Here is a 122,010-nt window from a genome sequence, read left to right on the forward strand (position 1 = left end):
GCCGCTGTGGGGGATTATGGGATATGGGAACATCTCGGCTGTCCTCTCGCCCTCCTCGCCTTTCTGGGTTCCTTCCTTCATTCCCTTGAAAGCGTTGGAGAAGGAAGAGAGAGAGAGCATGAGGGATAGAGGGAGCGAGAGAGGTGGTTAGAGAGCTGGTTTCGATCATTGTCTCGCGCGGGTTTCCTGGGTGGACCACGTTGACGGCTACAGGTTGCAACAGATGGAAAGCCTCTGGGTTTGCTGGTCTTACTGGGAGATGGGCGCCGGTCCCGACTGGTGTTTGTTGTAGATGTTACAAAACAAGCATGAAGGACAACTACACCACCACCACCACCACCTCTGGTTGTGCCCTTGCTGCCCCGTCCGTTCCAGAGGTGACTGGTTCGCAAACCAGATGGAGGGAGACCTCTACGCATGGAGAATATGTCGACATAGACGCAGACAGTTCAACAACTCTCTTTCTAACCTCACTACCTTTTTTCCATCTTCCCCGACGCCGTCTCTGCGAGGTTGAGAACGCCACCACGCGCGTGCCGGCTTCAACGCGCCGAGCTTCCCCTCACGCAGACGCCAGACAAATATAATGTAATAACATGTTGCGGGGGGGGGGGGGGGGGCAGTGTTATCTAATGTGTCAGAACACTATTTGGGTATTCATGGTTTTCCTGCAATGGAGAGAGACTGAGAGGCAGATTCTGCTGATTGGCCATAGTTGTGCTGCAGCTTGCTGTTTCTAAGGCTGCCGCTATAGAGTCCACCCCCTCTGTGTGTGTGTGTGTGTGTGTGTGTGTGTGTGTGTGTCTCTCTCTCTCTCTCTCTCCCTCTCTGTGTCTTTGTCGCTCGCTCTGTGCTGCTGCTCACTGCGCACTCCTCCATTCCGCCGTACGTACGTGCCCACATTGGCTCAGATAATGGCCTCTCGCTCTGCACACACACACACACACACACAAGACAGAGAGCGAGAGAGAGAGGGGGGGGGAGGAGGAGCGAGAGAGAGAGAGGTGCAGCATAGAGCCTGTGAGCAGCAGAGGGAGGGGGGGGGGAGGAGCAGTTTGGAGGGCGAGTGAGTGAAAAGAGAGCAGGGGAGAGAGACAGAGAGCAGGGAAGGTGGGGGCTGCACCGGGAGAAGCCGACTGCAAAGAGCCGGAGAGAATAGGAAAGAAAGGAGAGGCGATATTGAAAAGGATAAGCGAGGAGCAGGGGAGATAATCAGAGAGAACGGAGGGAACAGGACGAGACGGCCGTAGAGACACAGAGAGGAGAAAGAGGGAGAGAGAGAGAGAGCGAGAAGCAGAAGGCGTGCAGTGTGTGTTTGTGTGTGTGTGTGTGTATGAGTGTGGGAGGGAGGCGGTGTGTGTCGTGCGCGAGAGGCTCTTAGCCGAACGTTGGTCTGTGTGTGTGTGTGTGTGTGTGTGTGTGTGTGTGTGTGTGTGTGTGTGTGTGTTATTCTTCAAGCTCTGTGTGCGCGTGGTGTGTAAGCGCGTGTGCTTCGGCGGCTCTCTGTGTCTGAGTCTCTGCACAGCGTAGAGAGAGAGAGAGAGGGAGAGGGAGAGGAGGGAGAGAGAGGGAGAGAGAGAGAGAGGGGGAGAGAGAGAGAGAGAGAGGGAACACAAAGTGAGATAGCGCAACCGCGCACGTACACCTCGTCGCTCTGCACGACACTACACAGCGCTTGTGGCCGTGGCGAGCGGCGACCAGGGACTCTCATGGTGCGTTCCGTCTTGTCTCCCTTCTGCTGTGTGACCGCTACCTCTGTCTTGCAGACACCTAGAGCCATGTAAGTAGCCGTCTCTTTCTCTCTCCCTCTCTGTCTCCATCACTCTCCCCCTCTTACTTTATCTCCCCCCTATCTCTCTCTTGCCTCACGCACCCTCTCGCTCTCTCTCTCCCTCGCTCCCGGTACACTGCTCACATATGGGCTTTATGCTCCTGTTTTTTTTCATCCTTGTGCTATCGCTGGAGTTGTTTCGTCCAAGTGTTTAAGAGGTGCACTCTCCTGTACTGTACAATACCCCCCCCCCCCCCCCCCCCCTCACCACCACCACCACCCCAACCCCCAACCCCCTCTCTCCTTCTCCCCCATGTCTGTACTCTGTAACCTCCCCTCTCCTCCCTCCCCCTCCCTCTTTAATTTAGCTCTTTGTTTGGTGCTGTCATCTCCGGGGGTCATCGGTTAGGGCCAGTAGGGCACGTGAGGCTGGTGGAGGCTGTGTGTGTCGGCCGCTCTGCCATTTCTCTGAGCGTGGGCTTGTTTAAAGAGCCGCCAACGAGACTAGCCAAACAGGTTCCGCAGCTGCTAGCGCTGTGGTGTGTGGATGTTATGGAAAGACTGTTTGTGTATCGCTGTGTGTGTGTGTGTGTGTGTGTGTGTGTGTGTGTGTGTGTGTGTGGTGTGTGTGTGTGTGTGTGTGTGCGTGTTTGCAGCTATACGTGTGTTTGAGCGGTATAAAGAGTTATCCGATACTACTATAGTAGTGGTAGCACTGCTATGTTATGGTGATGGTGTTGTTGGTAGTAACTGTAGTAATAGTCAAGTAACAGTAGTGTCATAATAATAATGAATTACGTTTTGCACACTCTTGAACCAATTGAACTTGAAGCATGTTATACTAGTAGTTGTAGTATTGGCAGTGCTGGTAGTAATTGTAGTAATTGTATAGTAATAGTAGTAGTCCTCATAATAATGAACTTAATTCTGAGCATTTCTTGAACCCAATGCACTTGAAGCAGTAGTAGCATTAGAAGTAGTAGAAGTTATAGTGGAGGTGGTGGTGGTGGTGGTGGTAGTAGTAGTTATAGTGGGGATGTTGGTAGTAGGAATAGCAGTGGTAATAAAGATAACAAAGAATATAGTCCAGCGCTTTTCTTGATACCAATGCACTGGAAGCAGTATTAGTAGTAGTTATGTTGACGGTGGGGCTAATAGTAGTAGTGGTTGTAGTAGTAGTAGATTAGCAGTTATAGTGGTGGTGATACTAGTAGTAGTTATAGTGGTGGTTGTGTTAGTAATAGTTATGGTGGGGGTAGTAGTAGTCTTAGTTATAGTGCTGGTGGTAGTAGTAATAGTTAAAGTGGTGGTGCTGGTAGTAGTAGTATTTATGGCGGTGGCTGTAGTAGTCGTAATAGTTGGGGTTGTAGTAGAAGTAGTAGTTTTAGTGGTGGTGGTTGTAGTAGTAGTAGTAGTTATAGTGGTGGTGGTTGTAGTAGTAGTAGTAGCAGTATTTATGGTGGTGGTGGTTGTAGTAGTTATGATGGTGGTGGTAGTAGTAGTAATATTATTAGTTGTAGTAGTTACAGTGGTGGTGGTTGTGGTAGTAATAGTAGTAGTTATAGTGGTGGTTGTGCTAGTAGGAATAGCAGTAGTAACAAAAACAACAATGAATAGAATCCAGCGCCTTTCTTGAACCCAGTGCTCTGGAAGCAGCGGCGGCGGCGGCAGTAGTAGTAGTAGTTAGAGGCGTGTTATGTGTACATATTTGTGGGAGCATGCGGTCTGCCTCGTCAGAGCGCTGGGCTGAGTCCCGCTCTGTACGTCACGGGGGCACCAAGGACACGGGGAGGTGCGTTCCCAGGCCCCTGGGGGCCGGCGGTGGGGTCCACCATCTCCTTCCTGTACCTCACCGGTTAGATTGACTCCCACGCGAGTGAGTGGCCTGGAACCGGTGCTCAGTGCCCTGGTTCCTCTAGTCTTAACGCTGTGTGACGGTGGTTGTGGTGATTGGGGGGGGGGGGGGGGGGACGCCCGAGACATGTCATGTTTAGGTAGGAGAGGAATGAGGAAGAGAGATTGGACATTTGACAACCTGTGTGCGTGTGTGTGTGTGTGTGTGTGTGTTCATGTGTGCGTGTTCTGTCTCCACACAGTGTCACAACACGACGGTTTCACACAACCGCCTCAGCCACTAACCCTCAAACCCCTCCACCCCCCCCCCACCTCCCCTTGCTTCTGAGCCATCTGATCCTGCTGATAGTTCAGACATGAGGATTCTGTCGTATTGCACGCCGGCTGTTGACTGGACCCCCTCCCCCTCTCTCCATCCATACTCACACACCCCATTAAGCTACCCTGCTTTACCCCCTTTTCTCCCTCCCCAGAATCCCCCCCCTCCTCCCCGTCCTCCTCCCACATCGCCAGTAGACACCAAGCACAGAAGGTGTGGGAAGTGAAAGGACAAGAGCATGCTGGCGCTGTAATGAATGAAATGTAATGAGCCACCACTGAAGGCCTGTTGCACTTCAAACAATACGCCGTAGCTATATGTAAAGCCCTACTGTAACCCCAAATGGACTGGAGATCAGTGGTGAGGAACTCTGTTTCTCCCTGACCTGGTACCGGTTTTTAGATTTGTTGCAACAACAAGTTAACCATTCATTGGTTTGGTTGTTTTTCTTGAGATTGGTTTCGGCGGTTTTGAGGTCCAGACTCCAGACTGCATGCTTGCTGGTCTTGGGGTTCTGGCTGCGTGATGTTTGAGTAGTGGGTTATTCATCTGTTTTTTTTAGTCTTTGTGCCTTTCATGTCCTCAGAAGCTTGGCATCATGCCAGCTGGAGTGTGTGTTTGTGTGTGTGTGTGTGTGTGTGTGGTGTTGTGGGGTTTGCGTCTAAGCTTAAGTACATTTACACTGTCCCCTTTTAGCTGTGCTAACATCATACAGTATTTTGACTTGATATGTTAGGCTTGAGGTACCACCCTCCTGGACTCTGTTAATCATTCCTCGGGATAGACTTTGAAACACTATGGCGTTTTAAACGTATTCAACACTAACTTTGGATAACTTATTGCCAACAGATGAGGTATTTCCATTTAACATTTAGCCACATCTTGTGTTATAAACACCAACTAGGTAGACCATAGCTGGCTGCAGAGTAACTCACACTGTACAATCTGAATTGACTTCCCAAGCATATTTTGTTTAATATTTCTATGTATCTTTTTAGCTTCCTATTAATTCACTTTAAACATTGGTCATACCCACTCTGAATGAGGTCATTCTTCTCCAAACATTGTCCTCCTTTATGTCAGATCATGCTGGAGCCATGTTGCGGTTGCAAAATTCCATTAATTATATTTCTAGTTTTGATAGATGGTTTATAAAGCTTTGCGGCTTTGTTTCTGCTCTCACACTAGTTGCACACACCAAAGGTTTTGAGGGTCTCAGCTTACAGGTAGGCCTTCTTAAGCAAGATGCATAACCTCAAACTCTCTTTAAGTTTCTTTGAGTCAAAGTGTCTGTTAATAGTAAATCGTCATATTTACAATGTTGAATCAGTTACGAGGTGTTACCTCTACCAAGTAGGGACTATGGGACAAGCCTGGGCCCAGGTATTATTGGTCCCTGTTCAAAGTTTGGGCCGTTTAGTTGCGCTGCCTTGCTCATAAAAAAGGTTTATTAGATAAAGAGAGAATGGTCAAATGGTTTATAAGCTCCATCAGGGCAGAATAAGACGAAAATACATGACACATTCACATGATACATGATACATTAATTTACCAGTGCACAGATTCACAGAAATCAAGTGATCTCACAGTTCATGGACTTGTGACTCCTACACTGGCCTGTTGTGTAAGGACTTCTGTAAAGCAATTGTATTTTACTTCCTTTAACAGTGAATGTTCTGTGCAGACTAGTGACTAAATAACCTCCCCACATTTCTCTTTGTAAATGAATTGAGTTAAACCTAAACAGTTAGATCCAAAAATTTTATCAGTGATTATTTAATCTGTTATATATATTATATAACATATGTGGTACCTGTTTATTCCTAGTGTTGCAGGGACCTGTATCGTATTGGTATACGACACACTAGTTATGTTAACGTTTGTATTACATCACCGTGCTATTTCCTAGGGCTGTGTTTTTCTATATTTTGTACCTGCTTGTTGTTCTTGAGTTGTGTGTGCTTGTGTCTCCTGTTTGTCTCCTTGCTGTCATGCTTGTCTGTGTCTGATGTACTTTCCCTTTGAGGGTTTTAAAAGTTGATTGAATCCTAATCTGTCATGACTGACACTCATCTCTCTCCATATTTCTCCTTTAGACTGTTTTGGAAGCTGATTCGTTGGATGGCCCCAGAAGAGGAGGCCAGATGGAAATCGGGTCACATGACCGCCTCCAGGAAGGCATGCTGAGCCTGGAACGGGCCAATGGGGCGAGGCGCTACCCAAATAATGAGGATCCCTCCACGGAATCAGAGCAGCAAAGGGCAGGGAGCATACCCCCAGGGCAGGACAAGTTCGGCGACCCCCAACAGCAGCTGCCCTGCTGGAAGAGTCAGGGTGGTGCAGCTCCTGGTGGGCCCGTCCACCAAGCAGACATGGAGGACGCCCGCAACCTTGTGGCTTTCTCTGCTAGCCTGGACTCCTTGCCCCCCTCCTCGTCCTCCTGCACTGCCGTCCCAGTGAAGCCCAACCCTACCAAGCTGTATGAAAAGTTCTCCCAGGAGATGGACTCTGATGGTGCGGAGGCCAGACCCACTGCAGGGGCGCCCAAAGGAGGGGTCAAGTCTCCAGAAGACATTAACACTTTACAGACCGCACTGAGCCAGGCCAAGCATGGGCACAAACCTCCCAACTGTGACTGTGATGGACCTGACTGTCCCGACTACCTGGAGTGGCTGCAGAAGAAGATCAAGATGGCGGCCAATGAAGATAACATGCCCTGCAAAATAAAGAGAGTGGCTCCTCACTCACAGCAGCCTGATCTTCAACAACCCCAACCCCACCACTTCCCTCAACCCCAGCACTCTATGAATGGAGCCCACTCCGTTCATAGTGTCTCTACTCCGTACCAGCAGCACCAAGGGCACCAAGGATCCCATCCAGGTACCCTACCCTGCACCAAAGCTCCTATTCCCTGCTCCCCACAGGTTCTCTCTATAGCCAAGGAAAAGAATGTCAGTCTCCAGACAGCCATTGCTATAGAGGCTCTGACCCAATTGTCTGGCACCGGTCCACAGGCTGCTGGCTCTCAAGGCCAGGCCTCAATGCCAGGTCACATCCATCAGCATTACCCACATGCTCATAATCACCCTTCCAAGCCTCAGAATGGAACCCACTTCTACCCATCCTCCCAGAGCCCCCTCCTGTCCTCACGTTCACAATCCGTCCCACCGGGGCTAAACCCAAGCCAAGAGGCCATGGTGTCCTGGGAGCAAAACAGACCCCAGTCCCAGGGTCAGCCAGCCCACACCTCCCCTCTTCCATCCTCTAACTCCTGCTTTCCGAGCCAAGGGAAACCCCCGGGCTACAGCCCACACCCCCAGCAGTGGCAGGAGGGCTCCGGTGCCGCCCCCACCAGCCAGAGGAGCCAGTGGATGCCTGACAACTCAGCTCCGCCCAACATTAGCATAGACCCCATGTCTGAGCTTAAACAGTTGCTTGGGGACAGCGGTGGAAAGTTAGGCAAACCTCGCTTCAAGCATCCTGTCCAACACCAATATAGCCCAAGTGAGAATTTCCAGGCCCAGGGCCATCCAGGGTCTGCCAGGATAAAGCAGGAGCCAGACTCGGGGGAGTATTACCATAACATTGCCACCATGGGACATTATGGCAAAATGAATGGTCAACAGGGCCAGCACTACTCTGGGCCACCGTTGTCTCCTGGCCAAGCAGCAATTTGTCACTCAACTCAGGCAGCACTGCAGCAGCATCTTACCTACAAGAGGAACCTCTTTTCGAACCATGCTCCTGGCTTCGGGGGGCTCGACGAGCGGTCTCCGTCAGCTTGCCAAAATCTAAAAAAGTGGTGGCCTCAAGTTGGACCTGAGGGAATGAACCCCCTAGCAATCAAACAGGAGCCCAAGGAACCCAAGAAGAAGAAGACCCCTCAAAGCAAATCCACGAGTGGGGTGCCAGCAAGCCCTCAGACACCCAAACCCAAACCAATAGTTATCAAGAAGACCAAGCAGAAAGCCTCATTGCCAACCTTCCTGCCTCAGAATCAGATCAGTGTAGTGAAACCCTCACCCCATGCTCTAGTCAGAGCCCCGTTCCAAGCCAGTCTGCCAGCTGGTTCTTTCCCCTCTCTGACCCTTCCAAGCCTTCCCTCTCAGGCTGCGGCTGCAGGCCTCCCTGCCCCAGCCAGCTCTCAGGTATCCACATCCATCCCCCTGATTATCAACTCTACTGCTCCCGCCTTGTCCGACAACACTCTGGCTCCCATGGGTCCTCCAATCCAGCCTGCTGGCCCTGAAAACCATCTTAAGAGAGAGACTGATGGCATGGCCCCTACTGACAGCAGCAGCACCCCCACCACCACCATACCTCTTACCTCTACATCCAGCACCTCGCAGTTACCAAGCCTCAACCACGTTGACCCAAAGTTCGAAGACCTGATGCTCCAGTTTGAGGCAGAATTCGGGGATTCACCAGCTCCGGTGCTCCCTGCAAGCCAGCCCATGGAGCAAGCCCCGACAGCAGCTAAAGCAGTGGTAAGCCACGGTCATGTCAACGCTAACTCAGGACCTGATGGGTTCTCGTTGTCATCGAACACCCAGGCCGATCCTCTCGGCCTCTCCGCCCCACCCAGCTCTGAGCCCAATCCAGCAGGCCAAGAGATGGAAGTCGACGCAAACAAAACAGGGAGCCAATGTGAAGCAGGCTCAAGCCTGGCCTCTGAAGTAAACCCTGCACAGGAACAGCACCCGAGGGACCAGGCACTCTCTTTGCAGACTCAGCAGGCTCTCCTGGAGCAGCAGCAGCCCAAGGCCCTTGAAGACCCATTCAACATGCCCTTCTCGCCGCTGCCCAAACGCATGAAGATTGAGAATTCTGGAGGGCTGACCGTGCTGTCCACTACATGCTACTCAGAGGAAGACACGCCCACTAAGGATAGTCTACCCTGCTCGCCGTCCCTCCGAGGCTTCCTGGAATCCCCTCTACGCTACCTGGACACGCCCACCAAGAACCTCCTGGACACGCCCGCAAAGGACCTGCAGGCAGAGTTCCCCGTCTGTGACTGTGTTGGTGAGTTGGCAAGCTTACTGCTATGTGCATTAAAATACATTGGGTTGTCAATGCTATGCTGAGCTAAGATTCTCCAAAAATAACAGACAGAAGGTAAGCCGTGCATGGAATACGAACGGTTCAAACCGTACGAGTGTTTCAGGTGATATTATGAGATACAGAGTTCAGCAGAACACCCACGTTTTAACATATTAACACAATCCCCATTCTACACGACACTTGCCAACCTTATCTAACGACAACAATACTTCCTATCCACCAAGGGCCACAAGCGCTCTTAACACAACCTCGATCCGAGCAGAGCTAGCATCCTGTCACTATGACCATGATTAGCATATCCCCTCCCACCTTTTGCGCTGCAAAGGTGGGAGGGGGGATCGTTATTACATCAGTGCCACCCACCCCACCCGCATCCCCATCCCCACCGCAACATCAGGTGACGGGCACCCCTTCCCCCCCCCAGCTCCTCGCGCCGGGCACCCGGCTGTCTGTGTCTGAGAATGTGGGCGGCGTTGCCAGGGGTGTGCGGCTGCTGTGCCCAGGGATACAGTACCGTCCACCCCGGCCTGTGAACAGTGGGAGGCTCTGGGGGTTGTGGCGGGGAGTAATAGGGGCTGGGAGAGGGAGCCTATTGTGTCGGCCCAGGCTGTGACAGGTTGGCCTACCAGAGCAGAAGGCGCTCACTCAGCCCTTTGTTAGGCCGGGTTTGCTTTACAGAGTGGATAGGGGCTGCAGTAGAGCAACGTTTACCCCTGGTCCACACTGACCACACTCATTATGGTACTGTATACGGAGACGTATGTTCCAGTAACTCTCAGGATAGTGTTTCCTGTACGTAATAATATTTAAGTAGCAACTTAACGGGATTGAATGGTGTAAGCACTTTTCCATTGTGTAGTCTATAGGTTTACGTTAAAAAGCAATCCGAATATCTTATGTTATGATTTATCCCTTCTTTGCCTCTCTCTGATCAGTTACAAGTTCAGCACAGTAGTTAAAGAAATGCACTTTGTTAATCCCAGACAGTAAATGTTAGAATCTGTAAGCAAACACATACAGTGACGGTGACAAAACTACACACACGGTTATATTATTCCAACAGTATTTACAATCTAATATTCAGTCTCCATCCGCCTCACACGACAGATAAAGCCAATCCACCTGCTTAATGCTTTCCCGCTGAAATATTCATGGAGGGTGGCATCTATAAATAATGTCCCTTGTATGTGCGGTAGACTCTTTGAAACTGTTAGACGAAAGTAAAGTCAGTTGAATAATGTACCGATTATTCATACGTATTTAAACGTACAGAAACGTATACATACGGTATACAATGGCAGGCACAAAGAGAGGAGATTCAGCCTTCCACCCTTAATCCTGGCAGCCTGCATAAGAGCCTGCATTAGTTAGGAACCCAGTCCTCTGTTGTCCCTAAAGCACACAGAGTGAACACTCTGTGGGGGGGCTAGCAGCTGTAGGGAAACACTATGTGTGCACTTCAACCACAGGCCTTCAGATTACCGGCCCTAATGCTAACGTTAATACGTGGGCGGCTTTAATCTCCCACTGGAATTTGTTATGACTAGGCTACTTCCTGCTCGGGGGCCACACCCTGGCTCCTCCCACTTGTCGTGAAAGCGGAATGTGACCTCAGGATACACGGCGGAGTGTGACAGCGGCTCGCGCTCACACACTGTTTACATTGCAGTGAGTTTGGCTTGGCTGTGAATGCTGGCGCCCGTTCACACACCGCAAATTAATCCTCAGCAACCTTTGTAAACAACCAGACTCGGAGTACAACTGCTCTCCAGTATTTCTATAGTAAATCTAACAAGCCTGTGTATACTGTATGTTTTAAATACAAGTATTTATAACTTAACAATAATATATATATATGGGCAAATAATGAGCAGCACATGGAGGCAGCAATACTAGGGCAGAAAGGGAATTGAAAAAACCTGTTACCAATGGCAGTTTGCCGCGTAACAATGTAGTCTTGTTGAATTCAAATGAGTGCACTGACCACATCGTCCACACGCCAATGCACAATTCATTTGCCTACAGAGCATTTTAAAGCCCCTACACTCACAGCCGCTCCATCTGGTTTTCCATCATTCCCTGGAGCAGATGTAGCTATGTTCTCCTCACTTGCATCCCCCCCCCCTTTCACATGTTTGCCTTTGTGACATGTGTGCCCTCAGAAAGATAATCTATAATCTCCTTCTCATTGTATACTGAAATACTTCAAATACTAGTTCTTGAACTTCTTGCGCTACCTGTTCATCTACAGGTACCTTTTGACCCTGCGTGTTCACTCCGTGAAACGTCCTTGAGCATTTTAAAAAGCACTATACAAGTTTAATGTATTATTATTATTATAACAATTTTTTTTATTATTAATAATAAAAAAATAAATGCGTTAGGGTTAGACCTTGCCGGCGCATTAAACCAGAAGAATGCTCAGCATGTGCTGATAAGAACAGAATTAATGTATCTGAGAAAAAGACTGTGGATGCCAGTGTCTGTGAAATTCATAAATTGATAACACTTTTTACTGGTTCTTCTCTCTCGTAGAGCAAATCCTGGAGAAGGATGAGGGTCCGTACTACAACCACCTGGGGTCTGGACCTACCGTCGCCTCCATACGGGAACTGATGGAGACCAGGTGGGACTCCTGCTGATCGCTTGTCTTCTCCCCGTCTCCCCTGTCTCCCCTCTCTCGTCTTGCTAGTATTGCACCTGTGTTACACATTGTTGGCATGGCAACCATTTTACACCCCTCCCCTCCCTTTGTTTACACACACACACGCACACGCACGCACGCACACACACACACACACACACACACACACACACACACACACACACACACACACACACACACACACACACACACACACACACACACACACACACACACACACAAAGAATGCAATAGAGCACCCTTCTTGCAATTATTAAAACCACTGCAAGCTGGGGGCTAGCATCCTTCTAGCATTTCATAGGTGTGACATCACATCGCACTAACACACTCTCTCTCTCTCCATTCCTCTCTCCGTCCCCGCCTCGCGCTTCATATCTCTCTCCATCTGTCTCTCTCCCTTATCTCTCTGCCTCCCTTCCTCTATTTCAATCACTCTCTTCATCTCTCTTCATCCCTCTCTCTCTCTCTCCCTCTCTCCCTCTCTCTCTCCCTCTCTCCCTCTCTCTCTCTCTCTCTCTCTCTCTCTCTCTCTCTCTCTCTCTCTCTCTCTCTCTCTCTCTCTCCCTCTCCCTCTCTCTCTCTCTCTCCCTCTCCCTCTCCCTCTCCCTCTCCCTCTCCCCCTCTCTCTGTCGGCTGTGGCCTGCAGCTCTACTCTGCGCTCCTCGTTCTCTCTGCTGGTTTCACTCATTGTGCCCTCAGGGGAATCTGTGACCTAGAATCTGTCTGAGGAAACAGGAAATATCAACTGCATCAGAAGGTCCTGCAGATGTAAAAAGAGAAGAATAGAAAGATATACACTATAACGCTGCGAGTGAGAAGGAGAGACATTATTACTAAGAAATGAAGAACCGACGAGAGCAGGATTGAATTGGACATTCAAGATGATGTTATATTCATCTCTGTAATCTATATGAACAACCCGCTTCTGGATCGATCTTTTCTTAAACTGAGGCTTGCTAAATGTGCATCTTGTTGGTAATAAATTGGAGGTATGGACGAGTGATGGCTTGGTCGTCACGCAGAACAGAACTTTAAGTCACCCTTGTTTTTTAGACACACTTGTATTCTTCAGTTAAAGGTTTGTTGATGTTTAAAGTTATCCTAACAAGCATGTGACAGGCAGGAGGTGCTATGACTGCTATGAGCGCTGGGATTTGGCGCCACAGTTGCAGCTCTAGGGGCGTCCATTATTCAGGCTGAGGGCATGTGTGGAGAGCATTGACTCATCAGTCTTCAGAGGGGCCGCGGGGACCCGAAGGAGAGGGGGGGTTCCGGGGGGGGAGTCTCCTTTTGTTGGTTTGATGGGTGACGTAAAATCTAAAGCCTTGCATGACCCTCGGATGACCTCTGAGCAATCTCTGAACCCTAGCCAGTCACTCCTGTAGAGACAGGAACCCCTTCCCCCAAAACAAAACCAACTATACGCGGAAGGTTGCTGATGCACACACACTAATACCCCTTGGGGTATTAGTGACAGGCCGGCGGCTCAGAATCCCCCCAACACACACCTAACCCCTGCGCTCTGCTTACTCGAAAACACACACGCACACGCACGCATGCACGCACACACTCATACGGCCAGTGGGCAGTATGCTTAATAGAAAGACCCCAAAGCAAAGGTGTGAGGTTCTATGCTTGATGTTTAAGAAACTAGACTAGGGGATGTGTGATAAAATACTAGCGGTTTCTGTTCATAATATACAGCAGAGTTGTGATAATACGATAGAGGTTTGTGGTGCTCGGTCGCACTTCCATGCATGTCCTTGTGAATCTCAGTATCTCCATGTGAACTCTGCTGTCACCAGGGCTGGGTTTGCTGTCGGTGATAGAACAGCCCATTATCATGATAATGAAGCAGTAAGCGACTCCCTGCAGAAAGCTACCGGGCTGTATCCCTGTAGGGGTCCATGAGTTATATGCCTAACTTCAATCTGCTTCTCGCCTTGCATACAAAAACGATGTACCCTAAACGACAAAGAGAAACGCTTATTCACCCTGGTCCTCGCCTCGACTGCACAGGTACGGAGAGAAGGGAGAGGCCGTCAGGATCGAGAAGGTGGTGTACACTGGCCGGGAGGGGAAGAGCTCCAGAGGATGCCCCATCGCCAAGTGGGTGAGTAACCTTCACACACAGGACTGCAGTATGACAAGTGACAAGGTGTCTGATGAAGCAATTGGAACAAGGGGCAGGGTTCATTCATGGCAAGGGAAGGAATTTCTGGCCTCCTCAACGATGCAAACAAATTGATAGAGAATAAGAATAATAATAAGAATTAGAAAATGTACAATTTTAATAGTGCATGACCAGATTCTTCTATCAAGCCAGGCAGATCTATGGCCCTTTGGTTTGAAACCATGGAATGCCGGTCTTACCATTACCAGTCTACATGCACCAAGTTGAGTTCAGCCAAAGCGCAGTATGCACGCCTCCTAGTGAGTTGCGGTGATGTCAGTATAGGAAACAGAAAATAAAACCATCGCCATGCAAGTAGAGTATGGCTCGAGTTCTCAAAAGCTTGCTTGTTATTATTTGTTGGTTCCTATAACTTTATAATTATAAGGGTCATAAATGTAAAGGTCAGTGAAGGTATAGATAGAAGCACACTGCAGAGATTTTAGTTTGACAATATCCACTTGCAAAACAAAATACCTCTTTGAAGAACAACGCAGATTATTCTTGTTCTAAAGACCAGGCATTGGAAAATAATTTGCACTATTAGCTGATACTGATATTCAACATGTTTTTTTTTCCTAATTAAAGGTCATCGCGTGGCACTCTGGAAATACGTGTTTAAAATTGTCTAATGTGTAACCAAGACTAATCTATAATGAATTGTCTCTCAATGAGCTATTGAGATAAGAGAGCAAAAAGCAGGAACATTGACCATTCTTCAATGTGGATATGATTTTGTGTGTTCCGTCTGTCTGAAACAAGTCTCCTACAGGTTATAATATAAATCTTAAAGTACAACAGGATGTGTTGTTGTGTCATCGCCTCAAGACTGTCAGTCAAAGACACACCTTCAAGAATAGCAAGCCCTAAATTTAGATCACAGCCACGCTGGGCAGACGTGCCAAGTCAAACCAAGTCGAGCCAAGCCAGCACATGTGTATGGATAAGGGCCACTATTTCTTAAACTAGCGAGCAAGTCATGTGTTTTGGTGGAGAAGCTTTAGAGGAAGGCCTGGAGGAAGGGGTATGATTTTTTGAGTTGGATACTGTAAAAATCAGGCTAAATCGGGGAGGATTCACCAAAATGCCTGCCCCTGCTTAAGAAGTGCAAAATGCTCTATACATAAGGCTGAAGTTTGAAGTATAGCAATGCGACAAAGTCGAGTAGCTCTTAGCTACAATGTTATCTTTGGATGTGTGTTTACTGTGTTGGGTAAGAACCCTCTGAGTAGCACCTAATTGCTTATCATGGAGAGTGGGAGCTACCAAGATCAGGCGGTACAGCAGCAGCCAGCCCCCTAACAACCTGATTACACTGACAGACAGTCAAGTGAAGTTATATGACATCAGAGTGAGAGTGTGAGTGTGTCTGTGTGTGTGTTTGAGTGTTTGTGTTTGTTTGGGGGTGGGGTTGGGGGGGCACGTATCAGTTGTTACATTCAGGAGCACCCTGCTGTTTTACAATCACGGGGTGACAAATGTGTGTGTATCTGCTTGTCACTGCTGTCACTTGAAACACACACACACACACACACACACACACACACACACACACACACACACACACACACACACACACACACACACACACACACACACACACACACACACACACAGACACACACACACACACACACACACACACACACCTACCTCCCTAATGGATTTATGGATTCAAAACAGCTAACCCAATTAGCTATTTTGGAAGGTCTTTTTCTGTGTGTGTGTGTGTGTGTATGTGTGTGTGTGTGTGTGTGTGTGTGTGTGTGTGTGTGTGTGTGTGTGTGTGTGTGTGTGTGTGTGTGTGTGTGTGTGTGTCTTGCAGTGTGTTGATTGTGCGGAAGTGAGAAAATAGTGACAAGCTATCTAGATCGGATGTAAACAGAATGGATATCTGTAATCAACGCTTTGATACTCAAATCAATTGACTGTGGGAAGTTACATTATTACGTTATAATTAGATCCTTAACCAAAGAGGGACAAGGCATTGCTAAATACATTTCTTATATCCCGCTCTGTGCCATATCATACTGGGAATCGGGCTGATGAACATGCAATTGTATGCGTAGTTTGAGAAGTAAAGGAAAGACCAATCGTCATGTCTGACTCACGTCGGGGCAGGCCTACTGAGTAGGTTCATGTTTACGTTAAGGATAGGAAAGTGCACCACATACACCAGCAGCCAAAATGAGACATAGCATGTAGCCAAATAGTCATGCGCCTACCCGATGTCAAGTGGACCGGGTTAAATTCTCTCAGCTACCTGACTGCTGCTTATCCCCAGACATCTAAAGTTCCATTCAAGTTATTTCAGAGTAAAATGAATACAAGTGAGCCAGACCTTACATTACCTATATCAGGGGTGTCAAACTCATTTTCACAAAGGGCTACTCTATGATGAAATGATAATCACACTAAGGCCCGACATTGAGTTTACTGACATGCCTTCTTTTTAATCCAAAAAGTAAAAACAACATATCTATGAATATATTGTATACAATCTGCGTACAGGGTCATATAGGCTAGGTTTCATTTCAACGTTTCAGGGGACAAATTATAAGTGGGGGGTATGGTGGTGCTCCCCCAGAAAATTTTAAGCGTCAAACACGTAATTTCCTGCATTCTGGTGGATTTTATTCACCTATCTGTGCCCTTTCTGCATCATTTTTTAGTGGAAATATATAACAACATTCAGGTTCCTAAAGAAACAACTATTATGGAATATAATGCAGTAAGGCTCTCAGGCATCCTGGATTTTTCAAAACTTTCTGCAAATTGAAAAAATATCACATGTTTTGGGTATTTATTTTTTACGAATCATGACTCAGCACCAGTGTTAACTATTTATGACACTTAACATTGGTAATGAAATGACAGCCACCATTGGAATTGAAAAGGGTGGGCAGCTAGCTAGTTCGCTAAATTGTAACTTAAGGCAAAAGTTGGGAACAAATCATGTTAGCATTCATCCTTAGACACTTGACACAATCAGTCATCAATATTGGCATGCTAATTAGCCTCATAGATTGGCCTATTTACAGCCCACAGAAAACTGACATATTTTCTTCAATGCAAGGTCATCAATTCATAAAATCTTGAGCAGTAGAACAGAAATTCCTAGCAGTAAGCTACGCAAGAGTCCTAACAAATGGGAGCATGCGCGACGTGCGGATATGGCGCAGGCTCTGCATGCAGCAAAATATAAAAAAATTATAATTTAGATCCGGGGCCTTAGCCCCGAATAAAACAGCCTAGTGACGCCACTGCGTCAGAGCAACGCAAGGGGGTTACAGATCCATTACGTCCTTGCGGACCCTCCCTGCGTCCACCGCAAGGGCCTGACGTGTGCCTCCCAAAAAAATGTAACCTTGCGTCGAGGCGACGCAGGTGCAAGGGCTGTGATTGCTCCGCTCACTCAAACCCGACGCAGAACCAAAGTCGGTCCACGACTGCTTCGAAGCGCCTGCGTGGTCATCGCGTTGTGTCGGCCTGGAACCATAACTGAGCCTGAAGTCCGGGATCCTGAAATACAGTTCAAATCCTATCGAGCCTTCTCAGTTGTAAACACACCATCTCCTGCCCCCCCCCCCCTCCCCCTCCCCCTCCCCGCTCCAGGTGGTCCGGCGGGGCAGCGAGACGGAGAAGCTGATGTGTCTCGTCCGCCACCGCATGGGCCACCACTGTGCCAACGCCGTCATCATCATCCTCATCATGGCCTGGGAGGGCGTGCCCGCCGCGCTGGGCGACAAGCTGTACCGCGAGCTCTCCGAGTCGCTCACGCAGTTCGGCAACCCCACCAGCCGCCGCTGTGGCCTCAATGACGAGTGAGTGGGGTGGGGACGGGGGGGAACACCACACCCGCGGTTCCTTAATGACGTGTGTCTGAGTTCAGTGGCTTTCGGCTAAAAGCTTCTCCTTCATTAATTAATAGCAGGAAGGAACAAGGAGCCAAAGTAGTTAAGCTCACTGAACATTGCAGTCGCTGATGGTAGGGAAATCTATTTTGACATCATTGGAGAAAAAAAGGTATATGCATGAATATTATTGTGTTTAAGTGGTATTAGAATGGTGGTAAAAGACAAGACAATCGCAGCCGTGTCGACAATTGAGATTTATCTAGAAAAAACATGTTTCTGTATGTATGCATTCTGTATAGGTGTGTATTTTTTGTCCACAACCTATGTACTGGGATCTTACCAACAATTGTTTACAGAGCGTTCCACCACCACAGCTCCAACGCCTTCTTAAAGCGTCAAATGCCTGTTCCTGACGCTCTCTGTCGCCCCCTGCAGCCGGACGTGTGCGTGCCAGGGCCGGGACTCCGAGACCTGTGGCGCGTCCTTCTCCTTCGGCTGCTCCTGGAGCATGTACTTCAACGGCTGCAAGTATGCCCGCAGCAAGATCCCCCGGAAGTTCCGCCTGCAAGGCGAGCGCCCCGAAGAGGTACCCCGACCGTTCCCTAAAGTCGTCCCCACAGTGGTCGGGAATCGAACAATATATCGCTGTCGGTTCAGTTAAGATGTAACAACAACGAGGGCTAGGATAATACGCTACACGGTGCTAAGTACTATTTTTAAGTGCCAGGACGTACAACCTACAATAAGTGCGTACATACTAATACACATCTTTATTTGTGTGTACTTATTCTTCATGTTAATTTTTATTGATAAAGTTCAGTCAAGGTAAAAAAGTATCAAATATAATATATCCGGTCAAATTACAATTGATACTTATATTAATAAAGTATCCCAACATCTGCTGCTATGGTCAGCAATTCCTCCTACCAACGAGTTGTCGTGTTGTTGTGTTGTTGTGATGTTGTGTTGTCGTGTTGTCGTCGTTGTCTGACTGGGTTGTGTTGTGATCGACAGGAAGACAAACTCAGGGATAACTTCCAGGAGCTGGCGACCGAGGTGGCTCCGCTGTACAAGCAGCTCGCTCCCAAGGCCTTCAGCAATCAGGTGAGTGGAAGTGCACACATACACACACACACTATCACAGACGCATGTGCGCACACGCACGCACCATCACGGACGCACACCCACACACTCATTGCAGGTATTCCAAATTAATATCGAGTTAATATTTTTGTCCAAAATCGTCCACATCCGATTGAAGTTCTGGGATTGATAAAGGTCATCTTTATTGACATAATATTTAATTAGATGTAAATAAATAAATATATGTGTATTACCGAGCTACAGTAATGCTTATCTTATGGACAAATATCATCACTTCATCTAATTGAATTGAATTGAATAGAAGTTTTACTTAATCAGCCAAAACTCATCTCAACACACCTTAGCCTTTCCATGACCTCTAACCCCGTCCTCTCGTCCTCTCCGCCAGTGCCTGACCGAGTCCAGCGCTCCCCAGTGTCGGCTGGGTCTGAAGGAAGGCAAGCCATTCTCCGGAGTCACCGCCTGCATGGACTTCTGTGCCCACTCTCACAAGGACCAGCACAACCTCTCCAACGGCTGCACAGTGGTACGTTCCACTACTGTTTACCACTTAGTAACTCAGTCATTCTGCAGACGCTTCTTTCAAAGGCCTACTGATTGAATTCATCATTCAGTCATTAAACGGAAGGTCAGGTGTCGGGGCATCTTGCTCAATGATGCCCAGGGGGGCGACTGCTGCCACCGGTTCAGCAACGCAACGCTAACCTTTCTCAAACAACTCTTTAAAGTTGAGTCATGGGCGCCCCAGTGACTCAGCGGGTAGAGCGCGTACCACATGGGCTTAGTCCTGATCGCAGCGAACCCGGTTTGAGTCCTGCCTGTGGTTCTTTTCTGCATGTCCTTCCCTCCGTCTCCCACACCTTCCTGCCTATCTCACTATCATAAAGCATAAAAATGCGAAAATAAATCCTAAAAAAAAAGAAGTTGAATGAGTCATTCGAGGAAGGTCCCCATCCATCCAATCCTCTCCCGTCCTCCCTCAGGTGTGCACCCTCACCAAGGAGGCCAACCGGCAGGTGGGCGTGCTCCCCGAGGACGAGCAGCTCCACGTGCTGCCACTCTACCGCATCTCCACCTGCGACGAGTTCGGCAGCGAGGAGGGCCAGCGGCTCAAGATGAAGACGGGCGCCCTGCAGGTGCTGCAGGCCTTCCGGCGCGAGGTGCGCAAGCTGCCCGAGCCGGCCAAGTCCTGCCGCCAGCGGCGCCTGGAGGCCAAGAAGGCGGCGTCGGAGAAGAAGAAGGGGAAGCTGCAGGCGGCGGCGGCGGGGGAGACGCCGGAGAAGACGGTGGTCAAGGTGGAGCGCGTGGTGGCCGGCTCGCCGCACCCTCAAGGCAATAAAACAGGTATGAGATAGGATTCATAACTAAACAATGTGATGTTCAAAAAGACTATAGGTACTAAATAGACATTTTGTTATCCTGGAGTTAGTCCAGCGATCTGTCCTGTTCTTTTGTACGAAGACACCGGGACAGATCGCTGGACTAACTCCAGCCTCACTGTGATTAGAGGATCAGCCAAATGACAAGCTTTAAATGTGGAGCCGTCAAAAAAAACAACAACATTATGCTGAAAATAGCCCTGTAGAGTTGACTTCTTTGTGGTTGAATTACCAGCAGCCACAGAGGCAAGATTGTTGCGAGTGAAAACCGCACAATTCTGATGTATGGGCAGATTTAGAATCATTTGTTGCAAAATGTTGCAAATTCAACGTAGTGACACACACACACACACACACACACACACACACACACACACACACACACACACACACACACACACACTTTTAAGGAGTTTTTCACCCGCTCCGTATCCAGCTTACTTGGCTGTCCAATTACTTCGCATCAAAGTCTAATTTACATCCATTAAAAACATGAACTCTGCCTGCCGTAACCAAATGTATATCAACATTTTATTAAGCACCAGTGTTAACTTTTATTAAGATGAATAGTGCTCTTTAGTAACTTTTACTTCTACTCTTTTAAACTTACAGCAGTCGTGAAACAAGAGATGAAGCCCATCATTAAGAAGGAGCACTTTAAAGGCTCTATGGAAGGCTACCCTGCACAGGCAGACCCTTACAACGTCTACCCCCACCCAGCCTTCTATGCAAGGGGAGGCCTCCCTTCCAACGACCAGCCATCTCCCAACGGGCCGGTCAATGGCTACCACCCCAATCTCACTGCACTGCCATACGGCTACTACAACTACCCTCAAAACGCACTTTTCCGGCCTCAAATGAGGACCTACGAAGGGATCAGAGGCGCTTGGTCCAAGGCGGGTTCCAAGGGTGTCCAGGAGGACAAGAAGCCCGACGTGCAGAGCCTTCAGGCCCAGCTGGCGCAGTCCTGCCCCCAGGGACATCCTGAGCAGCAGCACCCGGAGGTGACCCACCAACGCAGCGCTTACCCCCAGCAGCAGCAGCAGCAGCAGCAGCCGGAGTGCGACCAGTCCCGTCCGTCCTCCGTCTCCTCCGAGCACTCCAACAGGGGCAACCCGCAAATCAAACAGGAGCCCATGGACGTGCCTGTGTATGAAGGAACGACGCCCGGCCAGTCGGCCCCCAACACACCCAGCACTACTCCGCAGCCTGGTGCCTGGCCAGGCCACATGCCAGGCAGCACCGCTGGCCCGTTGGGCTGGGACGAGCATGGGAACCCCAGGCCGGGCCCAGGGACCTCGCCTTTCACCCCAAACAAGCAGCAGTCCTACCAGCAGCCACCGCAGCTTCCATCTCCTTACGCCCAGCAGTGGACCTCCTTCCCAAACTCAAACACCTCAATGGCCTCGCCAGCCCCTTCCCCCTCACCCTCACTCAAAATACCTCCGTCCCCGTCTCCCTCGCCGCAGCCCGGCACCCCCCGCCCTCCCACCCCGCAAGCAGGCATCGGTCACTCGGGTCTCCCGCATTCACATTCAGGCACTTCTCACCCAGGTACCCCCCAACCCGGCACCCCACGTCCAGGCACTCCCGGCTACTGGCCGAGTCCTGCTCCCAGTCCCCAGCCCAACGCCTGGGGCATGGAGCCCGCGGGGTACAACCCCGCTCTGAAGCACGGTAACCCCGCTGGCGCTTACCCCGGCAAGATGTGGCATAAAGCCGGGGAGAATCGCTCCTCTACGCCCCTCGGGCTCCAGGAGAACGCCTGGAAGTCGTGCGGCGGTTCGGCGGCAGGCAGCACCCCTTCCCCCGCCCCGGAGGGACGGCTCTTCCCGGACTCCCTGCAGCAGTCGGAGCAGGCCTTCTGGGACCCCGGCCGGGAGCGAGCGGAGAGCGACGCGGACAGCATGAAGGGCCACGACGACGACGACGAGGTGTTCTCCGACAGCGAGCACAACTTCCTGGACCCCAACATCGGCGGGGTGGCGGTGGCGCCGGCCCACGGGTCGGTCCTCATCGAGTGCGCCCGGCGGGAGCTCCACGCCACCACGCCGCTGAAGAGGCCCGACCGGTCGCACCCCACCCGCATTTCTCTGGTCTTCTACCAGCACAAGAACCTCAACCAGCCCCACCACGGCCTGGCCATATGGGAGGCCAAGATGAAACTTCTGGCCGAGAAGGCCCTCCAGAGGCAGCAGGAGGCCGCTCTCATGGGCTACTCCGCGGAGGAGATCAAGGCCCTGGGGAAGAAGCGCAAGCTGGAGGGTCTTCCCGTGAGGACAGGCCCGGGGCTCGGACTATCCTTGGACAAGAGGGAGGGGCCCGTGACGAGGCTGGCTCCCACGCTCAACACCACCTCCACTGTCACTGTGTCTCCCTACGCCTTCACCCAGGTCACGGGCCCCTACAGCCGGTTCGTGTGAGGGCGGAGACACCGTGTGATCCTTCCCAGGTCGGTGGTTCGAAGAGGGGGGGGCGGGGGGGTTTGGGAACATGGTGTGTTTATCCCTGACATCGGTTCCGGTCCAACAATTCCCCCTCGGCGGACGCCCTTGGGGAGGATGGACAGTTTTCAGACTTTTTTTTACCTCATGTCAGGCAGCGGTTTGGGCTTCGTGCCGACGGACACTGCCTGTGGTGCTCATCCTCTCGTGGTCGTGGGAGGAACTCCATAGCTTCTCATCGTCCATCAAATTTTTATGATCCTAATTATTGCTATTATTATCAATATTATGATTGCTATTGTTACTGTCAATGTTGGTATTACAGGTATTATTATTGTCACTATGAAGACTTTCTTTTTTTTTTTTGCGTTGTTACTATGATGTTGATGTTGATGCTGTGTCGATCGGACGGAATTGTTTTTTGTATTTTTTTATGTTTGAAAAAGCGCCTTCCAAATTTTTTTCGTTTCGTTTTCTCGTTTGATTTTATTTTTGTATTTCTTTTACCTTCCTCGTGGAGTTGGAGCCGCTCTCTGCACCACAAGACATTTTAACTTGTGGATCCGACAAAGATTCACATTGTAAACCGCTCTAACACGGAGCTCGCCATTGACATCACCGCTAATGGCGTGATTGAATTGAACCTGGAATCATGTTTGCTGTCCTGAGCCCTTTTTAGATAATTCTACTTCTTGTGGTGCAGAGGTGGTTGTTCCACCTTCTATAACCACACCTGGTGCTCCTTCTCCTCCCTCTGCAGAGGTCTGTCTATACGGCCTCGCTGCGTCAGTCTCTCTGTCCCTTGATGCTGTTCATGGGTGCTCATTCATAAAAACCTCAGCTCTCACGGTCATTGCGAGTTTGCTCAGAGCAGTGTGCTGAGAATGCAACATGAATTGATTTTAATGCTTCATTTATCAGTTGTTTTTTTATCTGCCAAACACTGAATAATGTTCCAAATATTGTTTTTAACTTAATTCTGTTGCGATTCCCACCTCCCTGTCAAAAGAGCGTGGGTAGAGACCGATGCATGGCTCTGATTTGTAAGGAGTTGAACCAGGTATAGACACAGACCATGGTGCACTTAATACAAACAAATGCATTCCCGGCTTCTCAATGTGAACCAGTAGGATGGAGGAATTCATCTTATCACCACTAGAGGGCATTGCTGAACTCCTTTTGAAATGCGGTGCACACAAGCAGGCAAGCAATTATGTGCCATTGCATTGCTTTCTAAAGGTGCTTGCACACGGTGTGAAGGGCCAGGCGTTTTCAAAAGCGGCTGCTGCTGCTGCCGCCGAAAGTTTCAACACGGGGAAAGCTGAGCGGTAGGGCAAAATCTGTGCGCGTTCACGTGGGCGGCAACCCCTTCCTGGTTTACAGCACCTTTTGTAACCGCCTCCCCTCTGCCGCCCTTCCCTCATTGAAATGAATGGAGGCGACGAGTTGCCGCGCGGCGGTCTGAAAGCAGCTTAAGGGTCAGATCCTTGCCCTACTGTTGGTACCATCTCTGGCCACTAGGAGGCAGCATCATCATGGATATGGTTTTCAGAACCATCTCTTGGTTTCCTTAGAAATATAGAGGCCAAGGTGCTAGATGAGTCTTTGGGGGTGAACATCACTCATTTAAATGACTTTCTCTCTGCATTGTGGGGCCTCACCCCACTCTGCTTGAGTTGGTGCTGATCCCAATAGATTCAGAAAATTGGCCACATGGTGCTTATCGACAATCTCTCTTATACCCACAAACACACACACACACACACATTGGTTCTTAATTGACAGACACACACACACACGCACACACACACACACATACACATTCATAATCACCCACGGTCATAGGTGCTCACATTCTCACCCATTTACACACAGAGACATGAACACACGACGCATACACTGGCTTGTGCACACTGACGTCCTAACACTTGACCTTCTCTAAAGGGCCCGGTCTTCTCTGCACGGTGCTGTCATCTTGAAGCAGACTGACGCGTGTCCTCTCTGATGGCAAATGGTTTGAGGCAATTTACCAACTCCCAGAGAGCCCTAGAAATCAAAATGCCCTCTGTCTGCCGTCCAGCATTTTGTGGCGGTCCAGAGTGCTTAGAGGAACCGTTTAGGTCATCAGTGGTAGGTCATCACCGTTGGGGGGTTAGGCGGAGGCGTCTTTTGCACACTGAGTGGACTGCCGTCGGGTCGCCTGGGATCATCGAGCCAACTCATCAACGCAACCATAACGTTCACACTTTGCACTGTAGAACCATCAGCACACTGGGAGGCTGAAGAGTGTTGTCTGTTGTGTGTGTGTCTGTGTGTGTGTATGTGTGTGTGTGTGTGTGTGTGTGTGTTTGGGATGGGTGGGGGGATGCCTTCATCTCGGTGGGAAGATGCATCGCAAAAAGGATCTTCCATTTGCGGACCCTTGCGGCTATTGGGTTCTTGGTGTTAGTAGTGGACAGGTCACATATCAGGGGACAACTGCTCTGAGAGAAGACCCCCCTCCCCCAGTGGCTCCTGGATGGACACGAGATAATCGCCTCGATGCTGGTCCAGATCCTGGTGCTAATTCAGTGCAGTCTAGAGCTCTCTGCCCAGCGCAGGACACACTGGTCCATCACAGGGGCCTTGTTGGGGCCCAGTGAGACACACACACACCCGGTCCCCACACAACACCGTTGTGGGGACCCTGAGACACACACACACCCGGTCCCCACACAACACCGTTGTGGGGACTCGTGGTGGATCGGTGGAGCTCACTTGCTGTTGTTAGGACCATAAACCGCAATGACGTACAGGTCGCTGATGAGGTCAGAGGAACCCTGAATCCACCCCCTTGTTTTCCTTCAACAATCCGTCCCCATTTTAGTTTTGTTTCTTTAACTTTTTTTTTTTACAATCTGTTATTTATTATACAATGATGCTAATGATGATTGTCAATATTTTGAGGTTTCATTTGTGTTTCATTTGATATAGCGAATACAAATTGTACATACATGAGAAAAGATTTTATAAAAGCACTTTTAACCTTGATTTTAAATGAGAAAAAGAAAGAGCCAACTATTGACAACTTGAAGCTTAGTTTTTGGTATGTTGTTGTTGATTTGTTCTTTTTTTGTTTTGATTTGATTTTTGTTCATTGAAATTTTCTCAAGAGAGATAAAAATGTAAATATTTAAATATTTAGGTAAAATTATTTAACTGTTAAAGAATAATGACTCAAATGGAGAAGGTCGTGGTGGGAGTTGATTGAGGTTTTTTATTTGTCTTTTGTAATATTCTGAGTGACAGCAACACTAGTTCACTAGCTGTTCTGTGTAAATGTGTAATTATAAAAAAATGCTGTTTTACTTTTTTTTTTAAGTACTGTACCTCCAGTAGTCTGCCTCATACAAACGATCCACCCTTGATCTTTGACCCCTCCCCCACTGACCACATCTCGCCACATGGTGCTGCATACTATTTGCCCGACTTATGACTTGAACAGTCATTGGAATACAGAAACACGGCACGCAATGTCATCTTCAGTCCAAGCAGCGCAAAGACCACTTCAAAACGGCATACAATCCATCTTCCTTTAACTATAGCCAGCCAATCAGGAATCAAACCAGGAAACTGGTTTTGGTGTGGGGTTGTACATCGTGAGGGTTTGCACTTGTTATCCCAGACCAAGCTATTGGATCACGTCTTTGGCGGCATCTCATTCACGCTCTTCCGGAATCTTCCAAGTAGTAGTTGGTAGGAGGCGTCCGGGGAATGGTACTTGGACACGGCTAGGAGAGAGGCCTGTTCTATGTCACAGGTGTTAGACTATCAGGTGCGTGGTGACTTCCCCAGTTGTTTGAATGTTTTTATTACTGTATAATTATAATTGATATTATATTCAAGAAAATCTCTAGTAAGGTCGTACTCAAAAAGCTGAGATCCGCAGGCATTTCGATTTTTACTGATCATTCCTTGTTTGACGCAAGACATCTATCGGCTAATCAAGCTTAGGTTATACTGGACTAGGTCTTTCAGTCGCCCCTATCCCCTCCCTCGCCCATGTATTTTGTCCCATACAACTGCATGACCTAGTTTCCACACTATGTATTTCTGGGTTGCTGTTCATGTTTGTGATCGGCGGTAGGAAGTGAGTGCTTGAATGCTACACATCGTTTTTCCCATGTTTGTGTACATTTCTATGTAGTTTGTGGAACTGGGTGAGCAGGTGCTATTCACGCTACACCTGGAGTTCACAGTGGAACAAATGCATAAGAGAAACAGATTTGACTATCTGCGGACGATATTGGTAAAGAGTTTGAGTTTGACTCAAAAGCACTTTTTAAGAACTACTGCAAAACGCCCTGGTGCTGTACTTTACTCTGATGTCTTTCTCCCACGCTGTCCTGAGGGGTCCAGACCGGTTTCACGGCATCACGCGGCGGAGTGGGGGGGCTCTAGATGTCCCATCCTCGATAAGTCCTCGATAAGACCTCGCTCCGAGCGATACTTTTAACACCCTCAGCGTTTCTTTCTGATCTTTTCACTGCAACAACGCTAGGAAATTCTATCAAACGATATATATAATTATAGAGAGATTTTAAGGCTCTGTACTTGGTACAGAACCTTTTGTACTTGGTTCTGCAGCAGTACTGGAGGCTGGTGACATTTTTCTGTGTGTGTGTGTGTGTGTGTGTGTTTTCCAAATCCCTTCTGCGTGCGTGCGCGCGTGTGTGTGAGAGTGATGATAGCACCGTTAGTTTTCCATATCTCTCCTGAGTCACTCACTTCCTTTTTAGTTGATCAACACTTCAATTTTATGTCAGTCACACACACACACACACACACACACACACACACACACACACACACACACACACGCACACACACACAAAAACACACAAAGACACTATATACACAACACTCAAAACTTCGGAGCTATTCGTTTTCATGGAGAAATTTGTCCACGTTCCAAAATGTGGATGGTAACTTTGAGCTACGATGCAAAATAAAAGCAAAGCAACACAAATGGCAGCTACATTCCTGTATGAGTTTTAAGCTTCTTCTGGGTTTCTTTTTCCATGTCAAGTATGCAGTATGTAAAAAAAAAAGAAAAAAAAAAAGTGTTTTTGTTAAGTCTCTCTCTTTGTAGCTGTATGGTGTATTATGTGAATACATAGTGTATGTGGTTTTAATCCCACAATATTGTTTTACGTTTCACAATATTAACATAATAAAACCATGGAAGTGAACCGCCTGTTTTTCTCTTCAGTATCTTTATCTTGTGGTCACGTCTTAACAATCCAATAAAAGGAATCGCTCGGTAGAAGTGCGAAAGCCAACACTTCCACATTCACTCCTAGAGCACCTGTGGTCTGGCCATAGCTGTATGTCAACAATTGACTCTCCTTTGGCATCATAAAGTTCACAACCTTCAATGGTTCTGGATCCGACCTCATCAAAGGTCCATCTTCAACCTTCGTCATTTACTCCACCTGTTGCCTAGACAAGGCAACAGGTGGAGTGTGGGCTGTTGATTAACACTCTGTAGGTACAGGTTGGAGTCACCTAACCAACTAGAAAAGAAAACAAATTATTGAACCAATCAGATCGATCGGAAGAAAAAATATTCCAGCCAATCAGATCACTTCAAGGTATAGGAGGAGGAATATGAAATTGATCGATATATTAAAAATGTATATTTATAAAGAGGATATTCCTTTTGTAAAAAAAAGTAGGGAGGGAAAAATCGAAAGAATATATTTTTTGGGGGAAACGGCGGTATAGAAAAAAAAAATTCCCCAAAATATATTCTCTCCATATTTTTTCTGAACCTAATTTTCGCCGAAACAAATATTCTCTCCATCATTGAGCAAGTAGGGTCACATCTACTGAAGTGGAACAGCCTTCAAAGAACAATGGAGCTGTAAGTATGGAATGAACAAGCCAGTACATGAATTGTTCCTGGAAGTTGGGAGTCCTCATGCGCCGTATTGAAACACACACAATACACACAAAACTCTTCTCAGTAAGAACTTTTGAGAATTGTTTAAGCCTTTAAGCCTCCCAGATGGGAGTCATGATCCTCCCATCTGGTTAGGAATATACTGAAGGATAATATATGTATGAGGGGAGACTCGAGGGGAAAATAATAGAACATTTCAGAGTTTCTCGTAGTTTTTGTGTTATTCGCAGGCCAAATGGTGTTCTTCGTTTTAGAGGTAAAAAAAGGGCTGTCATATAGCCACAGCTGTTGTGCTGTGTGTTCTCCCCCTGTGTCTGCCACACCCCCTGTCTCTGTGCTGTCCCTGTCACACTCAACTGTTCACACCTGGCCTGCATCAGCTTATAAACTCCCCTTCAGATGCACCTGGTTTCCCAGTCTTCGCCAGATCATCGTCAGATTCTATCTTCAGTGGTAGATATTTGTACATGGCTTGAGTATTATCTAAATATAACTTGCCGTTCTTCTCCTGTTGAAATCCCATATGAAACCTTTCTTGCCGTTTGCCTACAGTTTTGTGGATCAACACCTCCAGCCTGAGGCTCCCCACTCTCCTACCTGCCCCATGACTCACCCCTGGTATGCTCCAAATAAACCTTGCTAAAAATAAATTACTCCAACTCCAGTCCTGTCTTTATGTTCTACTCTTGGGTCCAGCAGCCGCCGAACCCTATCAAGGGCTTGTTGATTAGCCGTCATGTGAGGCTTGTGTCTATAAGAATCTGGTGTCTAGACAAGGATGGCATCCCGAACTTATCTCCAATGCTTTGTCATGTAAGCGCAACAGCGCGTGGTCATTATTAGACTATTCAGCCATTATTGCATAAGAGGCCAGGGGCATTGCTGTAAGCATGTTGCAAAGGTAGCTAAAGATAGTAAAATAAACTAACACAGGAAATGTTTCTCTTTTTTAAACATTTTGCTAATGAGCTTAAACAAGCAAAAAAGAGGGAACATTGTCTGGAATACATGTTGAATCTGTATTGGTGTTTGTATCTGTGTTTGTATTCATTTGGATTTAACTAGAGCTGGGAACAAAAACTGTTTTTCGGCTATACTTAACTTCACTATTTTACTTTTACTCTCCAAATTCCAACACAAATATCTGTACTTTCTACTCTTTAAGTTAAAAAAGACTTGGAGGAGCATTGGAGGAGAATTATCAATGATTATTTTATGCCCAACATCAGGACTGATTTGAACCTAACTGGATGGGACAATAACACGTGGAAAAGACGATCCATTGGTTAATCCATCAGTGCAAAGACGGAGAAGAGAGTGAGTGAGGATGGATGAAAGTGAATCCGTACATTTTGGTAGTCCTGTAGTGATGAGGGAATTTCTAAAAAGAGTTTAAGGCTTGATCAGACCATCATAATGTTTAGAGTACTGTTGCTTACATTGAAAACTGATTTGCGATTAGAGTGAAGTAAATTTTCGTTATTTTCGGTATATTGTTTGTTTAATTTGAAGGTAGAATGGTTTAACATTAATAGTCTTTGAACTATATTAATATGACGTGAGGATCAATTAGCTTTGCACAGAAACAGCCGGTATATCAGAGGGCTACTTTTTACTTTTAAACTTTGTTATTTGAAAGTAGAGCCTGTACTGTACTATTCATTTTTTATTATCTGAACTGAAACTGACCAAAGGTTGATCATGCTTTAGTTGGGCTTCATCAAAAACATTGTCCTGAAATAGCGTGGTCAGAAGGAAAATTTGGATGCTATACAAAAAAAAAGTATGCTTCGGGGAAAAGGGTTGCAAGGTCAAGGTCAATTCTTATCCCATTCATCACCAGAATGTAGAAAGGACAGCCAGGTAACCAAATAAAATCACAGAGACCCTGGCCTCTGAACCTCAGCTGAAAAACAAACTGGAGGCCTGCTTGTCTCCAGGCAACATGACCTTAACGCAAAAGTGCAGAAATTGTTACCAAGAACAGAAGGTGAAAGAATTCCGTCCCTGTATGTAACTGTCTTGCTAATCATTAATATTACAGGGACAAGAGAAGTCAGATCGTGGGTCAAGGTGTTGAAGAAGATGGTCCCTGTTTTTTGTTTTTTTTACATAACCATGTTGTGTAATGAAGATTACTAATCATCATCATGTGATCCCATTAACATCTCAGTTACTGCTATCCATTAATCAACTTTGTAAAATGAATTACTCTCAATTGAATAACTACTCATGATCAATCAGTGATAATACGTGTTTGAGTAAAACCTTGTGCTGCCAAATAGTAAATTCTACTGCAGTCTTTCTTTTCTCCAAACCCTTCAAATCAAAAGCCTTCCATAACTCAAAGATGAACAGAATCCGAAGTTGAGAAATGTTATGTTGCTTACTGTGGAATTTGTTATGTCAAGAGTTAAGGGTCGTAAAGTTTGAGTACAGACACAATACTGCAGGTGTAGTGTATCCCTAGTGTGGTGTAGGGATTCTAACACTGCCCACCATTGACAATGTGCAGGTGATAATGTGACAGAAATGTGTTGAAACTGGATTGCAGCAAATTCCTTGCTTTGTCTTGAGAGAAAGGAACCACCTATTTGCATTATCTGCAACAAGCAGTGCATTTTGGCAACAACAAACCACAATTAAGTGTAACAATGGCTCAGTTAATTGACTGGTTGCTTCGTTATTACACCATTATTATTTATATAATGGTGAATAAGGATTCACCATTATAGTCAATTATACAGTATATTCAGATTATGTCAATACATGTACATCCATCAAAATAAATAATTGAAAAAACATGTGTTAAGAAGTGATAGGCCAAGGAAGATACATTTTGGTTAAGTAGGCCTACAGTTTATTTCTGTAAGTCTCTAAAAGTATGCTCATTTTTTTTTATACTATTTGTTTACATGTTGATAATGTATTTATTTATTGGGTAGCAAGGAAATAATTTATGTTGTTATAAATCAATTAAAAAAACAACACATTTTGATTAATCAACATCAATATACATATTTAGCCTATAATCTTGAGCCCATAGAAATCAAAGCCAATGGGAAAAGGTGCGCGACCGGTGGGGGGCGGGGGATGGACGCAACACTGTGCCGACAGAGGAGCCACACTGGTCGGGATAAGACTAGATGAGGGACATACGACTTCTTGTTTGTTGGAAGGAAACATCTGAATTGGTAAAGGTAGGTTATATTTTAATTTGTTATTGGTACTTCACCCTGGTTATTCCTACAGTGGTTGACTGTAGGAACTTTCCGCAGTATATTGAAGGATTTCGCCTTCTTTCTAAATGATTCGCGGATGTGATTACTCTGCTTGTTTGGTTAGACGGTCGCTTAAGATGATCCATCTTATAAATGTAAACCCTGGCATAAACAAAGCACGTTATAAACCTTTGTAGAATGTACTGGCTGTACATTTATCGGTCAGGTCCGGGCTTTATTCAGAGAAAGACTTGCAGGGCTATGAATTAAACACTTTTTCAACAGTTATTAATAATGCAGTCGGACAACAGACCTTGCTGAATTTAGTTGGATTTTTTGATTTGCCTTTTTTCTCCCTTTGCAAAAGCTGAGCTCCTTGCGAAGAGGACCGATTTCTTCAAGATAAGTTATCTTGCAAAGAATGGACATTGGGCGATACGTCACACTCTCAGTTCGCTGTGCATCACAAACTATTCAAATAATATTACAAATAGGCCTACACGGTTTTGTACACGAAGCTCTGATGCGCTTTTCCTGTGGATGTTTAGGGATCCTCTAAAAAGTTAATGTAGCATAATGTATACAACATATTATAGAATATAATATATATTTTTCAATACAGTAAATTATGAAAAACATTTCACATTTTTTTATTTTGATCAGAAGCCCTCCCTATAATCATCTTCACTTGAAAATATGGTATATATCAACCCCATTGTCAGTATGACTGCATGGCCTATCTTGCCGAATAATAAGTCTGTTTCTGTAATCATAGCCTACTGCCTTTGTGTAATTTGTAAAGGGCTCATATTTTACATACGCGAGTGGGATTAGCCAAAATCAGCTGTGCCCTGTGAAATAATGACATCACATGTGGGAGTGTTTAGCCCGATGTATGCTGGATAGATCAGTTTATTTATCCATCATACATCTATGTGGACCCACCCACTTGTGACCTCACTATTTCACAGGTAAGGTACGATTCTGAAATGGCTAATCACTCACACCTGGTGCTAAAATAGGGATCCTTCAAGATGTTTTTTGAAATGGTTGTAGTTTTGATTTGTATTAAACAAGCTATCGCAATCTTAAAATGTGTATCCCATGGTTTTCAAAGCTAATCAGTTGCTTAATACGAACTGAATTTAAAATGTTTACAAGGTGGTGACGTGAATGAGTAATACTACAGGGACAAGTGACATGTGATTGTTGTTCAAGGAGTTGAAGAAGACATTTGACCTTTGATTAATTAATCTGTAGTCTCAGCCATAGCAACCACAGGTACTGTTCTTATTCAACAGAAATGGCCTGCTATGATTACATCAACAGTGTGTCAAACCCACGCGGGCATTTCTGCAACCTACGTACATTTTAATCTCAACAGAAAATAACATTCATTAGTAATTTCATCAATATTGCAGATCGAAAGACATTTGACCTTTGATCATTGAACCTGTATAAATATGCAACAAGTATTCTCAGCCATAGCAACCGCAAGTATTGTGATTCAATAGAAGTGACCTTCTATGATTAAATCATATAAGTCAAAGCCACTACTAGGGCTTTGCCTCGCTGAACCTTGTCTGACACAGCATTGACATTAAGGTATTAAAAGTCCCATGACATGCTGGATGCTTATAAATAGTTGTTAGTGGGCCCCTAATACATTACTTGAAGACGTTCAAGAAATTCAGCCTTGTTGCAGAATTACAGCCACTACGAGCCAGTCCCAAAATGAGCTTCCCACAAACGTGTCGGTTTTTAGAGGCGGAGGGTGGGGTGTGGCCCTGAGCAGATTGCGGCCACGGTACCGTGCGCCCGTGTTTACAGCGGATGGAGGCAAGATAAGTCAAGATAAGTTATTTTGCAAAGAATGGACATTGGGCGATACGTCACACTCTTAGTTCGCTGTGCATCACAAACTATTCTGCCTTGGCAGCGGGGCTCCGGCGTTTGGGGTCAGAACAGTCTCATTAATAATGAATGCACAGAGAAGGATACACAAATGTATTTTGTGATTTATATTTAAATTACTCTCTGTCTCTTCTCACAAATACATTTCAATGCACACACAAATGGATATCAGTATGTATAAATTTAAAATAAATCCATAAACAAAAATAAGTTTCACAAACACATTTCTGATCCACACACAAATGTGTCTTGTTTTAAATAAATGTAATATAAACCCATCTATATATTAATTAAAAAAATATTTGCAATTCTCATCAAAAATGTATTTGGATGTTGTTACATTTATATACAAACTGTTAAACTTGAATTAACAAGACACTTCATTTGTGAACTTGTTTGCATTTGTGTATGAACTGGACTGTAATTATATGTGGATTTTTTAGGTTCTCCTGACGTGGCTGGATTCACAAATGCATTTCAACAAGGAACTCTCTGTAGCCAATCAGATGCCTCCCTCGTTTTCAGCCAATCACATGACTGCAGCTGGGCCTCTGAGTCCAGCCTCCGAGCCTCCCGGTTCCCTCGGTCATATGTCTATGGGAAATAACAAGGTCCCCAAGTTTCCAGTACCACAGAGAGAAGCTTTCATTTCTCTGGGGGCCTCGATGTCCACTAGTTCACTTTGAATCACTTCTTCGTCCATCAGCATCACCTTCTTCACATTAGGTGATTGGGAACACCCAAATTCAATGACATGTAAATGACAAAGTCGTTAAATCTGGCACAGAATCAAGCTTTAAGTATATCCACCACAGTAAATTTATATAAACACATTCAACTAATGCAGAAATCTAAATCCAAAAAATAATAACAGTCATTAAAGTCAAATTATTGATTAAATGACAAACAGGGAAGAGAAAAAAAGCATAGCTATTTGGGTGGCATGGTCGTGGTGTGGATTTTTTCATTGACATTTAGATCCAGCCCATGGGAGTGCTGTAAATAAAGTGTCTCCTGCCACATGCCTCAGGTGTAGACATCACCTGCAATCAGCCTCAGAAATTATCATATTGTCCTTTTCAAATCGTACCATCAGGCACATATTCAGTTTTACCTCTCTATTGCTTGTATCGGTTATGAAACAGCCCATGTCCCATATGGTCTGATTGGTTAACGTTGAGAGTTTGTGAGTTTGATTGTAATTAATAATTTTAACACTTATATCTAGCTGTCCGTTCAGCTTGTAATCGTGGATGTCTATGAAACAGACTGTTATTGAAAGAGGAAAGGCAAAACTTATTTTAAACCCTATTTTAATGATCTCATGCTTAATGTGTTTCCATTCGTACTAGTACTTTGATATTATGTTGTTAATTTTATGATTAAAAAATGTACCACTAAATAGCGCTTGCCACCGTTTGAGAATCCCATAGAGGATGGGGTGATATAGAGGCTGGTGTGATACACAACTGGGTTGATAGAGGGTTGGTTGATATAAGGCTGGTGTGATACAGAACTGGGATAATATAGAGGATGGGGTCATATAGGGGCTGGTGTGATACAGAACTGGGATGATATAGACTAGAGGATGGGGTGATATAGAGGCTGATGTGATACAGAACTGGGATGATATAGGGCCTGGTGTGATACAGAACTGGGATGATATAGGGGATAGGGTGATATAGAGGGTGGTGTGATACAGAGCCGGGATGATATAGAGGCTGGTGTGATACAGAACTGGGATGATATAGGGCCTGGTGTGATACAGAACTGGGATGATATAGGGGATAGGGTGATATAGAGGGTGGTGTGATACAGAGTCGGGATGATATAGAGGCTGGTGTGATACAGAACTGGGATGATATAGGGCCTGGTGTGATACAGAACTGGGATGATATAGGGGATAGGGTGATATAGAGGGTGGTGTGATACAGAGCCGGGATGATATAGAGGCTGGTGTGATACAGAACTGGGATGATATTCAAGATTCAAAGATTCAAGATTCAAGATTCAAAAAGCTTTATTGTCTAGTATGTTGCCATACTAGAAAATTGTCTTTTGACTGAAGGCTTGGAGGTGTGTGTGTGTGTGTGTGTGTGTGTGTGTGTGTGTGTGTGTGTGTGTGTGTGTGTGTGTGTGTGTGTGTGTGTGTGTGTGTGTGTGTGTTATTTGTGTGAGTTCTTTGAGGAATGAGTGTTCTGTGTGTGTATAGCTACGGGGATGAATGATTTTTTGTAGATAGCTTTCCTGGCCAAAGGCATTCTGAATCTTCTGCCAGAAGGAAGTAGATCAAAACAAGGATGGAGTGGGTGGGAGGGATCTAAGAGGATGGAGTTGGTCTTCCTTCCCTATATAGAGGCTGGGGTGATATAGAGGCTGGTGTGATACAGAACTGGGATGATATAGACTAGAGGATGGGGTGATATAGAGGCTGGTGTGATACAGAGCTGGGATGATATAGAGGATGGGGTATATAGAGGCTGGTGTGATACAGAACTGGGATGATATAGAGGATGGGGTGATATAGAGGCTGGTGTGATACAGAGCTGGATTGATAGAGGGTTAGAGTGATACAGAGCTGGATTGATAGAGGGTTGGAGTGATACAGAGCTGGGATGATATAGAGGATGGGGTATATAGAGGCTGGTGTGATACAGAACTGGGATGATATAGGGGATGGGGTGATATAGAGGCTGGTGTGATACAGAGCTGGATTGATAGAGGGTTAGAGTGATACAGAGCTGGATTGATAGAGGGTTGGAGTGATACAGAGCTGGATTGATAAAGGGTTGGAGTGATACAGAGCTGGATTGATAGAGGGTTGGAGTGATACAGAGCTGGATTGATAAAGGGTTGGAGTGATACAGAGCTGGATTGATAGAGGGTTGGAGTGATACAGCGCTGGATTGATAGAGGGTTGGAGTGATACAGAGCTGGATTGATAAAGGGTTGGGGTGATAGAGGGTTGGGTTGATAGAGGGCTGGGTGATCTAGAGGCTGGGATGATAGAGGTTTTGGTGATAGACATCCTATCCTATTACAAGTAGCCTACATGAAGACCTGGTAACAAGATATAATTAAATTTGTCGAAGCCTGTAATGTCACAACACTTATTAAGTGCGTATTAATTCAACACTTATTATTTTGTCTGTCAAGATACAAAATGAATTGGAACAGAAGTTAGGCAATACCACTCAAACATTATTCATTTAAAAACGACTCATGACAGCCCCTTAAGTCTGGAAAAACAAGTGGTATGAAATAGCTGTGAATAAATATCTATCTCATTACAAATATTTTCACTCTGAATGGGCCTGGTATCCTTCAATCCATCAAAGAGGACTTGCAGATTGAAGGCCTTGCTTTTATCTTTATGGGGTAGAGCTGCCAATAATTAAAATTAATGTTTTACAACCTATTTCCTAGCCACCATCCCATTGAAATTCCCACAGAGTTGGTTTAAAGACATTAAATCCCTTTTTATTTGCCATCTTTGAAATAAAAAACCCAGAATTGCCTACAAGAAATTAATCATACCTAGATCCTAGGAGTACCAGACATTTTCAGTATTACCACTCGTATAATGCAAAAGTACTAGTATGGGCCTATAAACCCTAATATTTAGTAGGTAGCTGGGAATGGCTAGAGAAGACCATCATATCTCGGGTTAAGAATATTTCTTTAGCTTCACTGTGGTACTATCCTAAACTCCCATCTTTAGTTGACAATACCATCATTGCTTTTCATGCCCCACTGTAGGTTAATACGTAGGAGGCTAGGCCTCAATGGTCTAATCCTTCCATCCTGTCCCATCTGATGTAACCCTCTTTTATCTGCCGGAGGACGTGCGTTAAATAATGCAATCTGGAAGAGGCAGGGCATTAGAATAAGTGGACCGTTTTTTTAAGGACAAATTATTGCCATTCCAACAGCTTAAAATACAATATGGCCTGCCAAATTCCTAATTTTTGATACATGCACAAGTATCGTCAATTATTAATAAGTAATGTGAAGAGGGAACTATCCCGGCCTCGTGTACAGACTGGGATCGGCTTCTCGAGAGGGCTACCTTGTCAAGAGGTATGGTTTCAAACTAGAGCGGCCCCTAATGCGTACTCCAATACCCAGGTGGCATGGGAACATCCTTATCCATCGCTCAGTAGGACGCAGTCTGGAGATCAGCTAGGAGTACATCTAAGTTTGTAAGATGTAGGATCATACAGTATAAAATATTGTACCAAGCATACTTTTCCCCGGTCAGTTGGATGATAAATACAATATCTCATGCTGGCATCACTGTGGCAAAAGTGGGTCATTACGTCGCCTGCTTTGGGACTGCCCAGCTGTAAAAGCACTATAGGTAGCAGCAATATCAACAATGTCAGAAATGTTCATTGTTAACTTCCCTGTATGTCCCATAACATGCTTAAAACGACATGCTCTAAAACCAGACAATATTGGAGCTATTGCTAATAGGGTATGGAATCTGAGTTGCTTATCAATTAAGAGACTTAAGCCCAATCCCAATACATAATTCATAATAATTGGGGAAAAAACAGTTGAATGTATGAGACGTTATTGTTTTTGTAATGTATCGAAATTAAACATCTCAATATTGAAGATATTATAGCAGGGTAGTAGAGGGTAGAGGGTTCCAGGTGAGCTTGGTTCTATTCTCTTTGCGTGTGTCAGTTATTAATTCGATTCACTTTATACTTCTGATTCGATTGTATTTTAGACATTAGAGAACACACGTTTTTAAAATTATGAATCCTCATCCTTAATTGTGATGTTTCTGCAGCTCGGTCTCTAGGTCCCTGACCCTTTGCCAGTGACCCCAGGACGGAAGCATGGATGCACCGACCAGCCTGGAGGATGAGGTGCTGGAGATGGTGGAAGGATCAGCCACCATGGCAAACCTTTACAACATCAGTCGTCACGTGTACGGGGACGTCAACATCACCAACGCCACCTACTTCTCGTACTACCCGCACTCTCTGCACATCGCCGCGGGCTACATCCTGGCCTACCTCTTCATCTTCCTGCTGTGCATGGTGGGAAATATCCTGGTGTGCCTCATCGTGCTGGGGAACCGTCGCATGCGCACCGTCACCAACCTCTTCATCCTCAACCTGGCCGTCAGCGACCTGCTGGTGGGAATCTTCTGCATTCCCACCACGCTGGTGGACAACCTCATCACAGGTAAGAGTAACCTCAGTACCGTTCATAACAACCATCTCATCACAGGTAAGAACAACCTCATCACAGGTAAGAGTAACCTGAGTACCGTTCATAACAACCATCTCATCACAGGTAAGAACAACCTCATCACAGGTAATGACAACCGCTTAACAGGTACATAAACCTCATCAGAGTAACAAACTCATCGCAGGTACCAACCACACAACAGTAACCCTGTAAAAATGAAATCTCGTGATGGCAACGTTTATTTCTAAACTGTACAAGGGTTAGGGTTAGCGATGACTGACAGGCTAAACTGGTCCTCACAATTGTTTAAAGGCCAATAAGTAGCAATGATATAAATTGTCAATTTATTAAGTAAAATTGCGAATTATGAAGAAATCGGCTCATCTACAGCAAAATGTATTCAAGACACATAGGTCCATAGCATATATAATCCTGTATGTGTACCAAATGACTCCTTCACCCTTGACCTTAGACAATTTTGATGCTCTGTGTCTTTTTATCTATCCATCTATAAGGGAGCATAAAATATGTGCGGTCAGGAAGGACTGTCTTGCTTCCAAATTATCAATATCGACCTCCTTTGACAGGTTGGCCCTTCACCAACATCGTGTGCAAGTTGAGTGGTTTCGTACAGGGCATGTCTGTCTCAGCCTCCGTCTTCACACTGGTGGCCATTGCCGTTGAGAGGTTTGTACCGTATGCACTCCACTGCCATTTCACTGGAATTATTCTTTCAGCTTTTTTCCCCAAAATCAAATATAGTATAGTAAAAGGTTTTAATGCCGTGATTCTACTCATGTCTATTCATCTACAAATTTAAGGGACCACTGGGGCAGATTTTCGAAAACGGCTTTTAAGGCTAATCACACGCACACCTGGTGGTATAATATGTCTCTTTTACAGTGCTTTCTAACCTGCAACCAGGCATATGTTTTACTGCCTGTGACCCACCCTCTTGTTTATCTGCTCGTCTCCTTGTGTTGTGCTGTCCACATTGTAATGCGTCCTTGAGTTGGAAAGGCATTACATAAATCGAATTTATTATTATTTTTATTATTATCATCATGTACCTTAAAGTGAAGGACTTTCTCTTATATTTTCTAACACTAGGTTTCGCTGCATAGTCTACCCCCTGCAGCCAAAGTTGACACTATTCATCGCTAAGGCGACCATATGGTTGATCTGGGTGCTGGCGGTGGCTATCACGTGCCCCGCGGTGCTCGCTCTGACCGTCGACAAGGTGGGCTACCATTTCCTGGTGTACAACGACAACCTCAACCTCACCTACCCGCTGTACATGTGCTACGAAAACTTTGCCAACCCGCTGATGAAGAAGGCGTACACCGCCGTGCTGTTCACCCACATCTACATGGTGCCTCTCGCCTTCATCACCGTCATGTACGGATGCATCGGCGTCAAGCTCTACTCCACCGTGGTCTCCAGCCGCGCCCAGCAAGAGGCCAGCAACCACACAGCGCCGTGCCTGGCGCGAAGAGCTGGCCGTCCGGTCATATCCCAGAAGAAGATCAAGGTGATCAAGATGCTGATCGTGGTGGCCCTGCTCTTCATGCTCTCCTGGCTGCCCCTGTGGACCCTGATGATGATGACTGACTACGCGGGCCTGGACAGCGAGCAGCTCGACCTGCTGTCCAGCTACTTCTTCCCGTTCGCACACTGGCTGGCCTTCTCCAACTCCAGCGTCAACCCCATCATCTACGGCTACTACAACGAGAACTTCAAGCGGGGGTTCCAGGGAGTGTGCAAGAGCCGACCGTTCTGCTGCCTGTTCCCCTGCTGGCGTTGGGACAAGAGGGCCGGCCGAAACAGGAGGGGGAAGCCCGCCCACGGAGGCGGCAGCAACACAACGCGCCTCAAGGATCCCAGCCCCATCCCCAACCACATGGTCTTTGGAGTGACGAACCGCGTTCACAACGATCAGAACAGCGACCCCGTCTCGCTGGCATTGGCGCCGAAGAGGCCGTCCCGGATGGCGTGCGGCGTGGTGGTCCACTCGGAGCCGAGCAGCGCCAAGCCGCCCTCAGAGACGTCCACCGTGGTTAAGACGGGGCTGACGGGGAAGGAGCAAGACAAGGTCAGATCCCTGGGGAATGCGGTGGTCCAGGCGTGGGATAATAAGTAGTTTAGCTGAGTTTCCTCAATGGTTAAGATGAGGAGATGACGATATTCTTTGGGTGACAATATACAGTATGAGATGGGATTCAATAATGGATTATTAATGTTTCAAAAGCGCAATCGAATCTAGGACTTTTGCACGCTGTTTCTCGTAAGTAAGGAGAATAGAAACATACCTCTGTCCCTCTGTCTGAATCTGAAACCTTCTCTTCAGCCCTCACATTCATTTCTGCTCTGAGCCTCCTGCTCTCTCTCACAAAGGCCTACTGTCTTCTCCTTTTTTCATTGTCCTCTTTCCCTTCACTTTTAGCTTTCCTTTTCATTTTTTTATGCTGCTTGTCACTGTCCAGCTACTCTGTCCTGCAAGATGTAAAAAGCTCCCGTTACACTAATACACTGTAGGGCATTGTACTACTTTATCATTGTATTCTTTTTGATTTTTTTACAGTAAAGGATGAGCACTGGTTCAATTTGTGCAGCATCATTGCTGTGATATGAGGGAGTTGAATTGTCTAGGCCAAGTAGGTAGGTTACTGCTTAGCAAATCAAATAAAAATGCTTAGTAGTGCTTTTGTAGTGTTGTAACTTCACCCCCGAAATGGGGACCGCCCTGTCAAACGTTATGAAATAGGTTCATATGTCAGTTTTAATATTTTGTATTAAGCAACTCTTGTCTTGAATAAAATCTGAAACAATGTATGGGCAAAAAGGCTTCTACATACCATGAGCAAACGTTTCACTTTGAGTTGATCAATGGACGTGATCAGGGCCGACGGACTGCGGGGGAAAGTGAGGCAGGGGTGGGGGGGCCCAAGGCAGAGGGGGGGCCCATGGCAAAAAAAAAAGAAGAAATTCGAATTATCCACCAGCCCATAGTGTTAGGAGTCGCACATGGCCTCGTCTCGTCTCAAAAGTTGAGATACATAGTGTAAAATATTACTCCAGTAAAAGTGGAAGTAATCCCTTCAAACGTCGACTTGAGTAAAAGTATGAAAGTACTTGGCTTCAAATGTATAGAATTGTATTCCGATCAGAGAATTGTATTCCGATTGAGGCGTATACAGAGGGATTATCAGTCTAGATCACTTTACGTCATTCCCCGCTCTTGCACATGTCGTTGGCAGAAAGAGACGAGAGCGACAAGAGCCGCAATCATGTCTTCTGCGGTTGGTTGCACAAACCCTTTTAATAAGACTGATTATACCATTTATTCTACTTCTTGTTTGCCAACATAATAAAACAATTCATATACTTTAATAATTATTAACTGACATTACCTTCAGATTCTCAGGACAGGTGAGTCGTTCAACTATCTGCGTGAAGGAGAAGGAGACCTTTTCGTAGGAATTTGAGGTATCTCTATAATTCAGAAAAACTGAGCAGAATTTATTTTCTCAAGTGAATGTAATCCGTCCAGGGCGCTGTCTGAACAATTTAATAGTGTCGGGCAGAGGTGTGTCGAGCCACACGCGCTTTAGTAAAGCATACGTGCGACTTACTTCCCGGGCTCCCGAGTTACGTTACGTAGCACTTGAGAAATGTATTCTGCTGCTTTTCTGAATTAACAGGTTAATTAGCTCAGATTTCTGAGCAAAAAAATCAATGCCTCAAAATTCCAAGAACAGAGTTTTAGGAAAGAGGGGGCGTGTTATTCCCATGGTTATTATGACCCACGCCAACTCACAATACTTTTTGAGTACCGTGGTTGTGTGATTGTTTCGAGTGTTATGATAAGCAATGTTGAATATGAAATACAGGGTTGCTTCGGACATTAAACACATCGCTGCTCAGACAGAGCTTCACCATCGACCCACACTGGGTTGTTGATCCTGGACAAACAGTGCAATGCCATCAGCTCAGAACATCAGATGAGAAGATCAGAACGGGCTTTCCGTCTGAAGAACCCCACAGTCTTCATGGGCGCCAAGTCGACAAACTAATAACAATGCAATGCAATCAATGTTACATGATAAGGACATGTATTTTAATGTAATTAAATACATGTAATTTTATGTATTTTAAGCACATAAGCTGCATTACCCCCACATAGCCACAAGGGCGCAGGATCGAACATATAAGCTGTAATTACTACACATAGCCACAAGGGGAGCAGGACCAAACATGCTAGCTGTAATAACTACTCAAGCCACAGAAGGCAGCACCGGAGCCAATACGTCACATAGGCCATGCCTTGATACAAACGCAGAGCAGGAGCTCTGCGTTTGAAAAAAACCCAAACCTCTGAACCCAAAGACGTCTGAAAAACCCCATTGATCGATGGTATTGATCGATAGTGATTTCAATAATGGTAACAATAAATGCACATCCTTTAACTGATGAATTCTACAAATAAAAAAAGTATAATGGTTTGAGAGAACCTTACCATCGACTTTCGATAACCCCTCCTACTCACGCTAGCTAGCCAACCAAGCTACACTAGTTTGTGTCATACAGTTGAACAGCCATTTAGTGGACAGAACAGTTTTTTTTACTCTGAAAGTCCCCCCCCCCCCCCAAATCAATCTTACAAATTGAATCTCTTTCAATCTTACAAATTGAAACTTGAATAGGCTTTGGTGAAAAGCAACCAATTGATCAAAATATATTGAATATAAAAAATATATATTTGATAGTTGAAATGCTTTTTAAAATATATGTTTTATTGTTTCCATTTCTTTACGTTTTATTTATGATATTTACCTGACCTTATTCCTATCATTTTAATGGAAAATCTTGTTGGGTCTGGCAGAATTGATTGTTCGGTTGATTGGCAAGATCAATAATTAATAATCTAAATCTTCATTTGCATGTTGCCTACAGCATGGTTTTCTTGTGTTTCGCTATGATGCTCTGCAGCTACGATGAAGCCCAGCAAAGGTCTTTACCGCTTTCATGCACTTGAGAAGCCTACATGTGGTTTGATCAGTAGATTTATATGGAGCTCAATACAATAGTGTAAATTGCATTGTGGGCACTATTCATATGTATTTTGAATTGAATTCTAACTATGTACAACTAAAGGGTGTTTCCCGTTGAATTAAATTACTTTTTCATCTCTCATGTTTAAGAAAAGTATGCCACTTTGCCTAAAAATGCTTGTAACATGTACAAAAGAGAAAATGGTATATGCGTTAACGCTTGATTAATTGAGATCTAATTATGGGTTAGCCACAGAGGTGGAAACTGAAGATAGTAGCACAAAGATTATTCGTTTTTTACCTAAATGTTTGCAATTGTAGCTGGTAAGTCTTCCTGCTTTATGTGTGAACTACTATGTGTAACTACTAAAGATTCTTCAACGGCAAGCCTATTTACTAACATAAATAGGCTTGCCGTTGAAGGATGTTTAAATATTTAGTTTAACTGCAATTACCAGCAAAGATTTTGAATGCAAGCCTCAATACTAAAGTTGGAGAACTTGCATGCATTTGCAACAATTTGAGATTGCCTTTATTTGTTATAAGTATGTTATAAAATGATTACAAGAACCGTGTCCTCAAGCTTTGTGTTTCAATATATGGGTCTAATATGAATTATAAAAAAAAAGCATGTGCGTTAAAATGAACCATATTTGTTCATAGTCAAACACGGTCACCATGGGTGACCGTGTTTGTTAACAGCTTGGCATTGTGTTCTGTGGGATTTGTTGCAGAGACTGTGTTGCTATCCAATCTGTACCACGTTCACAGGAATACTCAGCTGGCGTTCTTTCCTCTGCTGCCGGTGTTGCTTCATTTTTAGTCCTAGTGCCTATGTCAGGTGCTGAAGAGGAACAAATACGGCTTGTTTCTTATGAATGTATTGATGTGTGAATGTTTTAAGGCCTTTGTTATCCTTTGTGCAACCAAGTTAGTACATGGAATATATTCTAAATAATTGAATAAAATCGATTTGATTTGTCTCTCCTACAGCAACTGGAGACCATGAAAATTCATTGGCATGGTGCAGCTTTCTTGGGCATTGTGTGATCTTGTATTTATTGGTCAATAATATCTTTTCATCCTAACAGAAGAAGGCTTAAACCATAAAAAAACAAATAATAAAATGTTATTTGCAGACAAGCCTATCAATGGAAAAAAATATTGAATTTAACTGACCTTTCTTCCCTTGCCAGCTCCAGAGGCTCAGTATAATACAGATATCTATCGCATTTATATATTGGTCAATAATATATTTTCATCCTAATAGAAGAAGGTTTAAACTATAAAATCTCCCAAATATATTAAAAAAAAAGAAAAGAAAAGCTCCCTGACTACCAGCGCAAGTATCCGACACCTCAACCATAGCTCCCTCCCCCCTGGCATGCAATCTTGTTCTAATCCTGGACCCCATCCTCTCCTTTGATCTCAATGTCACCTCCATTGTCAAGACCTCCTACTTCCACCTCTGTCGCATCGCCAAAATCAGACATTGCCTGTCCCCCCCTGCTGCTGAATCCCTTATCCACACCTTCATCTCTTCCGGTCTCTGCTGCGCCCCTTCTCCCTCACATCCATTCTCTTCACTCCCCACTGTCTCCCCATCAAACAACATATACATTTCAAAATACTCCCCCTGACTTTCAAAGCTCTCCACCACCTGGCCCTGCCCTACCAGTATGACCTCCTCATCCCCCATCGCACCTCCCAAGCCCTCCGATCGTCCTCCACTCTCACTCTGACCGTACGACCATCACTAAAAACCTTCGGTGTCAGAGCCTTCTCCAGAACAGCACCCCGACTTTGGAACTCTCTCCCCCACCCGGTCCGCGACTCTCCCAGGCTTCCCACATTCCCACACCCGTCTAAAAACCTTCCTCTTTTCCCAAGCCTATGACCTCCCTTACCCATACCTACCCTCGTCCCCATCTATTATCACACTCCACCTTGCTTCTGTTCTCTTTTGTGCCGTCTTCCGCCTGTCCCCCTAAATTGTCATCACCCTTTTTCGTATTTATGTCTCAGTCACTGTAAGCGTCTTTGGGTCACTGGAAAGCGCTACAGAAAATTAATGTATTATTATTATTATTAAACCATAATCAAAAAATAAATAATCAAATGATATTTGCAGACAAGCCTTTGAAGGATAAAAATATATATATTTGAACTGACCTTCTTTCTCCCCTTACCAGCTCCACAGTATCAGTATAATACAGATATATATCTGTGTTGCAAGCACCACACTAACAGTTACTAACTATCCTGATTTATAATGGTGTTAGATGAATGCACTCCCATGTAATGGACCAATTAACTGAGAGAAGTTGGCAATGTTTTAGACATGCACATCATAGCAATAAAGACAGCCTAGTAACCCACTTTAAATAATAAAGATCTTTGCTCATATAAATGGGATCAAATCAAAATATCACAACAAATAGATTGACAGAAAATGTTTATCCCCAGAAGAGTAATGGGAGAAAAAGGCAAAAGGAAGTGGGAGCAAACCTTCATGTCCTTCAAAGTGCACAAGTATTTGGAACATTTCATCCTCAAAGTGAGGCTCAAACTGTAGTGAGGTGGAGAGTTTTGAGATGAAGGCATCCATGATGTACTCTCAATGGGCAGCATTATCTAGATCATGTCAGTGGATTCCCTAATTGGTACAGCATGGAACCCTGGAAGGGTTAAGGGTTCCATGCTCTAGGTTCCATTCCAACTTGGGCCATTCATGCCAAGCATGTATACACGATGCATATGGCATATATTAAGTTAGTCCGAATATTGAGTGAATTCTGGTATGATTCCAATATGTTGTAACCTATCAATGACATTGTTCCAATGTCTCAAAATGGCCAATGTACTATGCGATGCCATCAGGGTTGCAAGAGGTAATCTGAGCACATTCAGTATATATAGTGTGGCTCCTAACCCTGCCGCACTGGATTTTCCCTTTCTGCTTCTAATTGCGGTCGGATTGTTCTGATTGACGTTTGGTGATGATAAGTAGCTAATTAATGTATACAAATATATAAATAAAGTTTAATAAACACGGGCTAATGCACTGGGTGAAGCTTGGAGCTGAATTACATTGTATAATACAGAATGAATCAACATCATAAATTAATAAGCAGCATATCTACAATGTCACATGACATATCTAGCAAATAACTAAAATACCTATAGCAACAGCCCCATTAAACAACCCCCCCCCGGAAAGGGGACAGCAGAGATAAGCTCAAGTGAAGCGCAATGGTAACAAGAGATAAGCCAATATCTTAAGCCATAGAAGGGGCCCGGGCTCCAACACAGAGTGGCCGAGTGAGCCCCTGGACATGTACAACATGTGAAAGCGGACAAAGGCGCCATGACGCGGCCGTGAAGATGTAACAGTAAGTCCTGCCGAGTGCAAGTCCTGCCAAGTGTAGGCTAGGCAAAGACCCTCACAAATCCAGCGAGACAGACGGGGCTCAGCGATAGCGCGGCCCTTGGCTGCATACTGTAGCTATAACGTACATAACAGCTGAGCGTTGCACGTACATTGCCAGTTCCCGCGCCAGGCACAAGAGATGCAACTCAGCCTCTTCCTCACTAGAATGAGGCAGGGGAGGGGGGGGGGGAATGGGAAGCATTAAGGCCGATGAAGGATGTTTAAATATTTATTTTAACTGCAATTACCAGCAAAGATTTTGAATGCAAGCCTCAATACTAAAGTTGGAGAACTTGCATGCATTTGCAACAATTTGAGATTGCCTTTAGTTGTGTATAGTATGTTATAAAAGTATGTTATAAAATGATTACAAGAACCGTGTCCTCAAGCTTTGTGTTTCAATCTATGGGTCGAATATGATTTATTAAAAAAAAGCATGTGTGTTAAAATGAACCCTAGACCGAAAATAACAATATTGACGTTATTGGGGAGGAACGCAGGATTGGGTCTAAGCATCACGAAGGAGCCGTCCTCGTTAAGTAGCAAGCAGCTCGGACTGACAAGAAAAGAGTGACTTGTGTTTGGCAGACACCAAAAGCTGACTTATTATACCACCAGGTGAGTGTGATTAGGCGTCACATGCCGTTTTGAAAATTTGCCTATTTTGACATCGCAAGTGGGCGTGTCCACCTAGAATCGATTTTCAAAACTGCTTCTAAAGGCTAATCAGCCTCCCACCTGGGGGAAGGGTCGCCGGATACCCCATGCAACAGTGGGAAGATCCCAGTGTGGTGTAAGCACACTGAAAACAGGCTTTTTCCTTTTCTAGTTGACTTATTAGGTCCTCCACAGTCACCCCATCAGTCCCTGGCAGTCTAGTCCCTGGATCACCTGCCCCTGGATCACCTGCCCCTGGCAAAGTGGCCTCTTGATTGCTCTCTCTGTCTCCCGTCATGTCCTTTTCATCACTCTTGAAATCCACCTCAATTTCTCCCTCAATCTCTGTAACAATTACAAGGTAATGTTGCTGTTATATGTATTTTGCCTTTGCATTTGCAACTACTGTCATCTCCAATGTAAGGCAATGTAAGAAAGTTAAATGAAGCGAAAAATTTCTGTAATGTGAATTAAATCATCTGCCACAATCAGAAACCAATAAAATGTATAAATGGATCTACCGGCAATTGTTAATTGGGTAGAAATTAGAGCTGTCAGTTAAACGCGTTATTATCGGCGTTAACGCAAACCAAATTTAACGGCGTTAAAAAATTTATCGCGCGATTAACGTAATTATTTTATTAAAAAAAAAAAATAAAAAAAAATTTTTTTTTTGGCTCAAAACAAAGAAGCAGTAGCCTGACTGCTATGTTCAAATGACATTTGTTCAAAGCAGTCGTTTATTTGCACTATAGGCTCTTTTTTTGTATCGTCCTGTTTTGATCAGTATATGCCAATGTTGTTATCAATAGAAAATCATTTGCACAAGGCAAGCCGATGCACTTCATCATGTTGATAAGAGAATTAAAATGAGAAGAATTATGGGACAAAAAAATCAAGGGATATTTAGCATAGAAAAATAATTTGCGATTAATCGTGATTAATAATAGTTGACTATGACATTAATGCGATTAATCACGATTAAATATTTTAATCGCTTGACAGCTCTAGTAGAAATGTGTCGATTATCTACATTGTGTGCAAATCCTTAGAGTCCCTGACCTCTGGTTCATTTTTAAACTGAATGTACAAATATGAATTATGTAATCTCATTAGGAGTGTAGTTTATCCTTGAATTACATGAAATGGGGAATATTGTTAGCTGCATGGATCATACCGGAGTTTAATTTGGCGCAATATGTGTGTGTCCGTTGCACTTGGTTCTGGAGGCACCCTCACAGAAGGGGGTTTCCTCCTTCGGCTTAGGGCGATGAATAAAAACTGTTGGGACTGCATCGGGCCTCAGCTTCAACATCCCTTCTCTTTTTCTGGCAGTGAATTGGTCATCTTCAAAGTGTACCAGTAGGTAGGCTTGTAAGATCAGTTTTTGACTGTTGCTGACCCCTGTCACTTGTAAGTTTTGACGGCTGACCATTGCCATCCATTTCTTCCTTCGCTCTTGGTCCTTGGAAGCCATACATGTGGTAACCCTTCTCGGACCGATTGGAGAATCCAAACGCTGCACAGCCAACCATGGTATGACCATTGATCTAAACCAATTTTGAATTTGCTCAGGGCTATTATAAGTATTGTAATGGCATAAAGTATAGTATATTTGCAACGTTATATGTTAATGGTTTGCCCTAAGTATATAGTGTTCCCTGCTGTGTCCATTGTTGAATTTGTTCACACAATCGCACTCACTTGTTCTTGTCACACTAATTGTTTAATAAAAAAAAAAATACTATTTCATTCATCCAAGCGTAATGAGTTGTTATTCTTTAATATATTTGATACTTTGTGTGGCTCATATCTTAAAATGATCATGGTAAAACATCTTGAATACTTTGATTTCAATACAGATGTAGGGTAAAAGTTAAGGTTAAGCCAGTATGCTAACACGAACAGTCAGACAAATACAGACAAATAATGTGTTTTTTTCATTCATATTTACCATTCAATATTGAAATCTCTGCTGTCGTCCCATAGAATAACATTGACTGCGCGCCGTGTTTGGAACTATTGAGGCTTACATGAACCACGTGACAACCACGTGACCACCCTGTCAGCGAGATCGTAGCGTGTCGCAACTCTCTCTATAGCTCTGGGCCCCGTTTCCCGAAAGCATCTTTAGCCTAAGGCCCCGCTCACACGAAGCCGATTTCATGGCGAAACCGCAAAGGTCTTGTACGGTTCGGCCTTCCGTACACACGAAGCCGGCGAATCCGCTGACCGAAACCGCAAACTTCTGAAACCACCCTCGGAGGTGGTTTCAAATCTACTCGGTTTCGTTTTGGATTCGTGTGTACGGCTGAAACCGACTGAAACCGCAAACCATGACGTCATCGCCCCACCCCTCGACCTCCTAGCCAATGGCTCTTAAGCCCGCGGAGTCTCAGAAATCACATCCGAGCATGCGCATAAGGGCAGCCTTTATGCGCATGCTCGCCTCTTCTTCTTATCTCATTTCTTCTGGATTTCTGTACCAGAAGCAGCGCCCCTTATGGGCCTGGAATGTGTACTACAGCATTTCTACAGATGTACCCGGTTTCGCTTGGCTTCGTCTTTACGGAGATACTCCGAAACCGGATAGATCGAAACCGTAACGGTTTCGCCCGTTTCGGCTTCGTGTGAACGGGGCCTAAGTGGATCGCAGAGTGGGTCGTACGAGCATCGTACAGTTTTCACACAGTTTCCCGAAAGCATCTTTGGTAACGAACGTCTTGAAGACGCTCACGAGTCACGAGTAGCTAACGAGTGCTCCAGGGTACTCGTAGGACGCTAAAGGTGCGGCCACACCAGACGCGTATCTCGCGTACTTCGCGTATGAAATCGCCATTTTTTCCATAGGGAACCATTGGTTTACGCGCGTATTACGCGCGTATAGCGCGTATGTGGCGCGTATATTTACGCGCTATACGCGCGTATATCGCGTATATCGCGTACATTTCAAGAGTTCAAAAAATTGAACTTTTTACGCGAAGTACGCGAGATACGCGTCTGACGAGACACGCATTGCCCAATCAGCGTTGAGCTTGACCCGACGTCACTGGCAGAGAGTAGTGAGCTTGGACAGAAGCATACGGCCGACATCTTTCTTTATTCTGTGTGGAAATAGTAACATAGTTACGCCATTAAATGCTTTTATGGAAACATTTCTAGCGAGAAATGTGCATTTTACTTTCATAATGTTCACTCGGTGAATGTGAAGGATGTTTGGTTTGATAGTTATGACGAAGAGGGAACGCTCCGTTCACTTGCATGGACAGAGTCTCTGGTTACTAAGCAACCTCAACGTCTTGGCGGACTATTTCTCTGCTGGGAAACACACCACACACCATGTGAAGTTATTTAACCCGATTATTGTTATTTATATCCGAGATTATTTAATCTAACCCGATCTAAACTCTATCACCCAAACACGGCGGCGTTGGGGTTTCCTACCTCGGACTCCAGCGCAGCCACGGCCGACAACTTTCTTTATTCTGGGTGGAAATAGTAACATAGTTACGCCATTAAATGCGTTTATGGAAACATTTTTAGCGAGAAATGTGCATTTTACTTTCGTAATGTTCGCTCGGTGAATGTGAAGGATGTTTGGTTTGATAGTTATGACGAAGAGGGAACGCTCCGTTCACTTGCATGGACATGGACTCATCTAGGCGAGTGACGTATGCGCGTATGGCGCGTATTGCGCGTATATGTGACCATTTTTGACGCAAAATGGTCAAGCAACATTTTACGCGCGTATCTCGCGTAAAAAATTACGCGAGATACGCGTCTGGTGTGGCCGCACCATAGCCTCGTTACTGTACGTCCACACCAGGAGCGACCAAAGCGTCAAAGACGCTTTGGTCGCTCACAAAGTTTCGCTGCGAATTTTTCTGTTCGCTTTGGTCGCTCAAGTCGCTCATGACGTACAATTCAATTATGCAGACGCATTTAAAGGAGCCGTATGCGTTTAGTAGGCCCTACAGACCGCCATATCAAATAGTGAACTCTCCCATACACCTTGGCCATATTGCCGAGACGGTTTTGCTTGTTCGATAAAGTGCTTCGACAACAAGTAGGACAGTGATTCCCCCCAATACAAAAAAATTCCTAAAATGTAGGCTAATTACAACCGAGAACAAAAAACCCTGCGTGCTGTAGTACTTAAAATATGTTTCACTGATCTGGATCTGCAAATCATGATCTGCACTCATTCGTCGCATTCAAAACAAATAGACATTCGCGCACATGGCTAATTTGCATACGCGCACAGGACTGGTTGGCTCCGCAAGGCAAATAATGGAACATATCGATCTATCTAGGCTTTTCTGTCTATCTATCTATCAACGCGTGTCTAGTTTTAATGTGATGTATTGTGTGTATGTCCAGTCAGACTTGTTCTGTGTGGTCTTGTAGGCTACTGTCCTGTGTGGGCCGAACCACCTAAATGGATTCCCGACGATTTGTGTCGTTTGGTATTAATAAAGACTTGACTAGGCTTTCTATCTATCTAGACTAGATATATCCCTTGTCATTTATCCCTCGTCTTGTCGATTAGTTTGTTTATGTGACGATTTCAAAAACTTTTTTGGTTTTGTTTAAAGCATGCTACACGCGATTGGTTGGTTAGATTGGTGGCATGGAGAGCAAATTAAAATGATTCCCGCTTAAATACGAACGTTCTAGATGTAGCCTATAAATACTCCCGCTTATCATCACTTGATATCCAAACCACTACGGCGTTTCGATCTCTGAACTGAAAAGGGGTGGGTTCGTACAACACCGGGTGCCCAGTTACAGCCGCGATTAATACTTCAGCCGACATTTTTTTCAGTGAGTGAATAAAGGTAGGTAGGAACCAAAGTGTCTGCCGATGTTCCCTGGGATCCACGCAAGCGAAGAGCGTCTACATTCCGATTGGCTGTCAGTGTTTGGCCGCTGAAGCGAATAATAGTCATTTGCATAAAGTTAAAAAGTTTTCAACTTCTTTTTGACGCTCTGGTCGCTCAACTTTGGCCGCTGGTAGCGTTGGTCGCTTTGGTCGCTTTGGTCGCTCTTGCCCATAGAAAGTGAATGACTTCCGGCGATTTGGTCGCTCAATTCGCTTCTGGTGTGGACGGCCTACTATAGCCTCAGTGGCGTAACCAGCGGACATTCCTAGTATTGGATGCGTTTTATTATAACACATTGGTAATGGTGTATCTGTACGTCCACACCAGGAGCGACCAAAGCGTCAAAGACGCTTTGGTCGCTCACGAAGTTTCGCTGCGAATTTTTCTGTTCGCTTTGGTCGCTCAAGTCGCTCATGACGTACAATTCAATTATGCAGACGCATTTAAAGGAGCCGTATGCGTTTAGTAGGCCCTACAGACAGCCATATCAAATAGTGAACTCTCCCATACACCTTGGCCATATTGCCGAGACGGTTTTGCTTGTTCGATAAAGTGCTTCGACAACAAGTAGGACAGTGATTCCCCCCCAATACAAAAAAAATCCTAAAATGTAGGCTAATTACAACCGAGAACAAAAAACCCTGCGTGCTGTAGTAGTTAAAATATGTTTCACTGATCTGGATCTGCAAATCATGATCTGCACTCATTCGTCGCGTTCAAAACAAATAGACATTCACGCACATGGCTAATTTGCATACGCGCACAGGACTGGTTGGCTCCGCAAGGCAAATAATGGAACATATCGATCTATCTAGGCTTTTCTGTCTATCTATCTATCAACGCGTGTCTAGTTTTAATGTGATGTATTGTGTGTATGTCCAGTCAGACTTGTTCTCTGTGGTGTTGTAGGCTACTGTCCTGTGTGGGCCGAACCACCTAAATGGATTCCCGACGATTTGTGTCGTTTGGTATTAATAAAGACTTGACTAGGCTTTCTATCTATCTAGACTAGATATATCCCTTGTCATTTATCCCTCGTCTTGTCGATTAGTTTGTTTATGTGACGATTTCAAAAACTTTTTTGGTTTTGTTTAAAGCATGCTACACGCGATTGGTTGGTTAGATTGGTGGCATGGAGAGCAAATTAAAATGATTCCCGCTTAAATACGAACGTTCTAGATGTAGCCTATAAATACTCCCGCTTATCATCACTTGATATCCAAACCACTACGGCGTTTCGATCTCTGAACTGAAAGGGGTGGGTTCGTACAACACCGGGTGCCCAGTTACAGCCGCGATTAATACTTCAGCCGACATTTTGTTCAGTGAGTGAATAAAGGTAGGTAGGAACCAAAGTGCCTGCCGATGTTCCCTGGGATCCACGCAAGCGAAGAGCGTCTACATTCCGATTGGCTGTCAGTGTTTGGCCGCTGAAGCGAATAATAGTCATTTGCATAAAGTTAAAAAGTTTTCAACTTCTTTTTGACGCTCTGGTCGCTCAACTTTGGCCGCTGGTAGCGTTGGTCGCTTTGGTCGCTCTGGTCGCTCTTGCCCATAGAAAGTGAATGACTTCCGGCGATTTGGTCGCTCAATTCGCTTCTGGTGTGGACGGACAGTATCACGTGCGTCTGAGCCTAATGTGGGCCATTATGTTCTTAGTTTGAGAGAGACAGTCCAGGAAATGTTTGAGCAGGCAGGGCACTTAAAATGTGTGAGAGAAAGTGGGGGGGATTTGTGCAGACTGACATAGGCTCATAAAACGTAGCATAAAATAATGTAAAAAAAATAAATAAAAAAATAATAAAAATATTAATTATAAAAATATTTAAAAAAATGCAAAGGAGCAGGCAAAAGGCTGGGATATGGTGGGGATTGGTCACGTTGACGGGAATGTTTAGTGACATGTGGGAGGGTGGAGGGGGTTAAAAAAAAGTCTCAATCACTCTTCGACGTGCATGAAAACCAGCCGCGTAGTTATGAGGGAGGCCGTCCTCACACCGATCTACCTCGTCGTCATCGTCCTCAATGTCCTCCGGTTCAACCAAAGCTACCCCAGCCTTTTAGCTGCAATTTTGTGCAACATAGCTGTCACACATATCACAGCGCATGACTTGGCCGGCGAAAACTGGAGCCCTCCCCTGGACTTGTGAAGGCATCTAAAGCGCAACTTCCACCTCCCGATCGTGCGCTCAGGATTAGGACTGATATATGTCGGCCTTGGCTTAATCAATTGTGTTTTAATATCTTTAGCATTCATATTATTGCAATATATTCTTTTCGTAGGCTACTCTGCGGTTGGCCTTGATGGGGAGATATTTTAACCCTTTTTAACCCCATTTTCCTCCGACATTCCTGCGTCTCCCCCTGCGTCATAGCGCGTTTCAGCACCATGTCAGTGGACAGGTACAATCCTACGATCGTCGTGAGTGCAGCGAATGCGCGTTCACGTTAAGAGGAGTTTCGGGAAACGCTCCAAAGAAATTATCGATGGTTCGAAAGATCCATCTTTCGAACCATCTTACGAGCGAAGATCCATCGATATCGGGAAACGGGGCCCTGGGCGATGCCCCTGATGCAGGCCTGGCGCCACAAGTGGGCGTCACCCCCTCAGACGACCATCAGACGACCATACACGCCCCCTGCAGTCACTTTTAATGGCCATTGCGGAGGTCTATTTAAGCGATATCTTTACCATTGCCATAGCAGATTTAACCTTGGTTTTGTGACATTGTATTGCAGCTATGATAAAGTTACATAGTGTTCAAATAGCATTGGGTTTTGTCGGTTCTTGTGTATTGGCAGCGCACTATTTAAGTGTATGTTTGTGGTGATAGCAATACATTGGTGTTTGTTTGTCGGCGTACAAGTGTACTGCGTTGGGGTTTTGGTCACCCCCTGACTGATTTAAAGGTGTCATAATGTTCCACCAGGTGTGAGTGTGTTTAGCCGTAACAAGCCGTTTATAAAATCAGTCTCTTCTGACATCACAAGTGGGCATGTCCACCTAGAAGTGTTCTGGATAGATGAGCAACATTTGCTACAGTCCACTGGGTAGGCTGGTAGACTGATCTATCCAGGTCACACGCATAGGTGGAAATGCCCACTTGTGATGTCAGAAGAGGCAGATTTTCAGAACAGCTTGTAACGGCTAATCACACTCACACCTGGTGGTATAATAATGTCACCTTTAAAGATGGCGCGGGTCTGCCTTGATGACCGCTGCCTCGCCCATGATTTCACCAAACAGGTGGGCGAAACAGTGTGGCTTTGCCGGGGAGGCAAAGACGCAGAAGCATGCGACACAGAGGAGCAGGAGAGGCCCTTTGAAGCTGAAGCTCTTACCCCTGTCCAGGTCGTCTCCACTGTCCTCCTCCATGACGAGTCACCATGCCGTCAGATATATGGACAGCGTTGGCTTACCGTACCGAGGTTGTGAAGGAATGGCAAGCCCTCCACCGAGGCAACGGAAGAAATAGTGGTTACTTGCATCTGCGAAATGAGCCAAAGAAGTTCTGCCCTGACAGACGGGAGATCTCAATGAATCGAGGGCTTGAGGTCAAGATCACAAAAAAATATTGAATCTTAGCAATAAGCCTTGTGCCCCAGATCTTTTCCTATATTGCAAAGGATATTATTATGTATGAACCAGCCAAGCACCCTGCACAGTTCATAAGCACAAAGGCCTCACAATACACAGAACCCCGTCAAAAATGAAATGTCAAAAGGAAAACTACAATAGCTATTCAGGATTAACATCTCTAACAAAGCCAAAGCTGAACTAACAATTGTGGCTAGTCAGGGAGCCTATTATGATGATAATGCATAAAATAATGAATTTGGAAAAAGAAAAAGAAAATATGTATACAGAGTCTTTCCTCCAATATCCCACAATGCTTAAACCAGGCCTCATTGAAAGGGAACATATTATACCACCAGGTGGGAATGTGATAAGCAATTAGAAGCCGTTTCTGCCTCTTCTGATATCACAAATGGGCGTTTCCACCTAGATGTATACAGATATTCAGATAAGCAGATAACAGCTTGTAATGGCTAATCACACTCACACCTGGTGGTAAAATATGTCACCTTTAAGCTATCTATATATTCGACTTGGTGGAAACTTATGTTGACACCATGATCAACAGGACTGGCTGCTCGCTTCTTTACATGACATCCCTCTACCTTCTCATACATAGAGTGGAGGGGCCTAGGCGGTGGCTGTCCAATTAGCTAAATTACCCCCACCAGGCTAACCTCGTTCCTAGGTGACCTTAGAACACAACCAATTTATCTATGCTTGAAGACACTGGTCAGAGATTTTTTTCCATGATTTCCTGGGTGTGGCAATAATAATCATAAACATGCATTTGCCTTTGGATCGTATGTCAACGTTGCCACCATATCGGAGAGAACAAGACTGCCCTGTAAACATAAATAAATGCATGAGCGAGCTGCGTTTTCTTTGGATATAAGCACCAATACGTTTACATTTCTCAACTGATTTCAAATAGCCTAATCATTTAAATACAAAAGGACAAATTTAACGCTGAGAATTTTAAACCTTATAGTTTTTATTTATTTAGAAAACCGTTCCTCCACAGTCGATTTGTATTTGTTTACAGGCCAGTCTCAGCCTCTCCAATATAGCGGGGAATGCGCCGTCAATGTATACGTCTATGTTAGGCTAAAGAGTGGTATGAGCAAATTGACATCTACCGGGTCTAATTGCTGGGCAAGCAAGGGTCATGGTTTGGAACAGACTTCTATTTTGTCCCCAGACCCCGACAGTCTACATTTCCTGTGTGTTTGTATTGACTCGTTTATTCTAATTAGGCCTACTTTTATGCTTCTGGCTCGAGCAGAGTAACTAACACATATTTGCTCCGGAATCAATAAAGCAACCTGCTTGTGTGGAAAGCCTTTTTTTTTTTTTTTTTATCAGGGTTTTGCTGATTGGTGCGAAGAAATTGACAGTGCAAACACCGTCGGTGGACTTAAGTGTTAATCACCGGCTCTCTCGCCAGACCTGGAAGCCCTTCCAAATCCAGCCTTGATAATCAGCTTGATGCTGGTCGAACAAGAGGGGGCATTTGTTTCAGGTTTCCAAGTGCGTCTGCCTGTTCCAGGTTCAGCCACTCATGGGGCTTTAATCAGAAGTCATTGTCGCTGGCAGACCTCACCATCGCCTCCAGTCTTCTGCCAGTCAGTGAAGTGAATCACATGAGTAACATTGCAAAGTTCAAGTTGATCTTCAACGAAGATCAAGCCTAACCAATCAGTTTAGACGTGAACTTCGTTTGAGTGTTCGGTTATGAGTTTAAGCATGATTTTAAGTATTGATCCCTTGCCCCAATGTTCATTTAGTGTCAAGTAATGTAATAGTCACAGTAGGTAGTAGGCATAGCCTATACCTTCTTCAGCCGTTATTGTAGTTGGAGCACCTCCACAAAGAATACACTAAATAAGTCTAGTTACAATATGATATTAAATATAGTAGGCCTAATATTAAAGCAATGAGTAGGCGGTACTTAACCTCATTTTATAAACTGTGAAAAGCACAATAATTAAAGCATTAAATAATTAACAATCATTAAAGTATTATCAATGATACCACAGAATATCAGTTAAATCTTGGTATCATATTAATGATACCAAGCCAAATCAATTTGCAAGTCCAGTCCTTTTTGCTGCAATATATAAAACTATCCAAAAAGCAGCCCTTTGGTTGGCTGTTTTTAAACTTTTCATACACACCTATCGGGGTTAAGCGGAGCTGTGGCCACAATCTACCAAAAAAGACAGACATTCCATGAATGAATATGAATACAGAGATAAATGGGTTTATCGTCTTTGGGGAAAACCCATTTGAAAAGCTGACATTTCAGGGTTAAAATCCCAAACAAAACAAACCCATCCCCTTTCATCAATACCGAGTTAAAAATCATAGCCTACTTGGTGGTACGGTGCAGAATTTACTTCATATTCCTTATTCTTTTATAACCGCTCATCTGGGGTCACATTCCATGCAGAATTTTTTGTCTTCAACCAAACCACAAATGACTCAAGTATTTCCAACACACATACACAAACAAAGTGGGAATACGACTTCCAGCGCTTTCACGGTGCACACATGCGAAGGTCGACCCAATGCGGAGACCTTGTATAGTCTTTTCATTTATTTCATTTTTACATTTATTTGCTTGACTAAATATTTCCATTTCGCGAACACAAAGCAAAACTTAGACCTTCAATAAAGAGTCGGGAAAATCTCAAGCTTTTTCTTCATTGTGGAAGATGTATCTGTGTATTAAGTCACAGATCCCACACACATCAGATACGATCAGAACTATAGGTCACACTGGGCAATCTATCAGGCTTTAGCCTGGGTATAACCATGCTGCCTTGCGCGCAATTTCATTTCGCGCTGCAAGGCAGCCTGGATTCCATGGATCAGATTTTCGCCGGAGATAGGGAACCAATCACAGAACGGGGAGGGACGGCAAGACGATGACGACGTCTATGCAACATACCTAAGCTTGTCGTTTACGGGTCCAAAATGGCAGCCGACGCGTTACCTTTCGATGCAGCCTTAGATAGTGTTCTAAGTAGTTTAGAACGCATGTTTATTTTGGAAAACATAGCAACTTTCGGTGTTGAACTCTTTCATTACCAAGAAGGATGTATTTGCCCTGCTACCAACAGGCTTTGATTGGCTATGAGCAGGGCTCTCAAGTTTTTAACTGAGTTCAGAGTGAGATTTTGTGGGGGGCGGGGGCAAAAGAGGACGTCTGGTTACCCTACGTACGGGAAACCCATTTGATTCCTACCTGTTCCACTTTTAAATAGTGGCCCAAATTGGTGGCCGCTATCCTGGTATATTCTTTGCGTGATAAATACGAAGTGTGGAGTGTGAGCGTGTGCATGGGTTGAATTGCGTGTGTCTCACGCCGAATGCGTTAGACTTGAGAGCCCTGCTCTCAAGTCTCATGTAACTTTAGCCAACTTTAGCCTATATTTTGCTCAAGACAGAACAGTTCTCACTTGAGCAAAATATAGGCTAAAGTTGCTAAGCCGGATGAGTTGCCGAGAGTGACCTATAGTTCTGATCGTATCTGTTATAGTTCTAAGAGTGTTTTACATTTGAGTTTGACGGGTTAGGCTACTTCAGTTGATAAGGTAGAATATAATAGGGATGGCAACTATGAAATAAACTGTTCCATTTGACAACATCAGAGGAACGAAAGAATAATATCAAATCAAGCTGTTGTTATCTAGCCGAACTCTGCGTGCGTCTCAGACACAAAAGGCATTACTCTAAACCTATTCATTACAGAAATTGTACATATTTGGGATGCATAACATATTGTATATCATACTGTTAGTTATATTTCCCATTGGTGATATTCTGACAGATTTTCCCTTCTAGCGTTAGGTCCTCTAAGTCCAGTTCTATCTGGCGAGGCAGGGTTTGGACGGCGGTTCCAAAACCGCCTTGTAGCATTAAATCTTGGGTCTTTGCCTCGCCCCACGGATGGGAGCTCTCATCTTTTAATCTTACACATTTGGTTACTCGCATCCAATGTCCTGTGAGTGGTTTCTCGCATGGTTAGGTTAGATCCATACATACAGACCAGACACACACGGTTTGAGATGAACCACGTCCGTACTAAATATAACCGTCCCACAGAGCTGTTCTCTCTGCGTCTACCCTGGGGGGGAGGGGGAGGTGGGCAGGGGGTTGGTGTTCAGTGCTTTGCGGCGTCCCTCATTCTGCATGCGACGGCGGTAATCAGCGCTGCGCCTTTCCCGCTGCCGTCCTCCGACTGCAGGAAGCTCACCTCGCAGCCGGGAGCCAGGTCCAGCACCGTCTCTCGCAGGATCCCAGAGAAACTAGAGGGAGAGAGGAAGAGAGGAAGAGAGGAAGAGAGGGAGGGGGAGGGGGAGGGGGAGGGGGAGGGGGAGGGGGAGGGGGAGAGGGAGAGAGAGAGGGGGAGATATTTAGGGTAAAAGATGCCTTTACAATGTACCCCATCTCTAGTGGTGGATTCTATTATTGGTAACATCACCCATTACTGGAGAAACATGCCTTGCATGGTGCCTTGCATTCACTACTAAAAAGCGGTTTTCGATTCTTAACTCAACTCGCTCAACTACCTCAGTTGGACGCCTGGACAATCATCACTAAGAGCAAGCCATTACAGGCTAAAAACAGACATGAGCAGTCGGGCTCTGAACCGCCAGAAGCAAAGATTATACTGTTGTACAAATTAGGACATCTTGTTTGTGCCCATTTGAAAAGTGTCAGGAAATGCATGAATGTGAGGCCAACCTGCATCGGTTGAAATTTCATTCCTACCGTTTCCTACCGCACAAAATAAAATTTCAATGTAGATTTTGATAGGTTTATATTTTGCATACTCTACATTTGTGTGTATGTGGGAGTTTAAATACTTAGAAAGTATGAATAGTAAGCCTAGGTAAGGCAAAATGACCGGTGTTCTTGGTGGTAGTATTGTTAGTGGTGATGTGGTGTTGACGTTGGAAGTTATGCTTATGATGATGGTGGTGTTGGTGGTGCTAATGAGGCAAATACAACATTTTATGTTGTACGTCCTTGCACTTAAAAACAGCACTTAGCATTGTGTAGCATCTTATCCTAGCTATCTTTGATGCATTCGGACAATGGCTTTACCCAACAATTGTAAGTGCTTGGCACTTGGTTCTCTGAACATCCTTGCTGTATCGACAGCAATATATTGTGTCCTTTTCTACTGACAAATGTACTAATTGTAAGTCGCTTTGGATAAAAGCGGCTGCTAAACGCCCTAAATGTAATTTAAAGGAAATTGACAACGCTAGCGGCACTGCCCTCGGGGGGGCGGCGGGGGCGGAGCTCCTTACTGGGGGTGCAGTTTGTACAGCGTGCCGTCCACCCCCACGGTGATGCGCAGGTGCTCCAGGCCGCGGTTGCGCCGCACCTTGTCCACCACGGCGGCCAGGCCAGCGCCACAGAGCTGGGCGGCCCGCCGGGACACCACGCCGCACACCTCCTTCACCAGGATGCTGTCGTCGCACGTGGAGCTGGTCAGGCCCAGGTGCTGCAGGATGGAGCGCACCTGCCGCAGGGCCAGCCGGTCACTGGGACCACCACCAATCAGAGGGCGGGAGCGCCGGAGGGGGGGCAGGACGTTGGCAGGGAGAGAGGGAAGAAACCATGAGAAGTCGTACGTAGGGGGGGGAGATGATGAAGAATTACATTCAGGGAATTAAATTGTGTTTGTTTGATTTGGGTTTAATTTATGTGGTGTGGCTGAAAACTGGCCTGTTGATCTCAATAAAACCAATGCCGGCTATCTCACGAAATCTATAACAGTAAATACACACAAGGGTCATGTACAACAAGAACAAAAGTGGAATAACTAGCAACACCCACCGGCCTCAAAGTTTATAATAATGCATACCACGGCCAGAATTTTCTAGAGGTGAGAGGAGTGCATAAACGCAGCTAGAGTCTCACTGCGCTAAACAAATGCACAGCATCCAACAACTCTCATCAGCTGGCGAGCGTTCTGTGAGGAAATGACAAATGATCTCTGCGCGCGCAAAACAGCCTCTCGCGCGCGCAAATTACCTCAGCGCGCGCAAAACAGCCTCTCGCGCGTGCAAATTACCTCAGCGTGCGCAAAACCTCTCGCGAAAGATGTTTTTACGCTCTCGCTCAAATTTAATTTTGGCACTATGGGGGAGGGAACCAAGGCAGGGCGGGCTTTCCTATGATTGGCCGTTTCTGAAGCGCGATATTTGATTGACAGCCCTCCGCAGCCCTCCTATCATTCAATTCTGAATTGTACAGTAAATGGCTGAAACGATAGTTACTTATTGTAACTCTAGATTCTATGAGTATAGGCGCAGCCTTTTAAGGCTATCGCTATTGGGTTATCCCTAGGCGTGAGCCGTAGCACTGAAAAATTTGTAATCCCCGACCAACAGCGTGGGCCTCAATTACGTCCGCGTGTAATCAGCAGACGACGGACCCCGAGCCGATCTGGTAGCCGAGCCAATATGGCACTTACACCGGCGGACGTTCTGCTCCCAATCAACAGCTTTTCTTCAGCTATTTAAAGGACAATGAGGCCGACGCTTAAAAGACTGCGCTGTACTCATAGAATCTGGAGTTACAATACGTAACTATCGTTTCAGCCATTTACTGTACAATTCAGAATTGAATGAGAGGAGGGTTGAGGGCTGTCAATCAAATATCGCGCTTCAGAAACGGCTAATCATAGGAAAGCCCGCCCTGCCTTGGTTCCCTCCCCCATAGTGCCAAAATTAAATTCGCACTTATATCAATTATGGCATTAATGTGTCGCCATATGTAGCAACATATGAACATTGACTATGAAGAAAAATTACAAAAAGGTGCACTCTCTTTTCTAATTCTAATTATAAGGCGTCGTGGAAATATCAATCATAACTATAAATATACAATCATATACAAATTATATTAACCTTGTTTATATAATTATTATGCACATTAGAAGGAACTGTATACATTCTCCCTGTACCTTAAAACGCATCCCTTCCTCTCTTTTAACTGAGAGAGGTTAAGGTAATTCGGATTTGAGTTCCCACTGGAGCCAGTGAGTCTGGCTCCAGTAAACTTGTTTACAGCCATGTCTTACAGACATGCAGACATGTCCAATTTCCACCTATTGTATTACAAATTTACTTGGCCTAAGGTCACTCCCACTCCCTACCCACAATGAAAACGTTTCCCTATAAGAATCTTGTTTATCTATTGTCTCACATGTATCCTTGGTAATTTTGCTGCCAGTACTTTTCCCATGATTATGCTTTAAGATTAAATCAAATATTTCGCTGTCCGACGTGTCCTCGAGAGAAGTTTCTCTTTATCAGAAGGATATAAATAAACGGAAAGTTACAGGCTAAAACACTTTGACCTTGTGAATACGTGCTTATTGATTATGTACAACGCAAACACGGTCCCATTTTACAGTACTACGCTTTGCCATGGCTGAACCTGATTACTGTAGGCGTTAAAGGTCTTGCAGATATATTGCAGCAGTATGTCCCATAAGTTACCAATTAAAACTGCTGTTGCATCGACCATTATTATTAGATATAACAACAACTCATTGGTTCTGTCTCCTTCATTATTCTACAAATAAAGAATTGGAATCTGCCTACACAAAGAAATTATTTGGTAAGAGTGTACACACATAGCTGAACACAATCTCAAAGTGATTAAGCCTGTATTAATTATTTTAGTACAAATTACCAGCGGCAGGATAGTAAACTATGTAAACCCTAGCCCTCTAGAGAGGCCCAATGTCTGAATGTCCAGTTACCTTAGACAAATCGATAATAAAGATGGAATAGTTTTAATATTGAGCTCTTGTCCACGTAACCAACCCTAAAGAGGCTCACCTCTCGATCTGGGACAGGAACTTGGTCTCGAAGATGCCCCGTGTCTTCAGCCTCTCAGTAGGCTTGCCGCAGAACAGCAGGCCCTTGGCGGTGAACTCCAGCAGCACGTTCCGCACAATCTCACCCAGGTACATGCCACTGATCATCTTCTCATACCTGAGAGAGAGACAGAGAGAGGGCAGAGAAGCAGAGAGACAGAGAGAGAGGGGCAGAGAGGCAAAGAGACATAGGCAGAGAGACAGAGAGGGGCAGAGAGACAGAGGGGCAGAGAGCCAAAGAGAAAGAGCGAGAGGCAGGGAGAGAGAGAGAGAGAGGGGCAGAGACAGAGAGAGGCAGAGCGAGAGGGGCAGAGAGGCAGAGAGAGGCAGAGAGAGGGGCAGATAGACAGAGAGGCAGAGAGAGAGGGGCAGAGACAGAGAGAGGGGCAGAGAGACAGAGAGACGGGCGAAGAGGCAGAGAGACAGAGAGGCGGAGAGAGAGGCAGAGAGAGAGGGGCAGAGACAGAGAGAGGGGCAGAGAGACAGAGAGAGGGGCAGAGAGACAGAGAGACGGGCGAAGAGACAGAGAGAAGCAGAGAGACGGGCAGAGAGAGGCAGACAGAGTGAGGGGTCAACAGGCAGAGAGGCAAATAGAGTTACAGAAAGAGAGGGGGGAACATGACAAAGTAATAGTAAAAAAATATATATATATTATAATCAGATTCTAGTTGGAACTTTGAAAATAGCGACTAGTGTCGGAAACCAAGTCCTTTTTGTATTGTGTGACTAGTTTGTCTAGTCACAATAATAGATGCCCTACACGTGAAAGAGCTCCAATGCAAAGACATGCATCCTTTCTTCTTGATAAGGACAACTGCTCCTGCAAAGCACAAGAAATAGAATGTGTTCTGATGTCATCGCCGACCCTTGAGTACTCCATGTACTCTTGAGAACACGCACATTGTAGCAGACAAGATGGCTGATTGCGTTCCCCGCGCTTCAGCATAGATCCAAATGGATTGGGTTCTCTTTCCTTGCTTTTTCCCTGCTGTTGACAATATTTTGAGGTAAGTGAGATATGACGTCTTTACTCCATAAGTGCACCAGCAAAATGTTATTTTGCTATAGAAGAAAAACAAATGGTAGGATGGTATTGCGAATAGCCTTAGTGCCTCTGTTCCATGAGAAGCAAATTAGTGTGCAGGAAGCGTAACGTGTAGGAAGCAGAAAGCGACAAGGTAGGATCATAGGTGACATAATAGAAAGTACATACAAAGTACATTCCATTGCTTAGAACAGAGGCAACAGTACTAGGAAACCCAGACAAATCCTAGAAATAGCATGAGACCAATTAAATTGGTCCCTGCTGTAGAAAGAGCTCCAATGCAAAGACATACATCCTTTCTTGTTGATCCTTTCTTCTCTCTGAGTGCACATCCCGGAGGCGATGTGCACCTGCACCTGGTGGTATAATGTCACCTTTAAATTCCACGAGGTGGTGTGACTGAGCCCCTCCCCCCACTCTGGGGGGATTGAAGTGCACCGTCTCATATTCAAAACCCATGGCGTAGGAAACTCTGGCCCTCGGCCCTCCATCCTGTACCTTTGTTTCCCGGGGTTGTTGGAGCTCTCGTCCACGACGCGGTCGAACTCGGCGCACAGTTCGTCCAGCTCCCCGCCGTCCCCGAACGCCCCCCACTCCATGTTGACGCACATGCGGCCCTCGTCCTCCTCCACCAGCTCCACGTTCCGCACCTCCTCCATGTAGCAGGCGTTGGTGCCCGTGCCTGGTACCACAGGAGAAGGATACAGTGTCGTATGTATCTCCAGCGGAAAATGTGGCTTCCAACCACAAGGGGGTCCGGGCTTAACCCTAAAGGCTCAGTTATGGTTCCACGTCGACGCAACGCGATGACCATTCAGACGCTTCGGTACAGTCGTGAACCTGACCAATCACAGCCCTTGCTGCTGCGTCGCAAGGTTAACATTTTTGGGAGGCGCACGTCAGGCCCTTGCGGTTAACGCATGGAGTTTCCGAAAGGACGTAACGGCTCCGTAAACACCCTTGTGTTTCGTAGACGTGGAAGCATAACTAAGCCTTAAGTGCCCAGTATACTGACAACAAAAGTGGACCCTCTCATTCGACCGTGATATTCATTGGAAATCAATAGAAGATGTGATCAGTAGCATATATACAGTCGTAAGCAGTGGGCTATTTAATAGTGTGCAGCCAAGGCCGCCTGTCTGTGGAGCCCTGTTGAAAGAGACTAACGAACGTGTAGTTCATCTCAGGGCCTAAAGGAGAATCCTGATCGTAACATTCCATGCTCGTTATTAGTGTCTGATGAGTGTCTGACAGCAAACAGGGCTACTTTAATGAGTTTTCTCCAAAAGTGCAATCATACAAACCAAGAAATGTAAAAAAAAACAGCCTAGGGGCTGTCTGATAATTAAAAAGAACGGACTGAATTTGATAAGGCTGATTCATTTTAAAGGACAAAAACAAAAAGTTAGAAAAAGGGCAAGATGGTAATTCCCTCAGAAATCTTTTCTTTGGGGAGGCATTTGACTCAGGAGGTAGAGCAGGTTGGCTGGTAACCTGAAGGTTGCTAGCGCGACACCCGGCTCCTCCTAGCCTGAGAGTGTAGAGGTGTCACTGAGAAAGACACAGAACACATGCTGGCTGTCGCCTTGCGCGTTTGACGTCGCCATTGGTGTGTGATTAGTGCCCCGGAGACATTTAACTCTGGCATTGTGTTTTTTATCTCTCAAGCATTTATGGTTATTTTTGTTTGCATTACAGTTTTAGAAATTATATCAGATGAGAACAATTAGGACATAAACACTCCATCTTCCTCCTGGAGCTTTGATGTGACAATCTATCTTCAATAAGTTAGTTATCGGCTTTTAGACAGGGCCGAATAATAATATCCCTCATGATTGGTGAAAATGATAGCTACATTATTATCTTCCTTTTTTTATTCACTCAAGTCTTGTACTTGCAGGTCGTAACGGCCAATTCATGTGCAAAGCTGATGTGGTGTGCCCTTATTTCCATCCGCTGTTCTTAGGATAATATAATTGACTGCAGGCATCACAGCAGGTGGCCTCTGCCCTGGATCGCGTGCTTATTATCACCCTCTACACTCGGCATGGCGCACCGTTGGCCGCTCACCTACGATGAGGCCCACCTCACACAGGGGGTCCTCGTAGCCGCAGGTCATCATGGTGCCAACGGTGTCGTTGACCAGCGCCACCACGTCCAGGTCAAACTTCTGTGGGCCGGGACACGAGGAAAGGCGAGTAAGATAGATGGATGGATAAATAGATAGGAACATTATTAATCCCCCGGGAAGGTTCCCTCAGGAGATTGAATGCAAAAAAAATATATATATGCAGGGAAATAATGATGTACAAAGAAGGATACTATACATGACAATAATTAAGCGAGGGACTGCTTATGCGGTGCATAAGAACAGTGTGAGAAAACAGTATAACAAACAGCCAAGCTGTGGTTGATATGCATTGTTATGTTATGTAGTGGGTGTAGTGTTATGGGCGGGAGGTACACTTTCTAATTGGTAGCACGGTTGCTCCCAGCTACAATTGTTTTTTTGGATAAATGAGGTAGCCCAAGTTGAACCATAATGTAAAAATTATTCACCACCACCACATTAGCGGCAGCCTTCCATGTTCTTTATGAAAAGGGCCAGAGCGAATAAAACATTCCGAAGAATCTTCCAAGGCAATACGTGAAGCTGTGAGCAGACCTCTTTACGTCGAATGGCGTCTTTCAGCAGGGTGACCACGTCCTCCCCCTCACAGCCCGTCGCCTTGAATCCCTTTGTCCATCTCAGAAGGATTCCCTTAGTGTGTTGGACAGAGACGCTGAGATTAGATGACGGGGTAGTGTGTGTAGTATTGTAGTGTTTGGCCTTCATGGTTGCAACAATATAATCAAAGAAAGAATGCATGATGGGGTCAACATCCACCAGGGTGGATGATCGGGTGCATCACCTGGTCAAGTTGTCTTTGTTGACAGGGGAAGGAGAAGGTGAAACCCAGGGGAAGGACAGCCCCTTTCATTCCCATGTACTCCAAGAAGTCCGCAATGCACTGGACGATATGGTCGAAGAGCTAGGACGACAAATACAGATGAGCACACGCACGCACGCACGCACACACACACACACACTCTCTCGATTCATGTTAGGAAGTAACCCATTTCATAAATGATAAATGTTTGATATATTTGTTTATTTAATCTATTTATTTTCTATTTTTTGTAAATATGCATTATGTAAATATTAGAGCTGTCAAGCGATTAAAATATTTAATCGTGATTAATCGCATTAATGTCATAGTTAACTCTAATTAATCGCGATTAATCGCAAATTCTTTTTCTATGCTAAATATCCCTTGATTTTTTTGTCACATAATTCTTCTCATTTTAATTCTCTTATCAACATGGTGAAGTGCATCGGCTTGCCTTGTGCAAATGATTTTTTATTGATAACAACATTGGCATATACACTGATCAAAACAGGACGATACAAAAAAAGAGCCTATAGTGCAATTAAACGACTGCTTTGAACAAATGTCATTTGAACATAGCAGTCAGGCTACTGCTTCTTTGTTTTGAGCCAAAGAAAAAAAAAAAAAAAAAAAAAAAATTTTTTTTTTTTATAAAGTAATTGCGTTATTCGCGCGATAATTTTTTTAACGCCGTTAAATTTGGTTTGCGTTAACGCCGTTAATAACGCGTTTAACTGACAGCTCTAGTAAATATGTATGTTTAGGGAGAAAGATAAATTAGGTAGTTAATTGAGTAGTGAGGAAGGGGTAGGTTTAAATAAGCATATGCTTCATCCCACTCCTATTCGGACATAATTTGACTATTTCTATTGTTGTTTTGACTATTGTCATTGGTTTTGTTTGTTTGTCAGTTTATATACTCGAACATGTTCGAAATAAAAAAGCAAAACTAAACTAACCCCATCAACAAAGCTTTAGTCATGCTCATTCCCTCAAAGGAAATCCTCTCATCAGTCACAACGTCGATCGTTCCCCCACACAAAACACCCGGCCCTCTCGTTGCTCAGAATCCCCCCCCCAGAGGGCCGAGCAGGCGTACCTCCTCCCCGGTGCCCTGCATGGTCTCCTGCGGGATGCTGTAGATCTTGTTGTGCATCTCCACGCTGCGCTTCTTCCCACTCCGTACGCGCACCAGGAGCACTCGGAAGTTCGTCCCCCCAAGGTCAAGAGCCAGGAAGTCACCGTGTTCTAGTGAGAACACACACACACACACACACACACACACACACACACACACACACACACACACACACACACACACACACACACACACACACACATTATGGATTCTAAATGACTTCCGTCATCAAGATCAATCTCCTTACATTCCTGTTGTTGGAGTCTGGACGGTGCGCTGTGATTATTGTTGACATCCCTCCAATTAGCAATCAGTCTTAGGCTTGTCAGAAGCTATAGCTGCGTGTGCCCAGCGCATTAAATTAGCATCTCCGGACTCCTTCCTTGGTGATATCAATGGACGATGCAGACTTAAAACACAAGCAACGCATCAACAGTAGGTGAAATGCACCACCAGAGCTTCTAAATCGATCAACCTCTGTTAAGAGAACCTCAGGAAAACATATAAAACCACCTCTTAGCACAGCATACCATCAAGTGATGCATCTTATCCCTGCTTACTGAGCTCAATTACAGAGAGACTGCATCAGAAAAACCAAGCGTGAACATCGAGTTTAACCCCAGCTCCATCAGACTACACAACTTCTTGGTTGTTTTAGTAGTTTAAATGTTTTTCAACCTCTTAGTGGACCACATTTAGATACAGACTTGGACTCTTTTTATGTTGTCTTTTGCAAATGTCCAAATGCAATATAAATCGTACCATGTAAACCAAGTTCAAGGAAAAATATAAATTGTAATTTAATTTAATCTTTAAGGTCGGTGCATTGTATCTTAACATTTCTCTTCAATTCTTAATAGATCAAAATTCTAATTTTCAGAAATTAGCAGCAAAGTATACATGAGGTAGAAAATTGTTTCCAGTTTAGGCAAATTTATACACTTTAAATATAAATACCTGGATTAACAACCATTGATTGGCAGCATGCCATTCAAAGAGCCAAAGTGTCACTGATACCATGGCCGCATCCTAAATTCGCCCTTAGGCAAGTGAACCGTTGCAAGTAAGAAAGCTTATTAAAAGTGTAATGAGTTGTTTCTACGCAACAGCGTTGAGAGTTATAAAACACAACACACACACACATACAGGGAATCTGAAATCAATAAAGGAGCTGGAGAAAGAAGATGGGACTTCAACCCTGGCACAGATTCACTTGGGCGCATTAAACTATACAGTGACAAGGTAGTTAATCAATACTCTTTGCAGGTTTAAACCGAATTGAAATCAATGAAGAGAAAAATAAAAATCTATATTGCCAAGCATCTTTGTCTATGTTCCAAAGGATCATAGACATATGTTTTGCTGCACACAGTTTACTACTCCTCAACCATTGCAGAGATACTGTAAAGACAACTGGGAATATGGAATATATCTCAGACAAAATGCTCAAAACAAAAAAAAGATAATGAACTGATAATTCTACCAACGTTGTCTTTCTGAATCCTACAGCTCCCAAGTATTCGATCCAGCAGTTTAGGTACTAGGTCGTTTTTCTTAGCAGCTGCTGCCTGTCTGCCTGTCTGCTTAAGCAGACATACTGAAGAAAGCCTGAAGGCATGAAGCACCTTTTCAGCTGCTTCATGCCTTTCATGCCTTCATGCTTTCTTCAGATTCTTTCCAGCTCACCTGTGCCATCGGGCGTGGCCCGGACATAGGTGGGCAGCATCTTGAGGCTGGCCTGCTGGTGGGTCTCCTTGGCCAGGCCCTGCTCCATGGCCTCCTCCAGCCTCCTCTTCACCTCCAGCAGCTGCTCCCGGCCCAGCCGCAGGGGCTCCAGGATGCGCTGGCGCTCGGCGTGCTGCATGGCCAGCCGGTACGCCACCGCCGTCACCATGGCCGCGCCCTTGCCGCTGCCGTCCCCCGAGCTCAGGAAGCGCACGTCGCAGTCGGGCGCCAGCCGCCGCACCATCTTGTGGAGCTTGCGGGCGAACCTGTGAGACGGAGGTGGAGGCGGGAGGTATGGGAGAAATTAACCACTACTTTTTATAACAACTATGAGTGTTATCAGGCCTATATATCAATTAGATGATGATCGGCAGTGTCTTTGTAAACCTCCCTCGGCTTCGTTGTTGCTTGTTCGCGGGTAACAATAAAGTCTCTTGTCATACGGCGCCCTGGTGGCTCACCGTGCAGAGCGCGTGCCATGTAGGCTCAGTCCTAAAACGCAGCGACCCGGGTTCGAGTCCTGCCCGTGGTCATTTGCTGCATGTCCTCCCCTCTATCTCCCATACCTTCCTCTCTATAATAAAGCACTAAAATGCTCAAATAAATCCCAAAAAAAAAGAAAAAAGCCTCTTGTCATACTTGATCCGGACTCCCCGATTCTTCAAGCCCTCTTATTTAGTTGAAGTGATAGAACTCGGTTATTTTCTACCACAGAGGCAGTCGGCTTCAACATCAATCCTAGTGGCTCGTCCACATCGGCACGCTATTGTCATAGCGAAGTCTTGAGCGCTACCAAGATAAAAGGAAACATTGAACGGAATCGACGGAGAGTGAGTCACAGAGTCACATTATGAAAGTCTGTTTACAGAGCGTGTCTATACACAGTATAGAAAGGAATGGATACACAACGAGGAAACAATACCTAGGAACAATCAGAAGGTCAACTCGCTGAAAAGAACATGGGCAATAACATGCTTTGAGTCGTACCGTCTTATCTTGCCTTGTGTGAGACGGCATATTATGTGCGCATTATTGCCTTCTGCCACTGACGGCCCACAGGAGATTTACAACACGCATTGTACATGATACTGAAGGATTACGGGATAACATTGCAATGTTCAGATGTCTACTTGTACGCCTTCTGTCGCTAGTTATATTATGGATATATTATAACATTGGTTCTCAAAGTGCGGCCCGCGGGTCAATGGCGGCCCGCAAAAACATTCCTGGTGGCCCGCATTGACAAACAGATGTAAGTAAAAAAAAATATATATATTTATTTTTTTATTATTATATCAATATTAAATTACACAAAAAATAAATAAATATAAAGAGAAAAGTTGACTCTCTCTAGCTTTCAATTAAATCCTGTTACATTTGTTAGTTTTAATCTGACTGTACATTACTTTGAAAGGATGAACCTCAGTTTCGTGATTTAGACCTCACTTGACCTCACTCCCAGAGGTCCAGGGTGCAATGTTTTTTTTCCCCACTGGGATGCTGACGGCGTTTCCCGCCTAATTCTTTTTCCTCTGGCGGCCCTCAGTCAAATTCTGGGTTCCTAAATTGGCCTTCAGCTGTCAAATCTTCGAGAACCCCTGTATTATGTGCTTTGAGGACATGTCGTTAAACAAATGCACAAAAAAAGGCACAACAGGCGTGAAGGCGGCCCCTCCCCTGGCGTTTCCCCCTGGGGCTCCCCGTTCTCAATGTGGGGGAGGGGGGGGGGGGGCAGGTGGGGGCACTGTATACTCACTGGGGGTGGTTCTTGTAGACGGAGCCGTCCACGCCGATGGTGGTGCGGAGCTTCTCAGCGGCCTTGTTGTCGCGGATCTGCCGCAGGACCGACACCAGCGAGGCGGCGCAGAGGTGGGCGGAGCGGGTGGACACCACCTGACACACCCGCTGGGTGGCCACGCAGTCCTCCGTGGACGGGCTCAGCCCCAGCCCCCGCAGGAGCGTCTCGGCGGCCAGCAGACCGGCGTTGTCCCTGGCAACCGGAGGAGAGGCACATTGAGTGTCGTGGAAACTAGGCGCTGAACGATTAATCGAATTCAAACCAACATTGCGATGTAGTAGAACGCGATTTGCAAATCACAAAGGCTGGGATTAAAAAAAAATACTGACTGGAGTTCAGTAAGTTTTGCATTTATTTAATAATATCATATTTATTATATTATAATATTATATATATTATCATAGTTGAATAAATATGTTATAGTATCAATTCATGAATCAATTCATCTCAACACATAGGCCTGGCCTAAAGGTAAGATCAGTTTATATGTTGAAATCTTCCAATGTTGTGTTGGTCACACTATAGAATAATTTATTGCTTGTTTAGTGAATAATACAGAGCGTTAGGAACTTAAAAAAAGACAAAATTGCATACTAAATTGCAATCGCAATATTGCTTGAAATAATTGCAATTTGATAATTTCCCCAAATCATTCAGCTCTAGTGGAAACTCTAAGAGGGTTCACACACGCTGACCTCCAACAGACGATAATCTGGATCGTCGAGTGGTGGTGGTTGGGGGCTCACTCCCAGCAGCAGGGTTCCAGGTTCGAACCCCGATATCTACAGGCCTCATGAAGCTATAGTGCAAGTACAGACAGGAAGATGACTGCCCTGTTCCGTTTTTTCCCTGCCTTCACACGCATCCTGAGATACATAATTATTTCCTTCAGTGTAATTACGGCTGCTCGCTTCTCTTCTGCGTCATTCAGCTGCTCCCTCATGTAAACTACCCCCCCTCCCCAATTCTGTTAAGCAATCTGAGGGACTATGAAAGGTGCTATATAAATCCAAGTTTATATTAAACCCACCTCCACCGTACAAAGAGGTTCATCATGCAGCCTACACTCAGAGCATCAGCAGCTCCAGTCCCATTCATGTCATCCTATCGCCATGTCAACCCAACTCGTCTTTCCTGATTTAACTTGAGCCATCATTCATTGATCACATGATCTGGGAAACATTGTCTCTTCCCAATCCATCCTCACAACTCTCCAAGAGCCATACCTCCACCTGTCTAATCCTCCCTAAACAAATCCTCCCATGTCTCAGGCTCCACCAGCCATCTCTCCCTCCTCCGGCCGCCACTCAATCCCCCATATCCCCTCCCGTCTCTCATCCACGGAGACCATTCTGTCTCCCACTCACACCCAGCTCCCATTTCTCCCCCTCCAATATCTCCTCCTGTGGAGTCCCGCCCCCACCCATACCGGTCTTTCCAACACTCATACCCCTCCTATATCCCCCTACTGTCTCTCCCCCACCTATACCCCCTACCGCCTCTCCCCTACCCCCCGTGCCCCCACCTACAGCCTCACCTGTCGTCTTCGATGGCAGAGACGTGGCCGGTGTTGAAGCTGCCCCTGGTCAGCAGGCCGGGGGTCACCTGACCCTGGAAGATCATCTGCTCTTTGGCCATGTTCACCAGGATGAGGCGAACCAACTCGCCCATGTAGAAGCCACTGATCATCTTCTCAAAGCTGCAGATGAGAGAGAGTGTGAGAAAGAGAGTTTTGTTCAGTGTCAATTATGAGGGCATTAAATGCCTGGTCAAATGTTATTTTTTATTTAATTTTTTAACGAAACTTAAACTTCTCATACATCTGTCCATTTAGGAAAAGTTACATTTCCTGCCTTAGTTCTGCATGTATAAAACCCAATCTGTTCCTGCTGTGCAAACTTTAAAATATGACACCACAGGTTGCTAATCAAGGATGGAAAGACTGCCAATTACAAAGCAGGTGTTTGACAGTTCTTTGCATATTGCATCTGCACTATTCACAAGTTGAATTCCAGACAGATTCAGAACAGACATGGAAGCAGACTGATTTGCTGGGATAATTAGACCACATTAGACATGCAGGCCTCATGCTCAACCCAGAAGGAAAATGTTGTAAATCAAATACACCAGATATGTCAGGCAGTGTGTGACACTGACTGACACAAAGTGAGTGATTTCAACAGTGTTGATTTGACATTGTGACTTGTAGAAAAAAAGTTCACCCCATTTTGTAACACAATCACACACGGCAGTATTACAAAAGGAGATTGTACATGGCTGCAATAGTATTCCTTCCTGGTCCTTTATTTACTAGGGGACAACACATGGTCCTTTATGTACTAGGGGACATCACCTGGTACTTTATATACAAGGGGACATCACCAGTCCCCTCTAAACTTATTTTCCCCCATCAAATCCTATTGATTGTTTATGCAGCAACCTCCAAACAAACCAAAAAGAATGACAACTCACTCTCTTCTCCTTCCATCCCTATGCACTGCTCTACCATTGATAAGTGCTGCATTTCACACACCTGTAATCAGCAGGCGAGATAATTCCCCAAACCAATCGAGGTAGCATCGTTCTGATTGATGAAAAATGAGCCAAGAGGTCTAAAACCTAAATTGGCTGATATAGAGGCAGGGGCAGTAAACTCAAAATCGGTATTCCCACAGCGCATCACACATTACATTAGCTGAGGGATGGCTTTGGTATTTCAAACAAATTAGACTCAAATAATAGCTCGTAATCTTGCCTGCAGCATATTTGCAGATCATAGCCGCAGTTCATCAAAGTGCCCAATGTGTCATTGATCACTGCGACATTGTCAATGTTAAAGTTCTTGGAATACACAGACAGATGCATGAATAGATTAGAATAGATCAATAGATTCCATTGTATGGCTATCCGGTGCTGTATGAGGCGGTGATTATAAAGTTACCTGTGACGCGCCATGGACAAGGAGTTGTATTTCAAACAAATAACATTCAAATAATGGCTCTGAATCTTACCTGCAGCATATTTTTAAAAGAGAATCGAGAAATAATTTGTAGTGTGGTGTAGTGTTTTTAAAGTGTTGAGGAGGCCCTTGTAAAATTACTATTTATTCTCATCTGCAAATGTTAGGCAGGCAAATAAAACCTTTGGTTTGCAGTTAAACTCGTAACCGGTGATTAACGGGGTCCGAGCAAAATGAAAAGTCAAGAACAAACTAATTTAAGATATATATGGAAGGGGAAGGTATATAAATATGACACATAATTATGAAGGAAAGATGTTGATGAAGATGTTCCCCTTAATGCCATATTGTGCCTCGGCTTTCAGGCGAGTGGGCTGCAGAGCAATGGCCGAATGTTATGTTCAGCTTGTTCATAATGCTCTAATCAGGATTCAAACTCTCAACCAAAGGCTCACCAGTACAAGGCATTATCCCATTGAGCCACTGACAAACCTGAACTGTAGCCTCATTCACATGGTCAAAATGTCGAATGATAAGCACACAACTATGGCGACACATTAGTGCCATGAAGCACTAATGTGATAAAACATGCATTCCGGCGTATTATATTATATCAACTGCGAGCGCGCAAATTATCTCTGCGCACGCACAAGATAATCTGAAGATTGACGGTGCCGTTAATGCTTCTTCATAATAGTTAACTACTTTAAGGGCACCGACAATCCAATACCCGAGTAGCCTGGCTAACGTCAGACCTCAACTCAATCTACATAGAGTGGCGAAGTCACGCCCCTCCATTGCTTCAGCAATGGACGCTTTGAACACCGCCCACTCCGGCTCAATGCCCCCAACCTCCACAGGAATGCCTGTTGGCCTATATTTCTCAAATGCAACTATTAAAAAAAAATCTGTTCGATAACTTTTGTGAGGCTTGGTCTAAATATTTTACGTGGCGCTTTTTTACAATGACTCCACCTTTGGGTGCAGTACCAAATTTGGGTTTATGGGTAGTGGGGGTTATTGGTGACCATACCTGAACATTTCAAGAGTTTTCGACTTACAGTATAGGCTGCAGTATGACTTTTACAGAATTTGGGGTGAAAACGAACGGAACAGAAACAATAGGGACCAAGCATCTTCGCTGCTCGGACCCCTAATAATAATGATAAATTCAATCTATATGCCGCCTTTCAAAACCAAAGGATGCTTTACAATATGGGCAGGAACATTGAAGACAAAGGAACTTTGTGAGTAAGAAAAAGTCTTAAGACCATTAAGTTTAATGTAACAGGTAGGTAGTGCATGCTTTGCATTAAGTCAGCATTACAGAATTATGTGTTCCAGGAATATGCATTTCCGCTGCGTTTCTAATCAGGACGTGTTCACTTTAAGACGCATGGTTCTAATCGGCCTATCGCGTGCCTCCAGGAAGTAATGAACGTCTAGCTGGTTCAGCGTTTTCTTCAAGTCTGTCTGTTTTATCCAGAACAATTTAGTCAAATCTGTCGGCGTCTTGTGCTTTACGTAGCATCGTTGGTATGTGTTCTATTTTGATTTCATTTGAAAGAGTTGGTCGCTATTTTGACATTATTGTGGAGTTTGTAAAGTTTGATGTATTACGGCTATACGAATGCCATGTTAAGTCACACGTGGGTCATTTGACGACGGTAATAGTTGTAATGTAATATAATAATGTAAATATTCTGGCTTAATAGTTTGAGATGAGCACAACAGATTTATTTTTTGTGTGTGTTGCAGTTTCACCTTTTCCCATGTGCTTCTTATAACCTGTGGAAGTGAGAAATACATCTGCAGAGTAGACATACCGAGGAGGGCACAAACATAATAAAAAATAAGATAAGGAGACAAACAAGAGTGTGTGTGTGTGTGTGTGTGTGTGTGGTTGGGGGGGGGGGGGGGTTACAGGCAGTCGGCAAGGTTGAAGGGGTGAGTTTTGAGAAGAGTATAAAAAGGTGGCCAGGGCTGTACCCCCATTTCCTGGTCCATTTTGAACCAGGGTACATCTCGTCAAGCCCCAACGAACAGTGCATACTTCCGCAATCCACCAGTGCTCAGCGGCCAAGCCTGGTATTGTAGCCGTTTAAGCGGGCTGTGGACGGGTCCCTCGATTCAAGGGGCCCAGAAGTAGATATCTCCGTTCACTCCAATACAAGTGGGGAACAGGAATGTGTCTCCGCAAAAAAATTCTGGATATCAATCAAAGGCTCATAATCTTTATACCATGTACTAATAAAATGTAAGTTTTCTCTTTTCAAAACGTTACCTCAAGCGTTTTATTAGCCGTTTTATTTATTTATTGCAGGAGAAGGACGGGTGAGCAGCTGAAAGGAGTCATAGTGAAACAAATGTTGTTTTGGCCCGGAATCTATGGAGTCAGTTTCCTGCCATAATTCAAACCTGAAAAAAAAAGTTTCAAAGGCTTGTAAGTCTGGGTTTGAAAACTCAACACCTTGTAAAAAAGGTTTTGCAACACTGAAAAAAGAGATTATAACCTGAAAAAAAATAAAAATAAAATTCAAACATCTGTAAACATGATCTTGTGTTCTATTTTATCTTCTTCATCATTTTCACTAACACATTTTCAAAGTTCAAACAATTTCACCAGCGCACTTGCAGAGTTTCAAATCTGGCACTGTTCTAACAGTGCATTTCATTGTTGCCCGGTTTTGAAACCTTGTAAATGGGATTCTGCAAACAGGTGTTCATACATTGAGAAATACGTTTTGAAAGGTTGAATATTTAGTTTTAAAAACTTGTAAAGGTGTACGTTTACGACATTGCAACGTATTTTTTCAAAACTGGCTTTTCAGCACTGACTTTTCAGAGATTTGACCACACAGGCGCAAGCTTTGAGTCACGTGAATATTGGCAGTGTTCTGACGCCACTCGTTTTGAAACTCCTGACAGTCGAATCTGAAAAAGAAAAAAATGTTCCTGGGGGCGGGACCATTTAGCTCTAAACATATTGGTTGCTCTCGGCTGACGTACATTCCAATCACATGTGCCGTTCAACGGGCTGTGCGTGATTGACAGTGCTCTGCCGATGACACGAATAACAAGCGACTTTCGCGGTTGATTTTGATTTCCATTTTCTGGAACCAGAAGCTGTGTTCGAAATCGTTCCCTATTCCCTATATAGTGTACATGATATAGTGCACTATATAGGGAATAGGGAACGAGAATTCGGACACTACGCCTAACATTTCTAAACGTCATTTGCGTCAGTAAATGCGCCTGGTATTTGTGTGACGTGATGCGCCGACATCATCTAAACAAACCGGGCTGGAGGTTGTATTGATGTTGAATGTTACATTTCCTTGTTCAAGTTTTTTTAAATTAATTTTGAATGTTAAATCCCAAATAAATTGTTGACATTTCTAAACACAAGCCGGAGACTCCATCATTAAATGCATTAGTTTTCGCGGTTATTCAGCTTCTTCTTCTCCCCTGGAAAAATACAACCGCATTGCATTGTGGTATACGGGAGTAACACGTAGGGAACATCGTATGTACCCTATTTTAAGTCCACTATATTGTGGACCACTGAGAATTCGAACACCCTACAAAGAGTCTCATCTCCATAGGACGCGACTAGCAAGGACGCGTCCTAGCAAGGCTGCAGCATTCACTTTGGGAAACAGCCATGGTTCCAGAAAATGGAAATCAAAATCAACCGCGAAAGTTGCTTGTTATTCGTGTCATCGGCAGAGCACTGTCAATCACGCACAGCCCGTTGAACGGCACATGTGATTGGAATGTACGTCAGCCGAGAGCAACCAATAGGTTTAGAGCTAAATGGTCCCGCCCCCAGGAACGTTTTTTTCTTTTTCAGATTCGACTGTCAGGAGTTTCAAAACGATAGTTATGTTATTATAACTCTAGTTCTATGATTGTAGGCGTAGCCGTCTAGGCTTCGCCTTATGGGCTTGTCCCGTGCGCGCGCCCGCGCGCGCTGAAAATTCAAACTATGCACCTATCAGCGTGGGCACCGCCCACATTTCCCACGGTATCGTGTCTATATAACGCGGTGTATACCGTCGCTCATCCTCCACGCTTTTCTTTCAGCATTTGGAGGGTACAGCAGGTGGGAAACTAGACGGCTACGCCTACAATCATAGAACTAGAGTTATAATAACATAACTATCGTTCTATTTCATGTAGGCTACGCCGTCTAGGCTTCGCCTTATGGGCTAAGGTGAAGCTGCGAGCGGAGCCCGATCAATGTACTCCTGCTGGACCCCAGTCAAAACGACCTAAGTCACCAGAGCACATTAAGACTCAAAAAGCCAAGGAAGTGTAAAACACAACAGCTTTATAAAAACTAATTCCTCCTAGATCAAGCAAGGCAATGATCAAGGGAGAAAAAAGTGAGTCTGTAAAGACTCCGGCTCTATTCCGTGCTTCATGGAACCCATGAAAAGGAAAAGAAAACCAGAGCAACACGGTTTCCATTAGGTCCGCTACCACCGGGGGCGGAGCTACGGAATTCGGCTCTTCAATAATGGGACTCTCTCGGCCGTTTCTTATTTGAAGAAAACGGCGGGAGTGCCTCACTGGTAAACAAAACCACCAGACAATTGGCGAGCCAATAGAAAACCCCCTAGCCTTGTTTTTCATTTGAAAAAAGGTGGGAGAGTAAGAGACTGGTAATCAAGACCAACTCGCCAGCCGGCGATAGGAAATCCAACCACGCCGCTTTAAAGAACATGTCTATATTCTTAAGCCGTAAAAGGGGTCCCGGACTCTAGCACAGAGTTGCCGAGTGAGCCCCTGGACATGTCTAACATGTAAAAACGGACAAAGGGGCCGGGGGAAGACCAAGACGCAGCCGCGCAGATGTCTTCCACCGAAACGCCCTTGAGTAGAGCCGTTGAAGCGGCCACGCTCCGTGTGGAGTGAGCTTTAACGCCCAACGGTGGCGCCAAGCCCTGCCGAGAGTAGGCTAGGCAAACACCCTCACATACCCAGCGAGAAAACCGCTGCTTAGAGAGAGCGCGGCCCCTGCTAGCGTCGCTATAACACACAAACAACTGTTGTGTGGAGCGGAACGCTGCCGAGCGATTCACGTACATAGCCAACGCCCGAACCGGGCACAGGAGATGCAACTCCGCCTCCGCCTCACTAGAATGAGGCGGGGGGTGAAAAGCCTTAAGCACAATATCCCTCGACCGAAAAGAACTATTAATGTTCTTCGGGAGGAACGCAGGATTAGGTCTGAGCAACGCGAAGGAGCTGTCCTCGTTTAGCAACAAGCAACTCGGGCTGACAGACAGAGCGGTTAGCTCACCGGCCCGCTTGGCAGAAACCAAGGCCAACAAGAGCGCCGTCTTGAATGACAGGGCATCCAAAGGGGCCTGGGAGAGAGGCTCGAAAGGATCCCTGGACAATCCGCGCAACACGGTGGGGAGATCCCAGCGTGGTGTAAGCACGCGTGAAACAGGCCTAACCCGTCTAGCCCCACTCAAGAATCTCTTGACCAGTGGATGGCTGAAGATCGGTCCACCATCACAGCCTGCATGGCCAGCCGAAACGGCTGCCGCATAGACCTTGATAGTGGAGAAGGCCAAACCTTTTTCCAATAAGTTTTGCAGAAACGAAAGCACGCTTCCCACCTCGCATTGAGATGGGACAGCGTGGTTCGTCTCACACCAATTAGAGAAGGCGCACCACTTCGCCGCATAGAGGGAAGAAGTAGAAGGCGCACGAGCACTCTGAATAGTGTTGATAACCGTCTCAGGCAAACCTTTGCCCTGCAGGATCAACCTCTCAGGAGCCAAACCAACAGCCGTCCCGAGACATCGGGCGGGTGGTGCACCGTCCCGTGGGCCTGTGAAAGCGCATCCGGCCTGAATGGTACTGGCCAAGGCGCCGACCGCGAGAGCGCGGCAAGCTCTGGAAACCACAGAGCTGCACGGTTCTCCGGGGCCACTAATATCAGGGACAGTCTCTCCTGTCTGACCCGTTCCAGAAGAGGAAGGATCAGCTGGAGCGGGGGAAAAACGCATACAAGAGAGTCCGCGGCCAAGGTGTGTGTGCCAACGCATCTACCCCCAACGGGGGAAGATCCCGAGGGCTGAGGGAGAACCACCACCTGCAGTGCGTGTTCTCCCGGGACGCGAAGAGGTCCACCTGCGCTGTCCCGAACCTCTGCCAGATCAGTCTGACAATGTCGGGATGTAACCGCCACTCGTCTCGGCGGGGACCGCCTCGAGACATGAGGTCCGCCCCAAAGTTCTGGGCGCCCGCGATATGCAGGGCTCTCAGACTGCGGAGATACTGATGAGCCCAAGGCCAGAGCTCGACCGCCTTTCGGTGGAGAGCAGGGGAGCGGACTCCCCCCTGTCTGTTGATGTACGCCGCCACCGACACGCTGTCTGTCCTGATCAGAACGTGGCGGCCGCGCACCAGGTGAAAGAAATGCAACAGCACTTTCCTCACAGCGTCGAGCTCCAACACATTTATGTGTGCTGTAGGGGGCGTGCGCCACTCGTCTCCGACCGAGTGAGAGAGGCACGTTCCTCCCCAACCCGTCAACGAGGCGTCCGTGAAGACCACTACGTAGGACGCCACCCTGCCCAGTGGAACACCCTTGAGAAGGGCGGAGGGTCCTTTCCAATATTCCAGGTCTGGCGACACCGAACGGGGGACGAGGAGCACCCTGAGCTTGTGTCGCCTGGGGTCCAACCGTTGGCGAGCAAACCACCGCTGGAGTCTGCGCATAAAAAGCAGACCCAGGGGGACCACGGGGTGGGCAGCTGCCATCAGCCCCAACAGGCGCATGGTGGACAGTGCGGTCACGTTTCTGCGAACGTGAAAACGGGAGAGCGCCGACAGGATGGCGTCTCGCCGAGGAGGCGAAAGCATCGCAGTCATGGTGGCTGAGTCTAGGCAAAGCCCCAAGTAGACTGTCTGCCGGCTGGGGAGCGGGGAGCTCTTCTCCCAGTTGATGGCAAAACCCAGGAAGGAGAGATGGTTTATCACCAACATGGTGTCCCTTCTCGCGGTCTCTTCTGAGTTGCTCAGAATAAGCAGATCGTCTAGGTAGAAGAGAATCCTCTTTCCCTGACGTCTGAGCGGTTCCAACGCCGTCTCCACACACTTCGAGAAGGTGCGCGGCGCCAGGGAATAGCCGAACGGCAGACACTGGTACTCGTACGCCATCCCCATAAAGGCAAAGCGGAGAAACTTCCTGTGCGCCTGCCGAACAGGGACGTGGAAGTAAGCATCCTTGAGATCCAGGGATGTGAACCAATCGTCCTCTCTCACACACCGGAACAATGCTCCGACCGTGAGCATTCTGAACTTCCTCGTGGCAACGAATCTGTTGAACACGCGAAGATCCAGAATAGGTCTCATTTCCCCTGACTTCTTGGAAACCAGGAAGTAGCGGGAATAAAAACCTAGGTGAGACTCGTGGGGGGGGAACGACAGTGATGGCCCCCTTTACCAAGAGACGTGCCACCTCTGCTGCCAGAGCCGTGCTCGCAGCCGGGTCCCGTAGCGTGGTCTCCACCAACCCCATAAAGGGTGGGGGACGACGCTTGAACTGTATGGGATGGCCCCATCTCAACGTGGTGTCCAACCACGATGGCAGAACGCACTGCTCTTGCCAACACGCATAGCGGTTGGAGAGAGGGCGAGCCGACAGCTGAGGAAGACCGTCCAGGAATAACCCGTATTCCTCTGCCCCTACCGCCTTCACACTGCGTGTGGACCAAGGGGGGCTTCCCACGAAAGGGAGGAGGCTCAGCGAGCGTAGGAGACGTACCACAACTAGCAGTTGTAAAAACAACGAGCTGTCTAGACGTCGCGCTCGTGCCCGCTGAACAGGGAGCGAGCCGTCCGGCCGCAGCACCTGTGCGCATGCGCTGTCCGCAGGCTGTAGCCACAGCGCGCGGACCCATCTCCTCACCTATAATGTGGGGAACCAGGAGACCGTGCAACGAGTCTCTGATCCGTCCACGAGGCTCCAAGGGACGCCGCTTCTTAGAAGCAGGTGAACCAGAGGCCATGTGAACACGCCGTCCGACCGCCACCCTACAGCCACCGGGCTGAGGGGGAAAGAGGCAACATGGAGGAGCGCACCACAAGCGTAGGGCGCAGGTGGCCTGGGGAATATCGCTCTTTAGGTACCATGTACTGCCGTTCGGCCGAACGGTCTTTACTCTTTTCTTTAATAGGGAAAGAAAAAGTAGGAGCAAGCGTCCGGAACTTCCCGGTCCGTGGCGCTGCTGCTCTCCCCGTGCGCGGCGGCTGCGGCTGCTGCACCGGGGCTGGAGTCGGAGGCGGCCCCATGGAACGCTGGGACCGGCCTAGACCCCGCTTCCTCTCAGCCTGCTGGAGGGAGGAGCCCGTGAGAATCGTCCCGAACCGGGAACGATCCTCACGGACTGACTGCTGGTGCGCGAGCACCTCGGAGAACCTGGGACCAAATAGGCCATCCGGCGCTAGTGGACCCTGGACGAGGCTGGCCCGCTCTCGTTCCGGCACCGCAGTGTGGGAGAGCCATATGACCCTTTGAATCATGGTAGCCCACGCCATATGCTGGCCGGCCGAAACGGCTATCGGCTGGCATAACTGGAGGATGGCGCAGGAAAAGCGGGAAACCGCCAGCCATCTCGCGGCTTCCTCCGGGCCGTAGGCCTCCCTGTCAGCCGACAAGGAGACCATGGCAGAGGAGAGCAGGGCGATGTTGTTGACCGCCGCCGCGGATTGAGAGGCACAAACGAACACCCTGTCCGTTAGGCCGACAATCTGCTTCTGGAGGCGGTCGGGGGGCAGCGGCTTTTCGTTAAGGAGCCATCCGGCGCCCGGACAGAGAAGCGCTGCCAGGGGAGGCTCCAGACGAGGGATCCCCCTCGCCTGAGCATCGGCCCACCCCTCCACGTTGGTGAAATCCGTGTAGGATCTTACCGGAGCCTTCAGGGTCGAAGGGTCCTCACCGGCAGCAATAAACAAGTGCTGCAAAGGCGGGAACAAGGGGCACTGGGTAACCCGCCGGGAAAAAGATGGGGTGCGAAAGCACTCGCCCTGCATATCGTCAGATACGGGGGCGAGAGGCGGGGCCGGCATGGGAATCCCTTTGATGGCCGCCGCCTCACCCATGATCTCCCGGAAGAGATCGGTCATCCGGCGCGGACCCTCGTGTTGTATGACGGTGGCGGTTGTAACCCGAGAGCGGGAAAAACCGGACGCCGAGTCGCCGAAGACGTCGTCCAGGGAGGCGTCGATGATGCCATCGTCGACGTCAGGTCCGAATAGGTCGATGGCGTCAGCCATTTCCACCGCAGGGGAAAAGAAGAGATGCCTGGAGAGGATCCCCTCTTCAGGCAGCTCCCGGCAGGCGACACAGGAGACGGGGGCCGCCATAGCAGCCGCGGCGTGGTCGGCGCCGAGGCACCAAAAGCACGCCAAGTGCCCGTCACCCGGTGCCAGGGAGGCGGGACAGGAGGCGCATAGGAGTCCTGAAAAGGACCTAGCTCTAGGAGCGCTCTCAGGTGGCCCTGAAAAGGGCCGTTTGTCCGCGGCCTCGCCCGAGCCGCTGCCACCGGCTTGGGAGATCCGTGTTGAAGTTCTCATCTTCTTAATAGTAGTTCTCAATTTCTCGCTGATAAGCACAAGTGCTGAAAGAAAAGGGAGGATGAGCGACGGTATACACCGCGTTATATAGACACGATACCGTGGGAAATGTGGGCGGTGCCCACGCTGATAGGTGCATAGTTTGAATTTTCAGCGCGCGCGGGCGCGCGCACGGGACAAGCCCATAAGGCGAAGCCTAGACGGCGTAGCCTACATGAAATAGAACGAGTGGCGTCAGAACACTGCCAATATTCACGTGACTCAAAGCTTGCGCCTGTGTGGTCAAATCTCTGAAAAGTCAGTGCTGAAAAGCCAGTTCTGAAAAAATACGTTGCAATGTCGTAAACGTACACCTTTACAAGTTTTTAAAACTAAATATTCAACCTTTCAAAACGTATTTCTCAATGTATGAACACCTGTTTGCAGAATCCCATTTACAAGGTTTCAAAACCGGGCAACAATGAAATACACTGTTAGAACAGTGCCAGATTTGAAACTCTGCAAATGCGCTGGTGAAATTGTTTGAACTTTGAAAATGTGTTGGTGAAAATGATGAAGAAGATAAAATCGAACACAAGATCATGTTTACAGATGTTTGAATTTTATTTTTATTTTTTTTCAGGTTATAATCTCTTTTTTCAGTGTTGCAAAACCTTTTTTACAAGGTGTTGAGTTTTCAAACCCAGACTTACAAGCCTTTGAAACTTTTTTTTTCAGGTTTGAATTATGGCAGGAAACTGACTCCATAGGAATCCGAGAGGGCTCAGTGCACGGCTCTGTCATGCCAAATTTGTACCGGCTGCCAAATTTGTACCGGGCGCGTCATCCATACGTAATCCATTCCAAACCTGCATGGCAGCAGATGATCGCGTCGTCCGTTGCCGGGCAGGTTTCAAAAAACATTCGCGCTCATGTTGCCAACGACGAAATAACATAATACAGTTAACGGATCGCTAGATAACACTTGTTTTTACTTTATGTTTGTATTGTATTTAATTGTTTAATCAAATTTAGCAAGTAAACTGAGTGTTTAAAGCAGGTCAAGGATGAAATAGCACAATACAGATAACGGATCGCTAGATAGAAGGTTCGCGAATGTTCGTCAACCATTCACGTCATTCGACGCGATCGCCCGTTGCCAGGCAACGGACGACGCGATCATCTGTTGCCAGGCAGGTTTGGAATGGATTACGTATAAATGACGCGCCCGGTACAAATTTGGCAGCCGGTACAAATTTGGCATGACGGCTCCGTTAACTTCTCGTGCCCGAGGTTTTTCCGAATGAAGTTGATGGATTTTAGGCACTCTGTTGACTTTTTAATCACTTAAAGTTGCCGAGGGATGTGTAGACAGACCTCTCGCTTATGATGCTACAATGCTAGACAACAAGAATATTTCTGCATCCGGCACGTCATGCACTAGGGCGTGGCTGGCTCCAATGAGGCGGAAGCAAGTCTCTCCTTGATGTTACCCTGAGCCATTGAGCAGTTTACTCACTCACTCACTCACCTCACTCACTCACACTAACACTTACAGCTGCCCTCCGGGGTTCAGGGAGCCGGCATCAATCTCGCGGTCGAACACGGTGCGCAGGTCGTCCAGTGCCCCGTCGTCCCCGAACGCCCCCCACTCCATGTTGACGCACATGCGGCCCTCGTCCTCGTCCACCAGCTCCATGTTCCGCACCTCCTCCATGTAGCAGGCGTTGGTGCCCGTGCCTGCCAGGGACGGGACCCACATACATCCCCCAATCAGCAGAGTCAATGGAAAGCCGGCCGGTTCCGTGACTCACCTCGCTTAAGGCTCAGTTACGGTTCCACGTCGACACAAGGCAATGACCACGCGGACGCTCCGACGCAATCGTGAACCTGTTTTGGTTCTGCATCGGGTTTTAGTGAGCTGACCAGTCATAGCCCTTGTCGAGGTTACAATTTGGAGGCACACGTCAGGCCCTTGCGGTGAATGCAAGGAGGGTCCGCAAGGACGTAATGGGTCTGTAAACCCCCTTGCGTTGTGTTGACGTGGGACCATAACCAAGCCTTTACTTGCTTACCACTTGGGCCATGTGCCCTGCAGCAGACCCAGGTTTGATTCTGATCAGTGGTCCTACTTTCCTCTCACCCCAATTTACTGTCTGATGTCCTGCTTAGAGGGTTAGCGAGGTAGCTCAAAGCCTGGGTTAGTTGTACCACGAAAGTCGATCTCTTTTAGCGTCGCTGTATAACCATGGTGACTTATGCTCGCAACCAAACCTGGTCGGGAGCAGTTTTTCGGCTTAGTCTAGCCGGAGATCGGCTACTTAAATCGGCGTGCGCAGCTTCCTAGCCCCTCCTCTGACAATGGCGTCACCATTTGTGGGTGTTCCCGTGGACCTTGGCGCACTTCTCGTACAGGCGTCTCTCCGGAGACAGAGGGTTTTACGGCACAGAACCGATCCCTTGGCATTGTCTGACGATATTCAGATTTCAGACTTTATTGTCATTGTGCAAACAACGAAATTGGGGTTCTTCATGAGAGATACAGATTCTCATCAGAGGGTGTTCCTTATTTGATCTTCCTTTTGGACCTTATGTAGACTATGCTTACTGTTGCGCATTGTGTCTCCGTGACAGAGTGCTAGAGTGGAGGTAGCGCGTCAGTCTTGAATTTCTGCGTGGGGGGTTCGACTCCCAAGTGACGCGAATTTATGTGAAGCTTAAAAAGTCCCAATTCTCATGCATATGGAATACTTATTCACTAAAGCTTATGGAATTATATGTTTGTGCTTATTTCGAACTTGAACCCATATTTTCAAGGCCGTGCTGGCACCACATCTATGGGGGTAAAATGCATGATGATAGACCGGCGAATTTGAACCCCGGTCGCTGGCGTTCGGGTCTTATACTAATCCACTACGCTACAGCCGCTACCTCTCAGCGGTTGAAAACATGCGATACATTTCTTACATAGGGTGTATTTAAAGTGAATTCCCTAAATGATAGAATAAGGCAGGATGGACGTTGCTTATGCATTTTTAAATCATCATCATTCTATTTGGATTAATGGCGAACAATTCTGCATTTGGCATAGTTATTTTATAGACAATATGCAGAATCTTTTCACTTATACGCATATAGACTGCTTGATCTATCGTAAAGGTGAGAAAAATGACGCAAAAAACGCCCCTTTCAAGTGAACGCGCACTGAACCTAAAGCGGAAAACCTGGTTCAACTAATTGAATCTAAAGTGAGCTTCGTGGTACCATTTAACTCTGATTGCGAGTTGCGGCTGTCGAGCCAGGTTTTCCCAAGAAAGCCTCGGTATGTACAGCGAGGTTCGTGGTATACCCCCCTGGTCCGGTTGATCAAATCACAGGACGTTCATCACAATGCATAAACCAATATATTTTATGGTCTCAATTTATACATACAGGCACTTTAGAGATTCTCAATATCAGATTGGAAATATCAATTATTATCTGCCGTTTAGCTTGTACTTGAAGATAGATGGAAAATAATATAGATAACAGTCTTATCTAGAGATAGATAAGATGATCTGGTTATGGATACAAAATATGGCAGTTTATGTTTACAATGTTGGACCAGTACTATATAATTATTGTACCAGCCTATAATTCCTTCATCTGCCTTGAGACTCTAGACTAAATATAGGATATAAACAGTCAAAGGAGAAATCAGGTGTAAAATTGATCTGGGATATGTTTAGTAGGATAATGACTTAGAATGTTCGTTTGGGAGCAATACAGAGCTTACGTGTTGTTGACGGATGTCACAAGCTCTCTGGTCGCCATCTACCTATCGAGCCTCAAAGACAAGATGGCGTCGACGGGTGAACTACTGATGGTATTGTGTGTAAAAAATGTCCTTTTTAATAAACAATCTGTACACTTACAAAGTTATCAATGCCTCATTTTATATGTTAAGACCCTTTATTATACTATCAAAGAAGTGTAGGGCTACTTCTAGCCTTGCAAGTGGTTTAAAAAATCGATTTAGTTTTTACCATGAGACATGCCCCCATCGTTCCAAGTTTATAGCGTTTTGGTTTGGCTAAAAACAGCCAACTTAAGAATGCGTCTATATGCACTTTTTTGCTCCCAAACAAACATTCCAACTCCTTATCATACCAAACATATCCCAGATCCATTTTACACCTGATTTCACCTTTTACTAAAAGAAGCATTAACAAAGAAGAAATGCACATAAAAAAAAGAAAACGACGCCTTCCAAGCAGCATGCTATCTGATGAATTGTAAAGGCAGAGGATCGTTAACCCGGCTGAGGGAGTTACATGAGACCCCATCACAATTATAGAGCTGGAGCCCGGACTCTCTGATCTCTTACCGACAATCAGGCCAATCTCGCAGTGATGGTCTTCGTAGCCACAGGTCATCATTGTGCCCACCGTGTCATTGATCACAGCAACAATGTCAATATCAAAGTCCTGGGATCACACAGACACAGACAGATGCATGAAACGAGTAGAATAGATTAATAGATTCAAAGCCAGTGGTGGGCAATGCTGAATAATGTGTCATCATATAATCATGGAAAATTGTTACTGAATATAAACAGGATTATAAATTCAAAAAAACATTCTTAATACTCTAATTGAGGGACATTACATTAAAGTATAAGGAAAGTAGACGAAAACGAGTTTTGTTTGACTAGGCCTGCGACTGCCACATATACAGTTGCAGGCCTAGCGACTGTATGTGTTTAAAAGCATATCTTAAAAAAGATATGCTTTTAAAATAAATTGCCCTCCCCAGCATGAATATATAGCCTTGTTCTCTAGACCAGAACCCGATTCATTTGGTGTACCATACTCCAACAGGATGTCACAAGGGGGGATCTTGGAAGTCTTAAACCCAATCCCATTTCTACCCCTTACCCCTAACCCTTACCCCTCCCCCTTGTTTTGAAGGGGTAAGGGGAAGGGGTAAGGGGTATAAATGTGATTGGGCCTTAATCGCCCACAGAGAAACTTCGTTCCACTCTGCAGCCTCAAGCTGGTCAGAATGGATACATTAGGTAAAGAGCCAGCAGGTTGAATCACCCCTCTCTTCTGGATGGCTCTCCTCAGCATGGCAACCACGTCGTTTCCAACTACGCCACTCGCCGTGAAGCCCTTTGTCCAGGAGACCAGAATACTCTGCAGGAGGGAGGAAAAAACAAGAAGCTTTGACCATTATGCACCATGTTACCTCTTTTCCATCAGGATCAATAAAGTACCGGTACTCTGAATCTCTTAATACAAGTTATATTTAGCATACATTGTTCTACCTTGTTTTGTTCTTATGATTAGGACAACGCAGACATGAGTTCAACTGGAATCTTTATTGAAGCAGGGCACTAGAACAAACAGCATCTGAAGTATTTTTCACTCCATCAAACGTAAATTACAGAATATCAAGGGCCGTCTTATAAATTATATTTACAGAAAAGAAAAAGCAGCTTCCTGCAGGCAAGAGCAGCTATTATTTGAGTAATGGGTTAGAAAAGCCAAAGCCTCTGTATGTGCCAATTAAGATTCAAGAGCTCCGGCTCTTGTGGAATTAATCATTTGGTCTTTCCATCTTGTAAATATCAGCTTCAGGAAATGCGGACCATAACAATGGCAGAGAAACACAATAAGGGAAGGCAAAGAGAGTGTGGGGACATTATGGTTGTTCATTGTTTCCTTAAAAAGATCTCTAGGGTTATATATATATATATTTATACAACGGGGGGCCTAAATCCAGCGATCTGATTGGTTCATAACTGTTGTATAATGAGCGTATACATAACTGCTATGACGCGTGGGGGGGGGTCGCCGGCCCTCCACTGCGCGTCGGGGCCGGACAACGCCCCTTAACAGTGGTATAATGAGCACATACCACAGCCTGGCGTGATCTATTGCTTAAAAAAAAAAAAATATATATATATATATATATATATAAATAAATAAATAAATAAATAAATAAATAAATAAATAGGTCCTTTGTTAGATGCTCCTCAATTTTTAATCAACAATATTGAGCAAATGGGATCGCTTTAGTGAAAAAGAAAACCAAGTTGAACAAAGAAGAAATAATGTCTGACATAAGTGCAGATGGAAATTAAATAACTGTAGTTTTACAGCCTAAAACTATTGAAAATGACTGACAGTTATACATACACCTTAAGGCACCACTAGGGATTTTCACAAAATCACACATGCAGCTAGAACATTTCCCTCTTGCCCTATTTCACACATGGTATAGCAATTCCGGAATAGATGGGCCAAGGGGCGGTCCAACACATGTCCGTACTCAAACCCTTGTAGAGGCCAGCTGATATAAAACTAGCGAGCTGAGAGGAGCATCCTTGTTTTGGAAGCGGTAGTTCCAAACTAGTACATTCCTGAAAAACAGGAGCCTGTTGCTAAAACAATAAGGAGTATGGATAATGATATTGTAATCAATTCTCCTGAAAAGCATTGATGCATTAACATAAACAGTCGCTAAATCAACTACTTCATGAGCGGAGTCTTGCGATTGGTTTGCTCGCTCAATGTGAAAGCTTCTCCTTATGTGAAAGCTTCTACGTAAACCTTGACGTGCTTCTCCCGGCAATTTTAGTGCTTTCATTCTAGTTTAACCAGATTTTCCAGCATTTCGATCTCTTTTCCGATTTACACATGATCCCATTCAGGAAATGTACCGGAATATTTCTGCGGGAGAATGCATGTGTGAAATTAGCTTTAAAGGTCTCATATTATACCACCAGGTGTGAGCGTGAATAGACATAACAAGCCGTTTTGAAAATCTCCCTCATCATTTGTTTTAGTGACATAACAAGTGGGCTTGCCAACCTAGATGTGTGACGGTTAGATGAGCAACGTTTGCTACAGTCCACTGGGTAGGCTGGTAGACTGATCTATCCAGCGCAAATCTAGGTTGACACGCCCACTTGTGATGCCACTAGAGGCAGAATTTTCAAAACAGCTTGTAATGAATAATCACAACAAAAACAATCATACTAAAGTGACATTTATGAGCATGTTGAAGGTTGTTGTACCTGTTGAACAGGTTTTTTTTCATTCATGCTCTGAATTACAGCGATGTGACACAGGGAACTTGAAACTTGATACCAGTTTGAGTCCAATGTGTCTATAGATGTGTTCTCTGCCCTTGAGCTGATCAGTCCTCTCTATAGAGCCAAGTATCCCAGATTTAACTGCATATTAGTTTGGCTTTTGTTTAGGGCCTGGTACCTTCAAATTCCCCTTTTGTGCAGAAATGTAGACCAAACGATGGTCAATACTGGTCATGGTCAATTAAACCGGGGACGTCTTTATGAATGGATAATGGATTAAAATCTCTGATCAGAATTGTATCCCGCTAGCTCTACAACAGTAATACCGGTAAAAGGGTAAAGAACTACGTGGCCAACGGAGCTCCGGTGTGGGTGTACCAGAGATAGCCTGTATACAATAATAAGGTTAAACAGACTTTACATAGACTGTAATTAAAACTGATTAAACTGACAGAATTTTTCACACCAAAAAAGTGCCTGCAAAACACGAGTACATACCGATTCAATGAACTCCGGATTGATTTTAAGTATCAATCCAGAAATATTGAATCAAACATGATCATGTTTGATTCAGAGTGGGCACAGGGAGGAGGGGATATGCAAAGAGGGTGTAATGTTTTTGTGAAATAAAACATTTATATTTTATTTTAAATAAAAAAATGTTCAAAGAATGATTGCAAACTAAGAGGTGCGCTCACATAGGGCTGGGCGATATGGCCTAAAATAAAAATCCCAGATTCTTTCATAAAAAATATAATTTCCGATTTAAATCGATTTACATAAAAAAGCATTATGGCAGGCCCTGCCATTGTAAACAGTGTAACCTGTAACATAACATAAAATGTAAAATATATAAAATATAAAATAAAATATTTCTGTAAACATAAAATATTTCTAATGATAAGAGGACTTCTGATAAAGTGCCAACATAACATTCAAACTTTCAACACTGGTCATAAATATACAGTGTTTTGCAAACAGTAATAATTACCTTAAGAAAGGGAATAGTAACGGGAGAAGAATGAGGAAAAACACACACGCACGCAGCTCTTTCCTTCACTCGTCTGTATTGAATGAGGAAGAAGAGCGCAAACCCCCTACTGGAGCCCCGAGGCATTACCAAAAGATCGACGAATTACCAACAGATCGACGAATTATTAAACCACACAGATATATTTCAAATGAATTATGTTTACCTCAAAATAGATTATACATATATGAATAAATTGTGGTATACAACTTGTCAAACTCGCTGCCATGTTTGTGTATCTCTTTGGTAAATGCGCGCTCTGTGCGGGGGGAGGGCTGAGCCCATTCCGAACTATGGGAGCTGAGAGGGAAGCGTTTGTGGATGTTGAAGAGAAAACCGATTTTCATTTGAACAAGTCGACGTGAGCTACACACTCGAATTAATCGATAAAATCGGTTTATCGCCCAGCCCTACGCTCACACCAAAAGTGAACATTCTCCTCACGTAACTCAGAAAAGGTTTGCACATCTATTGACGTCTTTGCATTGGCTTTCTATGTATTCGTGCAGCGGCTTTGCTTTTGGTGTGAACCCATGGTAACAATTAGATTGACTGATATCCTAATGATTATCGTAGCGACTGATATGAAAAAGTACAAGAAAACATAAAGTAAACTTTACCTCGTCCAGCTTCGTCTGCTGGCAGGGGAATGAGAAGCAGAAGCCGAGGGGAAGCTTTTTCTCTTTTATGCCCAATTTGTCCAGGAAATTGGCCAGACAATCAGCAATGTGGTCAAATAGCTGTTGATCATGAGATCAAGGGTTAGCAAGGTTAAGCAGACATTGACAGCAGACAATAACAGTTCCAATCATCAAAGTTGGTCCGGTTCATTAAGCAGCAAACAAAATGACGTACCATGGTTGAGCATTTGACCCTTAAGATTGGCAGCGAGCTGAGAATTCAAGTCCAAATTTCTAATAGAGTTGGGGTTTGTCGTCCCTCACCTCAGAGCCAGTGCCCCTCATGATTTCCTCTGGAATGGCATAGATTTGTGACTCCATCTCCACATTCTGCTGGCCATTGCAGGACACCTTCACCAAGAGCACACGAAAGTGGGTCCCGCCAAGGTCAAGAGCCAAGAAGTGGCCCTTTTCTTAAAAATAAATTAAAGTTACGGTGAACATGGGGGATTTCTTCACAGGGCTATGGAAGTGCGATGCAGGCTTATATGTAGTCCTGCTTTCAGTCGTGATACACAGTTGGTGAGGCAAACACTGGTGAGAGGAAATATCACCGGTGAAAGAAAATTAGTTGAAAGGTTACAGAATCCACTTTTCAGAATCAGCAACTTATTTTTTCACTTTATGAAAGACTTTCGACTAATGAAATCGGACATCTGTTTGATAGGGCCTTTAATAGCCTAATCTTGGGTTGTCTAGTCTTAGTAATGGGATGCCAGCAATAAGGGTTATCGTAAAAAATCACATGTTCTGGCCTGAATCTCAAATGGGATGATCAAAATTAATGAAAGGGTCTCAGGGGTGACCAGCAGTATACTCAAAACAGGTAACAATAGCAGTTTGGACAATTTCCTTTATTCTGGTTTAAAAATATCATGATGCACAGTGGGTAAACAACCGGTAGAATGAGAGCTGTGGATGGACTGTGGTTCAGCAATGCAGCAAAAATGATCAGTCCGCCAAGAATTGCAAAGGCTTCGATTTAAAGTGTTTGTTTTGATGATACACAATGGAACCAACCAGAGGGTTGGAGTCTCCCTGAACAAGGCATGGGTTTACACCTAATAAAAACTCCCAAAAACACAAAGAAAATGCAGAAACCGTTGCAGTAACTGTGGCCGGTCACTTACCAGTGCCGTCAGGGGTGGATCGTACAAATGTTGGCAGCATCTTAAGGGCGGCGGTTGGGTTGGTGTCCCGGCCTAGGCCCTTGTCCATCTCCCGCCTGAACCGCAGCGACACGTCCATCAGGTTTGCATCAGACAGCTGGAGGTGGATCAGGTATTGGTCCACCTAAGAAAGACGCAGAAGAAAATAAAGGATATAACGTTCACCATTTTCATTTGCAGCTCTATTGCTAGACGTTAATGCATGGAGGATGAAACATCAACAGTAGATTGTAGATCAGGGTGGGATATCAAATCACTAGACCATCCAGTCACTTTTCCGTTTCACGCTTGGAGAAATGTAAAACGTTGCTTGAATGGCCACTTCCCCACATGGTTCAAACTGTAAAGGAGGCTATTTTTCAACTGCTTGCTTTCCCTTATACATTTGACAAGACAAATCCTCATCATTTATCATTTACAACCGGTAGTCATTTGAGTTGTTATGATATTTAATGTATCTGATGTCCCTTCAATAAAAAAATAGATTCAAGTGAACCAGGGATGAAATAAACATATGGCTTAAAAGATAGCATTTCCAGAATGAAAACAATGTCATCCTTTTTCTGGGTTTACAGAAACGAGCTGATATAGCCATCTCCTGAATCACAAAATGGTATTAATCTATCTAGGGCCTGAATAAGTAGAAATAAATAAATCAAGTACAATGATAAAAAAGTAAGTAAGGGTAATTTTAGGTAATTGGTTTAGGGTTGCACATTTAAGATTAGGGTATTGGTTGATATGAGGTCTTTTTAGATAGTGTAATGTATTAAGCTGGCTAGGTGTTGATGAATTATTATTATTATTACGTTACAATGCCCGGTTAATCTAGGGTCCTACAACTAGGATCCTCACCTGAGAACTGATCACAATACTAGCATGTGAGGCAGACATGCAAGTGACGTCACAACATGGGGTTCGAGTTGGCTACATCCTAGATGACCCGACACATCACATGTGTCCACCATTGTGGACGTGGTGGTGTCGACTGACCACAAGCACCACTACGCACGCCATGCATACACAGGCAGCTTGGCGGCCGACTCAATCCTTACCATCCAATCCGACAATACACATTGCCCCACACACTCGGTAGTAAACAAAGAGATGCTAGGCAATGCATTAACATGAACCCACTAAGCGACTTGTTTATTTCGTCAAACACTCACTTTCTGAACATGCTCATGATGGAGTTCCGTGAAGCAGTAAGCCTGCAGATTGGACGACGACATCTCCGATGCTTTGTTTACTGGGATAAGATATGACACGAACAACTTATTTTTATAGTTGTCTGGATGTTTTGGGGCGTGTAAGATGCGGTGTTTGGGTCAGTTTTAAATGAAGTGATGCTGGGAGTGCTACTGCGCAGGCGTCAGAAACTTCTTCCTCATAATAGTAATTTGAGTAGGTCGCGTCACGCCCTGTTTTAGCTTGTGATTGGCTACCAGTGAGGCGCTGTTGAATAAATACAGGCACACGGTCGAAAAGAACGAGGAAAACTGAGTAAAATGAGGAAAAGAAGTGTGAGCCCATGTTCATCTGAACAAAAATAACACCAACAACTCGTTTTAAAACCTGCGCGATGTCACCTTGAACTTTCACAGAGCTAGACCCTCTCTGGAACTCCCAAATTGTTTCGGTGGCTGCCACCCTGAAACATGACACATCGAAATACATATTGGTCTATATAAACCTATTAATCTTAACCCCAAGTGATACAAAATTGATACCACGCAAGTAAAATATGTTTAAAGAAGAACGATTTACGATACCTTATCGGCCACACATTCTGGTGACAGGTCGGATGCCATATCCAAACTCATAGTAGTGAACGGGAAGTGCAGAACGCTGAGTGGTAACTGGTTTGGCAGTTCCCCACAGCTGTAGCCTACGCGACGTCAGGTATCCAACGTAGTAGGTGTGTGTAATAAATTAAATTAAACCATTATATTAACGAAAACAAATTGCACAACAAACACTCTTTAATGGAAAATAATAATAATAATAATTATAATTATATGAATTATTATTTGCATTATTGTTATTGTTATTATTGTTTTTTTATTATAATTATATTATCATCCTCATCATTGTCATCTTAATCATCCCTTATATATAATTCATCATAACTTTTCTCTCGATCGTCTGTACATATTCCCTAGCTGGGACGCATATTGAAAAGGTTTAAAACGTGAGACCCCCGGGCCCCTCTGAATGTCACAGACAACAACGCCACGAGCGTCCGGCTCTTCAACGTGACATCCAGACACAAGCACGAGCACACACCTCCTCGTGCACAACCGCTAACCGCTGATAATTAGGCACCCTGACACAGGTGTGTCTTTTTACCTCATTGCGTCTGTCTGTGGGAAATCCACCTCCATATACAAATCAGCTTAATTTTCAGGATTTATTACAATGAAGGTTCCACCGGCGGAACTGATGAGTGATATACTGCTGCGGGTGAGGGGGGAGGCTGTCCTCCCTGTTCACAGCAGCATTGCAAAGTTCAAACGTAAGGATGGCATGTATGTGGTCGCCGAGGACTACAGTGAAATTGTGAAAAAAAGGGAAATTGTGAACGCCAAAGAACGTCTGCGGGTAAGTCACCTCGGTCAAACTTAAAGGGCTTCAGAATTGGTATTCGTTATGTATGGTAGGCTACTACCCCAGATGCCTCGTCTTTAGTTACCATGCTAGCTGTAGGCCTATTATATAATATATATATATATATTTATTTTTTTCTATTGATAATTACTGAATTCAAACATAAGTCGGACTAACCTGCAGGCCTTGGGATAGATATAGGCTTCCTCACCAACAAGAATCCTCTTTAGGAAGCACACTTGTGCTTTAGGAACCACACTGGTTGATCCAATAGTTGCAAAGGTTAACTTGTTCTTTTTTTATTTATTTTCTATCAAAACCTATAGATTAGGAACCTGAACACCATGTTCTTCCGCTTGAAGCGCATGGTGCCCCTCATGCGCCCCGACCACAAGCCAAGCAAAGTGGACACACTCAAGGCGGCCTCCGAATACATCCGATTGCTAGTGGCCGTGCTTCAGGACACTGAAAAGGTTAAGTATGAACTTCACCGACCTTTAACATGTGGCCTCTATTGTATTTGTGAAGGTCGTTGTGGCGCTCACTGATGCTTGGTGTATGCCTGTCTGTAGGGAGACACCACCGGCGGGACTGACTTCCTGAAGAAGGCCATTAGTTATGGAAATGCTGAGGCCATGAACAGTGGCTTGTGGGAAGAAGACGATGTAAGCTTTTTACTTTGTTGCCTCTCTTTCTACCCAGACTTTGATTTATTTGGCTAATTTACCAGTGACCAGTGTCGCCACACATCTTTATGAGTCAGTTTGTAGACTTGGAAATACGCGCTTACTGAGAGAGCAACGACGAGGCTCATGCGATTTTATTGATACTGATGTGGTGTCTTGCTGGCAGTTAAATGACCTGTCAGAGTTGAAGATGTCCGAGGGATACACGCTGACTTTGCCTGTCGGAGCCTATGGGGGAGAGCAAGCCGACCTCAATGGACTGCTGCTGCAACACTGTGTGGTGCCCACCTACCAGTTCATCATCCAGATTGCACCCGATCAGGTAATCTTTTACCCTCTCGTCGCTGGGCACCAATATGTTGGGAACATCCTAATCTGGTCTATAAGAGCGTAAAAAATGATGGGAATAGTAATTTACAAATAACGGGTGTTAAATTGTATGCGTTTGCTAGTCTCTACCAACCAGCCTGTGAACGGCTTTTTCCCATGCAGGGTTAAGCTCCTTGGATACTTGTAGTATGATGCCACATTTCATGTACAACGTCGTTCTCCAAAAATCCAAAGTATCAAAAAGTTGTCATGGGTTGATATACCAACACCATACCAACTCTATGCGTGACCATGAAAAACACGTGCATGGACTTTGCTCATGAGGCCTTGGTAAAAGGGTGACAAATGAATCATTTTATTAAAATATCGTTTTCTGAGAGAGAGACCTGTTGTACAAACTCAAAACGTGGGTGTGACCTGCATCCTCAGAGAATAGTTTGCTATGGATGTACTAAGATAAGCACATTGCCTTTTTTAAATGTGTTTTTCTAATTAAGCGAATCCACTGGATAGCCACGGAATGGATTACTCCTTGCTTCTCCTCCCTAGAACTCTCGTGGCTAAAATATGAATCCTGGGGTTCACTTCAACCTACTGTGACATCACAAGTGGTCAGAAAGTGATCCCCATACTTGACATCTTCATTAATGGGTCAAGTCATACAGTCTCTGGTTTTTTGTCATCTTCATTACTGTCCTATAATATGGTCAGCTGCAACTAAGTCTGACCTGAACAAACTGCAACTTGTTCAGAACAGAGCAGCTAGACTGGTACTTAAATGTTCTTTATGCACTAATGTTTTATTTATGCATTCACGCCTTTCCTGGTTATCTGTCAAACAAAAGCTTCATTTTAGTCTTATGTTCGTTAGAACCATTATCTTAAATCAATCCCCAGTTTACTTTTACAAACAGTTTTAAAAATCAATGAACACACATAATCATAACACCAGGATTACCAGTAATGGCTATTTAAAACCTCCTACACCCAGGACCAATCTCCTCAAACACAGTTACTTACAGATGTATATCATTCTGGAATCTGTTACCATCTCACATTAACCTCGCACAAAATAAATTGTCATTTAAAATAGCTATGAAGACACACCTATTGCAGCTGTCCACATGACTGAAATTGTAATCATTTTTTGAACAAATTTACTGTGACCGGTATGTTGTACTTATTATCTTTTGTATAATGTTTGGTAATGTATGTATTCTCTGTTTTATATTGTATTTTCCTATATGGACCCCAGGAAGACTAGCTGCCGCCTCGGCATCAGCTAATGGGGATCCATTCAATAAACAATAAACAAGTGGGAGTGTCCACCCACTTCCAGGGAAATAAATCTTAAATAAGAAAATATTTTTAACTAGATTTTTTCAGTCTAATTTTTACCTTTTGAATTCCTGTGTGATCTGTTTTTGAAGCCCATTTATCTATTTACTAATTGAAACACCTTTTCTTTCTAGTTTTGATTACATGAAGGATTATATATTGCAGCTTTGCACGAAAAGCCCCAAATACATGGTGATTTTGATGACCCATTTCCAAATCTTCCTTCAAGTGACGTCCAAGATGGCAGTGTTTACTTATGATGGTCCCACCCAGTTGAACGCACCAACTGGTAGGCTGATCTATCGGTCATGCATCGGGGTAGACACTTGTGATGTCGATATGGAGACCTGAGCAACCATGGATTACCTTTCTCCGTGCCCAGTGGCGGTTTCCCCAGTGCAAGGTTTAATCTTGCAGCATTTCGAACTGTCATCCATTTTAAGCCAATGTGCTTTTGCAATGCCCACTGCTCTATTGAGGACCTTCAGATGGTTGTAATGGCTTTTCTTTGTCCATTCATACACTTGGCTGAGCCTATGATTCGAAACACAGAACGTAGGAAGCTCAAATATTTGCACATTGAGTATCCATGACTTGGTTCATCAGTTGTAAACCAGCTGACCCTCCAGATGTTGCAACAATCAGATGCAAATGTACTCTCATCCTGGGATATAATGCATTCAAAGTACTAAAATAGAAAATAAACCATTGTTTTTTTATCAATGTAAATTACTTCTCATGGGTACTTTAATGAATTTCTAGAGTGTAGGTTTTGTGACTAAAGACAAATTTACTCTCTAATCAAATCCTGTAATTATGAACAGAATGTTGGCATTGGTTTTATTTTTTTTGGAGTATGCCTGACAATAGGTAATCAGCTGTGATACAATTCAATCATTTGTCAGGAAAATGCTGCTATTGGCAATCAACAGAGGCTCCTCTGTTAAGTGCGTCAAAGTCAATTTGTGACGCGGTCTCCATAAAGACTTCTGATTGGGTATTTCAAGGAGAAGAGATTGAAGGCCTGAATTTACATAATTTTTTTTATGCAATGCGATATTCGAACATATGAACCACATGTTTAATGCATCGTTGAAAATCGAAAGGTAGCCTATACTTAAGGTGTTATTTATTTTGGTTATCTAATGTAGTTAAAGTCCAAACATCGGAAACTGGGTTGAGAGACTTTTCAGCATAGAGATATGTTTTCAGAAACATGCCTTTTTCCATGCACAATTCAAGATGTGCAGAAAACTTTGAGGTATGCGTACACCCACCTTGGACGACAAACCACTGTTCGAAGTCTTGGTATGGCATTATCCGCCTGGCATTACATTAGTTGCGTGCAAACTACTGTTATTATGAGCATTCCTACGATTTTTGGTCCATGCATATAACCTGTGAGTGTGAGGTATACATCTACCCCCCCCCCCCATTGCGATGACACGGAACACGCTGGGAAGTCTTGGTATGGCATTATCCGCTATGAAAGATGTAATTATGCACTATTTGAACCTCTCGGAAATATAACACATTTGTCTCTTTCTTGCTGGGCATTAATTTGCTCAGAATTCAATGCATGTGGCCCCTGTACTGTTGACTGAACTGCAGCCTTTTAACTGCAAGTTAATTGGTAATATTTGGTTTTACTCCACAGAATTCTCCTTTGAGCTAATCTGCCCTTTCCAGAAAGGTTTTGAAATGTCATTACACTTGTCAGGTGAGTTCATTATGTTAAGTTTAAAGATCCCTTTTATTTAGGTTAAATGTATGTACAATTGTTTTAGGCTATTTTATTTTCATTCCGTACATTTGAAATATGAACGATATAGATTATAATAATTAACAATTATGCGCCGAAGGCGAAATGAATAGTGGGGAAAACAAGATCCCGAGTTTGAGATCTCATCATGGGATATTGCCCAATAGCCCAAATTACGCAATCTTAGGAGTTTCACGCGTAGCATATACTAACGCATAACATAGTAGAGAAATTGGTCTAAGAAATTAGACAAACAGCGCCATGGCATGGCACCAAATGGTACTATTCCAGAAGCACTGGTAATCGCCATGGGGGGTTAATTCGAGTAATTATTTAAGCTTTGCAAATTAATTTCAGAAAATCTATTTTGCTGTATAATTTCAGCACATCGCTATTTATCACAAAATGCATATAAGGAATGGATACAGTTGTGAAAAAAGTCAAACTTAGAAAATATTATGTCATCTCTCTTTTCATCAACCTGTTCATTTAGGGGCATGCTGCTGTAATTGGGTTCCAGAAGAAGATTGAATAATTATTTATTTTGCATTGCATTATATTTTATTTTAGTTCAGAGTTTTTACGAATTTTGTTTGCCTTTTTGTAAATGTATTTATTTCAGAAACTTCTTGGATGCCCCCAAAATAAAATGTGCACTGTCTTGATGACTTCTATTTTTTTTATTTCTGATATAATCTAATGTAGGCCTATATTTAAACATATTTAGAACTGTAGCATAATTTGACTCAAATTCAACAATTTACTGTACACTCGCCCACTCTCGAGTCACTTACTCTCATACTAGTAAGGATATCTATAGATAGGATGATATATGTATTTTGGATTACATGTAATCTTGTAGCTTGCTGGCACAGTGTTTGAAACACCATAATGTAAAATATTTGACTAAAGATTTTGGTAACGACGCACAATTATTGATATGCTCGTCATGAGTTATGCTTAATCGCATTGCATTGGCAATCAAATATATTGGTTCAGTTCGGACATGATCCATTATCAGTTTAAATGCAACGCAATCTGGAACAGCAGGTGTCGCCAATTTGCAAAAAATCGTAACTAAACTATGATCTAGGCCAAGAACACGTTATTTATATCGACGCGGAGTAACCTATAGTTGCACCAAAATATTGCAAGATAAATAACATATTTAGGATTCTGTAGAGATTGATTCACAAGTTTACTCTGAACTCCTGAGTCAGCCTTTGCGCATCTCATCTGCTCAAGCGAGAGTCGCAGGTTTTGACGGTCTGCAGGCGTGGCAGTGGGCTGGTCCATGCGCGACCATGAAAAACACCAGGCTGCATGGACTTGGCTCATGAGGCCTTGGTAATAGGGTGACAAAAGAATCATTTTCTTAAAATATAATTTTGTGAGGGAGAGACCGGTTATACAAACTCAAGACGTGGGTGTGACCTGCATCCGCAGAGAATAGCGTGCTAAGGATGCACTAAGGTAAGCACATTGCCTTTTCAATGTGTTTTTCTAATTAAGCGAATCCACTGCGTTTAATGGGACGTTCCTGCATGGCGGCGCGTGCTGGGAGTCTATTCTCAATTTACCATCCGATGAATAACTGTATAGCGTTATAAATGGATATTTCACTTAATTCCTGGAGGAATAAGCGTATAGCCCATCCCTGTTCATTCTCATGTATACACAACAAAAAAAAAAAGTGCAATATGCAATGCATCATGAGCATCCAGCTATGGCCTGGTTATATTGCCATGCCACCGTGCCTTGTTCAAAGTGGATTATCGAGAACGTATATTCACATTCTAATTTTGGTCATTCAAGTACTACCTCCCGTAGCCTTTTTATTCGAATATATCTGAATAACCATAATCGGTCTGAATAACCACCCTCTGGTCGCGTTTAAACTGCTTACAACGTAGCTTTTGGTGTATTTGCAAATTGCAAGGTGCCTTCTAGTGTTCGGTCATGGTCACGACCTCACGTTTTATTGTTTTATGGTTGTATTTATTTAAATCGGACATATGATCTTGTTCAAATGCATCGTTATGCGTCGTTATTTTGGATAACGGAATATGTGTTTAGCTTCTGCCGCTAAAAGAGCACTGCTGGTCGTTGGCAGATTGCGGGTGGCCATTGCCAGCGCCTCCCCATAGTCGGTACTGATGTTGCAGCGGAACCGGTGTTGCTAGGCAGCCATATAGACTACCATCCGAATAGATGAACGGGAGACGCTCTGGGCATATAAAAGGCTCGAAATACTCATAAAACAATATTGAAGTAGGCCTACAAGACATTTGGAGCGGCAATGTCCATACGATATTAGACTTGATTGTATATTGGTGATACTTGGTGAAATACATGGTGAAATGGTGTTTAAGTCAGTGGTGAAGGTTTCAGTTTTGTCCCACCAGCTCCACAAGGTTCAAATGTAAGCATCATTCATTTACACGTCGGTTGTAGCCTACTCGGGTTCGGTTTGTAATGTATATTGTCAGTCCATTTTATATCTGTGATCGTGAATAATAGTATAACTATAGGCCTACATTAAGATTTGACCATGTGTAATCATTAGCGCTAGTAGACTAGACTGTAAGAGAAATGGGGCTAAATTCATATATATATATGTCCATTAGAGTGGGAGAGTGTCGTGGTGGGATATTGTAGCGTATTGTTATCGTAACTTGTTGTTAAACTGACACCATCATGGTCGTGAGTGGTTGGACATGGTCTGTGTTACCATGGAGCCAAATTTCCCTCCTTTGCGGTCAATACGTACTACGTCGCTTTACTATAAGCTTTTATGGCTGCATACAGAATCATTTGTAATGTGTAGTCTTCCTCACAAACAATTCTTCAGAAATGTAGATTGTGTGTCGTGATTGCTGTCACCCTCAGACGCTTTGGTGTGTGTGTGTGTGTGTGTGCTTGTGTGTTGAGATTGCTCCAATGTCTTCACAAAGCGTGTTTTCCACACTGATGTGCAGAGTAGAGGAGGTTCTGGATACACTTGTCATTCAGACTTTGGTAAAAAAGCTTCTGATCGCAGCTCATAAATCCTTTCAAAACAGAAATACGGGAATAGGGAATACACCTGAGAAGAGCTCGGCACTAGACATAATCAATGTTGACTCGTTAGAAAGGGGCTGCATAATTAGCATCCACTGACTAGCCGTTAGGGCTTTAGCACTGATGAAAGTGGTGCCAGAAAGGAGCGATCCTGAGTTACTTATGTAATTATACTCCTGACGTCTGTCGGCTGGATACTGAGCTCTCAGACACAGGAAACAGGGCTGAACCAGGAGTGGGTGCATTTGCTGAGATCAATAAAATCATACACGAGGGAATAATCGTCCTGGGTTTACTTTATATTGTAATGCTTGCACCTTTCGAATATCCGGATGGAGTACAAGCAATTTGTGTGTGTGTGTGTGTGTGTGTGTGTGTCATTCCTGGAACCAATAAACAACCAAACGATGAATGAGTGACTGGTGTATTCGGTTTGAGCATATCATTATTATTTAAGTATTCAATATGCTTTGGGGATTCAGAGTGGTGACAGAAATGTATACTTCCGTGTTATTACAGGCATTGCTTCTTCAGCAAAGTCAAATTGTATGAAACTACACACGCAAGTTATCGAGTCTGTCTAAATGTTTCTAATTCAACTCGTGTACTTGTGCCATGCATGGTACAGTTTATACCTCTGTTTGGGTAACATGCCAATGAAACAGCCAACCGCTGTTTAGAACAAAGCCTAGGGAGTGACTACAGATAAATTAGCTTATAGCTATCTCTGGTGCAATATATGAATTGTGCACCTTCCTTGGGATATAAACATATAAATATATGAAAATAATGCAGCAGTATAATCAATTGAATAAACCATTCATAAATGGGAGAGTTGAAACGCAAGGATTAGCCCGTTGGTTAGCATTGAAGGTTGTAATCCTAGACAGCGGGGCTGTCTGTCTCTTTAAGCGTGGCAGGAGCCCAGGGATGAGGCTGGGGCCAGGAGCCAGCAGGATGAGAGATCCTCTTTCTTCCCGGTCTCCTAGGAGGGACCAGGGGCAAGGTGTTGATGATGCGGCCGGCCCGGCCAGCGGGGCCCAGGTGGAGGGACGGTGGTGGAGTGGGTGGGTTCAATAGTCAGACAATGACCGCCTCCCACCCTCCTCCACCTGTCATTATGACTCTCCCTAGAGACACACACTCTCCATCTGCTGCCTTTCTGCAGCTGGGGTCTCTCTCTCTCTCTCTCTCTCTCTCTCTCTCTCTCTCTCTCTCTCTCTCTCTCTCTCTCTCTCTCTCTCTCTCTCTCTCTCTCTCTGTCTTTCAAACTCTCTCTCTTTCTCTGTCTGTCTTTCTCTCCCTGTCTCTTTCTCTGTCTGTCTTTCTCTCTTTCTACCTCCCTCTCCGTCTGTCTGTCTATCTGTATGTCCCTCTTCTCTCTGTCCCTCTCTCGCCTTCTCTTCTCTCTTCCGGTCTCTCCATGTCTCCCTCTTTCGCTTGCTCTCTCAATTCAATGAATAGCATTTACATTCAAATTGCTTCATTGTCATATGACAAATGCATTTACAACATAAAATTACATACATAATAATATCAAAAGTATTCAGCTGTACTGCAGGTCTTGAATCAGCTGACAGAGGAGGAGATACATGCGCTGAAAGAAATCGAGGCGTCTAAATAGTTTTGCTACTTCTGTGTTCTTATTAACACAGCTTATTGGTATTCTCGCAGCTTGTGGGAAAACTTGAATTTCAACAATTAGGGCATGAAGCCATTCTTGTTAAGAAGCAAACACTCACAGCATACAGAGGAGTACGCTTTGAGAGGGCAACCAGAGGGAAGTGGAGCTCATCTAAACTGCTGACTCACTGAATGTCATTCCATTCAATGGATGGTGTGGTTTGAAATTAGATTGAAGATCCGGGAACTCTAGTGGAGGAAGTGAACAGTAAAACGTATGCAAACACTGCATTATTAATTCACCATCATGCCGGAAACTTTACTAGCGTTTGTGTGTGTGTGCATGTGTGTCGGTGCGTTTGTGTGTACAACTGAAGCCTTTTTTCCTGTAGAAACATACAGACACACAACAATTCAGGATCTTTTAGAGGATCTTCCAACGCCAATTACAGTATATGGCATTATAGATGGATACGGAACGGTATGTTTGGGTGTGGTATCCATGGAAACATGTCAACGCTAGCCTGGAAGATGTGTTGATCGGAGATAGCCCGGCGGTGAGGGTGTAGAGGGTCTCACAGGGGGCTTATCAAGCCTGTACAGAGGTGCGTGCACGCTTGCGTGTCCACGTATCGGTGCTGGAGGGACAGTTTGGTTAGTTTCCCGGGGAGTGGCCCGAGCTGAAGACTGTAACTGTAAGCCGCTTGCCTCGTCTCTCGTTACTGGCAGCGAAACATTAGTGAACTTCCTGTTGTTGTGTATGTTTGTTTGTCTCAATATGTGCTGCTGATAGTGCCTCTTACTGCTTAATGCTGTGCGTATGGAGTGCAGCACACTTAATGCATTGGAATGAGTGGTAAGTGATGTGGTTTTAATATTCAGACGGCTAGTGGCTCAAAATATTAACAGAAATATTGCTGCTGCTGAAATATAACTTTGGTTATTTGTAAACATTTTTTTAATGGTTTAAATTCTCTTTGAAATATTGTTTCCAATACGTATCTGTCAAAATACTTCCAACAGATTAGTATAACAGGGCACATACTGGTTAAGTACATTTCCAGGGAAGGGCTGTTTGGTGGAGGTTTGCGGTGTGTTTCGTTAACCTGGTTCCGTTTCCTGCCCACAGCCGTCTCCCTCTGCCCCACCCATCGGTTCCAAGTCCCCGCGGAGACTCTGAGAAAGCGGTAGAGGATGAGCAAGTCCCCCACACCCAAGGGCACTCCGGTGCAGCGTAGCCCCAGCGACGGGCTCCCCGACGGGCTCACCGATGGACTCCCCGAGGGCCTCGTGTCCCCCGGACACTCCACCCCCGGCTCAGGGCCGCAGCATAAGAAACGCATCTCCAGCCTACTGCAGAGCCCGGTGAGAGAGAGCGAGAGAGAGAGAGAGAGAGAGAGAGAGAGAGAGTGAGAGAGAGAGAGAGAGAGAGAGAGAGAGAGAGAGAGAGAGAGAGAGAGAGAGAGAGAGAGAGAGAGAGGGAGAGGGAGAGACCTGCACTGTCAGCTATATTTAATCTCTCTGGACCATCTGATCATAGAACATTTCTCTTCTCTCTCACTCTCTCTCTTTCTCCCTCTCTCGCTCGTCCATTGCTCTCTTGTCCACTCACTGCTCTCCGTGTTTATCCCAGCTCAACAGATCTATTTTTTTAATCTTCTCTCAGCCACTAGTTGACAGCTGTGGCTGCAGACATCAATTATAAGCTAGTCCGTTCAATATAAAAACCTGTGAGGCAGCTGTAAATACAGTGTGTCCGTTTTGTGTGTGTGGGAGTGAGGTGTAGCTAGCTAGGAATGCACATGAGCTGGTATTAGTGTACCTTTCCTAAAATATATTTCTGAATTTTGTTATTTGTTATTTCGTGTGTGTGTTTATTTGTATGTGTGTGTGTGTGTTTGTTCCTGTGTGTGTGTCCGTGTGTGTGTGTGTGTGTGTGTGTGTGTGTGTGTGTGTGTGTGTGTGTGTGTGTGTGTGTGTGTGTGTGTGCGCGCGCGTGCTTTCGTGTGTGTTTCTATGTGTGTGTGTGTATGCGTGTGTGTGTGTGTGTGCATGTGCGTGTGTGTGCGTGCAGTCCTTTCGGGAGGAGCTGGACGTGCTGATCCAGGAGCATGTGAAGAAGGGAGGAAGCTCCTCAAACCTGTGGGCCCTGCGGCAGCTGGCCGACTTCATGGCCTCGCACGGATCCCCCGCCGCCCTCACCGCCTCGCCCTCAAGTAAGACCCCGCAAAACATGTGTGGCCCAGTACTGGGTCAAAATAGACCTTAGCATGGTCAGTATAGACCTGTACTGGGTCAAAATAGACCTTAGCATGGTCAGTATAGACCTGTACTGGGTCAAAATAGACCTTAGCATGGTCAGTATAGACCTGTACTGGGTCAAAATAGACCTGTACATGGTCAGTATAGACCTGTACTGGGTCAAAATAGACCTGTACATGGTCAGTACAGACCTGTACTGGGTCAAAATAGACCTGTACATGGTCAGTATAGACCTGTACTGGGTCAAAATAGACCTGTACATGGTCAGTATAGACCTGTACTGGGTCAAAATAGACCTGTACATGGTCAGTATAGACCTGTACTGGGTCAAAATAGACCTGTACATGGTCAGTATAGACCTCTACATGGTCAATATAGTACTGTATATGGACACTTTAGACCTGTATATGGACAACACAGACCTGTACATGGTCAATAAAGACCTGTACATGGTCAATACAGACCTTTATATGGTCAGTATAGGCCTGTACATGGTCAACATAGACCTGTAAATGGTCAGTATAGACCCATACAGGATCAAAAGGATCTTAACATGGTCAATATAGACCTGGACATGGTCAATATAGACCTTTACATGGTCAATACAGACCTTCACATGGACAATATAGTATATACATTAAGAAGTAGGACAATCAACGCAATCTGCTGCTCACTCAGTCCAGAAACCTGGAGAAAATAGCATTAATAGCAATGAACAATCTAGTTACTAGATGCTTGTCTTTAAAAATAAAGATTTGTCTGCTAAATTGACTAGTAGTATAGTAAATATTATGTTCTACCACTAACAGCGAATTAATTCAAATATAAACTATGGAGAGAGGTGCTGCTAAGAGACTCATTATAATAGTAAATGAAAAATCAGCAGAGTAAGTAACTCTTGATGGTGGTTAATTTACCGGCTGGGTGATTTGTCTGGCTGGATGATTTGTCTGGCAGGCTGCTTGCTGCTGTGTTGGACCTTATAGCTCCATGACTTTGCAGTATTGTTAAAGGACTGCAGCTGCCTGCTTCAAGTGAAACAATCATCGTCTCAATTACTTTAATACATTTTTATTTTTGCTTTGAACACATACAAGTACTTAATCACAAGTACTAATCAGTACTAAAGTACTGATTGTGTAATTGTTACAGTTTATAATGATCCATTCAGTGTGTTTTGTTTTTTAAGAAATAGAACCTTTGATTAAAATGATTTTATGTCCTTTAAAGGATTTTGAGCTCACAGTCAGAATAACACTGATAGTTTTGACAGTAATTTTGTTTCGAGTGCTTTCATTTTCAAAAAAGAAAAATCCTGTGAAACCATGTCATCAAAACACTCCTACAGCATAATTAATTGAATACACTGCTCTGGAGCACCCAGGGAGAGAGTACCCACGTTATTTACTGACACAAATAAACAAAACAAGCAAGAATGTGTTGCTTTTATTCATGAGTTGATTCATTATTTTAGCTTGGGAAAACATGAGGCTCAGAGAAATCATAATGCCTTACATTCACTTGTTCGAACATAATCGCCGGTGAAAAATTGTAGTTTCTTCACCCTTCTCTCTCATTCCCCCCCTTCTCTCTCTCTCTCTCTCTCTCTCTCCTCTCTCTCTCTCTCTCTCTCTCTCTCTCTCTCTCTCTCTCTCTCTCTCTCTCTCTCTCTCTCTCTCTCTCTCTCTCATTCCCCCCCCCTCTCTCTCTCTTATCACCCCTTCCCTCTCATTCCCCCCTCTCCCCTTCCCTCTCGCTCTCTCTTTCACCCCTTCTCTTTCATTCCCTCCTCTCCCTCTCCCCCCCATCCCTCTCTCTCCCCCACCCTCAGACATGATGATGGTGACGCCCATCAACGACCTGCAGGGCTCCGAGACTAGCGGCCTGGTGAAGGGCGAGCGGCTGATGCGCTGCAAGCTGGCCAGCGTCCACCGCCTGTACGACCTCTTCGGCTGGGCCAGCCTCAACCAAAGCTGCCTTACCGTCAGTGAACGCATTGTTGTTGTCATGGCTACATGAGCCATGTGGAGGCTGTTGTTCTTTACCTGTCAGCTTTACACAGTGCTGATATAGCTTGAGCTAGGCCAGCATATTAACATATGTTATGCCTCTAAACTAGGGAAAAGGAACTTTTGATTGGGTTTAGTATTTTCTTGAAACATGACGCAATGAGGATAGTCAAGTAGTTAATATAACACTCATAAGGACCATTACAATTTCAATGTATTTATATATTTCTCTCTCTCTCTCTCTCTCTCTCTCTCTCTCTCTCTCTCTCTCTCTCTCTCTCTCTCTCTCTCTCTCTCTCTCTCTCTCTCTCTCTCTCTCTCTCTCTCTCTGATGAACATGTCTCTACTACTGCTGACTGGCGGGCGTTTCTGCAATAGCTCCGTGTGAGCAAGGAGCAGGAGCATTTCCTGGTGATGCCCGAGGGCCTGGCGTACTCTGAGGTCACTTCCTCCAGCCTGGTGAGTCCTCCCAAGCCCCCCCACGCTCTGTTATCTGACCTTATCTTCCAGAAACAAGAGGAAAAATAAACAATAGGAATTTATATATTTTTAGATTCAAATAAATAAAGACAATAGACTGGTATACGTCTAAGGTTTAAATCTTGGATGCCTATTTCCAGCTAAATATATTTAAGTTTGTGATGAACCTCTTTTCGGTCTAAGCTTATAACTTGAGTCTTTCAATCAACTGTTTCTGAGTAGACTGTAATTAATAGAGCACCAAAACAATGGTTAACGCAGCATCTCATTCATCGGTAGCTAGTGAGAGTGAATGTGACCAGGGAAGGTAACCCTGTCGGCTCCCCAGGTGAAGGTGAACATTGTGGGGGAAGTGGTGGACGGCGGCAGCACCTCCCTGGGAGTGGACACGGACCGCTTCGGCCTGCACTCGGCCATCTACTCGGCCCGGCCGGACGTCCGCTGCCTGCTGCACCTGCACACCCCGGCCACCGCCGCGGTGAGTCCAGCGGACGTCCTCTAGTCCAGACCCACTCGTCCACGCTGTTTGTCCCAGCATGCATTGTGGCAGCAAAGGGCTGCTTCACAAGAGGGGTTTAAGGTTGTTGAAGGAATACTATAACGTAAAATATTATTAATACATAATAATTATAATTATATTTAATAATTTGTAAAAGGATCTTGCAATCAAATTGTACGAGTTTTTTTCTGTCATGGCACCTTTTTACTTTGTTGTTTTCTCAGAAGGGAACTTGACATTGGTTATAACCGCTGATGAGGCTATTTGTATCTCACACATATCTAATATCTCGGATGTATCATGTCTCACCTGACATTTAATATATTTAATCCATTTTGATTATTCTTCCGCTGTAAGAACTTTCAGCCTTTATGATTCGAAAAAAAACGCAAAACGCACAATATTGTGTCACTGTTCCCGGGAGATCACATCTAAACACGTGCCTGATACCCGTCTACTGACAACCACCATCAATACTCCACCTAGTTACCAGATCAGGTGCGAGGCATTGGCTTTTCCCCTCGCAGGAAGTAACCAACTCTCTCCCTCTTCTCATTGGTCCACGAGCCCCGTGCCTGACCTGTCGTCCCTCCCTTGTCCAGGTGTCGGCCATGAAGTGCGGCCTGCTGCCCCTCTCCCACGAGGCACTGCTGGTGGGCGACACTGCCTACTACGACTACAACGGCCTCATGGAGGCCGAGGGGGACCGGGTGGAGCTGCAGAAGAGCCTAGGCCCCACCTGCAAGGTGAGGAGGACCCCCCCCCCCCCGGGGTCCACGCGGTTCACGGGGAGGACACACAGACGCGTGGCTGTCCCGTGGACTACCGACGATACGGCGGGGCCACAGGCCAGCCGGTGTTGGCCCCCCACACAGAGGGCCCCTTTGTGTGGGGGATACTGATGGCTTCTTTGTAGTCTGTGGTCAGAATTAGGTCAGACTCGTCTTTATCGCTGGGTATCGTGCAATTGAGTGGTCCCGGTCACGGTACGAGAACGAGATGATTTCCAGCTGGCCAGCTGTTTGTCAGCTTTGTGTCGGTTCAATAAAGTGAATGTTGACTTGACATTGTGCCATTATGACAGCCACCTCTACATGGTAGAAGGAGAGTGTGGTTCAGTGGGCCGCAGGGGTGGGTCTAACCCCCCTGGTTCTATAAGCGTATGGTGTTCTTCTCAGGTTCTGGTGTTGAGGAACCATGGCATTGTGGCGCTGGGAGAGTCTGTGGAAGAGGCCTTCTACACTATCTACCACATCCAGTCCGCCTGCCAGATCCAGGTACTACCCAAACAAGAACACATACAGTATACGCACGCACACACACACACACACACACACACACACACACACACACACACACACTCACACACACAGAGACGCACACATACACATCTCTGCACGAACCCACCTGCCATTCCAGGGAATAAACATACTCCTAATAAACATACTCCTTCATTCACTCATTCATATTGATTGAATGAAGCAAAGCTCTTAGTAATTGTTATGCGTTCGCCTTTATATTGCACATTATTAATTCCTCTGGCTGTAACTAGCACCTGCATCTGGAAGTGATCCTTTTAGATGCATGTCATTCATGAGAAGGTAGGGGTGAGCTTGCTATAGGATGCCCACTGGTACACTGCGGACATTGGGGTTTGAAACCTAAACTTTCCCAATTGGGAGCCAAGCAGCCTCAACACACCACAAGCACCCCCGGTGTAGGAGTAGAGATGTGCTTCTACAGTCCCCCTCACCACCTGGCTGTCTCTGATTGGTTCAGAGCCAGGGAGGGTCTCCAGGTTGTGACAGTAGGTTTTTTGTTCAGGTGTCGGCACTGTGTAGCGCGGGCGGCGTCCAGAACCTGATCCTGCTGGACCGGACCACCCAGAGACCCAACCCCACCGGCACCGTGGGCTGGGCCGGCTCCACCTTCGGACCCCTGACCAAGAGCCGGCTGGGGGAGCACGAGTTTGAAGCCCTCATGAGGACCATGGACAACCTGGTAGGCAACGGTTAAATCTGGTTATTTCAAAAATAGAGTTGAACGATACCCCTCATAGCCTCGAATAGAAAGGTTGGACACTCATCTATGAGTCAGTAGCAATGCACCAGGGCTGAGAGAAAGACTGTCAAAATGATATCTATTCATGGTCCCCTGTCAAATCTATCTTTATAAATCCCTCTTTCTGTTTGTTTCAGTTTCTTGTAGGGCTGCTCGATTATGGAAAAAAATCATCATCACGATTATTTTGGTCAATATTGAAAGCACGATTACTGAAACGATTATTTTTTTAATTTGAAAACATGAAGTATTTATTCAGCATGTCTCTGAAGAACCCTTAGTAACTGAGAACTTTGAAATTTTGCCTTAAAAAAATACACAAATAATAATGTACAGATATGTATCCAGCTTTTAATAAAAGGACGAAAACTCGATTATGTTAGTTTCGTGATCGATTAAATTCGATTAATCGCCCAGCCCTAGTTTAAATGTCACGATGTGCAGGAGGAAGAACTTGAATATTACTTTCACAGAGAAAAAAATATATTTTTGGATGCTCTGTTCCCCCGCAAGGAAACCGGGAACGAGCCGTTCTTGCGTACGTCCTCCGCCCCACACAAAACCCACCGCCTCTGTCCGTCTCCAGGGTTACCGCACCGGCTACGCCTACCGCTTCCCCGTGCAGTCGGAGCGCACGCGGACGCGCCGCGAGGTGGAGGTGCCCGCCTCGGCCATCTCCTTCAGCCACCTGGAGGAGGAGGGCGGCCTGCACCACCTGGGGCTCCAGCGGCAGCAGCCCTACGCCCAGCGGCAGCAGCAGGAGCGCAGCCGCTGGCTCAACACCCCCAACACCTACCAGAAGGTCAACCAGGAGCAGGCCAGCCCGGGCCACCACCAGCGCTCCACCACCGTAAGAACGAGACACAGACAGAGAGAGTGTTTAGGCTCGGCTACGGTTCCACGTCGACGCAACGGAAGGACCATGCAGACGCCTCGACGCAGTCCCAAACCTGTTTTGGTTCTGCGTCGGGTTTTGGGGAGCTGATCAATCACAGCCCTTATTGCTGCGTCGCCTCGACTCGAAGGTTAACATCTTTGGGAGGACGCACGTCAGGCCCTTGCTGAGGATGCAAGGAGGGTGCGCAAGGACGTAATGGGTCTGTACACCCCCTTGCGTTGCGTCGACATGGAACCATAAACAGCCCTTTAGGGTTCGATAGCTGCTGAACCCAAGAGTAGAACACAGAGAAAGGACTGGAGTTGGAGTAATGCAAAGGTTTGTTTTGACCTTACCAGGGGTGAGTCATGGGGCAGGTAGGAGAGTGGCGAGCTTCAGGCTGGAGGGACTGAAGCAGGCAGGCTGGAGGTCTTGATCCACAGAACTATGAGCACACAGAATAGCAACTAGTAAGTGTTAGGAGCCAGGCACGAATATCTACCGCTGAAGTTCGAAGTATGAACTGGCGATGACTGCAGGGAAACCAGGTGTATTTGAAGGGGAGTTGATAAGCTGATGCATCCCAAGTGTGAACAGTTGAGTGTGACAGGGACAAAACAGAGAAAGACAGGGGGTGTGACCGACACAGGGGGAGAACACACAGCACAACAGCTGTGGCTATGACAGAGAGAAGGTCTCTATGTCTTTCAACTATGAAATGCATGCCTGCAGACATGTTCAGCACACCACATGATAACAGCGTGATACAGCATCAAGTGGAGAGCAAGGGCCTTTGGTAGAGCCGGGGTCATGTTTTAAAGGTTGTAGTTTTGTTTATTTGACAAACATTACAGAACATTTAGCCTAGTCTAGCTTTTTTTCAATATCATATGTGAAGTGGATGATAACCCATTCATCAGGAATGAGTAAATAAATGATGAGCTGAGATCAGCATTTCTCCTCCTGATGCCCTGGATGCTGACAAAGTGCTTGCATTTATGCACCAATCCCTCAGGGGGTGAACATACAAAGGCTCTTGATGGGGGGCTACCCCCCCCCCCTACCCTCTCCTTCTCTCTTGCTCTCACTTAATTTATCCTTCTCCCTCCGTTACCCTCTCTATCGCTCTCTCTCTTGCTTGATCTGTCTCTCCCCTTCTGTTTCTCCCTTTCTTTATCTCTCTCTCTTGCTCTCAATTTGTTTATCTCTTTCTCTCCCTCTATGTAGCCCTCTCTCTATCATGCTCTCTCTCCCTCTGTTCCTCGCTCTCTCGCCTCCTCTGCATTGCAGGGAAAGCCTGCCTTCTAGTCAACAACCTCTGCAGAGCCTACCCCCTGGTGGTGGATTATATAAGCTGCATGTACACATAGTCTTTCAGAAAAACTGACATCCAGGCGAGCAGAGAGAAATTGCATCGCTGGCAACCATGCAGAGCAAAAAAAAACTCTGAACAAAAATCTCTGATATAAGATGGCAGCTAACGACACAATCCTCAGTTAGATTCCTAGTTCTAGGTTAAGAGAGAGACACTGGGTTGGGTGGAATGCTAAAGACGACGGAGGTGTTAGAGGAGGTGATAAAGGAATGCAGCATTCCGCCCCACCAACATTTTCCGTGAAAAGATCCAATCATGATGTGATGTGTATTTGTCTGGGTTTGTGAGGAGGATTGTTTCATTCTGTTTAAAAGTGGTGAAGGTTGCCATGCTTCTGAAATATCTCATTTCAGGAATTCAACGTGTGGTGACAAAGCCTTTGTCTCAGCGTAACCTCGCTCAGCAGCTTGTGTTGCTATAGGGTCATATACGGTATGACTTTTGAATAGCCTCTCTCTCTCTCTCTCTCTCTCTGACTCCCTCCCGCTCAGTGGCTGAAGGCAGAGGAAGTGACTCAGGCGGGCAGCACGTCCATCAAGATCGAGAGGAACCAGTTTGTGCCTCTGTTCACCAACCCCTCAGAGGTTCTGGAGACACGGAACAAGGTATGCCACAGTAAAGGGCTGATTATGGTCCCACATTCACGCAACACAAGGGGGTTACGGACCCGATACGTCCTTGCGGACCCTCCAGGGTCCCTTGCGTCCACCGCAAGGGCCTGACGTGCGCCTCCCAAAAATTGTAACCTTCCGTCGAGGCGACGCAGCAGCAAGGGCTGTGATTGGTCCGCCCACTAAAACCAGACGCAGAACCGTGAAGGTTCACGACTGCGTCAAAGCGTCTGAGTGGTTCTTGCGTTGCGTGACGTGGGACCATAATCAGCCCTCAAAGCTCAAACCGAGAACACTCTCTCTCTGTCTCTTTCTCGCTCTCTGTCTCTCTGTCTCGCTCTCTGTCTCTCGCTCACTCACTCACTCACTCACTCACTCACTCACTCAATCACTCACTCACTCACTCACTCACTCACTCACTCACTCACTCACTCACTCACTCACTCACTCACTCACTCACTCACTCACTCACTCACTCACTCACTCACTCACTCACTCACTCACTCACTCACTCACTCACTCGTCTCTCTCTCTCTCACTCACGGAAAACGTCAATAGAAATTGAGTGAAACTGCTATGTTGGACTCCCCTGTACAAATGCTAGAAAAAAGGCCAACATGAACAGCTACATTATATCTGTGCATTTCTTTCTTTCTGTTCAGATTCGTCAGCAGAACCGTCAGGACATGAAGACAGCCGGGCCTCAGTCTCAGGTCTTGGCCAGCGTCACAGAAAACTGTCCCCCGGTTAGTGTCCACGTTTAACTTCAATTAATTGATTATTAATTAATTGAGCACAGAGCAGCATTGACGAATGGCAAACAGGTAATCGTGCCACAAGAGTTATATTTGAAATACACATTTAAAACGAGTGTGATGAGTACAATTGTTTAATAATTTAAAGGTGCTGTAGGGGCTGTAAGAGAGAGGACGGAAAACAAAACTCTCTCCTCCATCCCCTCCCTACTTCTCTACCATTGAGAAGTGTCACACACCTGTGATAAACAGGCAAGATGGATTCTCCAAACCAATGAGGGAAGAGATGCCCTGATTGGTCAGAAATGACCCGGGAGCAGTCTTAAATCTAAACTGGCTCAAACAGACTCAGGCCTGGTCAACTCCCAACAGATATTCTCTCTTCGTATTTCACTGCCTAATGGCTGACGGTTGGTTGGCCACTGGTCTATTAAATTACACTCAGATAATAGCTGTCTGATCCTACCTACAGCACCGTTAAGTTTAATAAAAACCTTTATTGGTTGACAGTGTGTCATCAATGTGTGTGTGTGTGTGTGTGTGTGTGTGTGTGTGTGTGTGTGTGTGTGTGTGTGTGTGTGTGTGTGTGTGTGTCAGTCTCCAGAGAGCCCGGTCAAACTTCCTCCGGAGCCAGAGCCCCCAAACCCCTTCAACCAGCTGACCGACAACGAGCTGGAGGAGTACCGCAAGGAGGTGCAGAGGAAGCAGGACGTCGACGGTAGGACCCGACTTCCTGTCCCACCGCGCCCTTTAACGAGCTTAACGGGCTTAACGAGCCATCGCCAGCCGCTTCCCGAATCTAGTCCTGTGTGGCTTCACAGCCACACAGGACTAGTGTGGCTAGGGCGGCTTGTGGGTCTGTAGCTGGGCCCAGTCACACGTGGAATGGCTCGAACAGGATGGGATTTGAAACGGCTTGTCATGGCTGGTGGTGCTAAGGTGACCAATCACCAATATCACACCCGCAGGGCGGCACCGTCTTCGGTGTAGCGACCTGTGTTTGCTGCCGGCGGTTTCTAGTGCTTGGTTTCTCTTTAAGCCAGAAGGCCACCACAAGCAGCTACAGAGTCCATGTAGCTGAACAATGAGACACTTCTACCTTAAACGCTGCCCTAACACAAAGCCGTAGCCATGCTTTATATAATCTCTATAGGACGGCCGCTAGCTTTCAAACTGCCCCTTTACTAAACTTCCTTCCTAATGGTGGTCAGCAAAGTCCTAAACACGGTGTGCTGTGGTGTTTCTTATTCACCTCCCTCTCTCTCTGTCTGCTGGACCAATCCTTATTATTCACCTCCTGTGTTTATTTCCTCTGTGAGTGCGTCTGTCTGTTTCTGTATTTGCACATGTCTCTGTGTGTACTTAGTGTATATTTAAACATTATGTACACATACACACTTTGTGCGCAAATACATTTGTGTGTCTGTGGGCACTTGGGTCTGATCTTGTTTGTGAGGTGTGTGTGTTTAATCCTGTAACTTTCGTCTTTTACGTCTTTCTGTGTCTAAATATATGTTTGTTTGTGTCTGTGTCTGTGATTGCTTGTGTCTTCATGTGTGTGTGTGTGTGTGTGTGTGTGTGTGTGTGTGTGTGTGTGTGTGTGTCTTCATGTTTGTGTTTGTGTGTGTGTGTGTCTCCGTGTTTGTGTGTGTGTGTCTTCATGTTTGTGTGTGTATGTATGCGTGTGTGTGTCGGTTCACGTTGGTGTGTCAGGGGAGGAGGAGGAGGTGGAGGAGCAGGTGGGTGACAAGGAGTCCTCTCCTGCCACCTCCCCCACTAAGGCCTCCCCCACTAAGGCCTCCCCCACCAGGGTCCCCGTGCCCAACGACCTCCCCCTGCTCCAAGGTGAGGCTGGGCGTCGAGCCCCCTGCCTGCCTCGCTCCCAGCTTACGGCCCCCTCTCCCCTCTCGCCATACCGTCCCTGCCGGTTGACCAGCCGGCCTGCTTCCTAAGGCCTGTCCTTTGGCCTCATGGGCTGGCGCCTGTGCCTTCAGTACCGCTTTGATACGTCCTCATGCATCGTCTGCTCTTTGGCAGCCCTGTTACTCTGTTACAACATGTTAAGGATTTTGATTGCTTCAATACTTTTGTTTATTTGATGATAATAACTTATCTTGAAAAATAGAGTGTGTTAGAGTGAAAACCCCTCCCGGGTCAAATACATCCATTTCTAAGTATCCTGACATATATCCCAAGAGCATGGTGTGACCTGGAGTAACAGAGGCTGCCGAGGTGTTATCGTGGGCCAATTTGATAAGCCCTTGTCATTTTTCAAGCATGTTTGTAGTGACATCGCCCTGTCTCCACTCCCACCCTGTGTACTTGTCTGTATGTCTGTCTGTCTGTCTGTCCCTGTGTGTCTCTTTCTCTGTCTGTCCTCTCGCCCCTTTATAGGGCACTCCTCTGGTGCTAAGGTTTTGTCTTACTAGTAAGTACCGAGAAAAACATCAACAAACATCCATCCTCTCATTCTGCAAGCATGTCTGGCACATCAACAATGACCCGGTCTCCAGCTCCGCCCCCCCCCCCCCCCAACCTGGCTCCACCCAATCGCATTACAGCTGTGGCTTCTCTGTATTCTGACCCCCGTCCCTCAGAAGACACAGAGACGGCGGTGGCGGAGCCGGCCGTGGTAATGGAAAACGGCGGCGAGGAGGAGAAGCAGACGATTGAGGAGCTGGAGAAGGGCATGAAGGGCCTCTCCACCGACGAGACCACCACCAAGGCCCCTTCCGCCGACCCCGCCACCGTGCCGCCCCCCGCCGCCAAGCCACTAGGGGGCACCCCGGAGGGCTCGCCCTGCAAGAGCCCGTCCAAGAAGAAGAAGAAGTTCAAGGCGCCGTCGTTCCTGAAGAAGAGCAAGAAGCAGAAGGAGAAGGAGAAGGTGGAGGCCTGAGGCGGCTTGCCTCCTCGCCACACTACAGGCCTCCACCCCCCGGATCAGAGGGTGGAGGTCTGTCGCGGCTCGGCTCCTCGCCGCTCTACAGGCCTCCACCCTGATCAGAGGGAGTCGGGAAAAGAGTTGTCCGCCGTGTGTCTTCATCTGCCTGTGGTAGCCTATCAATGAAGGGGGGGGGGGGGGGGGGGGGGGGGGGGGGGGGGGGGGGGAGGTCATCATTACAGATAGTTCACACACCATTGGCTCAGTTGTGCTGAATCACTGGGGGGCGGGGGGGATGTACGAATAGTTCCCCTACTTAACTGTGATAGCCTTGACATTTCTGCTACTCATGTGGTGCTGCCTCCATACACCCATACACACTCCCACCCCTGATCGGTTTCCTCTTAGCCGGTTGAGATAAACGAGGATGATTCTTTTAAATGCCTCACCGAGTTTTAATTTCGCTATTTATTTATGTATTTATTAATTTACTGTGGCCAACACAGTAAACACCTTTATCCCCCGCTCACCGGCACAGCAGCAGAAAGAGTAAAGTCACTAAGGCCTCTATTCCCTTCAGCCCCGGTAGGTGTGCGGTTGCACCTTTGCCGTGGTCCACAGTCCCGACCCCCTTGGGCTCCTGTCCTCTCACAGGTCCTTGCTGTCTGCAGCTCAGCCTTCTTGTTTTCCCCTTTTTGTTTTTTAACCCCAAACCCTGTGACTAACCTTTTGCTTTCCTGCACCACTGCAACAAATCCCCAATGCATCGTGCATCCTCATACATGTATAGACTAAATGCACTTGACTTGACTTACGTGTGTATATATTCACTCTGGTATGTTGCATTCACATATCACAATAGGCGTCCCCTGGCCGTGATATTACCCTTATGAGACAGGTGTTGAGTCGTGTCATGTGCGCATGGTGCAGTACAACTGGAAATACACAGACACGGCTTCTCACCAGGGGGATTTCTAGGTACATGAGCCTACCCAAAGCTACATACAGCAGGACAGACTAACACAGATAAGCAACAAGCGCCCATCAAAAGACCGGTCACTCACCAAGATAACAACAGAGCCGTCCACGCAGTTTGACGTCTACTAATGGACCGTACTTAACATTCCACTTTGTCATGTTTTTTTTTTTTCAATAAACGTGTACAAAATACCTCGCAAGAGCTGTAATGATTTTTCTTTTTTTAATCACGTGGCCGTCTTTGAAGATGCTGATTTGCGA

The 122,010-nt window shown here is 45.4% G+C and overlaps 5 protein-coding genes across 14 annotated transcripts in view; 4 read left to right on the forward strand and 1 right to left on the reverse strand.

The window, feature by feature from the left end:
* Positions 1-27,858, forward strand: part of tet3 (tet methylcytosine dioxygenase 3) — a 38,732-nt gene extending 10,874 nt beyond the window's left edge. For 2 of the 4 annotated variants that reach the window (XM_030357627.1, XM_030357628.1), the window contains 9 exons: positions 6,041-8,966; positions 11,541-11,631; positions 13,690-13,783; positions 17,459-17,667; positions 18,136-18,286; positions 18,715-18,804; positions 19,193-19,330; positions 19,788-20,148; positions 20,796-27,858. In XM_030357627.1, coding sequence (XP_030213487.1) covers positions 6,089-8,966; positions 11,541-11,631; positions 13,690-13,783; positions 17,459-17,667; positions 18,136-18,286; positions 18,715-18,804; positions 19,193-19,330; positions 19,788-20,148; positions 20,796-22,606 — 5,823 coding nt within the window. In that variant the 5' untranslated portion in view covers positions 6,041-6,088 and the 3' untranslated portion in view covers positions 22,607-27,858. Of the gene's footprint in view, positions 589-1,026; positions 1,781-6,040; positions 8,967-11,540; positions 11,632-13,689; positions 13,784-17,458; positions 17,668-18,135; positions 18,287-18,714; positions 18,805-19,192; positions 19,331-19,787; positions 20,149-20,795 lie in introns of those variants that run through there. The other 2 variants (XM_030357629.1, XM_030357626.1) reach the window with 2 other exon arrangements.
* A 3,819-nt stretch (positions 27,859-31,677) lies between these two features.
* npffr1l2 (neuropeptide FF receptor 1 like 2) lies at positions 31,678-41,867 on the forward strand. The gene is made up of 4 exons (XM_030357649.1): positions 31,678-31,771; positions 38,508-38,908; positions 39,502-39,601; positions 40,025-41,867. The coding sequence occupies exons 2-4, from the start codon at positions 38,557-38,559 to the stop codon at positions 41,052-41,054; spliced, it is 1,482 nt and encodes a 493-aa protein (XP_030213509.1). The 5' UTR covers positions 31,678-31,771; positions 38,508-38,556; the 3' UTR covers positions 41,055-41,867.
* Positions 41,868-60,449: 18,582 nt separating this feature from the next.
* Positions 60,450-97,464, reverse strand: hk2 (hexokinase 2). Of its 2 annotated transcripts, XM_030357631.1 has the most exons (19): positions 97,328-97,434; positions 96,725-96,804; positions 95,517-95,679; positions 94,651-94,799; positions 94,327-94,446; positions 90,677-90,772; positions 89,962-90,061; positions 87,152-87,335; positions 74,595-74,756; positions 73,016-73,249; positions 71,221-71,525; positions 69,496-69,644; positions 68,379-68,498; positions 68,132-68,227; positions 67,537-67,636; positions 65,965-66,148; positions 64,384-64,539; positions 61,837-62,073; positions 60,450-60,825 (listed from the first exon to the last, which is right to left on the reverse strand). In XM_030357631.1, exons 2-19 carry the CDS (start codon positions 96,785-96,787, stop codon positions 60,681-60,683), a joined length of 2,763 nt encoding a protein of 920 aa, XP_030213491.1. In that variant the 5' UTR covers positions 96,788-96,804; positions 97,328-97,434; the 3' UTR covers positions 60,450-60,680. The 2 variants fall into 2 exon arrangements, with proteins under 2 accessions (XP_030213491.1, XP_030213492.1); XM_030357632.1 differs by lacking the exon at positions 96,725-96,804 and having other exon boundaries at positions 97,328-97,464.
* Positions 97,465-97,872: 408 nt separating this feature from the next.
* Positions 97,873-102,943, forward strand: figla (folliculogenesis specific bHLH transcription factor). Its single transcript, XM_030357647.1, has 6 exons — positions 97,873-98,156; positions 98,489-98,635; positions 98,735-98,827; positions 99,015-99,170; positions 102,174-102,236; positions 102,772-102,943. The coding sequence occupies exons 1-5, from the start codon at positions 97,974-97,976 to the stop codon at positions 102,189-102,191; spliced, it is 597 nt and encodes a 198-aa protein (XP_030213507.1). The 5' UTR covers positions 97,873-97,973; the 3' UTR covers positions 102,192-102,236; positions 102,772-102,943.
* A 501-nt stretch (positions 102,944-103,444) lies between these two features.
* On the forward strand, positions 103,445-120,958 carry add2 (adducin 2 (beta)). 6 transcript variants are annotated; one of them, XM_030357639.1, is made up of 16 exons: positions 107,608-107,817; positions 108,091-108,326; positions 109,036-109,177; positions 111,055-111,206; positions 111,611-111,691; positions 112,041-112,190; positions 112,814-112,957; positions 113,390-113,488; positions 114,036-114,212; positions 114,859-115,122; positions 117,016-117,129; positions 117,798-117,881; positions 118,488-118,608; positions 119,604-119,735; positions 120,285-120,318; positions 120,488-120,743. In XM_030357639.1, coding segments are annotated over exons 2-16 (1,866 nt in total). In that variant the 5' UTR covers positions 107,608-107,817; positions 108,091-108,155; the 3' UTR covers positions 120,489-120,743. The 6 variants fall into 6 exon arrangements, 5 of the variants coding, with proteins under 5 accessions (XP_030213497.1, XP_030213496.1, XP_030213499.1 ...); XM_030357637.1 differs by lacking the exons at positions 107,608-107,817; positions 120,285-120,318 and adding an exon at positions 103,445-103,751 and having other exon boundaries at positions 120,488-120,958; XM_030357636.1 differs by lacking the exon at positions 120,285-120,318 and having other exon boundaries at positions 107,606-107,817; positions 120,488-120,958.
* Positions 120,959-122,010: the final 1,052 nt, after the last annotated feature.

Source organism: Gadus morhua, chromosome 6 (assembly GCF_902167405.1).
Source record: "Gadus morhua chromosome 6, gadMor3.0, whole genome shotgun sequence".
Taxonomy (NCBI): Eukaryota; Metazoa; Chordata; class Actinopteri; order Gadiformes; family Gadidae; genus Gadus; species Gadus morhua.

Bases quoted from the DNA above. Each gene is read 5' to 3' on its own strand.
- npffr1l2 (XM_030357649.1), top strand. From the start codon at position 38,557: ATGGATGCACCGACCAGCCTGGAGGATGAGGTGCTGGAGATGGTGGAA. The intron at 38,909-39,501 runs GTAAGAGTAACC...CTCCTTTGACAG, and splicing joins GGTGGACAACCTCATCACAG to GTTGGCCCTTCACCAACATC. The intron at 39,602-40,024 runs GTTTGTACCGTA...TTCTAACACTAG, and splicing joins GTGGCCATTGCCGTTGAGAG to GTTTCGCTGCATAGTCTACC.
- hk2 (XM_030357631.1), bottom strand. From the start codon at position 96,787: ATGTCGTCGTCCAATCTGCAGGCTTACTGCTTCACGGAACTCCATCAT. The intron at 62,074-64,383 runs GTGAGCCTCTTT...TGGTGGTCCCAG, and splicing joins TTCCTGTCCCAGATCGAGAG to TGACCGGCTGGCCCTGCGGC. The intron at 60,826-61,836 runs GTAAGGAGCTCC...CTCTCCCTCTAG, and splicing joins CTGTACAAACTGCACCCCCA to TTTCTCTGGGATCCTGCGAG.
- figla (XM_030357647.1), top strand. From the start codon at position 97,974: ATGAAGGTTCCACCGGCGGAACTGATGAGTGATATACTGCTGCGGGTG. The intron at 98,157-98,488 runs GTAAGTCACCTC...CAAAACCTATAG, and splicing joins ACGCCAAAGAACGTCTGCGG to ATTAGGAACCTGAACACCAT. The intron at 98,636-98,734 runs GTTAAGTATGAA...GCCTGTCTGTAG, and splicing joins TGCTTCAGGACACTGAAAAG to GGAGACACCACCGGCGGGAC.
- add2 (XM_030357637.1), top strand. From the start codon at position 108,156: ATGAGCAAGTCCCCCACACCCAAGGGCACTCCGGTGCAGCGTAGCCCC. The intron at 112,958-113,389 runs GTGAGGAGGACC...TGTTCTTCTCAG, and splicing joins GCCTAGGCCCCACCTGCAAG to GTTCTGGTGTTGAGGAACCA. The intron at 115,123-117,015 runs GTAAGAACGAGA...CCTCCCGCTCAG, and splicing joins ACCACCAGCGCTCCACCACC to TGGCTGAAGGCAGAGGAAGT.